The sequence below is a fragment of the Nicotiana tabacum genome, chromosome 19, assembly GCF_000715075.1.
Source record: "Nicotiana tabacum cultivar K326 chromosome 19, ASM71507v2, whole genome shotgun sequence".
NCBI classification, from domain to species: Eukaryota; Viridiplantae; Streptophyta; class Magnoliopsida; order Solanales; family Solanaceae; genus Nicotiana; species Nicotiana tabacum.
The window spans coordinates 64,068,123-64,212,301 of record NC_134098.1 but is presented as its reverse complement, the minus strand read 5'-3'; the positions used below and the strand labels follow the sequence as shown (position 1 = coordinate 64,212,301).

General features: G+C 37.8%; 3 protein-coding genes across 3 annotated transcripts; all 3 read left to right on the top strand.

Moving 5' to 3' along the window:
* Window positions 1-67,846: 67,846 nt before the first annotated feature.
* LOC107766674 (wee1-like protein kinase) lies at window positions 67,847-74,251 on the top strand. The gene is given in 10 exon segments (NM_001324924.1): window positions 67,847-68,163; window positions 68,249-68,309; window positions 68,422-68,491; window positions 69,714-69,974; window positions 70,134-70,201; window positions 70,288-70,397; window positions 71,346-71,386; window positions 71,478-71,626; window positions 73,563-73,916; window positions 74,156-74,251. Coding segments are annotated over 10 exon segments (1,527 nt in total).
* Window positions 74,252-77,371: 3,120 nt separating this feature from the next.
* On the top strand, window positions 77,372-94,671 carry LOC107766675 (potassium transporter 19). The gene is made up of 6 exons (XM_016585494.2): window positions 77,372-77,566; window positions 77,862-78,087; window positions 79,264-79,512; window positions 90,353-90,406; window positions 91,991-92,251; window positions 92,329-94,671. Exons 1-6 carry the CDS (start codon window positions 77,393-77,395, stop codon window positions 92,556-92,558), a joined length of 1,194 nt encoding a protein of 397 aa, XP_016440980.2. The 5' UTR covers window positions 77,372-77,392; the 3' UTR covers window positions 92,559-94,671.
* A 2,676-nt stretch (window positions 94,672-97,347) lies between these two features.
* On the top strand, window positions 97,348-99,454 carry LOC142173235 (potassium transporter 5-like). The gene is made up of 2 exons (XM_075237844.1): window positions 97,348-98,060; window positions 98,383-99,454. Exons 1-2 carry the CDS (start codon window positions 97,766-97,768, stop codon window positions 99,297-99,299), a joined length of 1,212 nt encoding a protein of 403 aa, XP_075093945.1. The 5' UTR covers window positions 97,348-97,765; the 3' UTR covers window positions 99,300-99,454.
* The last annotated feature ends 44,725 nt before the right edge of the window (window positions 99,455-144,179 follow it).

Genomic DNA, 144,179 nt, shown 5'->3' with positions numbered 1-144,179 from the left:
ATGGCTTTGTGATGAGTATGATGTAAATGCGGGATATGTTAAGACGATTTGAATGTGACGAGAAGTGTTTCCTTGAAATGTAAAGGAGGGGCCATTGGGTGTTTGATTTTCGTTTTGATGTGACGTACAATCTCGAGTATAAATGTTTTGAAGGATCTTTCACGTTGTTAAATTTTGGGACAAATTAGGTTCTCATGTCTGGTTAATGAGATTGGACTCAGATAGACTAAGTGATTGCATAGTAATTGTGACTGCGAAAGGGTATAACAAGATGCCAATTTGAGGCTAAGCAGGGGGGTTATCCCCTGCAGAGTAATCTACGTAGGTATGTTCCTTATAATGTTGAGTGGAGAGTTTCTTTTCTGCCAGCAGGGCGTATGTGTTGAGATTTGAATTTGAATTTAGTTGAGAAAGTTGACTTGAGTGTCAAGAGAATGAATGCGAGCTTAGCGGGTGATTGAGGTATTTTTATGGTTGGCGTTGCATGAGCTTGAGAAGATTTTTCGTTAAACTGACTGCGGGATTATGACAATAGTAGAGTATGGGTATGATGAGTTATCCGAGGTTTTATTATATGGCTTTGAGCCAAGTGGGGGAGTCTGCTATCTACGATTTGATTGCACGATTATGTGTTGTATTGATTTTGGTCCGAGACATACTTGTGGATTAGTTATGACTTGTAGAGGTTGAGATCGAGGATAGCTCGAGTAAGGAAATTCCTGAATACAGGTTACATTGCACTTTATGAAAGATATGAAAATCATAGAATGATTAAGTTGTTATTTGAAGGATGTAGTGCACACGGAGTATGAATTTGATTGGTGGTGCTAAGGCAGGGTTACTTCTTTGGGTGTTGTTATGCTAATGGAGCATGTGTCTTTCGGCCCGTTTGTGGCGGTGCAATTTAGATTTGAACAAAGTGGGTGACTTTCGAACGGGTTCTAATATATTTAAATGGCAATTGAAAAAAAAAACATTTCGGATTCGTATTTCGCTAGAATTGATTATTTATATTGGATGGCGAGACTTGCGGTAATTCTGTATGACTATGGATTCTATATTTTAGTATAAGAAAAGGGAAGAGGAATAATTTTAAATTCACATAAGATCTTTCAGAGTGGATGTCTCGGTTATGGTAGTTATGGGGTGCTTAAGAAGAATACCACGACTTATGGGCCTTAGGTCGGTGTGATTTTATATTAGGGTGTCTTATAGTGAGTTTTGGGTGATTATGATGTGGTGAGGCTCTACATCAACTTGAGGGGAATTCAAAAGAAACTCATAGAAAATAAGACAACTGGGTAGTAGGCTAGACCAGCATGGTAATGGTATGCTCCGTTCTTTTGGGTGATTATGATGTGGTGAGGCTCTACAAATGTTTGGGCGACAATATTCTTGGGTTAAGTGACTCAGAGTTGATAATGGGATTCTTGTGCTTGTCATATGATGGCATAATAGATGTAGTGTGTTGTGCGGGATTAGGATTTACATTTACAAGGTGACAGTTCAGTCTTGAAGAGAAGGTCACGAATGTTGGACAGCATGGTCAGTTTTAGATATTTTGATGAATGTTATAACTGCTCGATAATTCCTGAGAAGGGTGTGCATTTTAGAAGGCGCGTTATGTTTTGACTTACGGATGTTCATCGGTATTGTTGTACTCACCTGGTTGATAGACTGCTGATATTCAAATTATTGCTATATGGCACAGAAGAATTATGAAAGTATTCCTCATGGGATTATCGTGAATGGAAGATGTGTTAGTCATTCTAGTGCTGGAGTTGGGATCGGTTATGGTGATTCATGTGTTCTATGAATTTGGAGACTGTGAGTTTTCAAGAGCAGATTATTTCATGGTTATGGACTGTGAAGTTGTGGTCGAAGCTAGCCAGATGATAGTATGTATTATGATTCAGTCAATATGGATTTTTGGAGGGTTATTTATCTATTTATGGGTGACCAGAGTTGATTTGGGGGTCCATTGTTAGGCCCAATTAGGACGTGTATTCTACACCGAGTCAGATTGGTTGGCTCCATATTGCTATTGTTGAGGGGTGTTCCATTCGGTTGATGTTGAGCTTATTCGTGTTCTGAAATGATCTTTGAGCTACTCTTCTATGCTACGAGAATTTGTGATTCGTTTGTTATATGCACACATGGTGCGGTTCTATTGGGGGCCTTATAGCGGAATTTGAGCGAGATGAGTATTTGGGTATTGCATGATTGATTGCATATTGGCTATGTTCTTTCAGGTTTTGTGTGGCATTGTGTCATTTGCCTCTCCATGGTTATTGATTTTGAGCAGGGTGGCTCGCGGTATATAATATGGACCAACGTTTGGACGGGGTCATGCATTGCAACAGAGTTATGTTAAGGTATGAACCTTGTGCTAGAATCGTGTGATGGTTCTACGGTGTGTGATGGATTTTTAGCATTTCGTTGTGACGGTACTTGTTAATCTTGCAGGCAGTTCTCTCATTTGAATCATTTTCCATGACTGAGTACATTTGAATTGTTATGTATAGGCGCACGAATGGCACGACATGTGGCTCGGAGTTATATTGGTGTGGCATGTCTGTGGGATAGTTGTGTTTAATAATATAAGTTCATTGAACCTAGAATGGGTACTATCAGGTTCGATTACGGTATATTCGGGAGGATAGTATTGAAATTCGGCTTCAAAAGTGATTATGGTTCTAGTTGGGGAAAGAGAGCTCCATGACTTGTTGATCTGATAAGGGGTCATGATATTTCTGCGTGTTTCTTTCATTATCAGCAGTGTATGAAGGTTTTGGAATGAGGTTTGGCTTGATATGGGGTTTAATACTATTACCGGGTTAGTTTGGAGTAGTTACTGTGATCGGGAATGGTGCTACGAGCATGCGAGTTGTGTAGTATGTTATGTGATTATATCTGGGGTTATGGTTATGGCTTGATACAGCTTGTTCAGGCTCATACAGTGTGTAGATGTGAGATTCGGGTCTTGTAAGAAATTCTGAATGTTGGAAATTGGGCTCTAAGTTTTACGGACTAAGGTTAAAGTAATGATCTTCAATTGTGTTGTGTTGTCAGGCCTATATGGAATAAGGTGGCATCGGATCACCCCCGGGTATATGCGTGGTAAGATGGAATCGTGATGTGACGACTTGGAAACAACTCTTGGCACGTTCGAGGATGAACGTATGTTTAAGTGTGGGAGAATGTAATGACCCGGCCGGTCGTTTGAAGTATTTCAGTCTCGTTCCCCCATTTACTGCTCAATTTGTGCTTTACAGTTATTGTGTGACTTGACGAGGTAATTGGTTCGGGTCCGGTGAGATTTTGGAATGAATTGGAACACTTAGTTCCAAGGTTTAAAACTTAAGTTAAAATAGTGACTGGATGTTGACTTGTGTGTAAACGACCCTAGAATAGAATTTTGATGATTCCAACAGCCCCGTATGGTGATTTTGGACTTAGGGGTGTGTCCGAAAAAATATTTGGAAGTACATAGTTAAATTTGCTTGAAATAGCTAAAATAGAAAGTTAAGTTTGGAAGTTTGACCGGGGAGTTGAATTTTTTATATCGGGGTCGGAATCCGATTCTGAAAATTCGAATAGCTTTGTTATTTAATTTATGACTAGTGTGCAAAATTTGAGGTCAATCGGACTTGATTTGATAGGTTTTGGCATCGATCGTAGAGTTGGAATTTCCTTAGTTTTAATAGGCTAGAATTGGAGTGCGATTTGTGTTTTTGATGTTCTTTGATGTGATTTGAGGGCTCGACTAAGTTCGTATCATGTTATAGGACTTGTTGGAACATCCAGATAGGGTCCTGAGTGGCTCGGGTGTGTTTCAGGGTGAGTTTTGAGCGAGTCCGGGCATTTCGGTACTCTGACGATGTTATGGGACAGTTGAAGTGCGGAGGGCACATTTTTGAGTGCAGAAGTGCGGCCGCAAACTCCCAAACTGCGGTAGCAGTCGGAATTGTGTGGACCGCACTTGAAGATGTGCGGACTGCATTTGAAATTGTGCGGTCCGCAGAATTCTTCTCGCGGCCATAGAAAAGTGATTTCGCAGATTCAATGGTTCGACTTCGGAAGCATATATCTTTTAATCTACAAGGAATTTAGAGATGATTTAAAAAGGAAAGTTGTAGCCCTTTGAATCTAGTTTCCATAAAGGTAAACCAATAATCATTTGGACATTTGTAGAGAACGTTATGATCATTTTACTGAAGTCTAGTAGTGCAGAGGCTGCTGAAGTGCGGCCGCACAATTTGGAGTGCGACCTCACAACCTGAAATGTGCGGACCGCACATAAGTTATGCGGTCAGCAATATGAGGGATCAGATTTTTGTACTTTATAAACGAGGGTTAGAATATTATTTCATATTTGGAATTTGGGAGCTCGGTTTGTGGTGATGTTTCGTGGGATTTTCAAGAAATTCATCGGGGTAAGTCATTTTAACTCAGATTTGGTTAACATACATGAATATATCATTGTTTTCATGATTTAATCAGTATTTTGAGGTGGAAATTTGGGAAAAATTGTAGAAATTTCATAAAATGAATTTTTGGAATTTGAATACCGATTCGGAGTCGGATTTGATTGAAATTAGTATGGTTGAACTTGTAATTGGGTGGGTTGTCAGATTTTGTGAGTTTCGTCGGATTCCAAGACGTTGGCCCCACAAGCAATTTTTTAGTGTAATTTTGGAGTCGGATTTGACTGAAATTAGTATTTTGATATAGAATTAATTTTTATAATTTGTGTGGACTGAATCAAATTAATTGTGACTAGATTCGAGTCGTTCAGAAGTTGATACGCATAGAATGGAATTTCCGGAGCATTGTTTAGCTTGCTCGACATTGGATTCATCTTGTTCGAGGTAAGTAACTCTTCTAATCTTGGAGCTGAGGGTATGAACCCTGACTATACGTGTTATGTGTTTGGTGTTGGGGTGACGCACATTCTAAGTGACGGGCGTGTGGGTGTGCACCGTGTGAACGGTGACTCCGTTATTCCTGTGGCACTATGTAGTTACCCGAACTTATCTGTAATCATAAAATCTCTAAGTACTAGAGTTATTGAGTTGTGACTCATGTCAGAAGTAATGTTTAGGCAAATGTTGGTATTATTGGGACCTACGGAGGTCATTTCTACTATCGGTTTATTTGTTTAAATTATAAATTCATACTCAGTCATGTTCATTCATTTCATATCATCTCTTAGTCTCTGTTGCTATTTATTGATTCATCATATCATCATTTTGGGCTAGTTTCATGACATAGTGAGCCCGAGAGACTGGAGAGATTTATGACTGAGTGAGGCCGAGGGCCTGATTATGAGGATAATTATGGGATAGGGCTGCACGCTGCAGTAGGCCATATTGGCTTTATATACTTCATTATTATGGGATCGGGCAGCACGCCGCAGCACGCCAGATTGTCTTATTATAGCACGTGAGTTGTTCGTGCGAATTCAGATATTATACCATAGCACGTGAGTTGTCTGTGCAGCAAGTGAGTTCTCTGTACGGATCTAGATATTATACCATAGCACGTGAGTTGTCCATGCGGATCCAAATATTGATACTATAGCACGTGAGTTGTCCATGCAGCACGTGAGTTGTCCGTGCGGATTATAGCGCTTGGGTTGTAGGAGCCCCTTCGGAGTCTGTACACACCCCCAGTGAGCGCAAGTACCTACTGAGTGCTAGTGTCGAGCGATTGGGAGGACTGAGTGACTGTGAAGACTGAGTGACTGGGAGGACTGAGTGAAATGATACTCTGAGAGTATGAATATGGTTTTATCACTAAGTTGCATCGCATTCGACATGCACACTTGACATATATGCATAGAGATGCATTTTTCCTCATGTTGTACGGTATCACGTCATTCATGACTTATCATACATATTGATATGTAAGCATAGAGATGTAGTTTCCTCATGCCATTTGAAAATAGAACATTTACCTGTTGAAAGCTTTGAGAAAAATCACAGATTTTAGACTTATTCATACTTTGGTGATTTCAGCAAAAGAGTTGCGTTTTACTGTTATAATTGAAAAGAAAATGTTTACTTTCATTATATTTTTATGGATTGTTGTTGGCTATTGGTGTTGGGCCCTGGCCTTTGTTCCAGCTCGTCACTACTTTCAACCTAAGGATAGGTTTGTTACTTATTGAGTACATGAGATTGGTTGTACTCATACTACACTTATGCACCTTGCGTGCAGATTTTGGATGTTGATGCTGTTGTACATGGCGGGAGCTGGATCTGAAGACGTACATGTGTTCCAGTCATTGCTCCCTCTTGTTCAGGGTAGCCTTAGATTTATAAAAAAAATCTATTTATGTACATTTCGAGCAAATGATATATTTATTTCATACCAGCTTTGTAATTTCCAATCTTAGAAGCTCATGATTTGTACTACCAATCCTTGGGGAGTGTATTAGAGTCAGTTAGATATTAGTTTTAATCGGATATTTGTAAATTGTCTTACCTAACGGGTCGTGTTAGGTGCCATCACGACATATGAGATTTTGGGTCATGACAAAAACCATAAGCATACTCTCAGAGTATCAATTCACTCAGTCATCCCAGTCCTCACAGTCACTCAATCCTCCCAATAACTCATCACTCGCACTCAGTAGGTACCTGCACTCACTGGGGGTGTGTACAGACTTCGGAAGGGCTCCTTCAGCCCAAGCGCTATAATCTGCATGGACAACTCACATGTTATAGTATCAATATCTAGATCAGCACGGACAACTCATGTGCTATAGTATCAATATCTGGATCCGCACGGACAACTCACGTGCTATAATAAGCCAATCTGGCATGTTGCGGCGTGCATCCCGATCCCATAATTATCCTCACAATCAGGCCCTCGGCCTCTCTTAGTCATCAATCTCTCCAGTCTCTCGGGCTCACAATGTCATGAAACTAGCCCAAAATGATGATATGATGTATCAATAAATAACAAGAGAGACTGAGATATGATATGCAATGAATGAATATGACTGAGTATGAAATTACAGTTTAAACATATAATTCGACAGTAGAAATGACCTCAGTGGGTCATTATAATACCAATATTTGCCTAAGCGTGATTTCTAAAATGAGTCACAGCTTAGTTTCTCTAACACATAAAAATACATAGAAAAATAAAAGTTAATTGACTATACAGCTCGACGGAATAAACCGAGTCTCAATTTCTACGGTGCACGCCCACACGCCCGTCACCTAGCATATGTGTCACCTCCAAACAATTCACATAACACGTATAATCAGGGTGCATACCCTCAGCTCCAAGATTAGAGATGTATCTTACTTCGAACAAGCCAAATCCGCTGCCGAGCAAGCTAAACAATACTCCGAAAATTCCATTTCGCGCGTATCAACCTCCATACGCCTTCCTATCTTCTCAACTCAAGCCAAACGATTTGTATCTATTCAAACAACGTGCAAATTAATCAAAATATACTCCAATGCTTACAATTTAACAATTTATAAAGATTCCCAACTCCACTCGAAATAATAGGCAGTTGGGACCACGTTTCGAAATCCGACGAAACTCACACTAGTTTCACTCAAATGCGACTTCGAATCGACATTCAAATCCCAAAAATCCGTTTTATGAAATTTCTACAATTTCTCCCAAATTTTCATTTCAAAATAATGATTAAATGATGAAAACAATAATATATTCATGTATATTAACCAAATACGAGTTAGAATCTTTTATTCCGATGAATTTCTTGAAAATTCCACTAAAAATCGCCACAAACCGAGCTCCCAAAGTCCAAATATGAAATAATACTCTAACCCTCGTTTATAAAGTACAAAAATCCGACCTCCTATTGTGGTGACCGCACATTTTTATTGCGATCCGCACATTTCCAAGTTTCACGGCCGCTATCCAAATAGTGCGGCCGCACTTCAGCAGTGACTACACTACCAGGCTTCAGCAGTGACTACACTCTAGACTCAAAGGGCTACAACTTTCTGTTTTGAATCATCTCCAAATTCCTTGTATATTAAAAGATATAAGCTTCCTAAGTTGGACCATTTTAAATGCAGAATCTTCTTTCTGCGGCCGCGGGAGGATTTCTGTGGTCCTTACATTTCCTCTGCAGTCCGCACTTTTCCTTTGCGGTCCGCACTTTTCCTCTACCTCAGCACTCTAAAATGTGCCCCCTACTTCCAAAGTTCCAGAACAACATGAGAGTGTCGAAATGTCCAGACTCACTCAAAACTCACCTCGAAACACATCCGAGCCACTTGGGACCCCGTCTGAATGTACCAACAAAACCTAAAATATGATATGAACTTAGCCGAGCCCTCAAATCACATCAAACAACACAAAAAACACAAATCGCACTCCAATTCAAGCCTATTAAAACTAAGGAAATTCCAACTCTACGATCGATGCCGAAACCTATCAAATCAAGTCCGATTGACCTCAAATTTTGCACACTGGTCACAAATTACATAACGAAGCTATTCAAATTTTCAGAATCGTATTCCGACCCTGATATCAAAAATTCAACTCCCCGGTCAAACTTTCAAACTTAACTCAAGCCACAAATTGCGCAATCTGTTCACCCAAAAATAGGAAATGTCTCGAAGAAGAGAACTGTTTCGCAAGTTCAACAAGCACCACTACAACCGCAATGCTATGAGCTCATCATACATAGTAGCACCAAGACATACGAATCTAATAACGGTAACCGGCTCTCATAGAGCTCACATTAACATCAACCGCACGGACAACTTACGTGCTATAATATCAATATCTGGACCCGCACGGACAACTCACGTGCCAATAACATAAAAATAATGAATGCAACTAGTGCCTCCACTGAGTTTAAATAAAATGCTCACCTCAATCAGGTTGCAACCCTGAAATAATATGCTTATGAGGACTCCCAATCTCTAAATTCATAGAACACTTGAATCACCGTAACCGATCCCAAGTCCAGCACTCGAATGACTAACAAATCTTCCATGCACGATCATCCCACGAGGAATACTTCTATAATTCTTCCGTGCCACATAGGAATAATTGGAATATCAGCAGTCTATCAACCAGGTGAGTACCGCAATACCGATGAACATCCGTAAGTCAAAACACAATGCGCCTTTTGAAATGCGCACCCTTCTCAGAGATTACCGAGAAGCTATAACATTCATCTAATTATCTAAAATTGATCATTCTGTCCAAAATTCATGAGCTTCCTTTCAAGAATAAACTGCCACCTTGTACATGTAAATCTTAATCTTGCACAACACACTACATTTATCATGCCATCATGTGACAAGCACAAGAATCTCATTATCAATTCCGAGTCACCAGCAAATTACATACTCAGTTAGTTAGAAACCATCCATTTACTCCCATCCATGTGGAAATCACAATACACAGCATGTTCCTCACGCCGGTAGAAAAATATCCATCTCAAACCATGGTGAAAACCATCAAGAACACTTTGAAATTCATTTGCACATAATCAAACTATCAGAACTAAATTCCTCTAACTCGACCAAGCCACGCAGGTCACCAAACCCAAGAATATATCCGCCAAAACATCTGTAGAGCCTCACCACATCATAATTACCCAAAAGAACCGAGCATACCATTACCATACTGGTCTAGACTACTACCCAGTTGTCTTGTTTTCTCCGAGTTTCTTCTGAATTACCCTCAAGTTGACACTTCTCCTTGTCAGAACACTACGATCCTACCCAAAGCTCACTACATGACATCCTAACATAAAACTACACCGCCCTAAGGCCCATAAGCCACTGTATTCTTCGTAATCACCCCCATAAGTACCACAACTGAAACGCCCACTCTGAAAGTACCTTATATGAATTTAAAATTGTTCTTTTACCTTTATTATATTGGAATGTGGAATCCATAATCATACAGAATTACCGCAAGTCTCGGCACCATCAAATGCAAATCTCTGACTTTATCCGGAGAAATCCTCAATTGCTATATATAAATCTCGAACCCATTAGAACTTTTTCGAGAGTCACCCACTTTACTCAAATCCAAATTGCACCGCCCGAACGGGCCGAAAAACACATGCCCCATTAGTACAACAACACCCAAAGAAGTAACCTTGCTTTAACACCACCAATTAATTTCATATTCCGTGCGCACTACATCCTTCAAATAACAACTTAATCATTCCATGATTTTCATATACTCATAAGTGCAATATAACCCATATTCAGGAATTTCATTATTCTAGTCTTCATCGATCTCAACCTTTGCAAGTCATAACTAACCCACAAGTATGCCTCACACCAAAACCAATACAACACATAACCACGCAATCAAATCGTAGCTAGCAGACTCCCCCACTTGGCTCAAAGACATAGAATAAAACATCTGATAACTCACGATAGCCATACTGTATTACTGCCATGATACTATAGTTAGTTCAATGAAAATTCTGCTCAAGCTCATGCAACACCAACCATAAAATACCTCAATCATCCGCTAAGCTTGCATTTATTCTCTTGACAGTCAAGTCAACTTTCTCACCCAAATTCAAATTCAAATCTCAACACATACACCCTGCTGGTAGAAAAGAAACTCTTCACCCAACATTATAATGATCGCACATCCGTAGTTTATCCCGCAGGTGATAACCCACATGCTTAGCTTCAAACTGACATCTCTCCATAACCTTTCACAACCACAACTACTACGCCATCAATTAATCTTTCTTAGCCCAAACTCATTAACAAGACATGAGAATTTAATTTGTCCCACAATTTCACAACGTGAAAGATCCTTCAACACACTCATAACTCGAGACTATACATCAAATCAAGATAGACACCAAGCACCTAATGGCCCTTTTTTTTACATCTCAATCAAACTATTTTCATCATAATCAAACCATCTGAACATATTTTGCAGTCTCATCATGCTAATCATATAGTTATTCAACCGCTCATCGAGCCACAAATTTCACTCATAGGGACACTACCAGACACATAAGTCCAAATATACAGGTTCACTCAACTGAAGCTACCGAGCCTAAGCTGTGGTCGAAACCTGGCCTCAATTCCTCCAGACTAGCCCATTACCAAAACACAGAATACACATCTCGAACCTCGTTCATGGAATCATAAGCCGACGATGCACATCTGATACCGAGCGCTCACATGCACACACGAATGCGTGGAAGGAATTCAAAGAGTTATGTTTCAAGTTGAATCAATTCCGCACGATAAGGAAAGAGAGATGTGAAATTATCCTAAATGCATTGTAGCCTCTCGAAGATAAGTATGGACGTCATCATACCGATCTGCAAGACTCTACTAGACACTTGCTCATGACTTGTAGAACCTATGAACCTAGAGCTCTGATACCAACTTGTCACGACCCAAAATCTACCTAGTGATGGCACCTAACCTAACCCGCCAAGTAAGCCAATTAACAACTATCCAACTTAATGAGATTTATTAATATAAGAAATGATAATACACCATCTAAATCTTATACATTCCCCAAGGACTGGTAGTACAAATCATGAGCTTCTAAGATTAGAATTTACAAAACTGGTATTAAATAAATACGTCATCTGTTTGAAATGTACATAAATAGATTTTTATAAATCTAAGGCTACCATGAACAAGAGGCAGTTACAACCGGAACGCAGGTACGTCTTCAAATCCAGCTCCCGTCGATCACAGCAACATCCGCATCCAATATTTGTACGCAAGGTGCATAAGTGCAGTATGAGTAAAACTGATCCCATGTACTCAATAAGTAACAAACCTAATCTTAGGTTGAAAGTAGTGATGAGCTAGAACAAAGGTCGGGGTCCAACACTAATAGCCAACAACAATTGATAACAACATAATGGAAGTAATAAAAGAAGTAGCTCAGAGATAAAATGCTCATCTCGTTCACAGTTCCAGAAAAATAAATATTTTCTTTTCAAGTATAACACTAAAACTCAAATCGTTTGCCGAAAGTCACCGAAATATGAGTAAGTATGAGATCTGTGATTTTTCTCAAAGCTTTCAGCAAGTAAATGTTTCATTTTTAAATGGCATGAGGAAAATATATCTTTATGCCTACATGTCAATATGTATGAGAAGTCATGAATGACGTGATACCTTGCAACATGAGAAAAAATATATCTTTATGCTTGTATGTCAAGTGTGCATGTCAAATGCGATGCAACTCAATGATAAAACCATATGTGTACTTTCAGAGTATCTGTAATGACCCGACCGGTCATTTTGAATATTTGCACTTCGCTTGGTTGTTTGAGGGCATGAGTAGCTCCGTATGATGTACTTTGACTTGTGTGAATTGTCGTTTTTGGTTTGCAGGTATTTCGAAATCGAATTGGAAGAAATAATTTCATTGTTAAAGCTTTAAATTGGGAGAGTTGACCAAGTTTGACTTTTTAGCATTTGACCTCGGATTGGAATTCTGATGGTCCCATTAGCTTCATTAGGTGATTTTGGACTTAGGAGCGCATTCGGAATATGATTTGGAGGTCTGTAGTTGAATTAGGCTTGAATTGGCGAAAGTTGGAAATTCAACGATTTTGGTCGGCAGTGGAAAATTTGATATCGGGGTCGGAATGGAATTCCGAAAGTTGGAGTAGGTTCGTAGTACAATTTGTGATGTGTGTGCAAAATTTGAGGTCATTCAGACGTGGTTTGATTAGTTTCGGCATCGGTTGTCGAATTTGTAGGTTTAGAAGTTCTTAGGCTTGAATCCGAGGGTAAATTTGTGTTTTGATGTTGTTTTGAGTGATTCAAAGGTTTGAATAAGTTTGTATGGAATTTTAGGATTGGTTGGTATGTTTGGTTGAGATCCCAGGGGCCTCGGGTGTGTTTCGGGGTGAGTTTTGAGCGAGTCCGGGCATTTTCGGAACTCGGGTATGGTTCTGGCGCTTGGAATTTCGCGGACCTCACCAGAATTTTGCGGCCACGCTTGGAATTTCGCGGACCGCATAATTCTGCCGCGGCCGCACTTCATGGAAAGTTCTGAAGATTCATTGGTATGACTTCGGAAGCCTATATCTTTTGATCTACAAGGAATTTTGAGATGATTCAAAAACGAAAGTTGTAGCCTTTCGTGTGTAGTTTCCAGAAAACTAAAGAACTCATCATTTGGATATATGACGAGAAAGTTATGGCCAAAATACTAAAGTATGGCAGTGTAGCCCCAGAAGTCGCGGACCGCACAATATTTTTGCGACCGCGGAACCTGGGGCTCGGCCGCGCTCAACATTTCGCGGACCGCAAAGTGGGAGGCCAGAGGTGCACTTTATAAATGGGGTTTAGTCACTATTTCACATTTTTGACCTAGGGAGCTCAATTTGTGGCAAATTTTTGTGGGTTTTTTCAAGAATTTCATCGGGATTCGGAGCATTTGGAGGCCGAGTCGAGAGGCAAGAGCATTTCAGGTAGAGATTTGACCGATTTGAGGTAAGTAACGATTTTAAATCTAGTTCTGAGAGTATGAAACCCCGAATTTCGTATCATTCTACTATTTTTAGGTGGCGCACATGCTAGGTGACGAGCGTGTGGGCGTGCACTGTTGGGGATTGTGACTTGGTCCGTCCCGTAGCAACTGTAAAGTTGCGTATTTTGTTGAAACTATATGATACTTATATGTTTTAGTAAGAGTTTCTGTAAATTGGGCTGAATGCCATGATTTTGGCCATGTGCCAGTGCTGTTTTGACCCTTAGGGGCCTTTTCTTGCTATCCTATCGCGGTTTTCATTTTAAAATCTATACTCAGTCATGATTATACTTGTTTACTGCATAACTCAATTTTTCATACTCTATTTTGATGTATATAAATGTTGTTTTGGGTTGAGTACCCTATTTTTACTGAAATGCCCGAGTGGCTTGAGAGGTTTATGACTGAGTTAGGCCAAGGGCCTGATCTGTGAAGATATTTATGGGATCGGGCTGCACACCGCAGCATGTTTTATATAGGCCGAGGGCCTGAGTGATTTATGCCATGATTTGGCTTGATATAGAGCTTGGGCTGAAGGAGCCCCTCCAGAGTCTGTACACACACCCAGTAAGCGTAGGTACCTACTGAGTGTGAGTACCGAGTGCTGAGTGAGTGGGAGCCATGAGTGATTGTGAGGTATTCCCGAGTGGCATGAGTGATTGTGAGGTATGCCCGAGTGGCATGAGTGATTGTGAGATATTCCCGAGTGGCATGAGTGATTGTGAGGTATGCCCGAAAGGCATGAGTGACTGTGAGGTTTGCCCGAGGGGCTGTATATGAGTGATGTTTTGCCCGAGGGGCTGTTTATGATTTCATCATTTTTGCTCACCTTGCATTGAGTCTTGTTTGAAAATTATTGAAAAATATCTTTTAATGATTTTACTGGAACTGGTTTAAACGAGATGTTTTGATTCAAACCCTGATTTTAAAAGCATGTGGTATTTTACTGAGATTTCATGATATGAACTTTATATGCTTATTGCTCGTCATTACTACTTAGTCTTTATTTATTGTTGTTACTTACTAAGTTGGCGTACTCACGTTACTCCCTGCACTTTGTGTGCAGATTTAGGCGTATTTGGACACGGTAGCGGCTGTTGACTATTCCGATTGCAGATTTTTCTCGAGGATAGCAAGGTAGTTGCCTGGCGATCACAACCCTGCTATTATCCCTCTTATCTTCCTTTAGTTGTATTTAGCTATTATCCAGGCTGAGTTAATCTTGATATTGTTAGACAGATTATAGTAGATGCTCATAACTAGTTACACCCCGATGTCGGGCTTTTTCTTTTCCGCACTTTTATTTTGATTCGAACTCCTTTACGAAGGTTTTTTTTAATGCTAAGTAGCCTTGAAATTATTTTTGAAATGACGATATCGGTTTGTTTTGGAATGAGTCGGCTTGCCTAGTTCCACGATAGGTGCCATCACGATAGGTTAGGTTTTTGGGTCGTGATAGATTGGTATCAGAGCCCTTGGTTACATAGGTCTCACGAGTCATGAGCAGGTTTAGTAGAATCTTGTGGATCGGTACAGAGATGTCTGTACTTATCTTCGAGAGGCTGCAGAACCCTTAGGAAGATTTCACTTTCTTGTATTCTATCGTGCTGAATTGATTCAGCTTGGAACATAACTCCTTGAATTCTTTCCACGCATTCGTATGTGCACATGAGCTCTCGGTATCGGTTGTGCATCACCGTCTTATGATTCTATGAACAAGGTTGAGATGGGTATTCTGTGTTTGTGGTGGTGGGCCGGTCTGGAGGACTTGAGGCCATGGTTAGACCGCAGCTTAGGCTCGGTAGCTTCAGTTGTAACCTATACATTTGGACTCATAAGTCTGATAATGTCCCTACGAGTGGAATTTATGGCTCGATGAGTGGTGGAATGCATTTGTGGTGAGTATTATGTAACTACGGGAGGTGTTAAGACGACGTGAATGTGACGAGAAGTGTTTTCTTGAAATGTAAAGGAAGGCCATTGGGTACTTGATTTTCATTTTGATGTGACGTACAGTCTCGAGTGTGAATGTTTTGAAGGATCTTTCACGCTGTTAAATGTACAGTTGATGTCAATAGGGAAAGTGCAGATTTATACAAATGGTGGGCGAGCATGAACTCAGGAGCATTTACGGATTTCGTGGTCGTTGCACTCAGTGCAGTGTCATTGGGAGATGTCGGTAAGGAATTCCACAGGTGGGTTATCTCATGTGTGCAACTAGCAGTGGCGTGATGTTGATGAAGCTTTTGCGAGGAATATTACTTGCTACCCGGTAGGAGGTCGCATGTGTGATTATGGCTGGCGATTCATAATGTTCATGAAAAGCTTAATAAAAGACATCAAGAAGTCTGACAGGTTAACGGTGCGAGATCTTGGTAATTGAGAAGGAGAAATCCTTGCGGGTTCTAATTTTATATAATTGAAGCTTAAGGCTAAGTGGGGGAGTCTGCTATCGACGAGTTGATTGCATGATTATGTGTCGTATTAGTTTCGGTTCGGGGTATACTAGTGAATCAGTTATGATTTGCAGAGGTCGAGATCAAGGATGACTCGGGTAAAGGAATTTCTGGACACAAGTTATATTATACTCTATGGTTATAGGAGGACCATAAAATAATTGAGTGGTTATTCACGAAGAATGTAGTGTACATGGAGCGGGAATTTGCTCGGTTGCGTAGGAGTGTGGGTTAATCTTTATTTCCCTTGGGTGTTGGTGTGCTAATGGGGCACAGGTCGTTTCGGTCTATTTGGTTGGTTAATTCAAGATTTGAGTAGAGTGGATGACTCTCAAGAATGGTTCTAATGGATTCAAGATTTATATATATGGCTAGAAAACTGGGAGTTGCATTGAACGGTGTCGAGACTCGTGGCATTTTATATCATTGTGAATTATGCATTTCAGTATCAAAAAGGTAAAGAAAACAGTTTTAGGTTCACATAAAGTCTCATCGGAGTAAGCATTTTGGTTGTGAAACTTTTGGGATATATAAAAAGGGAATTCAGCGGCTTATAAGCCTTAGGGCAGTGTGATTTTATGCTAGAGTTCGTGGGGCAAGTTTTAGTTAAGGATAGTAGTGTTCTAACAAGGAAAAAGTAGCAATTTGAAGGCAATTTGGAAAGGACTTGGAGAAATAGGACAGCTTGGTAGTACGTTGGGTTAACACAGTAATAGGTATGATCGGTTCTTTGGGTACTTATGACGTGGCTAGTATCTACAAGGGTTTCGTGGCAATGCTCTCGGATTTGGCAACCTGTGTGGTTTGGTGGAGTTATAGGAATTCAGTTCAGATAGCTTGGTTATGTGCAAATTGATTTCAAAGTGTTCATGATGGTTTTGTATCATGGTTTGAACCGGATATTTTCTACCGGTGTACGGAACGTGTTGTGTGTTATAACTTCCTCCTAGAAAGAAGAAAGACGGAGGTTTCTGACTAATAAGGTATGTAATTTGCTAGTGACTCAGAGTTGATAATGAAATTCTTATGCTTGTCACATGATGGCATAATAGATGTGGTGTGGTGTGCGGGAATAGGATTTATATGTACAAGATCACAGTTCAGTTTTGAAGGGAATGACATAAATTCTTAGGCAACATGGACGGTTTCAGATGACTAGGTAAATGATATTACTATTTGGTATAGCTTGATGAGAGTGTACATTTCAGAAAGGGCAGTGTGTTTTGATTTATGGGTACTTTGCTGGTATTGCGGCACTCTCCCAGTTGATCGAATGCTGATATTCAAATTTTTGCCAGGTGGCACAGAAGAATTTTTAAAGTATTTCTCGTGGGATGATTGTGTATGAGAGATGTGTTAGGCATTCGGGCGGTAGAGGTGGAATCAAATATGGTGATTCGTGTGTTCTATGGAATTAGAGATTGGGAGTTCTCAGGAGCAGATTGTTTCATGGTTGTGAACTGTGAAGTTGTGGCCGGAGCTAGCCAGATGATAGAATGTGTTATGATTCAGTCATTGTGGACTTTCGGAGGTTAATTATCTATTGGTGGCTGACCAGAGTTGATTTGGGGCCATTGGTAGGCCCAATTAGGATGTGTATCCTACACCAAGCTAGATTAGTTGGCTCCATACTGCTATTGTTGAAGGATATGCCATTCGGTTGATGTGAAGCTTATTCGTGTTCTGAAATGATCTGTGAGTTACTCTTCTATGCTACGAGGAGTTGTGATTCGTTGGTTACATGCACATATGGTGCGGTTCTATTGTGGCCTTATAACGGAATTTGAGCGAGAATAGTATTGGATATTGCTTGGTTGATGGCGTATTGGTCATGTTCTTTCGGGTTTTGTATGACATGGTGTTGTTTGCTTTTTCGTGGTTATGGTAATGCACTTTGGGTACTTGATGTCGAATTGCGCATGGTTATTGATTTTAGCAGGGTGGCTTGAGGTGTTTCATATGGACCGGTATTTGGATAGGGTCGTATATTGCAGCAGAGTTATGTGGAAATATGATCCTTTGTGTAAGATTCGTGTGTTATGGTTCTGCGGTGTGTGATGGGTTCTTAGCATTGCGTCGGGGTCGTACCCCTCGAGCTTGTTGAATGGTTCTCCTGTTTGGGTCATGTTACGATTGGGTACATTTGGAATGTTGCTATCTGGTGCACGGATTGCACGGGTTGTGGCTTTAGATTGTATTGATGTGTCATGTCACTAGGGTGGTCGTGTTGGATGAGACGAGGTCATTGGTCCTAGAATGGATGCTATCAGATTTGATTGTGGTATAATTGGGAGGATAATATCGGAAGTCGGCTTTGAAATTGGTTATAGTTCTTGTAGAAGGAACATGAGCTCCATCACCTATTGGTCTAATGAATCGTTATGAATTCGGTATGTCTCTTTCATCATCGGTAATGTACGAAGGTTTTAGAATGAGGTTATGTCTGATATGAGGTTTACTACCGGCACTAGGTTGATTTGAGCCGATACTGTGATTAGAAATCATTGCTTCGAGCATTCGAGCTATGCAGTATTTGAATTTGAGTATTTGAGTTATGGTTACGGATTTTGGAACAACTTGTTCAGATTTGTACGATATGTAGATGCGAACTTCTGATCTTATAGGAAATTTCGAATGCTGGAAATTTGATTCGAAGGCTTGTGGGCTAGGTTGAATTGAGAAATTTCAGTTATGTTGTGCTATCGGACCTGTATGGGATAGGGTGACGTAGGATCACCCCTGCGTATGTGCATAGGAAAGTTACACAGCGATTTGATGGATTTTGGAACAACTCTGGGCACGTTCGAGGACGAACGTATGTTTAAGTGGGGGAGGATGTAACGACCCGACCGGTCGTTTTGAACATTTGCACTTCGCTCGGTTGTTTGAGGGCATGAGTAGCTCCGTATGATGTACTTTGACTTGTGTGAATCGTCATTTTTGATTTGCAGGTATTTCGAAATCGAATTGGAAGAAAGAATTTCATTGTTGAAGCTTTAAATTGGGAGAGTTGACCAAGTTTGACTTTTTAGCATTTGACCTCGAATTGGAATTCTGATGGTTCCATTAGCTTCGTTAGGTGATTTTGGACTTAGGAGAGTGTCCGGAATGTGATTTGGAGGTCCGTAGTGGAATTAGGCTTGAATTGGCGAAAGCTGGAAACTCTGTGATTTCGGTCGGCAATGGAAAATTTGATATCGGGGTCGGAATGGAATTCCGGAAGTTGGAGTAGGTTCGTAGTGTCATTTATGACGTGTGTGCAAAATTTGAGGTCATTCGGACGAGGTTTGGTTGGTTTCGGCATCGGTTGTCAAATTTGTAAGTTTAGAAGTTCTTAGGCTTGAATCCGAGGGTAAATTGGTGTTTTGATGTTGTTTTTAGTGATTCGAAGGTTCGACTAAGTTCGTATGGTGTTTTAGGATTGGTTGGTATGTTTGGTTGACGTCCCGGGGGCCTCGGGTGTGTTTCGGGGTGAGTTTTGAGCGAGTCCGAGCATTTTCGGAACACAGGTATGGTTCTGGCGCTTGGAATTTCGCGAACCTCAGCAGAATTTCGCGGACCGCATAATTCAGCCGCGGCCGCACTCCGGGGAAAGTTCTACAGATCCGCTAGTCCGACTTCGGAAGCCAATATCTTTTGATCTACAAGGAATTTTGAGATGATTCAAAAATGAAAGTTGTATCCCTTCATGTGTAGTTTCCAGAAAACTAAAGAAGTCATCATTTGGATATCTGTAGAGAAAGTTATGGCCAAAATACTAAAGTCTAGCAGTACAGCCCCAGAATTTCACGGACCGCACCATTTTTTCGCGACTGCGCTCAAAATTTCACGTACCATGAAGTGGGAGGCCAGAGGTGCACTTTATAAATGGGATTTAGGGCATTATTTCACATTTTGGACCTAGGGAGCTCAGTTTGTGGCGATTTGTCGTGGGGTTTTTCAAGAAATTCATCGGGATTCGGGGCATTTGGAGGCCGAGTCGAGAGGCAAGAGCATTTTGGGGTAGAGATTTGACTGGTTTGAGGTAAGTAATGATTGTAAATCTAGTCTTAAGGGAATGAAACCCCGAATTTCGTATCATTCTACTATTTTGAGGTGGCGCACATGCTAGGTGACAGGCGTGTGAGCGTGCACTGTTTGGGATTGTGACTTGGTATGTCCCGTAGCAACTGTAAAGTTGCGTATTTTGTTGAAACTATATGATACTTATATATTTTAGAAAGAGTTTCTATAAATTGGGATGAATGCCATGAGTTGGGCCTTGTGCCAGTGCTATTTGGAAGGCCCAGTGCTATTTGGACCCTTAGGGGACTTTTTCTTGCTATCCTATCGCTGTTTTCGATTTAAAATCTATACTCAGTCATGGTTATACTTGTTTACTGCATAACTCAATTTTTCTTACTCTATTTTGATGCATATACATGTTGTTTTGGGCTGAGTACCTTGTTTTTACTTAAATGCCCGAGTGGCTTGAGAGGTTTATGACTGAGTGAGGCTGAGGGCCTGATCTGTGAGGATATTTATGGAATCGGGTTGCACATCGCAGCATGTTTGTTATAGGCCGAGGGCCTGAGTGATTTATGCCATAATTTGGCTTGATATAGCGCTTGGGCTGAAAGAGGCCCTCCGGAGTCTGTACACACCCTAGCGAGCACCTACTGAGTGTAAGTGCCGAGTGCTGAATGACTGGGAGGCATGAGTGATTGTGAGGTATGCCCGAGTGGCATGAGTGATTGTGAGGTATGCCCGAGAGGCATGAGTAACTGTGAGGTTTGCCCGAGGGGCTGTTTATGATTTCATCATTTTTGCTCAGCTTGCATTGAGCCTTATTTGAAAACTGTTGTAAAATATCTTTAAATGATTTTACTGAAACTGGGTTTAAACGAGATGTTTTGATTCAAACCGTGATTTTAAAAGCTTGTGGTATTTTACTGAGATTTTATGATATGAACTTTATATGCTTATTGCTCGTCACTACTGCTCGGTCTTTATTTATTGTTGTTACTTACTGAGTTGGCCTACTCACGTTACTCCATGCACCTTGTGTGCAAATTCAAGCGTATTTGGACATGGTAGCGGTTGTTGACTATTCCGGTTGCAGATTTTTCCCGGGGATAGCAAGGTAGCTGCCTGGCGATCGCAGCTCTGCTCTTCTCCCTCTTATCTTCCTTCAGTTGTATTTAGCTATTTTCCAGGCTGAGTTAGTCTTGATATTGTTAGACAGATTGTAGTAGATGTTAATGACTAGTGATACCCCGATGTCGGGCTTTTTCTTTTCCGCACTTTTGTTTTGATTTGAAATCCTTTACGAAGGTTTATTTTATGCTAAATAGCCTTGAAATTATCTTTGAAATGAAAATATAGGTTTGTTTTGGAATGAGTCTGCTTGCCTAGTTCCACGATAGGCGTCATCACGACAGGTTAGGTTTTTGGGTCGTGACAATATCAATTCACTCAGTCCTCCCAGTCACTCAATACACATAGTCACTCAATCCTCCCAGTCACTCAATCCTCCCAATAACTCGACACTCGACACTCGCACTTAGTAGGTACATGCGCTCACTGGGGTGTGTACAGACTCTGGAGGGACTCCTTCAGCCCAAGCGCTATAATATGCACGGACAACTCACGTGCTATAATATAAATATCTGGATCCGCACGGATAACTCACGTGTTGCACGGACAACTCGCGTGCTATAATATCAATATCTGGATCCACACGGACAACTCATGTGCTATAATAAGTCAATCTGTCCTGCTGCGGCGTGAAACCCGATCCCATAATTATCCTCACAATCAGGCCCTCGGCCTCACTCAGTCATCAATCTCTCCAGTCTCTCGGGCTCACAATGTCATGAAACTAGCCCAAAATGATGATATGATGTATCAATAAATAACAACAGAGACTGAGATATGATATACAATGAATGAATATGACTGAGTATGAAATTACAATTTAAACATATAATTCGACAGCATAAATGACCTTAGTGGGTCCCAATAATACCAATATTTGCCTAAGCATGATTTCTAACATGAGTCACAACTTAATTTCTCTAACACATAAAAATACATAGAAAAATTAATTGACTATACAGCTCTACGGAATCAACCGAGTCTCAATTCCTACGGTGCACGCCCACACGCCCGTCACCTAGCATGTGTGTCACCTCCAAACAATTCACATAACACGTATAATCAGTGTCCATACCCTCAACTCCAAGATTAGAGATGTATCTTACTTCGAACAAGCCAAATCCGCTGCCGAGCAAGCTAAACAATACTCCGAAAATTCCATTTCGCGCGTATCAACCTCCATACGCCTTCCTATCTTCTCAACTCAAGCCAAACGATTTGTATCTATTCAAACAACGTGCAAATTAATCAAAATATACTCCAATGCTTACAATTTAACAATTTATAAAAAATTTCAACTCCGCTCGAAAAATTGGCAGTGGGGACCACATCTCGAAATCCGGTGAAACTCACAAAATCTGACAACTCATTCAATTACGAGTCCAACCATACTAGTTTCACTCAAATGCAACTTTGAATCGACATTCAAATCCAAAAATTCTTTTTATGAAATTTCTACAATTTCTCCCAAATTTCTATTTTAAAATACTGATTAAATGATGAAAACAATGATATATTCATGTATATTAACCAAATCCGAGTTAGAATCACTTATCCCGATGAATTTCTTGAAAATCCCACGAACAATCGCCACAAACCGAGCTCCCAAAGTCCAAATATGAAATAATACTCTAACCCTTGTTTATAAAGTACAAAAATCTGACCTCCTATTGTGCTGACCGCACATTTTTATTGCGGTCCGCACATTTTGAAGTTTCGCGGCCGCGATCCAAATTGTGCGGCCGCACTTCAGCAGTGACTGCACTACCAGGCTATAGTAAATTAATCATAACTTCATATACAAATGTCCAAATGATTAATGGTATACCTTTCTGGAAACTAGACTCAAAGGGATACAATTTTTGGTTTTTAATCATCTCCACATTCCTTGTAGATTAAAAGATATAAGCTTCCGAAGTTGGACCATCGAACCTGCAGAATCTTCTTTCTCCGACCGCGAGAGGATTTATGTGGTCCACACATTTTCTTTGCAGTCCGCACTTTTCCTCTGCCTCAGCACTCCAAAATGTGCCCCACGCACTTCCAAAGTTCCAGAACAACATCGTATTGCCGAAATGCCCAGACTCGCTCAAAACTCACCCTGAAACACACCCGATCCACTCGGGACCCCGTCCGAATATACCAACAAGTACTAAAACACGATACGAACTTATTCGAGCCCTCAAATCACATCAAACAACATAAAACACAAATCGCACTCAAATTCAAGCCTAATGAAAACTAACAACCTGTCACGACCCAATTTTACCTATAGGTCGTGATGGCGCCCAACACTACAGCTAGGCAAGCCAACTAATAAATTAAACATATATCGATAAATTTAAATCCAAGAAAAATAATAAGATACCAAATTCAACCAATGTGTGTGCCAAGACCCGGTGTCACAAGTGTATGAGCATCTAGTAGATTATACAAAACTCCAAATACTGTATGAAATGAAAATAGACAGAATTAAAAATACAAGAAGAAGCACTAGTAGTTGCAGGACGGCTCAGAAAGGCAGCTCACCACTACGCCCCTGGATAACGAGTATGTGCGATGATAGGTCCTCCACTAGTATCTGTCTCAGATCCTGCACAAAAGTGCAGCAAGTGTAGCATGAGTACGTAAACAGCGTGTACCCAGTAAGTATCAAGCCTAATCTCGAAGTGGTAGAGACGAGATGACCGACTTTGACACCCACTAAGGGTCAACAATAATAAATGGAATAAATTATAATTATTCAAATCAGCATGATTCACCGAGTTAACAATAATTTTATTCAATTAGCAGAAATAATAAAAATCTTTCAAATGCAACAATTTCCAATCTATTTAAATTTCAATAAAAATTTTAATTTATCAAATAGCTTTACAAGCTGCAACTCAATTTCAATAAATTTTTAATTTATCAAATAGCTTTACAAGCTGCAATAAACTATCCAAGTATCGTGTAATTATTATTATTATTAAGTACGATTTTCGCCGAGGTCGTACGACCCGATCCAGAGTTTCGTGTACACTGCCGAGAGACGTGCGGCACGATCCATAGATGCATCTATCCTGCCGAGGTGTTCGGCTCGCTCCACAAGAAAGGAAGATATTTTCTTATATACCTCTAGAAGGAGAGTATATTTATTATAAGATAAATTCGGAAGGAAGAACAATTTTTCTTAACAATTAATTAATTAAAACAGAAAATCAAGCATATGTGATTTCCATCATTTAATATTTTTATCTAACAATTCACAATATATATATCAAATAATATTGAATAAACAAAGAATATAATTTACACAAGTAATTCATGATTTGAGTCCTAAACTACCCGGACTTTAGCATTAATAGTATCTACGCATGGACTCTCGTCACCTTGTGCGTACGTATCCCCCACAATTAGCAACAATTATTACCTTAATTAATTATGGGTTAATAGACTTACCTCGTCTTGCTCCAATTTAATCTACTAGTAGGCCTTTTCCTCGATTATCCAACTTCGATTGGCTCGAATCTAACCAAAAATAATTCGATACAATCACTAAACTTTATAGGAATCAATTCTATAAGAAAATACTACATTTTCAATTAAAAAAACCGAAATTAATTAAAAAATCATTTATGGGGCCCACATCTCGGAAACAGGCGAAAGTTACGAAATCCGACAACCCATTTAATTACGAGTTTAACCATACCAGTTTCACTCAAATCCGACTCCGAATCGATACCAAAAATTCATTTCTATGAGATTTCTAAAATTTCCCAAATTTCAATCTCAAAACACTAATTAAATGGTGAAAACAATGATATATTCGTGTATATTGACCAAATCCGAGTCAGAATCACTTACCCCCAATGTCTTTTCCTTGAAAATCAATCAGAAATTCCCTCTGCTCAAGCTCCAATTTGTTAAAAATAGCGAATGGGACGAATGCCCTCTTTTATAATTCTGCCCACGCAACACTCGATCATGACCTCGATCCCCGACCTCAATCGTGGTTCGATCATGGCCTCGGTCATGGCCTTGATCGTCGGCCTCGATCGTGGCCTCGATCCTCGGCCTCGATCGCGGCTTCGATCATGGCCTAGATCCTCGGCCTCGATCGTGGCTTCGATCATGGCCTCGATCCTCGGCCTCGATCGTGGCCCTGATCTTGGGCTCGATCTTGGCCCAGAATTTCCAGCAGAAAGGAAAAATTGCAACAGTTGTTTTAAGTCAAACTTTTAATCCGTTAACCATCCGAAACTCACCCGAGACCCTCGGGACCTCAACCAAAAATATCAACAAGTCCTAAAACATCATACGAACTTATTTGAAAGCTCAAATCACATAAAACGATGCTAAAACCACGAATTATGCTCCAATTCAAGTTTAATGAAACTTAAAATTTCCAACTTCTACATTCGATGTCGAAACCTATCAAATCAAGTCCGATTGACCTCAAATTTTGTACACAAGTCATAAATGACATAACGGAGTTATGAAAATTTTCAAAACTGGATTCTGACTCCGGTATAAAAAAGTCAACTCCCCGGTCAAACTTCCAAATTTAAATTCTTATTTTAGCAATTTCAAGCCTAATTTAACTACGGACTTCCAAATAAAATTACGAACATGCTCCTAAGTCCAAAATCACCATACGGAGCTGTTGGAATTGTCAAAATTCTATTCCGAGGTCGTTTGCACATAATTCGACATCCGATCACTATTTGAACTTAAACTTTTAATTGTTTTCATCAAAATTCCATATCTCGGGTTAGGGACCTCAGAATTTGATTACGGGCATACGCCCAAGTCCCAAATCACGATACGGGCCTACCGGAACTGTCAAAACATTAATCCGAGTCTGTTTGCTCAAAATATTGACCAAAGTCAACTCAGTTGAGTTTTAAAGCTCTAATTCACATTTTAATCCATTTTTCACATAAAAACTTCCCAGAAAATTTTACGAATTGTGCACGCAAGTCGAGAAATGATAAATAGTTCTCTTCGAGGTCTTATAGAACATAATTAATTATTAAATTTAAAGATGACATTTTGGGTCATCACAAAAACCTATCAAATCAAGTCCGATTGACCTCCAATTTTGCACACAAGTCACAAATGACATAATGAAGCTATTCCAATTTTCAGAATTAGATTCCGATCCCGAAACCAAAAAGTTAACTCCCCGGTCAAACTTTCAAACTTAAATTTCTATTTTAGTCATTTCGAGCCTAATTTAACTACGGGCTTCCAAATAATTTTTCGGACATGCTCCTAAGTCCAAAATCACCATACGGAGCTATTGGAATCATCAAAACTTTGTTCCGGGGTCGTTTACATGTAAGTCAACATTCGGCCAACCTTTTCAACTTAAGCTTTAAACCTTAAATTTCATTCTTCCAAACTAACTCCGAAATACCTGAAAATCAAAAACGACAATTCACACAAGTCATAATACATCGTATGAAGCTATTCAAGACTTCAAATAATAGAAAGGAGCGTAAATACCCAAAATAATCGTTCGGGTCGTTACACTTGTGATATATTTGCACTATTGTTGGTTGATTTCATAGATTCTTCGAAGTAATCGAAAAAGGCTAGTTGAATCCTTGATTAAACCTAGTTATGAGGATAAACGAAAGAGGTTCTCCTAAAGACCAATCCATTACGAATTCTTGCATATCTTCACCGAGCTTAAATTGGTTTATATTGTGAGGTTGAGACTTAATCGAGAGAGGAGTTTCTACTAAACAATTGTACTAATAATTAAGTGAATTTGAGAGACTCACTTGAACATTAGAAGTGAATTATCTAGAGTTAGATCTCGAACAATTATCTTGCACCTATCCTATCAACCCATATTTTTTTCCATTGATAACTTCCTTGCTTACCTTTGTTGCGATTGTCAATAGTCAATAGCTATATATTTTAGATTATTAATTATATAAATCCCCATTGTTGATCCTCCTGGATAGCAATCTAGCTACAAACTATGAAAATACTGTTTGAATCCAATCCATGTGGAGACGATATCATACTATACTATCTTTGACTAGCGAGCACAATTTAAGTGTGTGTTTCACGCTCATCAGTAGGAAGTGTGTCACGACCCAATTTTCCCTCTGTGTGACATCATGACGGCACCTATTCTGTACAACTAGGTAAGCCTAACATTTTTACGGAATAGTGAAAAAAATATAAATTTAACCAACTATTCAAAAATACACAAAAAATCCCAAAACCCGGAACATCGTGAATCACAAACTACAGAAGGAAATATCTAGTGTCTCTATACATCAGAATCTAACAAGGAAAAATATAGAGGATAATGGACATGAGAAAGAGTAGAAGGGGACTCTGAGGTCTGCGGACGCGACAGATATACCTTGAAGTCTCCAAAGCTGTCCTGGCTCACTGATAGTGCGGCTGATAAGGTGCACCTGGATCTGCACACGAAAAACATGTGCAGAGAGTAGCATGTGTACACCACACTCGGTACCCAATAAGTATCAAGCCTAACCTCGGTCGAGTAATGACGAGGTCAGGTCCCTACTGGCAAATATATAATAAAAATAATATAGAGTGTAATACCGCAATAAAATAAAGGCTGAAATTTAACAACAATGAAATCATAGAAAGTAACAGCTCAATACACAGAAAACACAACAATGGATCTCCCGAGATACCATCTCGTAGTCCCAAACGTAAATGTGCAGGGGGATCTCCTGGAATACCGTTCTGTAGTCCCAAAGTAAATATGCAAGACAGGGGGATCTCCCGGAATACCGTTCTGTAGTCCCAAAGTAAATATGCTGTACAGGGGGATCTCCTGAAATACCATTCCGTACTCCCAAAGTAAATATGCAGTACATGGGGATCTCCCGAAACACCGTTCCGTAGTCCCAAAGTAAATATGCAGCGCGAACGATAGAAATACAACTACATCACCAAATTCTTACAATTTAGACTAGGTACCAGTCTGGGAAAAAGCAGGAAATTCACTAAGCATGTTGCACAGAATTCACATAAACAATTAAGACACGTAGACATGTTGTATTAGACTAAACATGATAGCTACACATATTGGAATAACTCAATTAAGAATAAAAATAGATTAGTACTCATTAAAATGGTATAACTCAAAATAACAGGAAAATATGTTGCTTCTTAGTAAGAAAATCAGGTTTTACCACAACTAGCCCGTGTACGTACTCGTCACCTCATGTACACGGCGCTCACAAATCACAATAGTTCCAAATCTTAAGGGAATTTCCCCCACACAAAGTTAGGCAAGCCACTTAACTCGAACCAAGCTCAATCAATCGGTCACAATGCCTTTCCCACGAATATTCGGCTCCGAATGGCCCAAATATAGCCAAAAATAATTACATATCATAAAGACTCATCTAATTAATGAAATCAAGACTTTAACAAAAATTCTAAAATTAACTCAAAAATCACACATGGGGTCCACGTCTCGGAATCGGGTAAAAGTCATAAAATACGAACACCCAATCGCTCACGAGTCTAACCATATAAAATTTACTCAAATCCGGCCACAAATCCCCTTCAAAAACTCGAAATCTTTGTTAAAGAAGTTCTTCCAAATTTTTCCCAATTTCAACCCCAAAATATGAAATTAAATGATGAAATCAATCATAAATTAGTGGAATATAACCATAAAGGAGTTAAGAATCGTTACCCAATCGATATCTCTAAAAATCCCTCAATACCTCATCCAAAATCTGAGTTCCCAACTCAAGTTTTTGATAAAATGGCAAAACCCCGTTGTTTGGAGACTTTAACACTATCAGTGATTCCTTAATCGCGATCGTGGAAACACCCTCGCGATCACGAAGAACAACTTTTCTGCAACATTATTTCACTCTATGCTAACGCATAACTGTCCACGTGAATGTGATGAAATAGCTCCTCAGACTTACGCGATCGCGAAGAACAACACCCAATTCCTGCCTTATTTCTTCTTCGCGAACGCGGCCTAGCCCACGCGTTCGCGATGCATAACCTGATGAACCTACGCGATCGCGTCCCATTCTTGGAACGCGAAGAGATAACCCAGCTGGTATCCCAATTACTCTATATGATCGCGAGCCTTATCACGCGATCGCGATGAAGGAAACCAGCTGCAGAACACCAGCAAAAACTGCCAACTCCTTAAGTCCAAAAATGACCCATTGAGTATCTGAAACACGCCCGAGGCCCCCGGGACCTCGACCAAACATACCAACCAGTCATAAAATACCATATGAACTAAGTCGAGCCCTCAAATCACATCAACTAACGCTAAAATCACAAATCATCCTCCGATTCAAACTTAAAGAACTTGAAACTTCCAAATTCGACAACCGACGCCGAAACCAACCAAACCACGTCCGATTGACCCCAAATTTTTCACACAAGTCATATTCAACATTACAGACCTACTCCAACTTCCAGAATTGGAAAACGACCCCGATATAAAAAATTTCACTACCGGCCCAAAACTCCAAATATTCGACTTTCGCCATTTCAAGCCTAAATGAGCTACGGACCTCTAAAACATAATCCGGACACTCCCTTAAACCCAAAATCACCTAACGGAGCTAACGGAATCGACAGAATAGAAGTCTTCACACAGTTTCGACTACTGTCCAAATCCTAAAGCTTAAACCTCCATTTAGGGACTAAGTGTCCCAAAATACTCCAAAACCAAAAACAAAATATCCCGGCAAGTCACCTAAGCAGAAAAATGTACGGGGGAAACAGTAAATAGGGGATCGGGTCTATTAATCTCAAAACGACCGGTCGGGTCGTTACAAAGTGGGGACAACCATTAAGTGAAAAGCTACATGCATGGTAGTCAAATTTGCACAGAAGAAGAGAGAGAAAAACAGAAAATAACTAACTGAATCTCTTAATTGAAGGCATTAATAACAAGGTGAGAGCATTTTAGGAGGGATTGTATATAGATTGTAAAAAAAAAGTTAAAGTATTTATTGAAAACTAAAAAACTTTGAGAAAAAATGGTAAATATGTCTTTATTATAGTATATATAGGAAAAAACCTATTTTTAGTAAGAGCCCATTTTGGATTGTGTTATTTTAAGTGCTTTTAAGCCAAAATAGCTTTTAAGCCATTTTGTAGTATTTGGATAAAGTAAAAAAAAAATACTTTTAGGCACTTATTTTTAAGCTAAAATGACCCCCAAAAAAAACAAAGCCAAAAGCTAGAATTCCTAACTTCTAGCTTATGCTTAAAAGTCACTTAAAATAAGCCCATCCAAACGGGCTCTAAATCTAGGTGAAAATAGCATGGGCTAACCAGATTTCGGACTGATAATTGAAAAATAGCCAGCGTTTGCAAAGTCATTCAAAAATGTAACGACCTGACTTGTCGTTTCAAGAATTTAAGTCCCGTTCGGTAGCATATGGCCCGGAGCAAATTCATATTATGCGTATTGACTTGCGTGCGTGGTTGAATTCAGTTACCGAATGATTCAAAGTGATTTGTTACACTTGGTCCCTAAAAAGGAAGCTTAAGTCTTAGGATTTTGACCGCAGTCAGAACCGTGTGAAGACGACTCCGGAATAGAGTTATGTCGGTTTCGTTAGCTCCGTATGATGATTTTGGACTTACGAACGTGTCCGGAATATTATTTGGAGGTCCGTAGTGGAATAAAGCTTGAAATGGCGAAACTCAAAATTGGGAAAGTTTGACCGGGGGTTGACTTTTTGATATCGAGGTCGGAATCCAATTCCGAAAGTGGGAGTAGGTCCATAATGTCGAATGTGACTTGTGTGCAAAATTTGAGGTTAATCGGACGTGATTTGATAGGTTTCGGCATCGATGGTAGAAGTTGAAGTTTCAAAGTTCATTAAGTTTGAATTAGGTTGCGATTCATGATTTCGATATTGTTTGATGTGATTTGAGGCTTCGAGCAGATCCGTGTTATGTTATGGGACAGGTTGGTATGATTGGACGGGGTCCCGAGGGGCTCGGGTGTGTTTCCGGGTGGTTTCGGACCAAATTGGAGATGTTTGGACTGCTGTTACTGAAGTCTGGTTTCCTTCTTCGTGAACGCGAAGGGAGTCCCGCGTTCGCGAAGAGAAATTTGAGGGGCTGATGGTTTGTCCTTCACGAACGCGAACGCAAATGCGAAGAAGGAGCAGGGCAAGACTTTGCGAACGCGGCCAAGGCAACGCGAACGCAAAGAACAAAAGGAAGAGTTAGGGCTGACGTCCATGTGACCTTCGCGAACGTGAAGCACGGAATGCGAACGCGAAAGAGCTGGTCAGCTAGTCATCGCGAACGCGATGAGGAGGTCGCGAACACGAAGAGGAAATGATGGGGCAGGAATAGTTGGTCTTCGCGAACACAACCCTGGTCACGCGAATGCGAAGAAGGATTTGAGGCAGCTGGGTTTTGGCCTTCACGAACGCGAAGCAATGGACACGAACGCGAACGCGAAGAAGGTGTATCTGGGCAGAATTAAAAGTCCCAAAAACTGAGTTCATAACTCAAAATCAAATTTGGAGCTCGGTAAAAGGCGATTTGTGGAGAGACTCTTGCGTGGGTGTTTGGGGTAAGTGATTCTTATCCAGTTTTGATTAATTTCCATGATTATGTCTTTGAATCCATCATTTAATTCGGATTTAATGGAGGAAAATCAAGACTTTTGTAAAATCTTCCAAAAATAAAAATGTCACGACTCCAAATTCCCTCTGTAGGATGTCGTGATGACATCTAGTCTCTAAGACTAGGTAAGCCTATCAATGCGGAATAATAATAAATATCTGAAATAAATAAACTACAATTCAAACAATTTCAACTCCCAAAACTCGATAGAAATAAGTCACAAGCTTCTAAGAATTTATTCTCTATGTCTCTATACATCAGAGTCTAAAGCAAATAAGGAAAGCAACATAGTAAGATAGAAGGGGACTCCGGAGTCTGCGGACGCTGGCAGATATACCTCGAAATCTCCTCGTACAACTAGTTTACTGATGCTTGATCTGATAAGATATACCTCGATCTGCACAAAAAGATGTGCAGAAGCGTAGTATGAGTACACCACAACGGTACCCAGTAAGTGCCAAACCTGACCTCGGTAGAGTAGTGACGAGATCAGGTCAGGCCCTACTGGAGAATAAATAATAGCATGGTAAAATGTTTAAATAATATTATAATATAAAATGAGAATGGAAATGAATCAAGTAGTATGTCACATTTAATTACATCAAATTATGGAAAATAAATACCTCGTGAAAACAAAACAGAATTCTTTTCAACTTTAAGAAAATCACACAATAATCAAAGGCAAATGTGGCCACAAATCAATATCAATAAGGGCACTCCCGAGATACCGCCTCGTAGTCCCAAATCATAAACAAATTCACAATATCTCATTTCCTTATCTCACCGCGGGAGCCTTCACAATGTATTTGAAAGAAAATATTTTTTTCCGAAATAGCATCCCGCGTTTTAGCCATCCTTATCACACCGCATGACTTCTAGTAGTTCCCCCTACTAGCCACGCGTATCAAGCCACCCTTATCTCACCGCATGCGTTTCAATACCCAGACCTTATACCACCGCATGCGTATCAATATCACAATATATCACAATTTGTACCTCAAGTGCTCAAATAATTTAACTTGCCAAAATAATTCAACAATAATATTTTTCCACAATAAAGAGCTCACGGCTCATGCCGAAATAAATCATCAATAATTTTTCCACAATAAAGAGCTCACGGCTCATGTCAAAATAATTCAACAATAATAATTTTCTACAATAAAGAGCTCACGGCTCATGTCTTAATAATTCAACAATAATATTCTTCCACAATAAATAGCTCACTGCTCCATCACAATGAGTACAAAAATATTCAGGAGTAAATAATTTAGGAAAATAATATTTCAAAATCTTTAATACATTGCTTCAATATCAAGTTTAAAAATGTCAAATACTTCATATTAATAATATTAAATTTAAAGAAAATCAACCTTCAAATAATGCACAGAATAAAAGAAACCAAGTTTTAACTAAACAGGTAAAACAATTAGTAGGAAAAGAACAAACAAATTTGAAGTATATATCTCAGATCAATGATGAAGAATATAACAAGATAAAATAATTTAATAAATGCGCAACAGTGATCTACACAATTTAAAAATATAATTTATCATATTTAGCCCGTGTACACACTCGTCACCTCGTGCACACGACATTCAACACATTTCAATAATTACATCAATACCAATCCTAGGGGAAATTTCCCTCACACAAGGTTAGACAAGTCACTTACCTTGACTTGCTCCAATTTAACCAAGTATTGTACTTTTTCCTCGATTTTTCTGACTCTGATCGACTCATATCTAGTCATAATTAATTCGATATAGTCAACAAAAATTATAGAAATCAATTTCATAAGAAAATACTATATTTTTCAATAAAATCCGAAATTAGCTCAAAATCGCCTGTGGGGCCCATATCTCGGAATCCGGCGAAACTCACAAAATCTAACAACCCATTCAATTACGAGTCCAACCATACCAGTTTCACTCAAATCCGACTCCGGATCGACACCGAAATCTCAAAAATTCGTTTCTATGATATTTCTAAAATTTTCCCAATTTTCTATCTCAAAACACTAATTAAATGGTGAAAACAATGATATATTCATGTATATTGACCAAATACGAGTTAGAATCACTTACTCCAAATGTATTTCCTTGAAAAACGGTCAAAAGTCGCCTCTGTTCAAGCTCAAGTTTGTCAAAAATGGCAAATGGGTTGAATGCCTCTATTTTTATAACTTACAGGTCTGTCCAGTTCGATCTTGGGAGCTCGATCTGTCCAGTTCGATCTTGGGAGCTCGATCTGTCCAGTTTGATCTGGGGAGCTCGATCTCGGGAGCTCGATTTTGTCAGGGACCTCGATTTTGTCACGGACCTCGATTTTGGCAGGCAGTCCGATTTTGGTAGGCAGCCCGATTTTGCCAGGCAGTCCGATTTTGGTAGGCAGCCCGATTTTGCCAGGCAGTCCGATTTTTGACAGCATTTCCAGCAGAAAAATTGCAGCAGCTTTTACAGCAGCTAAGTCCCATTTTTGATCAGTTAACTATCCGAAACTCACGTGAAGCCCTCGGGACCTCAACCCAATACACCAACAAGTCCTAAAACATGATACGAACTTATTTGAAACCTCAAATCATATCAAACAATGCTAAAATCATGAATCATGCTCCAATTCAATCTTAATGAAACTTAGAATTTCCAACTTCTACATTCGATGTCGAAACCTATCAAATCAAGTCTGATTGACCTCAAATTTTTCACCTAAGTCATAAATGACATAACGGAGTTGTGAAAATTTTCAGAACTGGATTCCGACCCCGATATCAAAAAGTCAACTCCCCAGTTAAACTTCCAAACTTTAAATTCCTATTTTAGCCATTTCAAGCCTAATTTCACTACGAACTTTCAAATAAAATTTCGATCACGCTCCTAAGTCCAAAATCACCATAGAGAGCTGTTGGAATCATCAAAACTCTATTCCAGGGTCGTTTGCATATAATTCGACATTCGGTCACTATTTGAACTTAAACTTTTAATTTTTCATCAAAATTTCATATCTCGGGCTAGGGACCTCGGAATTTGATTCCGGGCATATGCCCAAGTCCCAATTCACGTTACAGACCTACCGAAACTATCAAAACACTGATCCGAGTCTGTTTGTTCAAAATGTTGACCAAAGTCAACTTAGTTGAGTTTTAAAGCTCTAATTCATATTTTAATCCATTTTTCACATAAAAACTTTCCAGAAAATTTTACGGACTGCGCACTCAAGTAGAGGAATGATAAATAGTACTTTTCGAGGTCTTAGTACACAGAATTAATTATTAAATTTAAAGATGACATTTTGGGTCATCACAGAAAATTTAAGATTTGGAAGTCGAGTTGTTATTGGAATTCAATAAAATTGGTATGGTTGAACTCGTATTGGAATGGGTGTTCGGATTTTATGAAATTTATGTCGAGTTCCGAGGGGCGAGCCCCGCATTGACTTTTGTTGACTTTTTTGGAATAAATTTTTAAGTCGACGTATTATTATCCGGAATTATTTCCGATGAATTTTAATGAAGTTATACAATTAATTTGGATAGATTTGAGCGTCCGGAAGTCAATTCAAGCAAGAAGGCGATTTTGGAATATCGGCATAACTTCAAAGAGGTAAGTGTTTTGCTTAACCTCGAGTGGGGGATTTACCCCTTAGTCATCGAGTCTTATGTACCATTTGTGAAATGCGAAAAGCCGTGTACGCGAGGTGACAAGTACGGACTTGGGCTTATATGTGTAAATTTTATTGAGTTAAAGTCTTGAGCATTTTGTGTGGTAAATTGCATAATTATTGGAATTTAATTTCATTATGGATTTTTCCTCTATAAATAATTAATTAAATGAGCTTAAGAAGAGGTATTTATATAATTATTAAAAATTTAAATTTAATGAAGACTTTACTTTATGTTGAGTAATTTCTATCTCTATTGAGTGTTTTTGGGTGTTGTGCATATTATGGTCGAGCCATGAACTCCTTATTGTGAAAAATATTGTATTGTTGATTTCTGTGGCAAGTTGTAATATTTGGGCACTTGATGTGTAATTTGTGATATGTTATAAGATTTGAGCACTTGATGTGCAATTTGTGATATGCTGTAAGATTTGAGCACTTGATGTGCAATCTGTGATATGTTGTAAGATTTGAGCACTTGATGTGCAATTTGTGAAATGTTGTAATATTTGGGCACTTGAGGTGCAAGTTGTATTATGTTGTGATATTTGGGCACTTGAGGTGCGATTTGTGAAATATTATGATATTGATATGCATGCGGTGAGATAAAGGTGGTTTGAAATGCGTGGCTAGTAGGGGAACTACTAGAAGTCATGCGGTGATATAAGGTAAGAGTGTTGAAATGCATGCGGTGAGATAAGGGTGGCTTAAAACACGTGGCTAGTAGGGGAACTAGTAGAAGTCATGCAGTGTGATAAGGATGGCTAAAAATGCGAGATGCTATTTCAGGAAAAATAATTTCTTTAAAATTAAATGTGAAGGCTCCCGCGGTGATATAAGAAAATGAGATATTGTGAATTTATTTATGATTTGGGACTACGAGGTGGTACCTCGGGAGTACTCTTTTGTTGATATTTCTCTATGGCTGCACTTGCCTTTGGTTATTTTATTTTTCCGAAATTTGTAAATTCTTGTATTTTTCGTGATGTATTATTTCACTTAATATTAAGTGTTTTGTATTTCTTGATGTATTGTGTTGATCTTGACTTTTTCGTACGAGACTTTGAGAATTTGTATTTTTGGGTTGTACTTATTTTTGATGATTGAGTTGTTTTAAATAAAAGAAAAATTCTAGTATGTTTTAATTTAATAAATTTTATATCCAAATCAGTAGTTTATCTAATGTTTTATTTTAATTGAAATATTATTTTCTCCACCCAAATGATTCTAAAATAAATTCATTCATTTATTGATTTCTTACTTGATTTAAAGATTTTAACCTTACTTTATTGAAAAATAAATTGATCATGTGGATCTTATATACATTGAGGATATTGGCACGTGATTTTTCCGTGCAGTTGAGATATGAAATGATGGCACGAGGAGCCGAAAAAATATGACGATTTAATTATGGGCACGAAGTGCCGTGGAGATATGAAAAATGGGCTGAGAGTTGTGTTTATGAAAAATATAAAAATGGGCTGAGACCCGTATTTTAATGATTATGAAATGAGGTGTCACATGGTGACTTTTTAATTGAAGTATTATATTCAAAATATTTATTTGGAAGGATTTTTATTTAGAAAGTATTATATGAAATAATTGTATTTGAAAGATATTTATTGGTTGTTTTATGTTGCCTTGATGTTATTTGTTTCCTATTATTTTATATATTATATTGCACATGTTATTAAACTAGTGAGTGTCTTGACTGTACCTCGTCTCTACTCCATTGAGGTTAGTCTTGATATTTACTGGGTACCGACCTTGGTGTACTCATACTACACTTCTGCACATTTTTGTGCAGAGCCAGTTATTGGAGATATCTGACTTGAGCAGAGTTAAAGTGGGACCGTAAGGATTCAAGGTAGAACTGCTTGGTCATCACAGTCCCTTGGAGTCTTTTCATTTTATTGTACTGTTAATTTTTAATGAAATGATATTATATATTCGGTCCTCGTGATCATTTCATGTATTCAGTTAGAGTTCGTGACTCAGTACTACCAGTCTTGAGAGGTCGTATATTCATATTTATTCCGCTGTTAGTTTTGGTTACTTATTTAATTCAAAAAAAATGGCTTCAAAATGTAATAAAAAATCGGCTTACCTAGTCTTAGAGACTAGGTGCCATCACGACGCCTGTGGTGATATTTTGGGTCGTGACAAAAAATAGCCACTATTTTGCTGAAACACTGAAAGGTCCAACATAGTATGCGGGATTATGGAGCTCGTACATATAAACTTCCAGCATATTATGTTGGAACTCCAGCACATAGAAAGTTCCAGCATAATATGCTAGATTATGTAGCTCCTGCATATAAACTTCTCACATATTGTGTTGGAACTCCAACACATTATGAAATTCTAGCACATTATGATGGAAGCTCATATGGCAAAAAAATGAACTCCAGCATATTATGCTAGAATATTTTCGAATTTTTAAGGGTATTTTTGTTCAAATTTTATCTTTAAATAAAAAATGGCTAAATTTCGATTACTTTTGAAACTGTGACTATTTTTCAATTACCAGTTGTTAATCTCGCTATTTTTTATTTTTTTTTCTCCTAAATCTAGTCATAGTGACTAGGGCAACTTTTATAACTAGACAAGATTTAAGAAATTATTATAAATTTATAGCAGCAAATCCATAAGTATATAGATAGCATATTCTATAGCAGAAAATTGATCCACACCCATTAATACTAATTAATTACACATTAATCATCACCATTTTCTATTCATTTTGCACATTTTTAGGGATACTATATTACTAAACATAAGCAAATGATATTCAAATTTGTTCCGTCCCCCTTTCATGTGAGAATAGCTCCATGTTTTCTTTCATTGTTTTCCTTTTTTCCTTCCAAAAATATGCCTCTTGCTTAGTGTTACATTTTTTTTTAATAATAATCTTATACTATCACAAGCAAATGCCATATTCTGGTGGTTATACACTGTATGATTATGGTATGTGTATTTAAGTGTGAACCAAGATAAATCTATATTATTATAAAAGTATGAATACAATGTCGGTTTACAAAAATAACCTTATATTATTAAGTATAATAACTCATAATAAAAGGACATAACCGGAATTCTAGATATTAGCCTTATAATCCTATTAGTTTTAGAATATAATACTACACATTATGAATCCTATATGATTACCTTTAGGAATCCTATTAGTATTATTACTTTTCGATTGTTTAATTCATATAAAATTGAACAAGTAAATATATTTAGTCATGTAATCCTATTACTTTTAGGATATACTTCTTAAAAATTCCTATTACTAATTTAATTTGAAAACGTATTTTAATGTCCTATTACTAATTTAATTTGAGAATGTATTATATTGTCCAAACCCATTTAGAAAAAGGAGAGCCTATATTATTATAAAAATATAAATACAATATTAATATACCAGAATAGCCCACAAATATTAAACGGGAGAACTCATAGGGAAAGAGCATAACTGCAATAACTTATATTTTGGACTACAATACCTTCTATGCTAATTTTTAATATTTAATATTTTAAAATTAATAAAATTTATCTATTAAATTATTATTAAAAATATGTAGGAAGGTTTAATAAAATCAATTTTATCAGAATCCTCCGTATTGGCAATACGTTACCACTCCATAATGTGCAATACCAAAACAAAATAATATTAAATGGACTTCATAAAGAGTTGACATTGAGAAAAAAAGATACGCCCACGATAATATATTTTTATATTATATTTGAACTATTTTTCTACTCAAATAATATTTTTTTATTAATTTTTCGTGTAATATTTAAAAATACCCAATTACTAAACTACAACTAACAAAATATTTAAGAATATAAATGTGTAAGAAAGAGAGAAAAAAAGGGTTGGTAAGACTCAATACTACTAATGATTCTACAGACATAAAGATCTAAAAGTCAAATGTCATATTAATCTTTTACTCTTTGAAAATAAAATTTATGGTAGATAAAATTATAATTAAGACTAAATATTCAAAACAAGAGATGAACTAATATTAATATTTAAATCAACATAGAATAAATTATTTTTTATGTTAAAATTAAATAATTAAATCTTTTAATTAATTATTTAGCAAGAGAATCTAATTCAATTATTTTTTAAAATTCATCACATGAATAAAATTCTTATTCAAGTTAAAAAAAATCTTAGGGTACATAAATTTATTCCATAAAAAGAGCGTTAGAACACAAAGTAAAAAGGTTAATATATTATTAAGAATCAAAATGATATACAAGTGTCTAAGGAAGTTTTCACGGCCCAAAATCCAAAAAAAAAAAGCCGTGATGGCGCCGGACATAACTGTCAGGCAAGCCAACCATAATCAATTAACTTAATTACCTATTTTAGTATTTTTGAAATAATAATTTCTTTAATAAAATTGTAGAGATAAAACTTATAGAGTAAATGATAAATATTTTTGCAGCTAAATTTCTAAACAATTCACAACCATTCCCAAAATTCGGTGTCACAAGTGCATGAACATTTACTAGGAAATTAAAATAAAATACAACATCTGTTCAGAATACAAATTAGACAGGAAAATATAATAACTCTGAAGGAGATTCTGTTAGTTGCGGATCGTAATATAGAATGCAGCTCACCTATATCCCCACAATTATTAACCACACCTCTGCGCCCACAAGGCCGCTATACATATATGTACCTGCACAATAAAATATACAGCAAGTGCAGTATGAGTACGAAAACAACGTATACCCAGTAAGTATCAAGCATAATCTCGAAGAGGTAGAGACGAGATGACCGACTATGACACTCACTATGGGTCAATAATATTAAATAATCATAAAAATAGAAATATTTATATCAACGTGATTCACAGAGTTAACAATAATTTTATTGAACCAGCATAAGTAAATAAATTCCTTCAATTTCAATAATTCTCTGAGAATAGAGTTGTTGATGCTGTGTCAAGCACTCCTGATGCAGATCAAAGAAGTGATTTTCACACTTCTATCGATGCCAATGATGGTTCTCACATGGAGGAACGTCCCTCACATCCTAAAACTCAAGCGTGTAACTGGGAGCACAAACGCTCACATCCTCTCCAAAACGTAATCACTCCTCTGGATTCAAGAATTCAGACTAGATCCAAGGCAAGAAACATGTTTGCTTTCTCAGCTTTCTTGTCCCAAATTGAGCCAAAAAACATCAAGAAAGCATTGAAAGATGATGACTGGATTGTTGCCATGCAAGAGGATATCCATCAATTTGAGAGGAACAACATGTGGCACATGGTTCCCCGACCCTCAGATAGAGTTGTTATTGAAACAAGCTTGATAAATTTGAAAATACAATAAGAAATAAAGCCATGCTGGTGGTCCAAAGCTATAATCAAGAGGAAGGAATTGATTATGATGAAACTTTTTCTCCAATTGCAAGAATGGAAGCCATCAGAATTCTCATTGCTTTTGCATCTCATATGGAATTCAAATTGTTCTAACTGGATGTTAAAAGTGCATTTCTGAATGGATATTTGAAGGAGAAAATTTTTGTCAAATAACCACCTGGTTTTGAATGCCATAAACATCCTGAACATGTCTTCAAGCTTGACAAGGCTACATATGGATTGAAGTAGGCTCCTCATGCATGGTATGAAAGATTGTCCAGGTTCCTTCTGGAGGCTAGTGTCACGTCCTTACTCTTGAACTAAGCACACATGCGATACTTGATAACTTGCTCACGATCTTGCTATGCCAAGTCAACCTAAAATTCTATACTTAAGATCGCTAAGGGAATGTTAGATAAGAAAGACAAGAGAAATTTGTCAAATGAAGCTTTTTATTGTAGAAAACTTGATTGTTTTTCTTGACGAGTTACAAATCAATAGCCCCCTTTATATACTAGTCTCCTTTGGGCTAGTGAGTAAATAATAATTATTACACAAGGCCTTTATTATTTTCAAGTAAGTCCCTTCTCTAGAATTTTCTACATAACTAGAATCTTCTAAGGACTTTTCTGACAATTCCATAGGGTTCTAAGTTCTTCCATGAGAAATCTCCATATTTCTCTAGAACTTTCCCACATGTGCTAGTCTATTTCATATATAAGCTTTTCATATAGTAAAAATATATACCAAGTGATACCTACATGGCATGATGATGTGGCGGGTCATGACATTCTCCCCCACCCAATTTTGGGCCACCTTTGGCACAAAGCAGAAACACGTACGCGCGCACCTCGCCTTAGTATCGCCGGAGATCTTTGTCCATTAGCCATAATGCCCTCTGGAGCGGTTCGCCTTCCCATGTTACAAGGTACTGGTCAACTTTCTTCTTGCCTTATTTGAACTTTGGACGGCTAGCAATGATGGCCTCGATCCTCTGCCCATCAGATGCCTCTCCTTGCTCTTGGCATGAAGCTCACCATCACTACTACAAAAAAGGCATATGGTTATTTAGGGGCAGTAAATTAATTGCCAGTAATTAATTCCATAAAGGCCAATATTAGCGGCAATTGAATAATTGCCAAGAATAAGCACTTTTTCCCGGCAATTAAAAAAATGGTCACTAAGATCTTATGCCTTGTACCGAGCGGGACTTTTTTAGCCCTCCCTCAAAATTAGTTTTTATTTCCCTCTTTCATTCCCTGTTTATCGAGAATGAGATTGAAAATCCGATGAAACCCTAATGCCCAAAATTCTAATTCTTGCTCAATCGATTACCCACTTACTCATCATCGACTTCATCTTCTTCCTAAAAATATTACTCGACAAAGATCTTTTATTTTTCCTATTAATTAATGAAGGAACATCAGAATATTTGAGGCTTTGTTCTTGCTACATCAATGTCAACAATTGCAGATCTTCTTTTTTATCTTCAGTATGGGATTAGAAGCGTTGTACACTGAACAAGCCATTTTTCTAAAAATTAAGAAGCCAAAAGCTATGTCCCTGAGGTCATGGTCCCTTATAATCTTTTTTGTTTTATGTATCTTGATAAATTTAAATTGTCAAACACTTTTCGACATCAGGTGCTTTGTGGAATGTTATTGATTTTCTGAGAAAATTGTTTTTATTTGATTTTATAGTCATGTTCTTTTGATTGTTGCATTCTTTGCGTTAGGAGAATGAAATTTAATCTCGAAATACTACATACCTAAAAAGAAATAACAAATCTTGAGTAACTGTAGCTAAAAGAAGTCTTAACATAGAAAGCTTCAGTATGTTAGCAGAAACAAAGAACTATAGCTATGTAGTTGTTATGAATCGTTCTAAATTTTCTTATTGTTGCTAAGTCAGATAAAATAAAGGAGGACAAACTAATAAATTATTTGATGATTACAAAACAAATTAAATATGAGACAGGACAGCCAGTGTTGAGGTCTTATGCAATATTTACTCTCAGATTTAAATTTGCTCTTTTGATGAATTATATGTTTAAATTACTCTTTTCGAACAAGGGAATATAGTGTAGTTTCAAATGAATGCTTCGTATTGGGGGATAAAGAGGATGACAGTTAAAAAGGCATCATACTTTTACTTATAATTGAGGTGATGTGATGTGGCAAAGATTTAAGTAAAGTTTTCTAATCTCAATGTATTACATAAAGCAGTTTTTATGCGGAAACCCGGTGTCCATTAAATGTCTTAGGAAGTTGATTGCCTTTTTGAACACTTTGATGCATTAACTTAAAAAGTAATGGCAAAGTACGTTAGACTTCCACTCCAAATAACTTTAAACAAGCGAACCACACGAAGGCCACTAAAGATTTTGTGCAGAAGAAGAACAGAAAATTTCGTAAGGAAAGATTATGGGATTCAAAGCATATTTATAGACTTTCTGACACTATTTTCTGAAAAGATTTGTAACCTTTCATAAATAGTTATGGTTGTTGGAACAGGTTGTTTGAAATATGGCGGAAAAACGAATTTAAAATAATCCGGGAAAGAAAACGAAATCAGATCGGGTCGCATCGCGGGTCCTGGGTTATTTCGGGTTAAATTTTTATTAATTAATTAAATAATTGAAAGAGATGAGGGACACTTTGCTCTTTTCAAAGCAAAAGGAAGCTCACTTTCCCTCCACTTTCTTCCCTTCATTTCCCATTCACCAATCTTTAATTTCAACAATCCCCCCCATGAATAGGGAATAGCTATAAGACAAAGAAGTGCACGGATGAGTATGTGTTTTACATGCAAGGATTAATTGCATCTGGATAAGTAGGTTTCTCTTTAAACTTTCCGTAGTGAACTTATATCGGATATACTCGATCAATCGGTAGATTTGATATCTTTGAACTGCCGAGCTTGGTTCTATACCTAGACAACATAAGTCACACAATCAACCCTTAACCATATATGGTTCTCACGGTTGTGTTCGTTTCAGCCATGAACACCGCCTGATTTCATGAGTGCTTAGAGAATGGGCCTTTACTTTCATTCCCTTGAATCGGCTTATACTTCACACTCACATATGTGATTTCTAAACGTGAAATCCTATAGACACACTATCTGGTCATATCCTATCAAACTTAGCAAATCATTAAAAAGTTTTAAGCTTTATTGACTCATCAAAAAGCCTTAATGCTTTACCTCGATTTCTGAATATTGTTTTCATTACGAGAATGGGTTGAATTATTTGACAATGTTGAACCGTCATTCATAACTTTGTTTGATCTCTTTTAACCTAGCTCTTTGGATTTCCAGTCTGCTAGGTAGAGTTACCGCCATGATGACTTGTCCTAGGCCTTAACCCCATTCCCTTTGATGATCTTTTAACTGCCTCTATAGATAGGCTTTTTGTAAGTGGATCCGACACGTTATCTCTTGACTTTACATACTCAATCGTGATAATACCACTAGAGAGTAGTTGTCTAACGGTATTGTGTCTCCATCGTATATGACGAGATTTTCCATTATACATAACGCTCCCTTCCCTGCCTATTGCTGCTTGACTATCACAATGTATACATAATGGTGCCAAATGTTTGGGCCAAAATGGAATATCTTCCAAGAAATTCCGGAGCCATTCAGCTTCTTCACCGGCCTTATCTAAAGCTATGAATTCAGATTCCATTATAGAACGGGGGATACACGATTGTTTGGATGATTTCTAAAACACTGCTCCACCCCTAATTGTGAAAACATATCCACTCGTGGATTTAACTTCAGATGATCCAGTGATCCAATTTACGTCACTATATCCCTTGATCACATAGGGATATTTGTTATAATACAAAGCGTAATTTTTGGTATGTTTCAGATACCCCAAAACTCGTTTCATTGCCATACAATATATTTGATTGGGATTACTTGTAAACTGACTCAGTTTACTAATAGCACATGCTATATATGGTCGCGTACAATTCATGATATACATCAAACTTTCCAATACTCTTGCATAGTCCAGTTGTGAGTTACTTTCACCTTCATTCTTTTGAAGTGCATAACTCACGTCAATTGGAGTCTTGGCAATTTTGAAATCCAAATACTTGAACTTGTCAAGTACCTTTTCAATGTAGTGAGACTGTGATAATGCTAGACCTTATGGAGTCTTGTGAATTCTGATTCCTAAGATCACATCAGTAACTCTTAAGTCTTTCATGTTGAATTTGCTAGCCAACATGCGCTTAGTAGCATTTATATCTGTCATATTGTTGCTCATTATCAACATGTCATCAACATATAAACAAACAATGACTTCATATCGTGGAGTGTTTTTAATGTAAACACATTTGTCACACTCGTTGATTTTAAACTCACTTGCCAACATTGTTTGGTCAAATTTGGCATGTCATTGTTTGGGTGCTTGTTTAAGTCCATAAAGCAACTTAACAAGTTTATACACTTTCTTTTCTTTACCCGGAACCACAAAACTCTCAGGTTGTTCCATGTAAATCTCTTCCTCCAATTCTCCATTTAAGAAAGCTGTTTTAACATCCATTTGATGGATTTCAAGACCATACACGGCTGCTAGTGCCACTAACACCCCAATAGATGTTATCCTCATTACTCGTGAGTAAGTGTCAAAGTAATCAAAGCATTCCTTTTGTCTATAACCTTTGACAACAAGTCTTGCCTTATATTTGTCAATAGTGCCATCAGCTTTCATTTTCCGTTTAAAGATCCATTTCGAACATAAAGGCTTATTTCCTGGAGGAAGGTCAACTAATTCCCATGTATGGTTATCTAAAATTGATTGAATCTCACTATTGACTTCCTCTTTTCAAAATACTGAATCAGAAGATGACATAGCTGCTTTAAAAGTTTATGGCTAATTTTCAAGCAAGAATGTCAAAAAATCTGGTCCAAAGGAAGCAGATGTTCTTTGACGTTTGCTACGCCTTGGATCTTATTCACTTGGAATAATTTTCTTTGGTTCTTCTCTGTCACGACCCGAAATTTCCCACCGACGGGACCGTGATGGCGCCTAACATTTCACTTGCTAGGCAAGCCAACGTTAGAGAATCATTAAACCAATTCCTTACTTCCATTCAGAAATTAACAATAATTAACTAAGATAAAATATAATAAGTGCGGAATGTCATAAAATTGCATTAATTACTACCACCCGGATCTGGAGTCACAATTGACGAGCATTATTCTCAGAGTCCGGCGAAAGTTATGAAATCTGACAACTCATTCAATTATGAGTCCAACCATACCAGTTTCACTCAAATCCGACTCCGAATCGATACCGAAATCTCAAAAATTTATTTTTATGAGATTTCTAGAATTTTTCAAATCTCAATCTCAAAACACTAATTAAATGGTGAAAAAATGATATATTTATGTTTATAGACCAAATCCAAATTAGAATCGCTTACCCCAATGTCTTTTCCTTGAAAATCTATCAAAAATTGCCTCTGCTCAAACTCCAATTTGTTAAAAATGGCGAATGGAACGAATGCCCTCCTTTATAATTCTGCCCAGGCAGCCCTCGATCCATAGCCTCGATCCACAGCCTCGATCCTCAGCCTCGATCCTCAGCCTCAATCCACAGCCTCGATCCTCAGTCTCGATCCTCAGCCTCGATCCTCAGCCTCGATCCACAGCCTCGATCCTCGGCCTCGATCCTCGGCCTCGATCCACTGCCTCGATCCACAGCCTCAATCCACCGCCTCGATCCTCGGACTCGATCCTCGGACTTGATCATCGGCCTCGATCCTCAGCCTCGATCTTGGGAGTTCAATTTTGGGCCTCGATCTTGGGCCTCGATTTTGGGACTCGATTTTTGGGCCTTGATTTTGGGCCAAAATTTCCAACAGAAAGGAAAAATTGCAACAGCTGTTTTAAGTCCAACTTTTGATCCGTTAACTATCTGAAACTCACCCGAGGCCCTCAGGACCTCAACCAAATATACCAACAAGTTCTAAAACATCATACGAACTTATTTGAAACCTCAAATCACATAAAACGACGCTAAAACCACAAATTATGCCCCAATTCACGCTTAATGAAACTGTCAGGACCCAATTTCACCTATAGGCCGTGATGGCACCCAACACTACAGCTAGGCAAGCCAAATTAATAAATTAAGCATATATTGACAAAATTTAAAATCAAGAAAAATAATAAAACCCAAATTCTACTAATGTGTGTGCCAAGACCTGGTGTCACAAGTGTACGGGCATCTAGTAGATTATACAAAACCTCAAATACTGTCTGAAATACAAATAGACCGAATAAAAAAAATACAAAGTGAGACACTAGTAGCTGCAGAATGGATCAGAGAAACAGCTCACCACTATGCCCCTGGATAACGTGGGTGTAAGACGATAGGTCCCACACTAGTACTCGCCTCAGTTCCTGCACAAAAAGTGCAGCAAGTGTAGTATGGGTACGTAAACAACGTGTACCCAGTAAGTATTAAGCCTAATCTCGAAGTGGTAGAGACGAGATGGCCGACTTTGACACTCACTATGGGTCAATAATAATAATTGAAATACAACTAGGATATGTAAATCAGCATGATTTACAGAATTTAAAATAATTTATTTAATCAACAGAAATAATCAAATTCCTTCAAATGCAACAATTCTCAATATATTAATTAAATTCCTTCAATTCAAATAATTTCTAATTTATCAATTAATCTCATTTACAGGAATAACAATTAATTCATCGACAAGCAGGCATAATAATTCATTAAATTCCAAGAATTTTTCAATTTATCCATTAACTTCGCAAGCTGAAATAAATTATTCAAGTATCGTGTGATTATTATTATTAAGCACGATTTCTGCCGAGGACGTACGGCCCGATCCAGAGTGTCGTGTACACTGCCGAGAGACGTGCGGCGCGATCCATAGATGTATCTATCCTGCCGAGGCATTCGGCCCGCTTCACAAGAAAGGAGGACATTTTCTTATGTACCTCCGGAAGGAGAGTATATTTATTATAAGATTAATTCGGGAGGAAGAACAATTTCTCTTAATAATTAATTAATTTAAACAGAAAATCAAGTATATGAGATTTTTATCCTTTAATATTTTTATCTAACAATTCACAATATATGTATATATCAAATAATATTAATTAAACAAAGAATAAAATTTACACAAGTAATTCATGCTTTGAGTTCTAAACTACCCCAACTTTAGCATTAATAGTAGCTACGCATGGACTCTCGTCACCTCGTGCGTACGTAGCCCCCACAATTAGCAACAATTATTAAATTTTAATCACCTATGAGGTAATTTCCCCCTCACAAGATTAGACAAGAGACTTACCTCGTCTTGCTCAAATTTAATCCACTATAAGGCCTTTTCCATGATTATCCAACTTTTTCTGGCTCGAATCTAGCCAAAAATAATTTGATACAATCACTAAAAATTATAGGAATCAATTCTATAAGAAAATACTACATTTTTAATAAAAATCCCGAAATTAATTAAAAGTTCATTCATGGGGCCCACGTATCGGAATCCGCCGAAAGTTATGAAATCCGACAACCCATTCAATTATGAGTCCAACCATACCAGTTTCACTCAAATCTGACTCCGAATCGATACCGAAATCTCAAAAATTCGTGTCTATGAGATTTCTAAAATTTTCCAAATTTCAATCTCAAAACACTAATTAAATGATGAGAACAATGATATATTTATGTTTATAGACTAAATCCAAGTTAGAATCATTTACCCCAATGTCTTTTTCTTGAAAATCTATCAAAAATCGCTTCTGCTCAAGCTCCAATTTGTTAAAAATGGCGAATGGGACGAATGCCCTCTGTTTTTATAACTTACAAATCTGTCCAGTTCGATCAAGGAGCTCGATCAGGGGAGCTCGATCTCGGGAGCTCGATCTTGGGAGCTCAATTTTTGGGAGCTCGATCTTGGGAGATCGATCATGGGAGCTCGATCTTGGGAGCTCGATCATGGGAGCTAGATCATGGGAGCTCGATCTTGGGAGCTCGATCGTGGGAGCTCGATTTTTGGGAGCTCGATCTTGGGCCTCGATTTTGGGCCTCGATCTCAGCCCAGAATTTCCAGCAGAAGAGAAAAATTGCAGCAACTGTTTAAGTCCAATTGTTGATCCGTTAATCATCCGAAACTCACCCGAGGTCCTCGGGACCTCAACCAAATATACCAACAAGTCCTAAAACATCATACGAACTTAGTCGAACCTCTAAATCACATCAAAAAATGCTAAAACTATGAATCATACCCCAATTCAAGCTTAATGAAACTAAGAATTTTCAACTTCTACATTCGATGTCGGAACCTATCAAATCAACTCCGATTGACCTCAAATTTTACACACAAGTCATAAATGATATAACAGAGCTATGAAAATTTTCGTAACTGGATTCCGACTCCGGTATCAAAAAGTCAACTCATCGGTCAAACTTTCAAACTTAAATTCTTATTTTTAGCCATTTCTAGCCTAATTTAACTACGGACTTCCAAATAAAATTTCGGACACGTTCCTAAGTCCAAAATTACCATACGGAGCTGTTGGAATCATCAAAATTCTATTCCGAGGTCGTTTTCTCAAAATATTGACCGAAGTCAAACTTAGAACTTTAAGGCCAACTTAAGAAACAAAATATTCCGGTTTCACCCCCAAACACTTTCAAATCCCGAACCAACCATCTCCGCAAATCATAAATCATTACAAGCACATATGGGAAGTTTTATTTTAGGGAACGAGGTTCTAAAAGTTAAAATGACCGTTTGGGTCATTACAGAATTTAAGAATTTTCAATTTCTACATTCGATGTCAAAACCTATCAAATCAACTCCGATTGACCTCAAATTTTGCACACAAGTCATAAATGATATAACAGAGCTGTGAAAATTTTTAGAACTGGATTCCGACCCCGATATCAAAAAGTCAACTCCCCGGTCAAACTTCCAAACTTTAAATTCCTATTTTAGTCATTTCAAATTTAATTTCACTACGAACTTTCAAATAAAATTCTGATCAAGCTTCTAAGTCCAAAATCAAAATATGGAGCTGTTGGAATCATCAAAATTCTATTCTGGGGTCGTTTGAACATAATTCGACATCCTGTCACTATTTGAACTTAAACTTTTAATTTTTCATCAAAATTCCATATCTCGGGCTAAAGACCTCGGAATTTGATTCCGGGCATACGCCCAAGTCCCAAAACACGATACGGTTCGACCGAAACTATCAAAACACTGATCCGAGTCCGTTGGCTCAAAATGTTGACCAAAGTCAAACTTGGCCTTTTAAAGCCAACTTAAGGAACCAAGTGTTTCGATTTCAACCCAAACACTTCCAAATCCCGAACCAACCATCCCCATAAGTCATAAATCATTAAAGCACATACGGGAAGTTTTATTTAAGGGAACGTAGTTCTAAAAGTTAAAACGACCGGTTGGGTCGTTACATTCTCTCCCAGTTAAATATGCGTTCGCCCTCGAACGTGCTAAGGAGTGTTCCGGAGTTATCCAAAATTATTTTTTTAACACCTCGTGCACCTACCCGTGTTACCACACCCAGTTGAGCATATTAACTAGAGCAAACCTTAAAATTCTCCCATTTATTTAGGCAAATAAGCCTTAGAGCCCAATTCTAACATCCGAAATTCTCCACCATGCTTGTTTCCAACCTAAGAATGCTGTATCAATCACTACACGATGCACCAATATAGGATTACATACCTTTGTTGAATTTAGACCATGCACTGCATCATTCACATGACTATAATAACATCCTCCAATAACAATAGCCAAAATTCCACGAATCCGATGTTCACAACACACCTCATGATACATATAAGTCCTGTTCCAACTCTTGAAATGCTTCCACGATGGAAGAAATGTGTAGAAATTCATAATCAACTGCCGAGTCAACAATTATTGAGTTTCTCCTTCTGACAAGAACCATTGCCTCATTATAACCAAATGATGGTATTTGCTCTTTATTACACTCCATATAATCCGATCGCACTGATCCCAAATCCAATAATCTCGTCTCACCAAGTATAAGCTACTTAGGCAATAAACCACCTCACACATGATCAAAAAGCCTCATATGATGCCACAATTATCTAATAAGCTACGGACTTGATTGTGATACATAAGGAAAACGAACTCTGGAAAGGATTACTCAACCTACGTGACTAATTAGACAACTGAAAAGGTGTCATGAACCTTCCTCAGAAAACAGGACACAAAACACACAAAATAGAATATAGGTGACTGTACTCGACATCACACTGTTGTGGCGTGCAACCCGATCCACACATGATACCGTTGTGGCGTGCAACCCGATCCACACATGATACCCGTGGCGGCGTTCCACCCGATCCGCACAAAAAAGAATCTATAAGAAAATACTTACCGAGCTAGAATGCTCATTACTACAAAATATCCGAATATCGAACACAAGCACGCTCAGCGCATAATATCATCCCTGGAAGGACCGACAGCGCCATACGCTACAAAACGCAAGCACAACTAAGGTGCGATATATGATCTGAATCTCGAGAGCCATCCTGCTCACATAACACCATCGCTATGCGGAACCTCAACACATAAGAAAATTATCAAGTCGTTTCGCAACTCACACGGCACAATATAGTATTACATGAAATAACTGACGACGAAACGTCATCCAACATCTGAATACTCCTCCATAGGGAGCGATTATGCTGAAATGAACATATCCGGATTGATATAGAGCCCATATTCATATTCAAATCCATCCACAGACCTCAAGTCGATTCTGATCGCATCGTACTAGGATAATAACCTTTCAAGTATCCATAATAACCGTTTTTCCCATAACATACAAGAATAGCCATCATAAGCGGAACAATGCTTCCACAGTCGACAACCAAATAAACCAAGCGCCCTCCATGCATAAATTCTCGAATCAGCGATATTACCAAAATCTTCATACTTGGTTTCAATATTCACTCAATCAAGTGACTACATGTCATTCTTACACAATTTTTCCGTGAAACATGCTCCCACGACCTTCCGCACCAGGTAACAAGTCTGCACATCCATGCTACCAGTTACACTAATGTTGTAAAGCATATCAAAAATCCACAAATCAATACACAAGGTCTCTTACACCTGACATCGACCTTAGATGATGCCAAAAACAACACCATCTTACTTTAAACATCTAAATCCCTTTCCTGCTCATCCGAGCTCATAACATCCTGGTCAACACCGAACCGAAATCTTAAATTCTCAACTTTCGAATCCCATGCTACTTAGTGCACTTAACCACGCCAATGCGCAGGAGTACAAGAATTCCATCATAACTCCCGAACCACTAATAGGGTAAGCACTTCATCATATAGAAACCTTCTTCTTAACTCATTTCAAGAGAACTGTTGCAACACGTGACTGAATTTCCATATTCGTAGAAAATACCGGCCTCGTGTAGTGGTCTAAACCACCATAACTCTTCCGGGATCCCTCTACACATAACATGCTATAATACTTGAATTCCTCCAAATAAAATCAATTACGGCGGCCGCCAAGCCTCGCACGTACAGCCACAAATCACAGCCTCGATCCTCGACCTCGATCCACAGCCTCAATCCACAGCCTCGATCCTCAGCCTCGGTCCTTAGCCTCGGTCCACAGCCTCGATCCACAGCCTCGATCCTCAGCCTCGATCCTCAGCCTCGATCCACAGCCTCGATCCACATCCTCGATCCTCAGCCTCGATCCACAACCTCGATCCTCAGCCTCGATCCTCGGCCTCAATCCTCAGCCTCATTTTTTGGGCCTCGATTTTGGGCCAGAATTTCCAGCAGAAAGGAAATATTGCAGCAGCTGTTTTAAGTCCAACTTTTGATCTGTTAACCATCTGAAACTCACCCGAGGCCCTCGGGACCTCAACCAAATATACCAACAAGTCCTAAAATATCATACAAACTTATTTGAAACCTCAAATCACATAAAACGACGCTAAAACCATGAATTATGCCCCAATTCACGCTTAATAAAACTAAGAATTTTCAACTTCTACATTCGGTGTCAAAACTTATCAAATCAACTCCGATTGACCTCAAATTTTGCACACAAGTCTTTAATGACATAACAGATCTGTGAAAATTTTCAGAACTGGATTCCGACCCCGATATCAAAAAGTCAACTCCCAGGTCAAACTTCCAAACTTTAAATTCCTATTTTAGCCATTTCAAGCCTAATTTCACTACGGACTTTCAAATAAAATTCGGATCATGCTCCTAAGTCCAAAATCAACATACGGAGCTGTTGGAATCATCAAAATTCTATTCCGGGGTCGTTTGCACATAATTCGACATCCGGTCACTATTTGAACTTAAACTTTTAATTTTTCATCAAAATTCCATATCTCGGGCTAGGGACCTTGGAATTTGATTACGGGCATACGCCCAAGTCCCAAATCACGATACGGTTCTACCGAAACTATCAAAACTCTGATCCGAGTCCGTTTGCTCAAAATGTTGACCAAAGTCAAACTTGGCCTTTTAAAGCCAACTTAAGGAACCAAGTGTTCCGATTTCAACCCAAACACTTCCAAATACCGAACCAACCATCCCTACAAGTCATAAATCATTAAAGCTCATACGGAAAGTTTTATTTAAGGGAACATGGTTCTAAAAGTTAAAACAACCGATTGGGTCGTTACATTCTCTCCCACTTAAATATACGTTCGCCCTCGAACGTGCTAAGGAGTGTTCCGGAGTTATCCAAAATTATTTTTTTTAACACCTCATGCACCTACCCATGTTACCACAACCAGTTGAGCATATTAACTCGAGCCAATCTTAAAATTCTCCCATTTATTTAGGCAAATAAGCCTTAGAGCCCAATTCTAACATCTGAAATTCTCCACCATGCTTGTTTCCAACCTAAGAATGTCGTATCAGTCACTACACGATGCGCCAATACAGGATTGCATACCTTTGTTGAATTTAGACCATGCACCGCATCATTCACATGACTATAATAACATCCTCCGATAACAATAGCCAAAATTGCACGAATCTGATGTTCACAACACACCTCATGATACATATAAGTCGTGTTCCAACTCTTGAAATGCTTCCACGATGGAAGAAATGTGTAGAAATTCATAATCAATTGTCGAGTCAACAATTATTGAGTTTCTCCTTCTGACAAGAACCATTGCCTCATTATAACCAAATGATGGTATTTGCTCTTTATTACACTCCATATAATCCGATCGCACTGATCCCAAATCCAATAATCTCTTCTCACCAAGTATAAGCTGCTCAGGCAATAAACCACCTCACACATGATCAAAAAGCCTCATATGACGCCACAATTAGCTAATAAGATACATACTCGATTGTGATACATAAGAAAAATGAACTCTGGAAAGGATTACTAAACTCACGTGACTAATTAGACAACTGAAAAGGTGTCATGAACCTTCCTGAGAAAACAGGACACAAAACACACAAAATAGAATATAGGTGACTGTACTCGACATCACACTGTTGCGGCGTGCAACCCGATCCACACATGATACCGTTGTGGCGTGCAACCCGATCCACACATGATACCCGTGGTGGCGTTCCACCCGATCCGCACAAAAAGAATCTATAAGAAAATACTTACCGAGCTAGAATGCTCATTACTACAAAATATCTGAATATCGGACACAAGCACGCTCAGCGCATAATATCATCCATGGAAGGATCGACTGCGCCATACGCTACAAAACTCAAGCACAACTAAGGTGCGATATATGATCTGAATCTCGAGAGCCATCTGCTCACATAACACCATCGTTATGCGGAACCTTAACACATAAGAAAATTATCAAGTCGTTTCGCAAACCACATGGCACAATATAGTATTACATGAAATAACTGACGACGAAACGTCATCCAACGTCTGAATACTCCTCCATAGGGAGCGGTTATGCTGAGACGAACACATCCGGATTGATATAGAGCCAATATTCATATTCAAATCCATCCACATACCTCAAGCCGATTCTGATCGCATTGTACTAGGCTAATAACCTTTCAAGTATCCATAATAACCCTTTTTCCCATAACATACAAGAATAGCCATCATAACCGGAACAATACTTCCACAGTCGACAACCAAATAAACCAAGCACCCTCCATGCATAAATTCTCAAATCAGCGATATTACCAAAATCTTCATACTTGGTTTCAATATTTACTCAATCAAGTGACTACATGTCACTCTTACATAATCTTTCCGTGAAACATGCTCCCACGACCTTACGCACCAGGTAACAAGTCTGCACATCCATGCTACCGGTTACACTAATGCTGTAAAGCATATCAAGAATCCACAAATCAATACACAAGGTCTCTTACACCTGACATCGACCTTAGATGATGCCAAAAACAACACCATCTTACTTTAAACATCTAAATCCCTTTCCTGCTCATCCGAGCTCATAACATCCTGGTCAACACCGAACCGAAAATCTTAAATTCTCAACTTTCGAATCCCATGCTACTTAGTGCACTTAACCACGCCAATGCGCAGGAGTACAAGAATTCCATCATAACTCCCGAACCACTAATAGAGTAAGCACTTCATCATATAGAAACCTTCTTCTTAACTCATTTCAAGAGAACCGTTGCAACACGTGACTGAATTCCCATATCCGTAGAAAATACCGGCCTCGGGTAGTGGTCTAAACCACCATAACTCTTCCGGGATCCCTCTACACATAACATGCTATAATACTTGAATTCTTCCAAATAAAATCAATTACGGCGGCCGCCAAGCCTCGCACGTACAGCCACAAATCACAGCCTCGATCCTCGGCCTCGATCCACAGCCTCAATCCACAGCCTCGATCCTCAGCCTCGATCCTTAGCCTCGATCCACAGCCTCGATCCACAGCCTCGATCCTCAGCCTTGATCCTCAGCCTCGATCCTCAGCCTCGATCCTCAGCCTCGATCCACAGCCTCGATCCACATCCTCGATCCTCAGCCTCGATCCACAACCTCGATCCTCGGCCTCGATCCTCGGCCTCAATCCTCAGCCTCATTTTTTGGGCCTCGATTTTGGGCCAGAATTTCCAGCATAAAGGAAAAATTGCAACAGTTGTTTTAAGTCCAACTTTTGATCTATTAACCATCTGAAACTCACTCGAGGCCCTCGGGACCTCAACCAAATATACCAATACCTATGGTGCGGAGAATACAGTGACAATTATTTTTTAGAAATCCTTGGGCATCCTCTGTAGTTTTGTCACTGAAAGTAGGTGGACTATACCTCTTAAACCTTTAAAGTCTATTTTGTTTTTCTTCAGATGCCTCTAGCCTGACCTCAGGCCGAACCGGAATAACAGGTTATACCGGTATTGCACCCGGAACCTGAATAACGTGAACCTACTGCTCTGGAGTTATGGTAGGAGTCTAAGCTACTCCCCCAATTTGAGAAATATTTTTGGTGCAACAGAGATCAATCCCGCCTGAGTTAATGTACCAAACATACTCAGGAACTGTGCTAAAGTCTCCTGAAGCCCGGGGGTAACAACAGGTGCTTCCGGTACCTGTCCCCCCGGCAGGAGCTACTGGCGGCTCCTCAACTGCTTCTCTAACAGGTGCTCCAGTCGCGACACGTGCCCTTCCTTGACCTCGACCTCGGCGCCGGCCTCTTGCAGCCCTAGCAGTATGCGCGAATGTCTGCTCAGCTAACCCGGTAGCACGTTTCCTCACCATCTGTGAGATAATAGAGATACAAAGGCTCAAATTCTACAATCAACAAATCCGCACGACATGAATGAAAGAAGTGGAAATTTCCTAACAGTTCTGTAGCCTCTCGAAGATAAGTACAGACGTCTCCGTACCGATCCACAAGACTCTACTAGACTCGTTCGTGACTCGTAGAACCTATGAACCTAGAGCTTTGATACCAACTTGTCACGACCCAAATCCCACCACAGGAGTCTTGATGGAACCTAGTCTCTAAGACTAGGTAAGCCGATTTTCATTACATTTTTGAAGCCATTTTTTTAAATTAAATAAGTAACCAAAACTAACAGCGGAACAAATATGAATGTACAACCTCCCAAGACTGGTAGTACTGAGCCACGGACTCTAACTAAATACATAGAATGATCACGAGGACCAAATATACAATACTGTTTGATTACACGTTAACAGTACAATGAAATAAAAAGACTCCAAGGGATTGCGACGATCAAGCAGCTCTACCTTGAATCCTTACGATCCCGCTTTAACTCTGCTCAAGTTTGTTATCTTCAATACCTGGCTCTGCACAAAAATGTGCAGAAGTGTAGTATGAGTATGCCACGGTCGGTACCCAGTAAGTATCAAGACTAACCTTAATAGAATAGAGACGAGGTACAGTCAAGACACTCACTAGTTTAATAACATGTGCAATATAATATACAAAATACTAAGGAAACAGATAGCAATAAGAGCAGGAAAAAACAACCAGTGGTATGCGCAACAAGACAACAAGAATACCAAAAACATCACTCAACAATTAATAATACATGTACGCCCAATTAATTCAAGTTTTTCAAATAAATATCCTTCACATAAAATTCTTCCAAATAACTCTCTTTCAAATGTAGTTTTCTCAAATAATTATTTTTCAAATATAATTCTTTCAATAAATCTTTTCAAATATAATTTCCTCAAATAATTATCTTTCAAATACAATTCTTTCATATAATTCTTTTTGAATAAAAATCCTTCCAAATAAATATTTTGAATATAATTCTTTCAATTAAAAAGTCACCATGTGACACCTCATTTCATAATCATAAAAAATACGGGTCTCAGTCCATTTTCATATTTTTCGTAAATATGGGTCTCAACCCATTTTCATATTTCCATGGCACCTCGTGCACATAATTAAATCATAACACAACTGCACGGACAATTCACGTGCCAATTTTTATCATCATTTCATCACAGCACCTCGTGCCCACATTTTATATCACAACTGCACGGACAATTCACGTGCCAAATATTCTCATTATTTACTCACGGCACCTCGTGCCCACATTTCAATTTATAATCCACCTGGCAATAGCCACATGCTCTCAATTTCAACATAAATTAGATTGTTATCAATTTACCAACAACAAAACAAACTGCATACGGTATAAAAGTAAACACAAGAAAATCACAACATCGCATGAAAATTATCAACACCACAACCCCACATCATCACATATCGTTCCTGAGAATAGCCACCCTTATCGCTCCTATTGCCACCCTTATCACTCCTATAGCCACCCTTATCGCTCCGCCTAGACAATATCAATAGCCACTATTATCGCTCATATTGCTACCCTTATCGCTCCTATAACCACCCTTATCGCTCCGCCCAGACAATATTCCAACAAACACAACAATAGTGAAATGCCACCCTTATCTCCCCAAAATAATAACTCACACAATACAATAATTTACACGAAAAATTAACACGACAACATAATAAAATCAATTCATATCACAATTTGCCCAATGGCCACAACCAAATTCCAAAGATAAAACAAAATCAATTAATTTCACAACAAATAGCCCAAGGCTCCACAAAATATATATATATAACACCCAAAAATAATCAATAGAGATAGAAATTACTCAGCATAAAGCAAAGACTTCATTAATTCAAATTTAGATAATTATATTAACACTTATTCTTAAACTCGCTTAAATTAATTATTTGCATAAGAAAATTCATATTGGAATTAATTTCCAAGAAATATTAAACCAACAATATTCACAAAATTTCATAAATATTTCAAGTAACAATCACATCAAATTATCATATAAAAAAAAATTCAACAATAAGGATTTAGGCATGACAAACAAATGATTTAATAATTTTCCACAATTTTCCAATTTACTACACAAAAATTCCTAAGACTTTAATTCAATAATTTTTCCACATATAAGCCCGAGTACGTACTCGTCATCTCACGTACACGGCTTTTCACATTTTACAAATGGCACATAAGACTCAATGCCTAAGGGGTAATTCCCCCACTCGAGGTTAAGCAAGACACTTACTTTTTTGAAGTTAGGCTGATATTTCAAAATAGCCTTCTTGCTTGAATTGACCTCCGGACAGCTCAAATCTATCCAAATTAATTGTATAACTCCATTAAAATTTGTCGAAAATAATTCCGGATAATAATATGTCGACTTAAAAATTTATTCCAAAAAGTCAACAAAAGTCAACGTGGGACCCGCCCCTCGGAACCCGACAAAATTTTCATGAAATCCGAATACCCATTCCGATACGAGTTCAACCATACCAATTTTATTGAATTCCAATATCAACTCGACCTCCAAATCTTAAATTTTTTTTTGGGGAAAATTTTACAAAAATCTTGATTTCTTCTATTAAAATCCGAATTAAACGATGAATATAATCACTGAAATCTTGAAATATAGCTACTGCCCAGGTATTTACTATTCGCGATCGCGAAGCACAAAAATTTTTAGCCCCAAAATTGCTCTTCGCGATCGCGAAGAACAAACTCCCTCAACTCTTCCACACAGCCTCTAGTATAATGGTCATAACCTTTTGTACAAAACTCCAAATTGTAAATGGTTTAACTTTATGAAAACTAGACACCAAGGGATATAACTTTTATTTGTTGCTCATCTCCCAATTCCTTATATATTTCTAGATATAAGCTTACAAAGTCAGCCTTGTGCAACAGAGATTTCCAAACTCTTCCCAGACAGCCTATAGTGTATCCACCATAACATTTTGTACACAACTCCAAATGACAAATGGTTTACCTTAATAAAAACTAGACATCAAGGGTTACAACTTTTGTTTTTGAATCATCTCCAAATTCCTTATAGATTGTGAGATATAGGCTTCCAAAGTTGGGTCAGTGCAACAGAGATTTGTTCTACGCGATCGCGAAAGAGCTTCCGCGATCGCGATTCACAAGGCCCCAAACTGTTGTTTGCTCTTCTCAAATGCGACCAAAAGTTCATGATCGCGATGCGCATCTCTGTAGGCAGAAACTAATAATTAAAAATGGCCTAGAAATGGTCCGAAATCACCCCGAAACTCACCCGAGCCCCCTGGGACCTCAACCAAATATACCAACAAATCCTAAAACATCATACGAACTTAGTCGAAACCTCGAATCACATCAAACAACGCTAAAACCACGAATCACTTCTCAATTCAAGCCTAATAAACTTTGAACTTTCAAATTCTATATCTTGTGCCGAAATACATCAAATCAATCCGGAATGACTTAAAATTTTGCACACAAGTCATAAATGACATAACGAAGCTATTCCAATTTCCAGAATTGGATTCCGGCCCCGATATAAAAAAGTCAACCCCCCGATCAAACTTCCCAAAAATTCATCTTTCGCCATTTCAAGCCAAATTCCTCTACAGACCTCTAAATAATTTTCTGGATACGCTCCTAAGTCCATAATCACCATACGGAGCTATTGACATCATCAAAATTCCATTCCGGAGTCGTCTTCACACAGTTCCGACTACGGTAAAAATCCTAAGACTTAAGCTTCCGTCTTGGGGAATAAGTGTCCCAAATCACTCAGAATCACACGGTAACTGAATTTAACCACGCACGCAAGTCAATACACATAATAAGAAGCTGCTCAGGGCCTTGTGCCGCTAGACAGGGCTTAAATTCTTAAAACGACAAGTCGGGTCGTTACAAAAATCAACCTTTTGACTTGTGAAAGAAGTGGAGTTTGAAGTGAAAGAAGCTCTCCAATGAGAACATTGTGAACCTACCTAAGAACATTGTGAAAGAAGCTCTCCACATGCCGCCGCCTGATTTTCATACCCAATTTCTCTCTTTCTTATTAGTTACTAATCACCCAAAATATCTATTTCTTATTGAGACAATGTAGATGAAATCTCTAATTGCGATTGTATTATAATTGTATATGTATCATAATTGTTGCACGAATTGTATTACAAATGTATGATAATTGTATATTCATTCTATATTGTTACGAGCAATTGTGAGTTAGTGACGAATTTCACATTTTGTATCACAAATATATGATAATTGTATATTAATTTATTAGTATTGTATCATGTATTATTTTGGGTATTAATGTACCATATACAAGTTAGATACAATTGTGATACAAGTATGATACAATTATATTTTAGGATTGATGTATCTGATATAATTCAAATACAATTATGATACAATTATCATACAATTCCTGAATATTTCTTCATTTTCGGTGTTGTCCAGTCTCCCAGCAAAAGAACGATATAATTAACGATTTTTTAATAATATAAAGTTATTAGCAAGGGTGGGAAGAGAGGAGATTCTTGTAGTAGATTAAGGGATTTTGATGTAAAAAATAAGGAGAGAGAAGAAGAAAGAAATAAAAGGAAAGAATGTAATTGAATCCTTTAATTGAAGGCATAATGTAACGACCGGACTTGTCGTTTTAAGAATTAATACCCCGTTCAATGACTTAAGATCCCGAGCAATTTCGTAATATGTATTATGACCCGCGGGTGTGGTCGAGTTTGATTTTCGAAAGATTTAAAATTTAATTGAAAGAGAAATTCTCATTTTGAAGCTTAAATGGAAATAGTTGACCAAAGAGTTGACTTTTGAGCAAACGACCTCGGAATAAAATTTTGATGATTTCAATAGCTTTGTATGGTGATTTCGGACTTAGGCGCGTGTACGGATTTGGATTTGGAAGTCCATAGGACAATTCGACGCATTTTGGCGAAACTTGGAAAATAGACGATTTTCGGAAAGATCGATCGAAGGTTGAATTTTTGATAACGAGGTCAGAATCTGATTCTGGAAATTTAAATAGGTCAGTTATGTCACTTATGACTTGTGTGCAAAATTTGAGGTCAATCGGACTTGATTCGATAGGTTTTGGCATCGAATGTTGAAGTTGGAAATTTCATAATAGACTAAAGTTTCAAGTGAGTTCGCATAAGACCTAACTTCAAACGAACATAACTCTCTTGATATGAAGATTTATATAGTGTGTTACATATAAAAAGAAAGGTCTATGTGTCTAGTTTCCAACGCTTCAAACCGTTTGTCGTTTGGACATTCTTACAAGAAGTTATGACCAAATTACCAAAGGCTCGCAAAATAGTTATGCGATCGCAAAACTGCTTCTGCGACCGCAAACTGGTCGTAGAATGGACCAGAAGAGCCCAGTTCTGGGCACCGATTTTGCGATCAATTTTGCGGCCCGCATACCCATTCTGCGGTCCATTATGCGATCGCATACCTGCTTTCGAAGGGTTACTTTTTCTATTTTCATAACCCGACTCCATTTTGATAAATAGGCTTTGGGGCTTATTTTGGGGTATTTTTCTGAGGGTTTTAGAGAGAGGTAAGAGCGTTTTAGAGAGAGAAGGAGGGAACGTAACATTCTAATCATCCAATCTTCAAGAATCAAGGAAGCTAATCACAAGATCTTCATCAAAGAGGTAAGATTCAACCCCTAGTCTTCAATTTCGAGTTTGGGGTTTAAGATTGGTGATTGGGAGTATGATTCTTGGGTGTAAGAGTATTATGTATATATGCTTGTACCAATAAGGTTTGTGAAAAGATTGTTGAGATCAAATAAGTAAATATTGGGTTGTGGAATGAAGAAAATCTTGTAGAAGAACCTTGTAACCAAATTTGCATACCTAGTGTTTGATAAAATGCTCAAATGAGCTGAAACCATGAAAATCTTCCTAATTATGGTTCACTTTTGTTATGTTTATAAATAGATTGAAGTTTCTAGGATTTATGGAACCTCGTAGTAATGTAAGGAAGGCTCAAGAAAGATTGGAGTCGTCTGGAAGTCAATTCACGTGAGAAAGCTATTTTGGAATATCGACCTAACTTCAAAAAGGTAAGTGTCTTGCTTAACCTCGAGTGGGGGAATTTTTCCTTAGGCATTGAGTCTTATGTGCAATTTGTGTAACTGAAAACCATGTACGCGAGGTGACGAGTACGTACTTGGTTTATATGTACAAATTTTATTGAGTTAAAGTCTTGAGCATATTGTGTAGTAAATTGGATAATTGTTGGCATATATTTAATCATCTATTTGTCGTGCCTAAATCCTTGTTATTGACTCTGTTGTTATATGACAAGTTGATGTGATTGTTATTTGATTATTTATGAAATTCCGTGAATTTGCTCGTTTGATAATTATTGGAATTTAATTTCACTTTGGATTTTCCCCTATGCAAATAATTAATTAAATGAGCTTAAGAAGAGGTGTTCATATAATTATCAAAAATTTAGAGTTAATAAAGACTTTGCTTTATGTTGAATAATTTCTATCTCTGTTGATTGTTTTTGGGTGTTGTATACATTGTATAGAGCCTTCGACTATTTGTTGTGAAATTAATTGACTTGGTTGTATCTTTGAAATTTTGGTTGTAGCCATTGGACAAATTATTATATGAATTAATTTTGTTATGTTGCCGTGATAATTTCCCGTGTAAATTGTTGTGTTGTGTTAATTATTATTTTGAAGATATAAGGGTGGCATTTCACCGTTGATATTATGTGGGTATAAGGGTGTCATTTCATTGTGGTTGTGTTTTTTGGAATATTATCTGGGCGGAGCGATAAGGGTGGCAATAGGAGCGATAAGGGTGGCTATTGATATTGTCTGGGCGGAGCGATAAGGGTGGCTATAGGAGTGATAAGGGTGGCAATAGGAGCGATAAGGGTGTTGTAACGACCCGACCGGTCGTTTTGAGAATTTGAGCCCCGATCCCCTAATATCTGCTTTCCCCATATTTGTTTCTTCTTTTGGGATTTGCCGGAGTGTTTGGTTATGGAATTCGGGGAGTTTTGGGACACTTAGTCCATAGTTGTGAGTTTAAGCCTTAGAGTTTGGAAGGTAGTCGGAACTATGTGAAGATGGATCCAGAATGGAAATTCGTCGACTCTGTTAGCTCCGTTGAGTGATTTTGGGGTTAGGAGCGCATCCGGAATGTGTTTTGGAGGTATGTAGTAGATTTAGGCTTGAATTGGCGAAAGTTAGTTTTTCGGCGATTTTGGCCGATTGTGGAAATTTTGATATCGAGCTCGGAATGGAATTCTGAAAGTGGCTGTAGGTTCGTAGTGTCATTTGTGACCTGTGTGTAAAATTTGAGGTCATCCGGACTAGAATTAATGTGGTTCGGCGTCGTTTGTAGAATTTGGAAAATTTTAAATTCTTAGGCTTGAATCTGTGCTTAATTCATTATTTTGGTGTTGTTCGATGTGGTTTGAAGGCTCGACTAAGTTCGTATGGTGTTTTAGGATTGATTGGCATGTTTGGTTGGGGGTCCCGGGGGCCTTGGGTGTATTTCAGATGCTTAACGGGAAGAAATTTGGACTTAGGAAAATATGGTGCCTTTGCTGGTTCTAGTGTTGCGCACCTGCGGAAATAGACCGCAGGTGCGCGAGACGCACATGCGAATATGGAAGCGCAGATGCGAGAAGTCGAGAGTTGGCCTGGGGTCGCAGGTGAGAGGAAGTTCCGCATCTGCGATGCCCGCAAATGCGCAAGGTTGTTTGCAAATGCGCAAGATGTGCAGAAGCGGAAGGGACGTCCGCAGGTGCGAGTGCGCAAGTGCGGCCCTTTCGTCACAGGTGCGAAGGCAGAGGGGGCAAGTGAGTTGCGCATGTGCGCATGTTTTCCGCACAAGCACACCCGCAGGTGCGGAAAAACCTGGGCAGTGATTAAAACCGAAGGGCTTCGCGACTTTTATCATTTTTGGCTTTGCAAACTCGGGTTAGGGCGATTTTTGAGAGCATTTTCGAGGCATTTCTTGAGGTAAGTTCCTTGTGCTTATTTTTGGTCAATAATCTTGCCTTTCCATGTGTTTTCCCACCTAGTTAATGTGTATTTAAGGTGAAAATTGGAAATTAGAAGTTGGAGGCTAGGAATTTGGAAGTTTGAATTGTGGATTGGAGGACCATTTGGTGTCGGATTTTAGTAAATTTGATATGGCTAGACTCATGAGTGAATGAGATTTCTAGTTTCGTAAATTTTGTCGAGTTTTGAGACGTGGGCCCGGGGGCCGGGTTTGAGCCAATTTCGGATTTTGACCTAATTTTGTAGTTTTTCTTGTGGGATTCATTCCATTAGCGTGTATTGATGGTATTGTACTGTTTTGAATAGATTCGGGCCATCTGGAGTCGGATACTCGTGGCAAAAATGTGATATCGAGTTGATTTGAGCAGTTCGAGGTAAGTGGCTTGCTTAACCTTGTGTTGAGGACTTCCCCCTTAGGATATCTTGATATTATTTGGTGTGTGGGCGCTGTGTACGTGAGGTGACGAGTACGTACACGGGGCTATTATTGCAAAAAAATTCCGTTTAACCTTTTTAAATCATAAATTGTTTCTCTTATTAAGTTGTACTAATATGTTTAATTGTGTAGTTTAGACTAGAAAAGCATGCTTACGTGTTTTAACTGCCTAATTAACATTCTGTGCGTCATGTTTAGCTAAGTCCTTATTTTACTTAGCTGTGTCCAGTATAAACTGTATAACTCGATGTCATACCTGTCATTTCATCTTGCATTGCATATTTACTTTGGGACTACGGACGTATTCCGGGAGATCCCCATTGTACTGCATATTTACTATGGGACTACAAATGTATTCCGGGAGATCCCCCATGTACTGCATATTTACTTTGGGACTACGGACGTATTCTGGGAGATCTCCCTATACTGCGTATTCATTTGAAACTACGGGACAGTATCTCGAGAGATTTCCTACTGTGTTTACCTTATTTTGAGCCGAGGGCTTCCTTAACTGTTAAATTTTTGAGAATTTCTTTAACTATGTTACCGTAAATTTTACTTATATCTTTTACTGTTTAATTTATTATATTTATTCCGGTAGGGCCTTAACCTGACCTCGTCACTACTCGACCGAGGTTAGGCTTGGCACTTACTGGGTACCATTGTGGTGTACTCATGCCCTTCCTGCACATATTTTTGTGTGCAGATCCAGGTACAAGCTATCAGCCTTGGGGTTAGCGCGTGCTGCTGATTCTAGGAGACTTCAAAGTATTTCTGCTTGCGTCCTCAGATCTTCGGAGTCCCCTTCTACTCCCTTGCCTAGAGACTTTCTTTATTATCTTCAGACTTTTGTATAGAGCTACATAGATTATAGCAGCTTGTGGCTTAGTGATATTCCGGGTCTTGGAAAATTATTTTGTATATGTCGAATGGTGCTACTTTTGGCTATTTATAATATGCTGTTTATCTTTAAAATATTGTGTTTTCTTTATATTTTTTGAAATATTAGGCTTACCTAGTCGTAAAGACTAGGTGTCATCACGACTCCTTACGGAGGGATAATTTGGGTCGTGACAGGTGTCTATTGTCAGGGACGATATGTGATGATGCGGGATTGTAGGGTTGATGATTTTCATGTGACGTTGTGATATTCTTGTGTTTATTTTTATACCTTGTGTAATTTTTCTTATTGTTGGTAAATTGATGACAATCTGATTTATGTTGAAATTGAGAGCCTGTGGCTATTTGTCAGGTGGATTATAAAATGAAATGTGGGCACGAGGTGCCGTGAGTAAATAATGAGGATATTGGCACGTGAATTGTCCATGCAGTTGTGATATGAATTGTGGGCACGAGGTGCTGTGATTAAATGATAATGATATTTGGCACGTGAATTGTCCGTGCAGTTGTGATATGAAATGAGGGCACGAGGTGCCGGAGGAAACATGATGATTTAATTATGGGCACGAGGTGCCGTGGAAATATGAAAAATAGGTTGAGACTCGTGTTTACGAAAAATATAAAAATGGGCTAAGACTCGTATTTTTATGATTATGAAACGAGGTGTCACACGGTAACTTTTTAATTGAAAGGATTATATTCAAAATATTTATTTGAAAGGATTTTTATGTAGAGGGTATTATATTCGAAAGGTAATTATTTGAGAAAATTATATTTGAAAGAGAGTTATTTGAAAGAATTATATGTGAAAGACATTTATTTGAAGGATTTGATTTATTGTGTGTAATTGTATTTATTAATTATTAAGCGATATTAATGATATTCTTGTTGTCTGTTGTGCATATTACTGGTTATTTTATGTTGCCCATATTGTTATCTGCTTCCTATTATTTTGTATATTATATTGCACATGCTATTAGACTAGTGAGTGTCTTGACTGTACCTCGTCTCTACTCCACTGAGGTTAGTCTTGATACTTACTGGGTACCAACCGTGGTGTACTCATACTATACTTCTGCATATTTTTGTGCAGAGCCAGGTATTAAAGATAACAAACTTGAGCAGAGTTAAAGCGGGATCGTAAGGATTCAAGGTAGAGCTGCTTGATCGTCGCAGTCCCTTGGAGTCTTTTCATTTCATTGTACTGTTAATTTTTAATCAAACAGTATTGTATATTCGGTCCTCGTGATCACTCCATGTATTCGGTTAGAGTTCGTGACTTAGTACTACCAGTCTTGGAAGGTTGTACATTCATATTTGTTTCGCTGTTAGTTTAGGTTACTTATTTAATAAAAAATAAATGGCTCCAAAAAAATGTAATTGAAATCGGCTTACCTAGTGCCATCAGGACGCCTGTGGTGTGATTTTTGGGCATTGAAAGTACTAATAATGGAGTGGGAGTCATTTAAGAAGCAATATAATGCAATTGTAAGAAAAACCTAGATACTTATTAAAAACTTCAAAACATAAAGAACATATATAAATAAGTTTCTAATATAGTATAACTAGGTAAAAATCTCTATTTTTTTCTTTGTTGCGATTTTAACCCTCGTCTCCAACCCTTGGGCCTAAAAGTAGCTTTATTGGCCCAAGAAAAGCTTACACAGCACGCTCTAAGCTTCCCTATACATAGAAGCAGCAGATAATAGCCAAATATATAAACCCGCTCAAATTTGAATCTCATTTGCTAAATCCCCTAATTCCCCATTTGCCAAACACTGACACCATTACAGAGGTGAATCCAAGAGCACTATTCAAATTCTCTACAGTAAACTCCATTTCCATCCGATGAAGAGGAAAACCCTAAATCGAACAAGCACACCACGCAGAAACAACAAAAGCAACACGAAAAGAATGAACAAGGGTTCACTCTTCACTGTTGGGTTTTCCAAAGTTTCCCTTCCTCCCCTCCCTAATCAACAACAGCTCCAATCCTCATTTTCAACTCTTCCTTTATCAAATCCTTCTCGATTCCAGAAACTTCTGGATTCTGAAGTGCTTCCGCCAGCTCAATCTAATTTCCCTTCAATTTTGCCGTCGAATACTGACGCTGATGCTGCCGATGGGGATAACAAGGATTTCATTCTCAGCCAAGACTTCTTCTGGTTAGTAAATCTTCTCCCTTTAATTTTCACATTGTATCCTCTAGCTCTTTTATTGTCTTATTTTTAATTAGTGTTTGGGATGCAGTACTCCCGACTACCTAACACCAGATGCACCTGCAATTTGTAATGGGCTTGATGGTAATAAGGTAATTTCTTTACCAGAGTGTTCGAAATTGTGAGTTTTTTTAAAATTTATTCTATATGCCAGCTATAATTTCAGTATGTCATATTTTGCGTTTTTCCTTTCTTTTTTGTCAGGATGATTGTATGCCTTGTCCTAAATCACCTGAGAAGCTTCAAACTGTAGCAAGAAAGAGGCAGCGACTGGGTATAACATATTCTCTTACTCTGTTTTCCATTTCTCTTCAAATTTCATCTGTGAAATCATTATCACCTCTGTCAAGTTTTAATTTTTTTATCAAGCACGTTCTCGTCTTTCAATTTTTTAGTTGTACTCTTGAGGCATGACAAATCTGGTTGAGTGAGATCAGTGGCGGAGCCAGTATTTTCATTAAGAGGTGTCAAAATATAAAGAAGTAAACTTACGAAGAAGTCAAGGGGTGTCAATATATAATGTATATCCATATAAAACTATTTTTTACCTAGCTACACAATGTAATTTTTCGACGAAAGACACCCCTCGAATACATTTAGCTCCACCACTGAGTGAGATAAGGTGCTTGGAAATCAAACGGTGAAGCATAGATGAATTATGCCAGCGTATTGACATATCAATGATTACCTTATAGCCCATTCTGATATTGAAGAGAATTAGAGCAGAATATAGTCTTTTGAAGTTTAACAACAACAACAACAACCCAGTATAATCCCACTAGTGGGGTCTGGGGAGGGTAGTGTATACGCAGACCTTACCTCTACCCTGGGGTAGAGAGGCTGTTTCCGATAGACCTCGGCACCCTCCCTCCAAGAACTCCCCACCTTGCTCTTGGGGTGACTCGAACTCACAACCTCTTGGTTGGAAGTGGAGGGTGCTTACCACTAGAGTAACCCAATCTTTGAAAGTTTAAGATACCGTATAATGTACAGTATGAATATCCTTTAGGTGATTATAATGTTTTATGATTTACGAGCAGCTAAAACGCAGGGGCGGAGCTAGGTAGGAATAAGGCGGTTCAACTGAATCCCTTGTTGAAAAATTGTACTATGCAAAGAAATTCGAGTTTTTTCGTTATATATAAACTGTTGAATCCCTTTGATATAAGGAAACTTCTAGTTCAATGGCAAAGGGGGTTCAAATATTAGATTTTGAATATTTCAATCATAGGTTCAATTACTTGGTCTAACATTGTAGTGTCTTTCTGAATACCCTTGTATGAATTCCTGGCTCCGCCACCCCTGATACATGGAGGTTCTATTTTTAGCTTGTTTCCTTGTTACTGTTGGACACCGTTTGATTCTGGAAATCTGTCTCTCTATTCCACTTTAGGATGTAAGGAATTTTATCGTATGCACAATTATCTTTCATATTTAATCGTAAGATTGTAAATTGACTTTCTTACTGTCTCCTTTCATGATGTCCATCTTTACAGCTGTTAAATCGGCAACATCTCTTAGTTCCGATTTCCCTGGCCAGCAACAGCTAGCAGATATTCCGGAAGATGCTTTTGGGTCAGATGAAACGAAATCAGAAAAGATAACTGAGTCAGAAAAGGGTCACAGTTACGTGTCACAGTCTGCTATTGCTTTAAGATATCGAGTCATGCCTCCTCCTTGCATTAGAAACCCTTATCTCAGGGATGCTTCAGAGATAGATGTTGATCCTTTTGGAAACCGGAGATCAAAGTGCGCAGGTACTGGTCATGAAGTTTGAATAATTGGTGAATTCCATTTTCCTTATAACAATTTAGTGCTTGAAAAGTAAATTGAAGTGTGATCTCCTGTTCTTTGTGGTGCTGTCATTGTTTTGTTTTCTGTCAAATTCCTAATGGTACTTGTGCTTTAATCTGTAGGTTTTAACCCTGTTATTTTTGGTAATGATGGTCTATCGCGGTACCGGAGTGATTTCCATGAAATTGAGGTATGTTTGGTGCTTGTATTCTAGACTCCGATCAATACTTTCTGAAGTTTGTTTTATACCTATCTAAAATCCTTTTATTCTTTCAGCAAATTGGTACCGGGAACTTCAGTCGTGTTTTCAAAGTTTTGAAGAGAATCGATGGATGTATGTATGCTGTGAAACACAGCACGAAACAGTTACATCAAGACACAGATAGGTGATAATTTCCCTTCTTTGAACACTATGCTATGTATGATATTTGATATGACATAAAAAAGTTCAGCCTAGAGTGTATTTTTTTGACAAATCTTATACCTAAAAAAATCATTTCCTAACGGGTCGTTTGGTTGCTGGTTACGGGTATTAGTAATATAGGAATTAGTTATGCATGGTTTAGTTATGTAGGGATTGGTTATGCAGGGTTTTGTTATGCATGGTTTAATTATGAAGGGATTAGTTATTTAAGGATTAGTATATATGGATAATAATGTAGAAATTATTTTTTGTTAAATGTTTACTTTATTTTAATTATACAATGTGTAATTTAATCCATGTTTTACTAATACATGTATTAGCTATTCTGCATTCTACCTTGCATAAATTATACATAGATTTGTTGTATAACTTATCCATGTATTACTTATACCCCTAATAGAAAAAAGTAACCAAACATAACATTAGTTATGCTGACTTTTGTATAAAGTAACTAAAGGCTGCCAAACATGGTATTAGTTATGTTACTGCCAATACATGAATAACTTACCCTATAACCGGCTACCAAACGACCCCTAAGTTATTTTATGATGTCCAGTTGACCGTTTAGTTGGTAGCATCTAGTACCGGTGGAAATTGAGGGTGGAGCCAGGGTGTTGTTGCTTGGGGCTTGTTAGAAGTTCCAAGAATTGGAGATAATAAATACTTATTTGTCTATTGGAGCAAGATATATGATAGTAAGAATGGACTAGAAATTGTGCTATGTTCATAATGTGTGTACTCTTTCTTACGTTTGGCATATAGTATTTTCTCCAAGATAAACATTTCCAATAGATTTGACCACAATTTTGTAATATGGCTTCACCAAGGAGAATATCTTATTTCATGTCAAACAGGCTGTTTGTTCAATACAGCTCAGTCATATTTATGCATTTTGATTGTGTTCTTCCAGGAGAAAGGCTTTAATGGAAGTGCAAGCTTTGGCTGCTTTAGGTAGCATGCAAACCTACTTCTGTTGCTGATATTATCATTTAAATTACCCCCGAGATTATTCTTTAACATCTTTTCTTATGTATACTTACAGGACCTCATGAGAACGTGGTTGGCTATTACTCTTCTTGGTTTGAAAATGAACATCTTTACATCCAAATGGAGCTCTGTGACCACAGCTTATCCAACAAAAAATATTCTAAACTATCTTCGGAGGTAGCAGTTTTGGAAGCAATGTATCAGGTGTGGCTCTTATTTGAATCTTAAAGAGCTATTATTTTGTGGGATGTACCGAGTCTGACCGTCTAAGTCTATGGAAAAAGGTTGAAGTAATATATATATATCTTGCAAAACAATGATAATTTGTCTATACCAAAGAGATGATTTTGGACTATCTACATAACCAATGATCATATCGCCAAATATGAAATTTCCCCTGCTAAAATAATATGATTTCCACCTGCTATTTCCTGTTACACATTAAGGGAAGCAACTGTAGGCTAGTATACTCAGCACTTAATCTACCATCCTAATACTTGCGACATGCTATATTTCAGAATGTTTTTAATCTGTTTCATGAAAATACAATATCCAAGTCTAGATCCATTCTTGTTGTTTCTACTGGAAGGGTGTTACTTCTATAACTTAGTTTTCATTCAAATGCATAATGTAGCCCACGAGTTGGTGCTTGTTTAATTTCACATGAGAAAAGAGGATCAGTCTATAGGTTGTCACTAGAAAAAGAAAAAGGAAAAAAGAAAAGAAAAAGGAAAAAAGAAAAGAAAAAGGAAAAAAAGAGGATCTGCCTTATATCTGGTATAAGAGCTGATACCATCAATATATGGGGTCTAAGAGCCCGTTTGGATTGGCTTAAAAAAAGTGGCTTTTAAGCACAAGTGCTTAAAAGCACTTTTTAAGTGCTCGAGCTTGTTTTAAAAATAAGCAGTTAAGTGTTTGGATAAAAGTGCTGAAACTGGAAAAAAAAGTTATTGAAGTGTTTGGTAAACAAGTGCTGGTAAACACTTGTTTCTGTTAAAATGACTGAAATATCCTTAAAGTTGTTAACACTATAAAGACGATGATTACTATAATATTATATTTTACATTAATCCATATACAAATAATTTATATCTTAGTTCACTTTCAATTAAATTGATTGTCTAATATAAATTATTTATTCAAGTAACATGCAATAATTAATTATTTGACCAAAATATATATTTTTTCCGCTCATAGCTTCAAATTTTAGGTTAAAATGTAAACTGGGTGAAAGATTTGATTTAGAATATAGTTTCGCAAATTTAAAAACGAAAAGAAAAAAGAAAAGAAAGAATTCAACAGCAAAGTTTTGTTTTAAAATATTATGGAACCAAAAAAGAAGCTAAAAGAACAATATTTATGTAACATTAATTTACAAAACTACTGTTGGCTTACGTTTAACTCTTCGAAGAAATTGACAAAAGTTTGAAAAATAGCAACAGAAAGCTTGAAAACGGTGATTAAATGACACGAGAATTAGTAAGGGAAGGGTAGTTTTGGGGTTTAGAAAAAATAAAAGGGATAATAGGGTAAATTACTTGGTCAAACATAAGGAGCTTGTAAGCCAAAAAGTAATAAACCAAACGGGTCGGGCCAAACACTTGCTTTACATTTAGTTGGGCAACCCCAACTTATTGCTTTTGGCTTGTTTTGAGTGTTTTAGCTTAAAAATATTTTGACTTAAAAGCACTTTTATGGTCTATCCAAACACTCAAATAAGCCCAGAAGTGCTTTTAAGGTGGTTTGACCAGCTTTTAAGCCAATCCAAACACCCTCTAAATATCTCCTTTTTGGTTGGTAGAGAAGCTGTTTGTCTCATGTATCCTAGGATTTATTACTATCCTCTAGATTGAGACATGACTGGAACTGTATTACATTGTTGAGAGACAGAAGAAATGTATAGTAAAATCTTTTGTGCTTTTGGTCCTTGTCTGAGACACTGAGTTGATCTTCTTTGAAATGCTTTGAGTTCTCCTATTGTCTACTGACCTCATTTTACTTTTGACTTTCCCTTGCTTGTGTTTTGTTCTTCTGTATCTGCGTGTGTTTTATTTTAGGGATGGAAATTGGGAAGGCTGAGGGTAAATGTTTTCTATTTGAGGTCAAAATCTTTATTTTTTGGATGTTTTCTGATATGCAGGTAGCCAAGGCATTGCAATATATCCATCAGAGAGGGGTAGCTCATTTAGATGTAAAGCCAGATAATATTTATGTGAAAAGTGGTGTGTATAAGCTTGGTGATTTTGGATGTGCAACTCTTCTTGATAAGAGCCAGCCGATCGAAGAGGGGGATGCACGTTATATGCCTCAAGAAATACTTAATGAGAACTATGATCATCTTGACAAAGTTGACGTATTCTCCTTGGGTGCTGCAATATATGAACTTATTAGAGGGTCTCCACTGCCAGAATCAGGGCCTCATTTTCTAAACCTCAGGGAGGGGAAATTGCCTCTTCTTCCGGGTCACTCCTTGCAATTTCAGAATCTGCTCAAGGTAATAAGTTGTTCCCTTTTACTATCTTAATAAATCTGTGGATAATATTTGCTTATATGCTTTCCTTTTCATATGACATGATCATCTTTCATATCCTGAGTATATTTCAAAATAATTAGGCACAATTAGTTAGATGATTTTTTTGTTGTTGTCCGTGACTAAGTACCATAAAGCTAATCCATAATAATCTGTAGAAGCAAATGCTGATTCTCTACCGTTCAAATTGTGAATGCTCCCAGGTAATGATGGACCCAGATCCAACACGCCGTCCTTCTGCAAAAGACCTTGTGGATAATCCAATCTTTGAAAGATGTCAAAGAAATGCTAACAAGTAAATAGCCATGTAAATCACCTTTTTCTCGGATTTGTTGAGAGCTATTTTTGCCAAGAGCCAGAATTCAAAGCTGCAGTTACTCGTGCAGCATCTCTGGTGTTGACCACTTCTGAAAACCATATATAGCTCATATTAAATGGAGATAAGGAGGAGGAAAAAAACCATTCTTCCAAACGAGCTATATTCTCATGCACCAAATTTTCTCATTTTGATGGTGCTACTTTTGCCAAATATCGTACTATGCATCCAGAGAAAATGTTGTATCCTAATTGGACCAAAAACTGTGCGTTGTATGTCATAATGAAATTTGGCGTCATTTAAGCTGATTTGTTCAGTATCAATTTGCTTGTCTCGTTGATCAGATAAAGATGACATATGGCAGCCATAAAAGTTTGTGTGCCATTGGAGCTCCAGTTTGTATCTAAGAAAAAGCTACAGGCATTTTTTCCTTCTATCGAAAGAGAAACAAAGAAATAAAGCGAGGGAATAAAACCCCCAACACGAAGAACGCTTTTGAAAGCATTTGAAAGTTAATAGTGTCAACTTGAAAATTCCAAGGTGGTGTTGATTTTAAGAACTACCACGAAGTAAGTTAGAAAAACATAAATATAGAGAAAGATACAACAAAATCTAGATGATTAATTTAGATTTCGCTCCTTATACTTGCTTGTTGATTGCCGGAGAAACTATTGTTTTTTTTCTTTTCCTTTTTTTTGGCTTTAACAATTTTGTGTATTGGTGCCGTTCCAACAAAGTTCTGTTTGATTTAACGAAAAACTATAAAGCAGCCACCATTAAAATAGCCAAATAGGATTTCAAAGTTCAATGTACAGCAAAAACAATACGCTGGTTTTTGTGTTGTCTTATTTTGGCTTAGGCCTCGAAATCACACTCCAGTGGTCTAACCCTCATTTTGGCTTTGGCCTCGAAATCACACTCCAGTGGTCTAACCTAATTACTGCGCTTCTTTCAGTTGGAACTAGAAGAATACTCCAACGTTCTCTTTTAGTTGTCCAATATACTAAAAATATATTATTTCACTTTTATCAATTTTAGCAAATCAAGAGAAGACTATGTCTTTTTTTTTTCTTGCTTTACCTTTATCATTAATTACTCATTCACAAATCATTTCCCAAGATTTCTCAAAATATTATCAGTATTATGGGTATGGTAAAATATACACTTCATCTATAATTTCTTAAGGGGCGTGCAAAGTTCATTGTGGACAAGTAAAAGTGAATGGATGAAATATTTTTCTTATTTGTCACAGAATTAATGGGTAGTTGTTGTCATTTAGGACGTTTAAATTTCAATATTTGGACACTTTCAATTAGCTTGCTTCACTACGACAATAGAAAAACTTCACATTCAAAATGTGTTTTATTAGTGGAAGGTGCTGGAGGATAATGCTCCAGCAACACAAGAAAGCCTCATGAATAATCGAACGTTAATGTAGAAGATGGCAAAGTGACAATAGAGTAACAAGATGTAAGAAAATAACATCCAAATTTTAGGGTAAAACATTTATATATGATAAAGCTGAGTGTGCGGTAAAAACTTACCCGTACAAGAGACTTACCGTCACTGTAATGCGGAAGACGCATCCTAAATTGGATTTGCGAATAATGTAAAAATGGCCTTAATCTGGTTTTAGTTCGTTCTAGGACAATGTAAATATATACATTTTTCGGCTATTATTTTGAGAGCTGCTATACAATGTCATTTCCCAATCATAATCATTTGATAAAGCTATTAGCTTATTCCAATTATTTTCCGTACATATTTTTACTCTTTCCACTATCATGAGCAAAAGTACCTAATAATTTGTATGAAATGAAATCTTGAAAATACTTTTCACATATTATCAAACACAGACCAAATGAAAATATCAAACCAATTAGTATAAAATACATGGTAGATATGCAATCTAAACTAAAAACGACTGAATTAGAATGGAAGTAACCGGAACCGAATGTCTTGTCATGTTTCCTGTCGAAGCACAAGAATTTTCAGATTATCCCAATGCACGAGTTAAAATGCTTAAAATATACTGTAGTCTAACCATCCATAACAAGTGATTTTTTAGTTTTTTCAAATTTGATTTAAAATATTTGACTTCTAAAAAATCATGGTATTATTTTCTTTTCAATTTTATGTTTGTATAATAAATGATCTGAACAACTTTCTAAAACATTTTTCAATACCTAATTAATGTGGTGAAGAGATAAAAGAAACTAAATTCAACCGAGTAAATGCTCACTCACACTTAGTTTTTAATTACATTAAGTCAATCAATTTAACCTTAATTAGATGTTTAAATGAAAGTGAGAGTACATGTTGTTGGGAATAAACCTCGTACATAAATAATTTTCACAGTAATAAAAGCGGAATAATAACGTCGTACTGAGATACGGTAATTAACAAGAATAAAAGAGTGAATACGACACCAAGATTTTTACGTGGAAAACCCTTTTGAATAAGGGAAAAATCACGGCCCCTAGACGAGCAACTGATATCACTATAGTAAGGAATTTTACATTTTGTAGGTCCGAGTAAAATACTCCAAAGACTACTACAACACTCAAAAGAAATAATCCTCTTTTGATATTCCACCTTACTACAATATCGCTTACTCTCTATTTTTCTCACAGACTATTTTCTTATACCCTGTCTGTGAAACTTCACTCTTTCTTTCTCTCTTTGTTGGTGTATTTTACAATGAGAGCGAGATACTTATTTATAGTGTTTAGGATTGCTTGTCATCAATGATCTCATGAGTTTGGAAAGAGTCAAATATTCAATGTGAAACCAAAAAAATATTTGTCATAAAATCTTACTTACAATTCCTTTAGTTGGCTTGACATTTCAAAGCTAAAAGGAAGATGACATCCGGATGGACCCATCATATGTCACTTAACCATGCATAGTTGAGTAATAATGTATGTATATATAAAAATAAACAGTCTTACATTTGTTGATTTGGCGAAAACACTAACGGCACGTTTTCACCGTCAATCAGTTGCATTTAAGCTTAGGCGTTAAAGCCAATTCGGTATCACTCTTTTAGGTCTATAAATAGCTAGTTCATACCTCTTTGAAGGGACCAAAAGAAAACCAGTCTTTCATAGATTTAAAAAAAAAAATGACGAGCAGCAGTGATCATGATATAATATTGGCAGAGAGCAGCAATGTAGAAACAAGCCAAGATGATGTTCCTTTGCAGCGTCAGCTCACAGGAAATGAACTTTCTTGTCATAACTTAAAACGATATGACTCATTAGATTTGGAATCCAGCCGTGTACCCCACGCAAAAAAGGTCTGCTACCTCTAACCTCCTTAATTAATTTTGGTTCAATTGTTACGGTCATAGTCTTGTTTAAAACAAGGATATGGAATTAAAAGTTCATATATATAGATGTGAAGAAAAATGAATTTCATCAAAATTAGTAGCTTGGTTCAAACTCTCTATATGTTTTAAGAAATCTATCGTACGAATTGTTAATTTAAAGCCCGATAATTTAAAATGACTAAAATCTTAAATTCATAAGTTTCAAATCTTAGCTCCGTCTTTATGTCTAAGTTAGGAGTAATGTTTTTTTGTGGTTAAACAGGCAGCAAAATGGTCAGTGATATTGCAACTGGCGTTTCAGAGCATAGGGGTGGTGTATGGTGATATTGGAACGTCGCCGTTGTATGTTTACTCAAGCACATTTCTTAATGGGATTAAACACGAAGATGATATACTTGGCGTACTTTCTCTCATATTTTACACTATCACCTTCATTCCTCTCATGAAGTATGTTTTCATTGTTCTCAGAGCTAATGACAATGGAGATGGTAATTTTTCATCTCTTTTTCCAGCTTTTCATATTCCTCTCCTTCAATTCGTCCATCATTTAAACATCAACTTAATTACTCATACATACTCCATTTATGCTCTCCTGCAAGATACTTTATGACTTATATATGAGTTTGAGTTATATTCACAGGTTACTGTTACCTCTTTTAGCAAGTAACTTGCCTTATTTTAAGATTATAAATTTCAACTTTTTATGAGGCTTACCCTAATTGGCATGATAGTATAGAATTCTTTTTTAAAATAATGGTGTATACAACTTAAACTCATAAGTTTATTAATGTGTGTTTGTCTTATGCAAGAGGTCATAACCTACCAATAAGTCATAGTTTTTTGGTAGGTTATGATAAACCTATACTTACCATTAAAATTACCTGTAATTGATTTTTGACTAACTGATAATTTAAAGTTCTTTATATTGTTGCATACAGAAATTAAATTATTACATTTGTTCGAGTGATGGGATAGAGATATGAGTTTGTTGGAAACACAGCCGAAATTGTATCATCAAGGTTGTATAGTGCCAATAGCAAAAGGAGGAGACGGTATCTTGAATTCTTAGGAGTAGAAAACGAAGCAAACTGGAGTTAGTAATAGCTTTCATCTGAATTTTGTCACTTTATGCTTTGATACGTTTTATGCCAATATATAATACTAGTAAAAATTCTTGTCTATACTAACATATAATAATACGTTTTTTTTTTGTTATCTCCGTTCCTCAAAGATTTACATTTCTACTTTATGAGGAGTTGAAAGGACCTTCTTAATAAATATTTTTTAAAAATATTGAAACTACGAAAAATTATGATTTATAGTATTCTTTATTTAGCTTTTAAATATGTAATTTCTTTTTGAAAAATATAAAGAGACCATTAGAGTTACAATAAAATTAGACGTGTTCATGACCTCACACATCCTATTTTGTCATTCTTTTCGATACAAGATCAAACGTCTTTTTATTTGTGAGTAGGGCGCTTAATAACTGTGTTTATAGTATGCCAAATATGATATAACATGAAAGATAAATTAAAATAATATGATATAACTGGTTAAATTATGCTGGAATGTAAAATTTCTTTCAAACACTAATTTGTGAGTAGAAATTAGAAGCTAGTCAGAGTGAATTAACGCATGATCATTTGGAAAATATTCGACAGGAGGAACATTTGCGATATATTCTTTGATATGCCGATATGCTAAGGTGGGATTAGTTCCAAGTCAAGAGGCAGAAGACAGAAATGTGTCGACTTTCAAACTTGAGTTGCCAGATAATCGCACAAGTCGAGCTTCAAAACTGAAATTGATGCTTGAAAACAGTACATTTGCAAAGTTCTTTATGCTCTTTGCCACAATGCTTGGTACTTCTATGGTTATTGGGGATGGTGTCCTCACTCCCTGCATCTCAGGCACGTCACGATTTTCCCTCTTTTACTTTAGATGGTAATTTATATTTCTTGAAGTTTGTACGGTAAATTTCACAGATGATCATATAATTATGACTTTTTTTTACCAAAGTCATATAACTTTATTTTCTCACATAAAAATCATATAACTATGATTTTTTTTTTAGCAAAGTCATATAACTTTGTTTTCTCACCCAAAAATCATAAAACTTTCACTAACTCACACAAAAATTATAGTGGTCAGAAAATAAATTTTCCGGTAGTATTTTCTTATTTTACGTTTTTTATTTTTTTATTTTCAGTCTAATAAATAATTACCCAATTAAAATAGAAGAAATATGAGTATATTTTTAGCCGCTTCTAAAAATAATAGCTGATAAAATATTTTATATATATATATATATGTGTGTGTGTGTGTGTGTGTGTGTGTGTGTGTGTGTGTGTGTGTGTGTGTGTGTGTGTGTGTGTGTTATATACATATAACATACACATTCTATAAATATTTTGGCAAGCAAATGCAATTAGTTTCAGCCGACCGGTTATTTTTATATTTTTATCTTAAAGTAGGAATGACCCAACCCAACCTGACCCAATACCCATATACGTCAGTTAAATAATACGAAAAGTATATTCTTCCCCCATAAAAAATTTAGTTCAGAATGCATGAAATTCTGACAAAAAAATAAAGAAACAAAAGGTATAATTATAGAGCACTTGAAATAAAAATGCTATCAATTTGAATAAAAATCTTGAAAAGAAAAATTAAAGATAGAAGTATTGTTATGAATAGAATTGTATTTAGAGTGAATGTCTATCTTTTATGGAGTTTGTTACTTTGTGGCTAAGTCATTTTTCCCATATAAATAAAGGGTCTTACCCCATTATAATTCATCCCAAAATTAATAAGAATTTAAAGATTCTTTTAAATAATGAACTTTCTTGCACTTCTTGTTATCAAGGCAAGTTATTTATTAGATCATCACCAACAAAGGTTGGGATTGAGTCCCCTGCGTTTTTGGAACGTATACAAGAGGGTACTTGTGGACATATTCACCCACCTAGTGGGTCGCTTAGATATTTTATGGTCTTAATAGATGTATCTTCTAGATGGTCTCATGTGTGCCTATTATCATCTCGCAACCTCGCATTTGCAAAACTAATTCGATTGCGAGCATAATTTTTCAATAATCCAATTAAGTCTATTCGACTTGATAATGCTGCGAAGTTTTCATCCTAATCATTTAATAATTATTGCTTATCAATTGGGATAAAAGTGAAACATCTTGTAGCTCACGTTCACACTCAAAATGGCTTTGTAGAGTCTTTAATTAAACGTCTGCAATTGATAGCAAGGCCATTACTCATGAAAATGAGGTTGCCCACTTCTATTTGGGGTCACGCCATTTTTCATGCAGCAATGCTAGTTCGTCTTAGACCGACAAATTATCATAAATATTCCCCGTACAATTAATTTTGGGTCATGAACCTAATATATCCCATTTAAAATTTTTTGGATGCGCAATATATGTACCTGTACCACAACCATATCGCACCAAGATGGGTCCCCAAAGAAGGTTAGGAATATACGTTGGGTTTGAATCACCCTCCATTATTCGCTACCTCGAAATATTAACGGGAGATTTATTCACTGCTCGATTTACAGATTGTCTATTCGATGAGACATTCTCCCCAAAATTAGGGGGAGAAAATGGTGAAACCAAACGAGAAATTTTGTGAAAAAATTCATCATTATCTCATCTTGATCCATGTACCTCTATTTGTGAAAAAGAGGTGCAAAAGATTATTCATTTGCTGAAAATAGCAAATCAAATACCAGACATATTTACAGATCTGAAAAGGATAACAAAATCATATATCCCTGCAGAGAATGTACCAATCTGTATTGATGTCCTTGTTGAAAAATCTTCTAGTGTCATAGCTAATGAATCAAAAGTACGCCTAAAGCGTGGCAGACCATTGGGTTCTAAGGATCGAAATCCAAAAAAATAAAATAAATAATGAAGATGACACTACGAAAGAATCTCATAAAGAAACCCATAACCAACCTTGAGATTCATGAGGAAATCATTGAGCCTCAGACTCAAGAAAATAAGGAACTATCAATAAATCCAATCGATATCGAGACAAATTTGAATCAATTGGATATAGTGGTGGATTATGTCTTTGCATATAATATTGCATCTAGCATTATGCAAGATAGTGAGGATCTTGAACCTCAATCTGTTGGAGAATGTCGACAAAGACGTGATTGGTCAAAATGGCAAGAAGCAATCAAATGAGAGTTGAATTCACTTTCCAAACGTGAAGTTTTTGGGCAGGTAGTCCAAACACTTAATGGTGTTAAGCCTGTTGGCTATAAAAGAGTCTTTGTACGTAAAATAAATGAGAAAAATGAGGTACAAAGATATAAGGCTCTACTTGTTGTACAAGGATTTTCACAAAGGCTTGGTGTCGATTATGAAAAGACGTATTCTCCTATTATGGATGCTATAACATTCTGTTATCTCATTAGTTTTCATGAAAAGCTTGACATGCTTTTAATGGATGTAGTTACCGCCTACCTTTATGGCTCACTTGATAATGAGATATACATGAAAATTCCCGAGGGATTTAAAATGCCTGACGCACATAATTCAAAGTCCCGGAAAATGCTTTCAATGAAATTGCAAAGATCTTTGTATAGTCTAAAGCAATCAGGATGAATGTATTATAACCATCTTAGTGAGTATTTATTAAACGAAGGTTATATAAATGATACCATTTGTCCATATATTTTTATAAGGAAAACAACATCGGAATTTGTTGTACTTGCCGTATATGTCGATGACATAAACCTTATTGGAACTCCTATAGAACTCCAAAAGGCAATTGATTGTTTAAAGAAGGAATTCGAGATGAAAGATCTCGAAAAGACATAATTATGTCTCGGTTTGTAAATTGAACATTTGGCAAATGAGATTTTTGTTTATCAATTTGCCTACGCAGAAAAGGTATTGAAACGGTTTTACATGGATAGAGCACATCCATTAAGTACTTCGATGGTTGTTCGATCATTTGATGTGAATACGGATCCGTTATGACCTCAAGAAAAGAATGAAGAGCTAATTGGTCCTGAAGTACCATATCTTAGTGCAATTGGTGCACTAATGTATCTTGCTAATACAATAAGGCCTGACATAACTTTTTCAGTTAATGTTTTATCAAGATATAGCTCTGCTCCTACAAGGAGACATTAGAGTGGAATCAAACACATATTTCAGTATCTAAAAGGGACTACTGATATGGGCTTATTTTATGGCAATAATTGCAGTCCCGATCTTGTTGGTTATGCCGACACTGGGAATTTATCTGAACCACACAAGGCTCGATCTCAAATAGACTATGTGTTTATATGTGGAGGCACTGCCATATCTTGGCGATAGACTAAACAATCAATCATGGCTACTTTATCTAATCATGCTGAGATAATTACTATTCATGAAGCAAGTCGAGAATGTGTGTGGTTGAGGTCTATAATACATCTTATTCGAGACAAATATGGTTTGAAGTGTGACAAACCACCCACGATTTTGTATGAAGACAATGCAGCATGCATAACCCAATTGAAGAGAGGATTCATAAAAGGAGATAGGACAAAGTACATTTCACCAAAGTTACTTTTCATACATGACCTTCAAAAAAATGGTGATATCAATATGCAACAGATTCGTTTAAGTGATAATATAGCTGATTTATTCACCAAATCTCTACCGACGTCAACCTTCAAGAAGCTGGTGTACAAGATTGGGATGCAAAGGCTCAAGGATGTGAATTAATGCTCTCATCAGGGGGAGTTAATACGCGTTAAACTCTTTTTCCCTTATAAGGTTTTTTTCCACTGAATTTTCCCTGTAAGGTTTTTAACGAAGCAATCAAAAGGCATATTATTAAACATGTGTTCTCTTTTTTTTTTTACTAGAATTTTTTTTCACTGAGTTTTATTTTAGTTAAGGTTTTAACGAGGCATATTATTTATTGAATAGACATTCAAGGGAGAGTGTTATGAATAGAATTGTAGTTAGAGTGAATGTCTATCTTTTAGAGAGTTTGTTACTTTATGGCTAAGTCATTTTTCCCTATAAATAGAGGGTCTTACCCCATTGTAATTCATCCCAAAATTAATAAGAATTTAAAGATTCTTTAAATAATAAATTTTCTTGCACTTCTTGTTATCAAGGCAAGTTAATTATTAGACCATCACCAACAAAGATTGGGATTGTGTCACGACCCAAAATCCTAACTTGTCTTGATGGCGCCTATCTCGATACTAGGCAAGCCGACAACCTCAATAAACCACAATTTCTTTTAAGTTTGAAAATATAATATTTAAACACAATCCACAAATCTCGCAAATACCGATACAAACACTCCCAAAACCTCGTGTCACTAAGTACATGAGCATATAATATGAATACAAAGTCTAACTGATAAAATTACTGTCTGAAAATATAGAATAGTACAATAATTAAACAGGAAAGGAATCAAGTCTACGAACGTCAAGCAGCTACTTTGATAGTCCCCAACAGAATTAACTTCGAAATCTAGCAGCCACTGTATTTGGGAGCACCCGGATCTGCACACGAGGTGCAGAGTTTAGTATGAGTACAACTAACTCAATAAGTAACATAACTAACCTCTAGGCTGAAAGCAATGACGAGCTCTGCAGGTACAGTCCAATATAAATAATGGTACAAAAATGTAGGCATGCTTTCAAGTTTAACATTTAAACTCAGTACAAGTGAAATAGATTAATACTGCATGATATGAGGTATATGACGTCTCAGTAGAAAGACCTCATGTAAATACTGGTCACAAATTATTTTGTCACTCGGTACGTTTTATGGCCAATCCAGCCCAGGGGTGTTCCAACTCGTATATAAATACACATCGACTGATAGTCAGTCACTCAGTACCGTATAAGGCCAATCCAACCCTGGGGTAATTTATCCCCAAATATAAATGATACAGACAAGATCCATGTCCAGGTAAATTTAGTACAATATAAATCAGTAAGACAAGTTCATGCCCTGGGAAATCTATCCCGAATATATGTAATCATCTACGCTCACTGGGTGTGTGTACAGACTCCGGAGGGGCTCCTTCAGCCTAAGCGTGATATAAAGCCTATATGGTCTACTGCAGGCGGGCAGTCCCGATCCATATAATAACAAAGCCTATAAGGCCTGCTGCAGGCGGACAACCCCGATCCATAAAATAGTAAAGGCAATAAGGCCTGCTGCAGGCGGGTAGCCCCGATCCAGAACAATAATAATGTATAAAGCCATTCTGGCCTGCTGCAGGCGGGCAACCCCGATCCATTTAATGACAACATATATAAAGCCAATATGTCCTGCTGCGGCGCGTAGCTCGATCCCATAAATATCCTCACAATGGACGAATATGACTGAGTGTGAAATGTACATTTTATTTTAAAACAATTATTTCAATAGCAACACAACCCCATATATCCAAAAATATCGGCACATAGCCTAAACATGATCTTTAATAAGAGTCTCAGCTCGATTTCCTAACACGATGAGAATATTCGGATAATAATAAGATTCTTTATATTTTACAACTCCATAGAATATATTAAGTCACAATTTGTATGGTGCACGCCCACACGCTCGTCACCTACCGTGTGCATCACCTTCAACAATTGATATAACACCAAATTCAGGGATTCATACCCTCAGAACCAAGTTTAGAAGTGTTACTTACCTCAACAAGACGAACCCAACATCGAGCTAGCTAATCATACTCAGAAAATTCCATTCCACGTGTATCCACCTCTGAATGCCTTCTTGTCTCCTCAATTCAATACCAATGATCTGAAACTAAAATTCACCCCTTAATGATACTACAATGATCTACTATACTAAGCAACTGCAATCTACAATATCAACATCCAATGAGACCAACATTAGTAACCAATTCCATAGTTTAGGCCATTTAGACAATTTACCAAACACCTAGTAGGCATACATTTATACATTTCTTAACCATAGAATTAGTTCTTCCAACTACCATCATTTACCAACAATTCATCCCACCATCATTCTTTAACAACTTATAATCCTAACATCACGTGTGTGACCAACCATTCTCACCCAACCAACAAAATTCCATCAAATAATCACCTTTCAATCTCTATAATGGTTATGTATTTAAATTGAGAATTTATGGCTTCCAATCACTATACCATAAGTTCCAATACTTGATTCATACTCATATTTCCATAATAAATCCATACATGTACACATAATACTCTCACGCCCAAGAATCATACTTCTTATGGCCTACTTTTAATCCAAATCCCGAAATTAAAAACTAGGGTATGGAACCTTACCTCTTTTATGAATATCTTGTGATTAACTTCCTTGATTCTTGAAGATTGGTGCAAGATTGGATGATTAGAATGTTAGGTTTACTTCTTCTCTCTCTAAAATGCTCTTACATCTCTCTAAAATATCAGGTTTTACCTCAAAAATGACTTAACCCCTCTCTCTACCCAGACTTGGGGTTATTTAATGGGTTCCTACGTGCGCGGCCGCGCACTTGGGCAAGTGGCCGTGCACCTGAGGCAGAAACTCTCAAATATGCGCGGCCGCGCATCTGGGCGCGCATATGACATAGGTCCAGTAATATAGCCTTAGATTTCTGTATGCATATCCAAATGATGAATGGTTTAATGATTTGGAAACTAGACTCCAAGGCTTTGATTTGATAGGTTATACACCATATAAATCTTCATACCTTGAGAGTTATGCTCATTTGAAGTTAGGTCTTGTGCGAACTCACTTGAAACTTTGTCCCATCATATAATTTTCAACTTGACTTAGCCTTAGGGCTTTTCTTAGACTATAAACCATTCTTAATGCACCTCATACATATATTATCATTATCAATTGATATAATTCAAATTATCAGTCTTGTTCATACCCAAATTAATATAATTAGTACCCGCCAATCTTCTTAATGGTCTTAAAATACTACAAAATTTTCTGAGGTATTACAGAATGAGTCCCATGCATTTTTGGAACTTATACAAGGGGATATTTGTGGAAATATTCACCCACCTAGTGGGTCGTTTAGATATTTTATGGTCTTAATAGATGTATCTTCTAGATGGTCTTATGTGTGCCTATTATCATCTCGCAACCTCGCATTTACAAAATTAATTCGATTGCTAGCACAATTTTTTGATAATCCAATTAAGTCTATTTGACTTGATAATGCTGCTGAGTTTTCATCCCAAGCATTTAATGATTATTGCTTATCAATTGGGATAAAAGTGAAACATCATGTAGCTCATGTTCACAATCAAAATGGCCTTGCAGAGTCTTTAATTAAATGTCTGCAATTGATAGCAAGACCGTTACTCATGAAAACGAGGTTGCCCACTTCTGTTTGGGGTCACGCCACTTTTCATGCAGTAATGCTAGTTCGTCTCAGACCGATAAATTATCATAAATATTCCCCGTTATAATTAGTTTTGGGTTATGAACCTAATATATCCCATTTAAGAATTTTTGGATGCGCAGTATATGTGCCTGTACCACAACCATATCGCACCAAGATGGGTCCCCAAAGAAGGTTAGGAATATACGTTGGGTTTGAATCACCCTCCATTATTCGCTACCTCGAAACATTAACAAGAGATTTTTTCACTGCTCGATTTGCAGATTGTCGATTCGATGAGACATTTTCCCCAAAATTTAGGGGGAGAAAATGGTGAAACCAAACGAGAAATTTTGTGAAAAAATCCATCATTATCTCATCTTGATCCACGTGCCTCTATTTGTGAAAAAGAGGTGTAAAAGATTATTTATTTGCAGAAAATAGCAAATTAAATGCTAGACGCATTTACGGATCTGAAAAGAATTACAAAATCACATATCCCTGTAGAGAATGTACCAATCCGTATTGATGTCCCTGTTGGACAATCTTCTAGTGTCATAGCTAATGAATCAAAAGCACGCCTAAAACGTGGCAGACCATTGGGTTCTAAGGATCGAAATCCAAGAAAAAGAAAAATAAATGATGAAGATGATACTACGAAAGAATCTCATAAAGAAACCCATGATTTAACCAACCTTGAGATTCATGAGGAAATCATTGAGCCTCAGACTCAGGAAAATAAGGAACTATCAATAAATCCAATCGATATGACAAATTTGAATCGATTGGATATAGTGGTGGATTATGTCTTTGCATATAATGTTGCATCTAGAATTATGCAAGATAGTGAGGATCTTGAACCTCAATTTGTTGGAGAATGTCGACAAAGACGTGATTGGCCAAAATGGCAAGAAGCAATCCAATCAAAGTTGAATTCTCTTGCAAAACGTGAAGTTTTTAGGCGTGTAATCCAAACACTTAATGGTGTTAAGCCTGTTGGATATAAATGGGTCTTTGTACTTAAAAGAAATAAGAAAAATGAGGTACAAAGATATAAGGCACGCCTTGTTGCATAAGAATTTTCATAAAGACCTGGTGTCCATTATGATTAGACGTATTCTTTTGTTATGGATGCTATAACGTTCTGTTATCTCATTAGTTTTGCTGTCCATGAAAAGCTTGACATGCATTTAATGGATGTGGTTGCCGCCTACCTTTATGGCTCACTTGATAATGAGATATACATAAAAATTTCCGAGGGATTTAAAATGCCCGACGCACATAATTCAAAGTCCCGAGAAATGCTTTCAATCAAATTGCAAATATCTTTGTATGGTCTAAAGCAATCAGGATGAATGTGGTATAACCGTTTTAGTGAATATTTATTAAAGGAAGGTTATATAAATGATACTATTTGTTGTGTTTTTATAAGGAAAACAATGTCGGAATTTGTTGTACTTGCCGTATATGTCGATGACATAAACCTTATTGGAACTCCTATAGAACTCCAAAAGGCAATTGATTATTTAAAGAAAGAATTTGAAATGAAAGATCTCAGAAAGACAAAATTATGTCTCGGTTTGCAAATTGAACATTTGGCAAATGAGATTTTTATTCATCAATTTGCCTACACAGAAAAGGTATTGAAACGGTTTTACATGGATAGAGCACATCCATTAAGTACTCCGATGGTTGTTCGATCACTTGATGTGAATAAAGATCCGTTCCGACCTCAAGAAAAGAATGAAGAGATACTTAGTCCTGAAGTATCATATCTTAGTGCAATTGGTGTACTAATGTATCTTGCTAATACAATAAGGCCTAGCATAACCTTTTAGTTAATATTTTAGCAAGATATAGCTCTGCTCCTACAAGAAAACATTGGAATGGAATCAAACACATATTGCGGTATCTAAAAGGGACTACTGATATAGGCTTATTTTATGAAAATAATTACAATCCCGATCTTGTTGGTTATGCCGATGCTGGATATTTATCTGACCCATACAAGGCTCGATCTCAAACAGGCTAAGTGTTTATATGTGGAGGCACTACCATATCTTGGCGATCAACTAAGCAATCAATCGTGGTTACTTCATCTAATCATGCTGAGATAATTGCTATTCATGAAACAAGTCGAGAATGTGTATGGTTGAGGTCTATAATACATCTTATTTGAGACAAATGTGGTTTGAAGTGTGATAAATCACCCACGATTTTGTATGAAGACAATGCAGCATGCATAGCCCAATTGAAGGGAGGATTCATAAAAGGAGATAGGACAATGCACATTTCACCAACGTTATTTTTCATACATGACCTTCAAAAGAATGGTGATATCAATGTGCAACAAATTCGTTTAAGTGATAATATGGCTGACTTGTTCACCAAATCTCTACCGACATCAATCTTTAAGAAGCTGGTGTACAAGATTGGGATGCAAAGGCTCAAGGATGTGAATTGATGCTCTCATCAAGGGGAGTTAATATGCGTTGCACTCTTTTTTCCTTATAAGGTTTTATCCCACTGGATTTTCCTTGCAAGGTTTTTAACGAGGCAATCAAAAGGCGTATTATTAAACATGTGTACTCTTTTTCTTTTACTAAATTTTTTTTTCACTGGGTTTTATTTTAGTTAAGATTTTAACGTGGCACATTGTTTATTGAATAGATATTCAAGGGGGAGTGTTATGAATAGAATTGTACTTAGAGTGAATGTCTATCTTTTAGAGAGTTTGTTACTTTGTGGCTAAGTCATTTTTTTCCTATAAATAGAGGGTCTTACCCCATTGTAATTCATCCCAAAGTTAATAAGAATCATCTCTCTCTTTTCTCTGCAATATTGTTCTTCTTCTTTTATTGTTTCATTTCATGTATCATGTTTTGAAGGATTTATTATTCATTTTTAGTATTATTTTAATTTATATATATGAGTATTGGGTCGGGTGGGCCAGGTCGGGTTGAGTCATTCCTATTTTAGTTGGATTATTATTTATTAGATTGAAAATAAAAAATAAAAACCCACAAAATAAGAAAATACTACTGAAAAATTATATTTTTCGATCACTATGATTTCTGTGTGAGTTAGTAAAAGTTTTATAATTTTTGTATGAGAAAATATAGTTATGTGACTTTGATAAAAAAAAGTCATAGTTATATGATTTTTATGTAAGAAAATAAAGTTATATGACTTTAGTGAAAAAAAGTCGTTTTACTCGAATTTTGTATTAAGTTAACCCCTACTATTTTGACTAAGTTACTAATTAATATTTATTATATAGATTAATCTGTTACCTCATAAATAAATATTTTTAACACCATTTAGTACAAAACGTAAACATCATATATGTACTGATAACTTAAACTTTCAATTGATGTGGCAGTTTTATCTGCTGTTGGAGGAATTAAAGAAGCAGCTCCCAAAGCCATGACCGAAGGTAACTTACATATATAGGCCGACGTGCCTTCTTATTTGACGCAGAAGCGGAGTCAGGATTTTAACCTTACGGGTTCTGGATACGATTTTAAGTGTTAGTAATTGGTTTTCTAAATTTAATTTTTGTACATATTTAATGAATTTTATACACCAAATACACTGTTTAAGCAAAAATTACTGGGTTCGACCAAACCCGTATTTTGACTTGTGCCTCCGCCCTTGATTGATGACTTGATTCCATAAATTTTACCCGTTTGCTATATGTCGAAATATCTATAAATTTTAACTTGTCCTCTTAATTGGGCTAGCACCTAAAATCTTAAGTAAACTGTCGAATAGATGCATGACATGTGTTTGTACATAAGCTTGTTGCCTTTAATCATGATTATTTAATATTTATTCTCACATCACTAAGATCTTATTTTTTTTTTTTAAGATTAAGACGTCTAAATCTGAATACACATCTGAATATCAAGATGTGTATTAAGATTAAGACATCTGAATCTGAATACACATATGAGTGTTAAGATGTGTATTAAGATCTGAATGCTAAATGGTTAAGATTGTTTGATTTTTTAATATCTGAATGTATAAAATTTACGTTTATTTGAAAATTAATAAACATAAAATTCAAATAAAATACTAATTAATCTAATATTCCATCACTAAAGTATATAGCTTTTTAAAATATGATAGTTGCTGGCGGTGATGGCTAACGGTAGTGTTTGTGAATGCCGACTAAAAGCGGTGGTTGGTGGTAGATTTAGTTGATGGTGGTAGTTTTGGGGTAGTAGCTAGTGGTGATTGATATTGGTAGCTATTATAATTGAGGATGGTGGTGGTGGGTGGTGATAGTTAATAATGGCGGGTGGTGGTGGTGGTAGTTGTGATTGAGGAAGATGGTGGTGGGTGGTGGTAGTTTATAATGGTGGGCAGTGCCAACTATGATTGTTGATGGTGATGTGGTGGTTAGTTGTGGTAGTTGAGGTGAATGAGTATTGATTGTCGTTGAGATTGATAGTGGTGGGGATGGTGGTAGTCGACAATGATGGCTGTTATGATTGAGGATGATGGTGGTGATGGGTGACATAGTGCTAGTTAATAATGGTAGGCGGTGACGGCAATTAATAATGAATATGAATGATAGCATCTTAATGAAATTAAGTCTCTGTTATAGATTCTTAATGATACAGACTTATTCAGACTCATTATGTGGTTGTGAAGTAAAAAAAAATACACTTAACGATTAAGATCTGAACAATTAAGATTCAGATTTTAAAAACAAACACACTTAATGTCTGAGATCTGAATGATTAAGATTCAGACCTCCATTAAGTGCAAACAAATGAGGCCTAAGAGTGACCTTGAATATATAAGATGTTTTTGAATATATAAACAACGCGTGCGAGTAAGCATTTACCCACTTTCATCTTCTTTCTGAAGAAACCAGAAAACTTCATTGACTGTGGTAGAAAAGTATCTAAAATGATAGTCGGAAATATTCATAGAAAAATTGTTGGCGAAGTTAATTGTTTTAGACTCCATATGTAATATATAATCTAATATTTGTTTTCTTGGAATGCAGAAAGGATTGTCTGGATTTCAATTGCTATCCTGGTCTTGCTGTTTACGTTTCAAAGATTTGGAACTGACAAAGTTGGCTACACATTTGCACCAATAATTTGTGTGTGGTTGTCACTCATTGCTGGTATTGGAGTTTACAACCTGGTAAAGCATGATACAAGTGTTGTCAAAGCTATTGATCCTAAATACATCATAGACTACTTCAAGAGAAATAAAAAGGATGCTTGGATTTCTCTTGGCGGGGTTGTTCTTTCAGTTACAGGTATCATTTCCTTCACTTTAATTAATACTATTTGCAGAAAGAGTGTGATTAAATAAATAGTGAATGACGAATTGCAGGAACGGAGGCACTATTTGCAGACGTTGGTCATTTTACTGTTCAGTCTATACAAATAAGCATGTGCTGTGTCACATACCCAGCGCTCATATTAGCTTACACTGGTCAAGCCTCCTTTTTAAGGAAGAACGCAGATGACGTTTCTGATACTTTTTTCAAGTCTATACCTCGTAAGCATAACATCTATATGCATATAAATACTGTTGAATTTGACAAGATTAATGTGAACTAGTGTGAACATTTCAGCCTCCTTTTAGGAAGAAATTGGTAGATGCATTTTTCATGCATCTACATTGCATGATCACACTTAATATGATGTCATGCATGACATTATTAAGGCCATTTTCCTTCTATAAATAACAAGAGTTTTGTTCATTTGTAAACATCTCTCACTTGTCTTCTTATCTCCTAAGGCATCTGAATCTTCTTTCTCTATTGTAGTATTTCACTTGTATTTTTGGAGTGAAATAAAGTTTGAGTTTATTGTGTCCGAGAACTAGGCAAAAATTAAATTTTGACGAACCTCGTTAATTTCTGGTGTTCTTTTTATTATTGTCTCATTTACTATTTATTAGCTACCTTTAGATATAGTAGTTGTGATTTAATCACTCTCTATATATTTGGCTTCCGCAACAATTGGTATCAGAGCCAATGTTCTATATTAGTATGCTCTGTGGTTGTAGCATAGTCTGAACTTCCACATCAGAAAAGAATTACTTTGGTCTTTTGTACTGTCAGCAAATAAATAGTATCTGTAGCAAAAATAGGAGATAATAAAAATGAAGAGTCCACATCAGGTGTCAGTAATACGTCGTTGACATCTTCGCTTATGACAAGAATTATGTCAAATGCAAAATTTGCAGTTGAAATTTTCGACGGGTCAGGATATTTCGGGATGTGGCAAGCTGAGGTTCTTGATGTCCTTTTTCAACAAGGACTAGATATTGCCATAGAAGAAAAGAAACCAGACAATATCGGAGAAAGAGATTGGAAGATTATCAATCGCATTGCTTGTGGTACCATTCGATCTAACCTCGCAAGAGAACAAAAGTATCCATATACCAAAAAAACTTCTGCAAGTAAATTGTGGAATTCATTGGAGGATAAATTCTTGAAGAAAAACAGTCAAAATAAACTTTACATGAAAAAAAGACTGTTACGCTTCATATATATGTTCCTGGTACTACAATGAATGATCATATCACCAGCTTTAATAAGTTGGCGACAAATTTGCAGAATATGGATGTGACTTTTAGTGATGGCGATATGGCCTTAATGTTATTAAGTTCACTTTCCGATAAGTACGAGCACCTCAAAACTACTCTACTTCATCGAAATGATGAAGTGTCCCTTAAAGAAGTTTGTTCTGCCTTGTACAACTATGAACAAAGAAAGAGAGAAAAATAAAAGAGTGGAGAAGGAGAAGCACTGGTCGTGAGAGGTCGTTCTCAAAATCATATGAGAACGAAGAAAGGAAGATCCAAGTCAAGATCCAGACCCAGCAAAGATGAATGCGCCTTTTGCCGAGAAAAGGGGCACTGGAAGAAAGACTGTCCAAAGTTGAAAAACAAGGCCAAACCTAACAATGGGAAGCTGTCATGGATTCAAATGTAGCTGATTATGACGATTCTGATTTCTCACTAATTACAACTGAGCCATTAAACCATCCGACATATGGCTGATGGATTCAGCTTGTAGCTATCATATGTGTCCCAACAGGGACTAGTTAGTTGATTTTCAAGAAGGAGAATGTGGAGTTATTCACACCGCAAATAACAATCCTCTTACCGCATATGGTATTGGTTCAATCCGATTAAGGAACCATGATGGATTGATCAGAACATTAACAGATGTTTGATACGTACCAGAATTAAAGAAAAATCTCATTTCTATAGGAGCCCTAGAGTCAAAGGGGCTCAAAGTCGTTGCAGAAAATGGGGTAGTGAGAATATGCTCCGGTGCACTAGTGGTAATGAAGGGAATTCGGCGAAATAATAACATGTACCACTATCACGGAAGTACGGTTATTGGGACAACAACAGTGACATCTAGTGATGACAAGGAGGCAGAAGCAACCAAGCTATGGCACATGCGCTTGGGATATGCTGGAGGAAAATCCTTAAAAATTTTATCAGATCAAGGATTTTTAAAAGGAGTAAAGACATGCAATTTGGAGTTTTGTGAGTATTGTGTCAAGGAAAAACAGACAAGGGTTAAATTTGGAACAACAATCCATAATACTAAAGGTATTTTGGATTATGTTCACTCTGATATTTGGGGTGCTTCCAAAACACCTTCATTAGGTGGGAAACACTATTTTGTAACCTTTATTGATGACTTTTCCCGGAGAGTGTGGGTGTATACTACGAAAATCAAAGATGAGGTACTCAGAATCTTTCTCAAATAGAAGGCGATGATAGAGACTCAAACAAGCAAAAAGATAAAGTGTCTCCGCACAGAATACAAAAATAATCTTTACAATAAGATTTGTGAAGATGATGGTATTTTGAGACATTTCACCGTCAGAAATACACCACAACAGAATGGAGTGGCAAAACGCATGAACCAGTATTTGCTGAAAAAGGTTCGGTGTATGTTGTCCAATGTTGGCTTGGGCAAAGAATTTTGGGTTGAGGAAATAATATATGCATGCCACCTCATTAATCGTCTACCATCTTCTGCTATTGGAGGCAAGACACCATTTGAAAAATGGTATGAAAAACCTGCTGAAGATTATAATTTTTTGCATGTATTTGGCTCAATTTCATACTATCATGTGAAAGAGTCAATATTGGATCTGAGAGCAAAGAAGACTATATTTATATGGATTACTTCTGGAGTCAAAGGATACCGCTTATGATGTTCAGAGACAAGAAAAATTATATTCAGCAGAGATGTTACCTTTGATGAATCTTCCATAACAGATAAGGTGACAGTTGAAGATGCCAAACAAATTGATGGTGCTTCAAAGCAGGTGGAGTTTGAGGGAAAATTAATTTTCCCAATACATGGAGAAAACGAGGAAACAATGGAAGATTTTCCCGTGGAAGAAGAGTCAGTGGCAGGGGATATTCTAACCCAGGAACCCCAACAACAACTTGAATTAATAGCAACCAGCAAGCCAAAAAGAACAATAAAGAAACTTGTTCGTCTCATAGAGACGGTGGCTTGTGCAGCCTCAATTATAGTTGATAGTGTTCCTACCACTTATAAAGACACAGTCCAAAGTTTAGAAGAGGATAAGTGGAGGATTGCCATGAATGAAAAAATGCAGTCCCTTCATCAGAATCGTACATGGAAATTGGCCAATCTCCCGAAGGGCAAGAAAGCAATTGGGTGCAAATGGATATTTGCAAAGAAAGAAGGATTTCCTAACCAAGAAGATGTTCGCTACAAAGCAAGATTGGTAGCCAAAGGGTACGCTCAAAAGGAGGGAATTGATTACAATGAGGTATTTTCTCCGGTTGTGAAACACTCATCCATTGGAGTTTTGTTGGTTTTGGTAGCACAGTTGAATTTGGAACTAGTTCAGTTAGATGTAAAAACTACATTTTTACATGGAGACTTGGAAGAGAAAATCTATATGACTCAGCAGGAAGGATTCAAAGTTGCTGAAAAGGAAAATATGGTGTGCAAACTTGAAAAATCATTGTACGGATTGAAACAATCTTCTAGATAATGGTACAAACGATTTGACAAGTTTATGTTGCTGCAGAAGTACAAAAGAAGCAAATATGATCATTGTGTGTATTTGTGCAAGCTTGAAAACGGATCCTTCATATATCTTCTCCTATACGTTGATGATATGTTGATAGCTTCCAAAAGTCAAGAGGAAATTGAGAAGTTGAAGATTTAGCTAAGAAAGGAGTTTGAGATGAAGGATTTGGGTGAGGCGAAGAAAATTCTTGGCATGGAGATAAAAAGAGATAGACATTCAAAGAAACTCTATCTATCTCAGAAAGAATACTTGAAGAGAGTAATAGATCGATTTGGCATGAATGAGAACACGAAGTCGGTTAGCACTCCTCTTGCTCCTCACTTTAAGCTTAGTGCTGCTATGTCGCTGAAGAATGAAGCTGAACGAGAGTATATGTCAAGAGTGCCATATGCGAATCCCGTTGGTAGCTTGATGTATGCAATGGTTTTCACAAGACCTGATATTTCACATGCTATCGGAGTTGTAAACAGGTATATGCATGATCCAGAAAAGGAGCATTGACAAGCTGTGAAATGGATTCTACGGTATATTCGTAATACTGTAGATGTTGGATTGATTTTTGAGCAGGAAGATAGTCAGTATTTGGTTGGATATTGTGACTCGGATTATACGGGTGATTTGGACAAGCGTAGATCAACTACTGGTTATGTTTTCACTTTTGCAAATGCACCAGTTAGTTGGAAGTCTACTTTGCAGTCAACAGTTGCTTTGTCTACTATTGAGGCAGAGTACATGGCAATTATGGAGTCTGTAAAGGAGGCAATTTGGCTTCAAGGGTTGCTTAGAGAGCTTGGTATTGGTCAAGAAAGCATCACACTATTTTATGATAGTCAGAGTGCTATCCAATTAGCAAAGAACCAAGTTTATCATGCAAGGATGAAGCACATTGATGTTCGATATCACTTTATACGAGATATTATAGAAGAAGGTGGAGTCATGGTGTAGAAAATTAGGACTACAGACAACCCTACCGATATGCTAACAAAAGTAGTGACCGGGATGAAGTTTCAATATTGTTTGAACTTGATCAACATTATTGAACTTTGAAGATTGAAGTTAAAGACACAATCAAAATTTTTCATTGAGAGAAAATTGAAAAAAAATGAAATCTTGCCAAGGTGGAGATTTGTTGAATTTGACAAGATTAATGTGAACTAGTGTGAACATTTGAAGCCTCCTTTTAGGAAGAAATTGGTAGACGCATTTTTCATGCATTTACATTGCATGATCACACTTAATATGATGTCATGCATGACATTATTAAGGCCATTTCCCTTCTATAAATAGCAATAGTTTTGTTCATTTGTAAACATCTCTCACTTGCCTTATTATCTCCTAAGGCATTTGAATCTTCTTTCTCTCTTGTAGTATTTCACTTGTATTTTTGGAGTGAAATAAAGTTTGAGTTGATTGTGTCCGAGGACTAGGCAACAATCAAATTTTGACGAACCTCGTTAATTTCTGGTGTTCTTTTTATTATTGTCTCATTTACTATTTATTAGCTACCTTTAGATATAGTAGTTGTGATTTAATCACTCTCTATATATTCGGCTTCCGCAACAAATACTTAGGTTTTATGCTATATATGTTGCTAGCTCGGACTTTCCAAAACTATTGTTGCATCCATGTTAGATCCTCTAAAAACACATCCGACGCGCACCCGACAACATTGTTGAACAGTCTGAACAACATAGATTTTATGTCATCGTGAAGGGAAATGAATGAACATTTATGCTTTTTTTTCCTCATGTACAAATGTAGATGGCATATATTGGCCAATGTATGTAGTGGCAGTGTTTGCAGCTATCGTTGCAAGTCAAGCCATGATTTCTGGGACTTTCTCTATAATCCAGCAATCGCTCGCATTAGGATGCTTTCCTCGCGTTAAAATTGCGCATACATCAACCAAACATCAAGGGCAAGTCTATATCCCTGAAGTCAATTACCTTCTCATGTTGGCTTGTGTTGCTGTTACTCTCGGATTCAGGACTACTGCAAAAATTGGCAACGCTTATGGTAAGTTCATTTCTAGCTATTAATTCCCTCTCTTTCTTGAAGATATATCACACTGATGTTTGTTGGTGGTAATGTACATGTTTAATTTCACTAAATGAACATTACCTGATGTAATAGCAAAATCACAAAACTATTTTTGTCGCTTTAAAGTAAATGGACTAAATCAATTATCACGTAAAGTCACAGAATTTTACCAACGGAACAAATTTAGATTTGTGAGGATAAAATTCAGCAACCATAGGTGAAATTAATTTATTCTTAGGAAGAAACATATAATAACATGTCACAAAATTAAACGATTTGTGTTTCTCACTGTTTACAGGAATAGCAGTGGTGTTTGTGATGACATTAACATCATCCTTCCTCATACTAGTCATAATTATGATCTGGAAAACTCACATTCTTTTTATAATCGCATATGCTCTAATCATTGGAACGGTTGAGCTTGTGTACCTAAGTTCTGTCCTTTACAAGTTTGATCAAGGCGGCTATCTTCCACTGGCTTTTGCTATGTTCCTAATGTTTATCATGTCAGTATGGAATTATATGTATCGAAAGAAATACTACTTCGAGTTAGATCACAAGATTTCTCCTGAGAAAGTTAAGGCAATAGTGGACGAAACAAGTTTCAATCGACTACCCGGACTTGCTATTTTCTATTCAGAACTTGTTCATGGAATTCCACCAATTTTCAAGCATTATGTAGCGAATGTGCCGTGTTTACACTCTGTTCTTGTGTTTGTTTCATTCAAATCACTTCCCATCAGCAAAATTCCAGTAGAAGAAAGATTCCTCTTCTGTTGGGTACAGCCATCTGATCTCTACGTGTTTCGCTGTGTGGTACGTTATGGATACAATGATGTGCGTAACGAGCAAGAGGACTTCGAGAAAATATTGGTGGAGAGGCTCAAAGAGTTCATACGAGAATATTGCTTGTTTTCAATTGCAATAAAAAGTCACAGACTATCCACTGAAAAAATCAAACAATTAGAGGATGATTTATGCATTAACGTTGGTTCAATGAAGTCCGAGGAGGAAGATTCAATTGGAAAACAAGTCGAAAAAGAAGAGAATTTTGCTACATTAGTGGAAAAAGAAATAGAAGTACTAGAGAGAGCAAAGAAAGTGATAATAAATTATGCTTACAACTTCTTGAAGAAGAACCTCAGGCAAAGTAACAAGATTTTTGACATCCCTCACAAGCGTATGCTAAAAGTTGGAATGATATATGAGCTTTAAGTTATAATAACTGTATTTATCTGTCTAGAATAATTGTCCTGGAGTTTGGTGATTCTATGAAAGAATAAGGGGTAGCCCATTTTTTGATGAAAAAATGGTGTTCTACGAAAAAAGAAGAAGGAATTTTTATAGCTATGCTTTTTTATAGACTTAATTACCACTTTTATAGAGATTCTTTTTTAATAACATATCATATTTATATTTATAATTTGTATACAAATCTATAATAACATTGGATCTAATACTAGAAAATCGCATTTTTTCAACCACCAAAATCGCTAGAAAGTAGTCGAAAAATTAGATTTCTGATGCGTTCCGACCAAAACTAGTAGTCGAAACAATAAACGTCGGAAAAGTAGTCGGACTTCCGACTACATTTATTCTGTAGACGGAAATAAGAAAATTTCTGACTTCAGACTAGTAGTGATCCCTTTAAGTATAGGCAATTAAATGGGTAACCCACGCCTAAGAGCTAAACCCCTCTGACTCACGTTCTGATCTGACCTTCTGTTCCTCTTCAAAACCCCGTTTTCTCTCTCTAAAATCATGAAAATTCTACTGCCGATTTCTGAATCATCATATCCCACACAATAATACAATCATTTTAATTTTTAATGAATTACCAAATATATAAGTGTATACGGTTAAAACCGAATTTGTCCTTCGTGTGACTAATCAAGATTAGAGCATGATGGACATAAGTTCATCATTATAATATCGAGCGGTGACGTGAAGTTGGGTTGTCGAGTTCGAGACCGATCAATACCGAGATCGAGCTCGAAAATCCGAGACCGATCAATATCAAGACCGGCCAAGATCGAGACCGAGTCAAGATCGAACTCAAGACCCCGAGATCGATACCGAGACCGGCCAAGATCAATACCGGGTCAAGGAGCAAAAAGTCGTTATAGCCGCACTTTGGGAGAGAATCTCGGCGGAAATCACAGCTTGAATCAAGGAAAAGCTAATTAATTAATCTATCATGGGATCCTCACTATGTATTTTTAATTATATCCAAAGTAGGATTCCCCCACTATATGAAGAGTGGTTATCATCTGTACAAGGACATTGATTCATTCACATTCAGATTTACTAAGATTTCCATTACATCTGGCAAATATTATCCTTTTTGGGCTTTGATATTGATTCATCTTGTTCTTTTATCAATCACTCTCTATCTAATTTGGGTTTGTATTCATTCTTTTTACAGTCAAAATTCGATATATCTTTACTTATTTTTTCAATTTGTACCAAGTTATACCACGTATCCTTAGATTTACGTATAAATTCAACTCTATCCGTTTTTTGGGTAAACAGTTTGGCGCCCACCGTGGGGCTAAGGATAATAGTGATTATTTGGTACAAATCTCTGAAAAACACACTATTTTATACTTACTCTTGGAAGTGTCTTTGATTTCAGGTTAAAAACGGCGAACTCTCAATTAATGGCCCTACCTATCGACAACGAAGTTGGCCTTCAAGATGAGAATAATAACCTGACGCCCGGGGATGAAAGGTCACTCTTCGACCCCGTTGGAACTCGGGCCGTAGATCCAATCGACATTAATTCACATGTGGCCATTGAGGCGAGCTAACGTTCCGACCCCGGTGGAGATTCACTGAAATTTACATAACATCTAGCTAATATTATCCTCTTTAGACTTTGATATTGATTCATCTTGTTCTCTTATCAATCACTCTCTATCTAATTTGGGTTTGTATTCATTCTTTTTACAGTCAAAATTCGATATATCTTTACTTATTTTTTTAATTTGTACCAAGTTATACCACGTATCCTTAGATTTACGTATAAATTCAACTCTATCCGTTTTTTGGGTAAACAGTTTGGCGCCCACCGTGGGGCTAAGAATAATAGTGATTATTTGGTACAAATCTCTGAAAAATACACTATTTTGCACTTACTCTTGGAAGTGTCTCTGATTTCAGGTTAAAAACGGCAAACTCTCAATTAATGGCCCTACCTATCGACAACGAAACTGGCCTTCAAGATGAGAATAATAACCTGACGCCCGGGGATGAAAGGTCACTCTTCGACCCCGTTGGAACTCGGGCCGTAGATCAAATCGACGTTAATTCACATGTGGCCATTGAGGCGAACCAACGTTCCGACCCCGAAAATAACATTCATGGCGAAACTCGATCTATTGTTCGAAATACCCAAAATGTTGGAGAAGACGGGATCAGCCTGCGTATGATTTTTGAAATGTTGCAAACTCAACATGTAGCGATAACTCAGTTGCAGAGCCAAACCCAGGCACCGAGCAGGGCCGAGCCCAGTCCACCCCGAGAAGTCATCCACAAAATGGGGCCAGCTGTAGTAAAATAAAATGAACATGAATCGGGGACTAATCCTGAAATTTGGATGCTCGAGGAACTGACAAAATGAATTGAGTCAAGAGAAAAGAGGATTGAAGCAAACGACAAAAAGTAGAAACTTATAACTCCAAGGTTGATCAAATCCCGGAGGCACCACCAATATTGAAGGGATTGGATTCCAAATAATTCGTACAAAAGCCCTTCCCCCCGAGTGCAGCTCCCAAACCAATCCCCAAGAAGTTTCGCATGCCTGAAATTCCTAAATATAATGGAACGACCGGCCCAAACGAACATGTCACCTCTTACACATGTGCCATTAAAGGGAACGATCTAGAAAATGACAAGATCAAATCCGTATTATTAAACAAGTTCGGGGAAACCCTGTCAAAGGGAGCAATGATATGGTATCATAATTTACCGCCTAGATCGATTGATTCTTTTGCTATCCTTGCAGATTCTTTCGTAAAAGCACATGCTGGAGCCATAAAGGCCGAAACCAGGAAGTCGGACCTTTTCAAGGTAAGGCAAAAAGATAACGAGATGCTAAGAGAGTTCGTATCTCTTTTCCAAATGGAACGATAGATCTACCACCGGTCACGGACGATTGGGCCATTCAAGCTTTCACCCAAGGACTGAACGAACGAAGATCGATGGCTTCATGACAGTTGAAGCAAAACTTGATCGAGTACCCGGCTGTTACCTGGGACGATGTACACAATCGATATCAATCGAAGATTAGGGTCGAAGATGACCAGCTGGGTTCTGGGTCCATTATTAAAAGGGACATCGATCGAGAACCAAGGTCGAATAGGGACTGATACCGGCCGTATAACGGAGATCGTAGGGGTAGCGAACCAGGACACAACTCCGTACGAGGCAAAAGGAGAAGTGATCGAGGCCAAGGGTCTCGAGGGCTGATGAACAAAAATAGGTTCGACAGGCATACCGGGCCTAAGGAGGCACCGCGGTTATCAGAATATAACTTCAACATTGATGCATCCGCCATTGTGTCGGCTATCGGACGCATCAAAGATACTAAATGGTCTCGACCTCTACAGTCCGATCCAGCCCAGAGAAATCCCAATCAAATGTGCAAGTATCATGGCACCCATGACCACAGAACGGAAGATTGCAGGCAGTTGAGAGAGGAGGTAGCCTGGATATTCAATGAAGGGCATCTTCGAGAGTTTTTAAGTGACCGAGCTAAGAACCATTTCAAAAACAGAGAATTCAATAGACAAAACGAACAAGAAGAGCCACAACACATCATCCACATGATCATCGGAGGGATCGATGTCCCCCAGGGGCCGGTGCTTAAATGCACTAAGATGTCGATTATAAGAGAGAAGTGATCTCAAACTCAGGATTACATACCTAAAGGAACCTTGTCCTTTAGTGACGAAGACGCGGAAGGAATCATGCAGTCCCATAACGATGCACTGATTATATCTATACTTATGAATAAAACTCAAGTAAACGTGTGTTAATCGATCCAGGTAGTTCGGCCAACATCATCCGATCAAAGGTCGTAGAGCAACTCGGTCTACAGGATCAGGTCGTGCCAGCAACCCTAGTACTAAACTGATTCAATATGGCGTGCGAAACTACTAAGGGCAAGATAATTTTGCCAGTAAACGTAGCCGGGACCATCCAAGAAATGAAGTTCTACATGATTGACGTGGATCCACAACATGATAGCAGTACCCTCGACCCTTCACCAGGTTCTAAAATTCCCAACACCAAAGGGAATCAAAACGGTCTACGGGGAGCAACCGGCCGCAAAGGAAATGTTCGCCATCGATGAAATGATTCCGATATCATCACTATCATCGATAGAGGGATCAGGTTCGAAGGAGAAACGGGATACCAAATAGCAATCACAAATGTCAGCCTCGACCCAACTAGGGAAGCAGAAGACTGACGAAGATGATGATTATGGGATCCCTCGATCTTTCATGGTCCCCTATGATTCCGACGCTACTAAATCAACGGTCGAAGAACTGGAGCAAATCACGCTAATCAAACATTTGCCCGAGCGAAAGGTATACCTGGGCACGAGGTTAAATCCCGAGCTCAGGAAAAAGCTTATTCAATTTCTTATAGCTAATATGAACTATTTCTCTTGGTCCCATCTTGACATGATAGGGATCCTACCGGAAATAATCACTCATAGACTAAGCTTGGATCCGAAATTCCATCCGGTAAAGCAAAAAAGAAGGCCCCAGTCCGAGGTCAAACATGCATTCATCAAGGACGAGGTAACCAAACTTCTTAAAATAGGATCCATTTGAGAAGTAAAATACCCCAAATGGCTAGCAAACGTGGTGGTAGTCCCTAATAAGGGAAATAAACTTAGAATGTGTATAGATTATAAAGACCTGAATAAAGCATGCCCTAAGGACTCTTTTCCTTTACTTAATTTTGATCGTATGATCGATGCCACAACCGACCACGAGACTCTCAGTTTTCTCGATGCCTACTCCGGGTACAACTAGATACAGATGAACCTGAAGGACCAGGAAAAGACCTCGTTTATCACTAAGTACAGTACCTACTATTATAACGTAATGCCATTCGGTCTAAAAAATGATGGTGCAACTTATCAACGCCTAGTAAAACGAATGTTTGAAAAACAAATAGGAAAATCAATGGAAGTTTATATTGATGACATGTTAGTTAAGTCCCAACGAGCAGAGGACCATTTAAAGCATTTGCAGGAAACTTTCGATATACTGGGGGAGTATAATATGAAACTCAACCCTGAAAAATGTGCATTCGAAGTTGGCTCGTGAAAGTTTCTTGGTTTCATGGTGTCCAATCAGGAAATCGAGATCAACCCCGATAAAATCAAAGCTATCGAGGATATCACGATAGTGGATAATGTAAAGGCCGTGAAGAGGCTAACGGGACGGATAGCCGCCCTAAGACGATTCATTTCGAGATCCTCAGATAGGAGCCACCGATTTTTCTCACTACTTAAGAAGAAGAGCAACTTTGCATGGACTCCAGAATGCCAGCAAGCTTTGGATGAACTAAAGCGGTATTTATCGAGCCCGCCGCTGCTTCATACCCCGAAAGTGGACGAGCAACTTTACCTATACTTAGTTTTCTCGGAGATAGCGGTAACTGGAGTCCTGGTTCGAGAAGAACGTGGTACGTAATTCCCTATTTATTATGTTAGTCGAACCTTAGGCGAGACCGAAACTAGATACCCACACTTAGAAAAATTAGCGCTTGCTTTAATAAGCGCCTCTAGGAAACTAAAACCATATTTCCAATGTCATCCGATATGTGTTGTAACAACTTACCCTCTTCGAAATATTTTACACAAACCCGAGCTTTCGGGTCGATTGGCCAAATGGGCCATAGAAATCAGTGGGTACGATATTGAGTATCGATCCTGAACCACCATCAAATCTTAAATCTTGACGGACTTCGTGGCTGACTTTACGCCGGCCTTCGTACCCGGGATTGAAAAAGAACTACTTATAAAATCGTGTACCTCTTCGGGAGTCTGGACCCTCTTTACGGACGGTGCCTCAAACGCGAAGGGGTCCGGACTAGGCATCGTACTAAAATCACCCACAGGTAATGTAGTTAGACAATCTATCAGAACTACAAAATTGACTAACAATGAGGCCGAGTATGAGGCCATGATTGGAGGTTTCGAACTAGCTAGAAGCTTGGGAGCGGAAGTCGTAGAGGCTAAGTGTGATTCCCTTCGCATGGTAAACCAAGTTAACAGGATTTTTGAAGTCCGAGAAGTTCAAATGTAGAAGTACTTGGATAAACTGCAGGTAACTCTACATCAATTTAAGGAATGGACCTTGCAGCATATACCCCGAGAATAGAACAACGAGGCCGACGCTCTTGCAAACTTAGGTTCATCGGTTGAAGATGACGAACTCAACTCGGGGACTATCATACAACTCATGAGATTGGTAATCGAAGAAGGTCACGCCGAGATAAACTCCACAAGTTTAACCTGGGATTAGAGAAACAAATACATAGAGTACTTCAAGAACGGGAAGTTTCCATCAGATCCAAAGGAATCGAGAGCCCTGCGTACAAAGGCAGTACGGTTCACCTTGTCCGAATACGGAACGCTGTTTAGAAGGACGTTTGATGGACCATTGGCAATATGTTTGGGACCAGGAGATACCGATTACATCCTACGGGAAATTCACGAGGGCACTTGTGGAAATCATTCCGGTGCCGATTCATTGGTCCACAAAATAATCAGAGCAGGGTATTATTGCACCGATATAGGCAAGGATGTAAGGGAGTTTGTTCGAAAATATGACAAATGCCAAAGGCATGCGCCCATGATTCATCAACCCAGTAAAACAACTAAAAATGTGTGGGGGCCTACATGGAAGTTTCAAGATGTTGCAAATGGAGCGCGTGGCAATGAGCCATTAAAATGGGGAACTACTCCATTCAGTCCTATCTCCATGGCCTTTCATGAAATGAGGAATGGACATCGTTGGCCCCCTCCCATCGGCCCAAGTAAGGCTCTGTTTATTTTGTTTATGACTGATTATTTCTCTAAATGGGTTGAAGCACAGGCTTTCGAAAAAGTCAGAGAAAAGGAAGTGATAGACTTAATTTGGGACCACATCATATGTCGATTAGGGATGTCATCCGAGATTGTATGTGATAATGGAAAATAATTCATCGGCAGCAAAGTAACTAAATTTCTCGAGGATCACAAGATCAAAAGGATCCTATCAACACCTTATCATCCCAGCGGGAACGAATAAGCCGAATCGACCAACAAAACCATCATAAAAAATCTTAAGAAGAGATTGACCGAAGCCAAAAGAAAATGGAGAGAAATACTACCCGAGGTCCTATGGGCATACCGCACAACATCGAAATCTAGTACCGGAGCAACACCATTCTCATTGGTTTATGGTGCCGAAGCTCTGATCCCGGTCGAGGTTGGAGAACCTAGCATCAAGTTTTGATATGTAACAGCGGAGTCGAATAACGAGACCATGAATACGAGCCTATAATTATTGGATGAAAGACGAGAAACCGCTCTCGTCCGATTGGCCGCCCAAAAACAGCGGATCGAAAGGTACTACAATTGAAGAACCAATCTTCGACATTTTAAAATCGGGGACTTGGTACTAAGAAAATTCACCCTCAACACCCGAAATCCAAATGAAGGGAAACTGAGTCCGAACTAGGAAAGACCGTATCAGGTTCTCGAAATTGTCGGAAAAGGATCCTACAAGCTCGGTGTGATAAATGGCAAATAACTACCGAGCGATTGGAACGTATCACACCTAAAACGATACTACTGCTAAGGTAAGACCCTTCCATGTTCATTTGTATTTCGAAACTAACCTTTGCAGGTGTTCGACCAGAAACAAGGATGGATTTTTGTCACGACCCAATTTCCCGTCCGTGTGACGTCGTGACGGTACCTAGTCTCTACAACTAGGTAAGCCTAACATTTTGCGGAATAATGAAATAAAAATATAAATTTAACCAATTATTCAAAAATACACAGCAAATCCCAAAACCCGGAACATCGTGAATCACAAACTACAGAAGGAAAATCTAGTGTCTCTATACATTAGAGTCTAACAAGGAAAAATACAGAAGATAATGGGCATGAGAAAGAGTAGAAGGGGACTCCGAGGTCTGCGGACACGACAGATATACCTTGAAGTCTCCAAAACTGTCTCGGCTCACTGACAGTGCGGCTGATAAGGTACACCTGGATCTGCACACGAAAAAATATGTGCAGAGAGTAGCCTGAGTACACCACAATCGGTACCCAGTAACTGCCAAGCCTAACCTCGGTCGAGTAGTAATGAAGTCAGGTCAAGGCCTTACTAGTAAATATATAATAAAACAATATAGAGTGTAATATCGCAAAAAAATAAAGGCTGAAATTTAACAACAATGAAATCAAAGAAGGTAACAGCTTAGTACACAAAAACACAACAAGGGATCTCCTGAGATACCGTCTCGTAGTCCCAAACGTAAATGTGCAGGGGGATATCCCAGAATACCATTCCATAGTCCCAAAGTAAATGTGCAGGGGGATCTCCCGGAATACCGTTTCGTAGTCCTAAAGTAAATGTGCAGGGGAATCTCCCGGAATACCGTTCCATAGTCCCAAAGTAAATATGCAGGGGGATTTCTCGGAATACCGCTCCGTAGACCCAAAGTAAATGTGCAGGGGATCTCCCGAAATACCATTTCGTAGTCCCAAAGTAAATATGCAAGACATGGGGATCTCCCAAAATACCGTTCCGTAGTCCCAAAGTAAATATGCAGTACAAGGGGATCTCCGGAAATACCGTTTCATAGTCCCAAAGTAAATATGCAAGACATGGGGATCTCCCGAAATAACGTTCCGTAGTCCCAAAGTAAATATGCAGTACAAGGGGATCTCCCGGAATACCGTTCCATAGTCCCAAAGTAAATATGTAGCGCGAATGATAGAAATACAACTACATCACGAAGTTCTTACAATTTAGACTAAGTACCAGTCAGGGAAGAAGCAGGAAATTCATTAAGCATGCTGCACATAATTCACATAAATAATTAAGACACGTAGACATGTTATATTAGACTAAACATGATAGCTAAACATATTGGAAAAACTCAATTAAGAATGAAAATAGATTAGTACTCATTAAAATGGTATAACTCAAAATAATAGGAAAAACATGTTGCTTCTCAGTAAGAAAATTGGATTTTTCACAACTAGCCCGTGTACGTACTCGTCACCTCACATACACGACGCTCACCTATCACAATAGTTCTAAATCTTAAGGGAATTTTCCCACATAAAGTTAGGCAAGCCACTTACCTCGAGTCAAGCTCAATTAATCGGTCACAATGCCTTTCCCACGAATATCCGGCTCTAAATGACCCAAATCTATCCAAAAGAAATTACGTATCATAAATATAATAATAATAGACTCATCTAATTAACGAAATCAACATTTAACGAAAATTCTGAAATTTAACACAAAAGTCGCCCGTAGGGCCCACTTCTTGGAATCAGGTAAAATTCATAAAATAAGAAAGCTCATTCACTCACGAGTCTAACCATATCAAATTTACTAAAATCCGACACCAAAATCTCGATCAAAACCCTAAAATTCGGCCTAAGAACTTTTCTCAATTTTCACCCCAAATCCGAATTTAAACGATGAATTCAAGCATAGATTAGTGGAATATAACCATAAGGGAGTTAAGAATCATTAACCAAAAACTTCCTCCAAAAATCTCTCCAAATTCCGCCTTCTACTGAACTCTCAATCAAATTTGTGAAGTGAACTTCAAACCCTCGAATCTGCCCCTTTTCTGCCAGTTATTCCGCATCTGCGGACCTTGGGTCGCAACTGCGACACCGCACCTGCGGAATTTCTTTCGCAGGTGCGGAAATGACTTAATAGGACTGGGTCCGCTTCTACGAAAAATGGGCCGCACCTGCGAGTGCGCGCCTGCGGACTATTGTCCGCTTCTGCGATCTCCTCAGCGCCTGCAAGTCCTTTAGCGCATCTACGGGCATCGCAGATGCAACATTTCCCTTCGCACCTGCGACCCCTGACCACACATCCCAAATCCGCTACTGCGCTTGCCTCTCCGCACGTGCGATCACGCACCTGCGGTCTCTCCACCGCAGGTGCAAAAATGACAGATGCCTGAAGACTTCAGTAGTAACACAAATCCAACTTTTGATCCGTTAAGCACTCGAAACTCACCCGAGCCCCCAGGGACCTCAAACAAACATACAAACCAATCCTAAAACACCATATGAACTTAGTCAAGCCCTCAAATCACACCAACTAACACTAAAATCATGAATCACCCTCCAATTCAAACTTAAAGAACTTGAAACTTCAAATTCCTACAACCTATGCCGAAACCTATCAAACTACGTCCGAATGACCTCAAATTTTGCACACAAGTCATATTCAACATTACGGACCTACTCCAACATAAGAAATCGGAGTCCGACCCTGATATCAAAATTTTCACTACCGGTCCAAATCTCCAAAAATTTAATTATCGCCATTTCAAGTCTAAATGAGCTACGGCCCCCCAAAACACATTCCGGACACGTCCCTAAGTCCAAAATCACCTAACGGAGCTAATAGAACTGACGGAATTCCATTCCGGAACCGTCTTCACACAGTTCCGACTACGGTCCAAATTCTAAGGCTTAAGCTCTCATTTAGGGACTAAGTTTCCCAAAATACTCCGAAACTCAAAACCAATCATCCCGGCAAGTCACAATAGCAGAAATAGATATGGGGAAAGCAGTTAATAGGGGTTCGGGGCTCTAACTCTCAAAATGAACGGCCGGGTTGTTACATCCTCCCCCTCTTAAAACAATCGTTCATCCTCGAACGAGTATAGAGATATACCTGAAGTGGTGAGAAGATGAGGATAACGGCTATGCATATCTTGATCGGTCTCCCAAGTCACCTCCTCGACCGGCTGTCCCCTCCAATGAACCTTTACGGAAGCAATGTTCTTTGATCTTAGCTTTCTGACCTGCCTGTCTAAAATAGCCACTGGCTCCTCAACATAAGATAGATCCTTGTCCAATTGAACTAAGCTGAAATCTAACATATAGGACGGATCGCCGTGATACTTTCGGAGCATAAAAACATGGAATACCAGATGAACTCCTACTAGACTGGGAGGCAGGGCGAGCTCATAATCTACCTCCCCAACTCGACGCAACACCTCAAATGGACCAATGAACCTTGGGCTCAGCTTGCCCTTCTTTCCAAACCTCATAACGCCCTTCATAGGCAAAACTCGGAGCAAGACTCGCTCTCCAACCATGAATGACACATCGCAAACCTTCCGGTCCGCATAACTCTTCTGTCTGGACTGGGCTGTGCGAAGTCTATCCTGAATCACCTTCACTTTTTCCAAGGCATCCTAAACCAAGTTCGTACCCAATAATCTAACCTCTCGAACCAACCCACTGGGGACCGACACCGCCTACCGTACAAAGCCTCATACGGTGCCATCTGAATGCTGGACTGATAACTGTTATTGTAAGCAAACTCTGCAAGTGGCAAGAACTGGTCCCAAGCACCCCCAAAATCTATCACACATGCACGGAGCATATCCTCAAATATCTAAATAGTGCGCTCGGACTGCCCGTCCGTCTAAGGGTGAAATACTGTGCTCAACTCAACCCTAGTACCTAACTTATGCTGTACAGCTCTCCAGAACCGTAATGTAAACTGCGTACCCCGGTCAGAGATAATAGATACCGGTACACCATGAAGCCTGACGATCTCACGGATGTTTCGAGCTAGCTGCTTGGAAGAATACATAGTCAACACATGAATGAAATGAGCCGACTTGGTCAATGTATCCAAAATCACCCAAACTGCATCAAACCTCCGCTGAGTCCGTGGGAGTCCAACAACGAAATCCATAGTGATTCGCTCCCATTTCCACTCCGGAATCTCTAACTTCTGAAGCAATCCACCTGGTCATTGATGCTCATATTTTACCTGCTGGCAATTCAGACATCGAGCCACATACTCTACTATATTCTTCTTCATTCTCCTCCACCAGTAATGCTGTTTCAAGTCCCGATACATCTTTGCGACACCCGGATGAATAGAGTACCGCGAACTGTGAGCCTCTTGGAGAATCAACTCATGCAAACCATCCACACTGGGCACACATAGACTGCCCTGCATCCTCAATGCACCATTATCTCTAATAGTGACCTCCTTAGCATCACCGTACTGGACCGTGTCTTTAAGGACAAACAGATGGGGGTCATCATACTGACGCTCCCTGATACGATCATAAAGAGAAGACCGAGAGACCACACAAGCCAATACTCGATTTGGCTCCGAAATATCCAATCTCACAAACTGGCTGGCTAAGGCCTGAACATCCAACGCCAATGGCCTCTCTGCTGTTGGTAGATATGCTAAACTCCCCAAACTCTCTGCCCGGCGACTCAAAGCATCGGCCACAACATTGGCCTTCCCAGAATGGTACAAAATAGTGATATCATAATCCTTAAGTAGCTCCAACCACCTCCGCTGATGTAAGTTAAGATCTTTCTGCTTAACAGATGCTGTAAACTCCGATGATCGGTGTAAATCTCACAAGGAACGTCGTACAAATAATGCCGCCATATCTTCAAGGCATGAACAATAGCTGCTAACTCAAGGTCGTGGACATGATAGTTCTTTTCGTGCATCTTCAACTATCTGGACGCGTAGGCAATCAACCTACCATCCTGCATCAACACCGCGACGAGACTAATCCGTGATGCATCATAATATACAGTATAAGACCCCGAACTTGTAGGTAATACCGATACTGGGACTGTAGTCAAAGCTGTCTTCAGCTTCTGAAAACTCTCCTCACATTCTTCTGTCCACCTGAATGGAGCACCCTTCTGGGTCAGCCTAGTCATATGTGCTGCAATAGATGAGAATCCCTCTACAAAGTGACGGTAATACCCCGCCAAACCAAGAAAACTTCGGATCTCTATAGCTGAGGACGGTCTGGGCTGACTCTGCACTGCTTCAATCTTCTTCGGATCCACCTGGATCCCCTCACTCGATACAATACGACCCAAGAATGCCATTGAGTCTAGCCAAAACTCACACTTTAAAATTTTTGCATATAACTTCTTTTCTCTCAAGGCTTGAAGTGCAGTCCTCAGGTGCTGCTCATGATCTTCCCGAAATCAGGAATATACCAGGATGTCATCAATAAATACAATGATGAAGGAATCAAGATAAGGCCGGAACACACTGTGCATCAAATGCATAAAGGTTGCTGGGGCATTGGTCAGCCTAAATATCATGACAAGAAACTCATAGTGACCATATCTGGTCCTGAAAGCAGTCTTTGGGATATCCGGCTCCCGAATCTTCAACTGATGATAACCTGAACGTAAGTCAATCTTGGAAAACACTCTGGCACCCTGTAACTGATCAAAAAAGTCATCAATACGAGGCAATGGGTACCTGTTCTTCACTGTGACTTTGTTCAACTGGAGGTAATCAATACACATCCGCATAGAACCATCCTTCTTCTTCACAAATAAGATAGGAACACCCCAAGGTGACACACTGGGCCGAATGAAGCCTTTATCAAGTAATTCTTGTAACTGCTCTTTCAACTCCTTCAATTCAGGATGAGCCATACGATATGGAGGAATAGAGATGGGCTGAGTGCCCGATAACAAATCAATGCCAAAATCAATATCTCTATCGGGCGGCATGCCCGGAAGATCAGCTGGAAACACATCTGGAAAGTCCCTCACTACTGGAACTGACTCAACTGTAGGGGTATTAATACTGACATCTCTCACATAAGCTAGATACACGTCACACCCCTTCTCAACCATTCATTGAGCTTTAAGAAAATAAATAACTCTGTTGGGAGTATACTCTAAGGTACCTCTCCACTCTAATCGCGGTACACCTGGCATAGCCAGCATCACAGTTTTAGCGTGACAATCAAGAATAGCATAATGGGGCGACAACCAGTCCATGCCCAAAATAATATCAAAGTCCACCATGCTGAGCAATAATAAATCGGCTCTGGTCTCAAAACCACTAAGAGCAATCAGACACGACCGATACACGCGGTCCACAACAAGAGAATCTCCCACAGGAGTAGATACATAAATAGGGGAACTCAAAGAATCCCGAGATACGCCCAAATACGGGGAAAAATAAGAGGACACATAAGAATATGTAGAGCCTGGGTCAGATAATACCGACGCATCTCTATGATAGACTAGAGCAATACCTATAATGACAGAATCAGAAGCAACTACCTATGTATGAGCAGGAAGTGCATAATATCTTACCTGGCCTCCCCCTCTAGGGTGACCTCTACCTCCCCGGCCTCCAACTCGAGCTGGTTGAGCAGGTGGGGTGGCAGCTGGTGCTGTAATCATAGCCTGAGGACCCGATGGAGCATCCTGTGGCTGAAACGTCTGTGGAGGTGCACCCCTCCTAATCATGGGCCAATCCCTCACCATGTGGCGAGTGTCGCCACACTTGCCACACTCAAAATAAGCTCTGGGAGGGCGTGGCTGCTGTGACTGGCTCGGGCCAGGTCTGCTGGACTGGCCGCTAGGAACACCCTGTGCAGGAGGCACACTAGATACTGGCGGTGCATAATAAGGCTCCTGGGGTCTAGAAGGAGCTGGAACACCACTGGAGGCTGGAAGAGCTGAATGAACGGGGCGGCTCACATAATCCCTACCATGGCGAGCTGCTGGGGCACGAGCTCCCAAATAATAACCAGCCTCTCGAGACCTCTTGGCCTCCCTCTCCTCTCTATCCCGGGCAAGCATGCCCTCGAATTTCCTGGCAATACCCATAACCTGCTAATAAGAAATATCCATCTCCAATTCCCTGACCATACTACTCCAGATGCTGGGATGGAGACCCTCAATAAACCGTCAAACCCTCTCTCGAACTGTGGCAACTAAGGCCGGTGCATGTTGGGACAAATCACTGAAGCAAACTGCATACTCTGACACAGTCATAACACCCTGGCGCAGCTGCTCAAACTCCTTGCGTCATGAGTCCCTAAGGCTCTAAGGGACATACTCTCTCAAAAACATGTCCGAGAACTGAGTCCATGTAAGTGAAGCTGCCTCAGCCGGACTACTCAACTCATAAGCACGCCACCACTGATCGACTGCTCCTCTAAGCTGGAATGTAGTAAAATAAACCCTGCTCATCTTTGCTACGCCAATAGTACGGAGAATACGATGACACTCCTCCAGAAAACCCTGAGCATCATCTGTAGCCAATCCGCTGAAAGTAGGTGGGTGGTACTTCTTGTACCTCTCAAGTCTGAGCTGATCAGCCTCAGAAGCTGCTGCCCTAACCTCGGGCTGAGCTGGAGCTACCGGCTGTATTGGTACAATCTCTAGAACCTGGTCGACCTGAACCCGCTGCTCTGGAGTACCGGCGATGGGAGTTTGTGCTCCTCCCCTGGCCTGAGATGTGGCAGGAGCAAGTGGAATCAATCCAGCCTGAGCTAAGGTGCTGAACATGTTCAAAAACTGGGCTAGAGTCTCCTGGAGGGCTGGTGCAGCAACAGATATCTCAGGTATTTGCCATCCAGCTTGAGCTACTTGGGGCTCCTCTGTAGCAGCTCGTGCGGGTGCTCTGGCTGCAACATGTGGACGTCCTCGGCCTCTACCCCGGCCCCGTCCTCTCGCGGCTCTAGCAGGGGGCGCGAGTGCCTGTTAATCAAATCCGCTTGTACGTGTCCTCACCATCTGTGAGAGAATAGAATGCATAAATTTAGAATCTCTGAAGTCAACAATTTTTCTCACGACAAGGAATCAAAGTAGTGAAATTTTCCTAACAGTTCGATAGCCTCCTGAATATAAGTACAGACGTCTTCGTACCGATCCGTGAGACTCTAATAAACCAGTTTGTGACTTACGACACCTACGAACCTAGAGCCCTGATACCAACTTGTCACGACCCAATTTCCCCTCCGTGTGACGTCGTGACGGCACCTAGTCTCTACAACTAGGTAAGCCTAACATTTTGCGGAATAATGAAATAAAAATATAAATTTAACCAATTATTCAAAAATACACAACAAATCCCAAAACTCGGAACATCGTGAATCACAAACTACAGAAGGAAAATCTAGTGTCTCTATACATCAGAGTCTAACAAGGAAAAATATAGAAGATAATGGGCATGAGAAAGAGTAGAAGGGGACTACGAGGTCTGCGGACGTGGTATATATACCTTGAAGTCTCCAAAGCTGTCCCGGCTCACTGACAGTGCGGCTGATAAGGTACACCTGGATCTGCACACGAAAAACATGTGTAGAGAATAGCCTGAGTACACCACAATCGGTACCCAATAAGTGCCAAGCCTAACCTCAGTCGAGTAGTGACGAAGTCAGGTCAAGGCCTTATTGGTAAATATATAATAAAATAATATAGAGTATAATACCGCAATAAAATAAAGGCTGAAATTTAACAACAATAAATCATAGAAGGTAACAACTTAGTACACAGAAACACAATAGGGGATCTCCTGAGATACCGTCTCGTATTCCCAAACGTAAATGTGTAGGGGGATCTCCCGGAATACCGTTCCATAGTCCCAAAGTAAATGTGCAGGGGGATCTCCCGAAATACCGTTCTGTAGTCCCAAAGCAAATGTGCAGGGGGATCTCCCAGAATACCGTTTCGTAGTCCCAAAGTAAATATGCAAGATAGAGGGATCTCCCGGAATACTGTTCCGTAGTCCCAAAGTAATTATGCAGTACAGGAGGATCTCCCGAAATACCGTTCCATAGTCCCAAAGTAAATATGCAGCGCGAATGATAGAAATACAACTACATCACAAAGTTCTTACAATTTAGACTAAGTACCAGTCAGGGAAGAAGCAGGAAATTCATTAAGCATGCTGCACATAATTCACATAAACTATTAAGACACGTAGACATGTTGTATTAGACTAAACATGATAGCTAAACATATTGGAAAAACTCAATTAAGAATGAAAATAAATTAGTACTCATTAAAACGGTATAACTCAAAATAACAGGAAAAACATGTTGCTGCTCAGTAAGAAAATCAGGTTTTCCACAACTAGACCGTGTACGTACTCGTCACCTCACGTACACGGCGCTCACATATCATAATAGTTCCAAATCTTAAGGGAATTTCTCCCACACAAAGTTAGGCAAGCCACTTACCTCGAGTCAAGCTCAATTAATCAGTCACAATGCCTTTCCCATGAATATCCGGCTCTGAATTGCCCAAATCTAGCCAAAAGAAATTACGTATTATAAATACAACAATAATAGACTCATCTAATTAACGAAATCAACATTTAACAAAAATTTCGAAATTTAACTCAAAAATCGCCCGTGGGGCCCACTTCTTAGAATCAGGTAAAAGTCATAATATACGAAAGCTCATTCACTCACGAGTCTAACCATATCAAATTTACTAAAATCTGACACCAAAATCTCGATCAAAAACCCCAAAATTTGGCCTAAGAACTTTTCTCAAATTTTCACCCCAAATCCGAATTTAAACGATGAATTCAAGCATAGATTAGTGGAATATAACCATAAGGGAGTGAAGAATCATTACCCAAAAACTTCCTCCAAAAATCTCTCAAAATTCCGCCTTCTACCGAGCTCTCAATCAAATTTGTGAAGTGAACTTTAAACCCTCGAATTTGCCCTTTTTCTGCCCAGTTATTCCGCATCTGCGGACCTTGGGTCGCACCAGTGACACTGCACCTGCGACACCGCACCTGCGAAATTTCCTTCGCAGGTACGGAAACGATTTTAGAGGGATGGGTACTCTTCTGCGGAAAATGGGATGCACCTGCGAGTGCACGCCTGCAGACTATTTTCCGCTTCTGCGATCTCCTCCGCGCCTGCGGGTCCTTTAGCGCATCTGTGGGCATCGCAGATGCGGCATTTCCCTTCGCACCTGCAACCCCTGACCACACATCTCAAATCCTCTTCTGCACCTGCCTCTCCGCACGTGCGATCACGCATCTGCGGTTTCTCCACCGCAGGTGCGAAAATGACAGATGCCTGAAGACTTCAGCAGCAACACAAATCCGACTTTTGATCCGTTAAGCACTCGAAACTCACCCGAGCCCCCGGGACCTCAACCAAACATACCAACCAATCTAAAAATACCATACGAACTTTGTCGAGCCCTCAAATCACATCAACTAACGCTAAAATCATGAATCACCCTCCAATTCAAATTTAAAGAACTTGAAACTTCAAATTCATACAACCGATACCGAAACCTATCAAACGACATCCGAACGACCTCAAATGTTGTACAAAAGTCATATTCAACATTACGGACCTACTCCAACTTCCGAAATCAGTGTCTGACCCCGATATCAAAATTTTTCACTACCGATTCAAATCTCCAAAAATTCGATTTTCGCCATTTCAAGTCTAAATGAGCTACAGGACCCCAAAACATATTCGGACACGCCCCTAAGTCCAAAATCACCTAACACTCCGAAACTCAAAACCAATCATCCCGGAAAGTCACAAGAGCAGAAATAGATATGGGAAAAGCAGTTAATAGGGGTTCGGGACTCTAACTCTCAAAACGACCGGCCGGTTCTTTATGATTCTTCAAAACGAAGCCTTTAGGTTTGAACGTACGCATTGCACTCTTTTTCCCTTAGACCGGTTTTGTCCCAAATGGGTTTTTCGGCGAGGTTTTTAATGAGGCGACAATTGATCGTGCTAACTTAGAATAATTCAACAGTATCCGAGGCCACTTTACAATCAACCCTGAATACCGGGGGCTATTTCCCTCGAATATCAAGTTTGATGCAAGAAAGTTACTTCATGGCAACAGGGTCTCGATAGGAAAAATTTGTAAGGGCCAAATGGTCAAACGAACCATGCTCGCATAGTTTGCTCGAGCCCTGACACAAAACATGTATGCATGTGTAATGACTTATGAAGAGAAATTTCTTCTTTACCGATATCTCATACCTTAGAAAGGTTCTTCTACTTCATATTCTCGATCTATTATGCAAACATGCTTAAAGGCCGACCATGACCAGAATTCGAATGATTAACCCCAAAAATCGGGGACTGCCATCCAAAAAATCAACGAGATCTAATTATATTATCTCCGAAGATCATAAGCCCAAGAGGCAAATCCCGAACTAAAGAGGGATTTTTACAGGCCGCGGCCACCCCACTCGGGGACTGATACTTCTGGCAAGCTCTAAAGTAAAACGGAAAAATAAGCCCAAGACGCAAATCTCGGACTAAAGAGGCTACGATCGAATTTACACGAATCGGAAATGTCCGAATTCCATAACAAAACAGGCCTTCGAAATCAATCATAAACCGGTTAAAAAGGCTATCCCCCGGCAAAACCATAAAAGGTTTCGATAATATCAAGCCTCGAAAACTCTAATGAGAAAAAAATTGTTTGAACTCTCGAACAATTCCCTATTTCATGCTAAAACATTATAAGTTTCGCAAATACGAATGATAAGAAACTCTTTCAAGCCAAAAAGGGGACAAAGCCATAAACAATCTTTTTTACAAAAGCCTAAGGGTTACTTTACTTCGAGTTTGAGCAAGCACTCACTCGATCATAAAGCCTAAGGGCTATTTTTTGTCTTGAGTCCGAGAGATCGTCCTCGCTCAAATAAAAAACCTAAGGGTTACCTTACTTTGAGTTTGAGCAAGCACTCACTCGACCATAAAGTTTACGGGCTATACTAATTCGGTTCCAATCGAATTGTTTAAACCTCGGATCTTAGAATACAATTTCATAAGGCAAAAAGGAAGAAAGTTTTATATATATGTCGAAAATCATTTACAAGGGCAGCATGGCCCGGTCAAGTTTCCCTACAAAAGACCAAAACGGTCTTATAAAAAACACAAAAAATACTAAAAGACTTAGTCCTCTCCGGAAGCAGCATCTTCCCTCTCGAGGCCTCCTTCACTTTCAGATCCGCTCGTACTCCCGGTATCATCATCATCAGGAAAGGCCAATACTCTGGCTTCGGATTCAAGCTCCTTAGCATTCTCGATCTCGGCTGTAAGATCAAAGCCACGAGCATGGATCTTCTCAAGAGTCTCCCTTCGAGACTGGCATTTAGCATGCTCGGCAAACCAGTTTGCTCGAGCCTGAGCAGCTTCAACAACCTCTTTTTCTCGAACCTGAGCAGCTTGAGCATCGGACCGGTAGATGACCACCATTTCACCAGCATTAGCCGTGGCTGTTTCGACCTCTGATTTGGCCGCTGCAAGTTCTATAGCCAGTCTCTCTCGATCGGAAGTTGCTGAGCCCAACCGAGACTTGAAATCCTCGATTTCCTTGGCTTGCACCAAGGCCTTCTCTTTCAAGCTTCGGAGTTGGGTCTCTGCCGAGGCCAATTGAGCTCAGGCAGCCTCCTTTTCTGAGGCAAGGCGGTCCATGTTCTTTTTCCACTCCTCGGCCTCTGCCTTCACTACATCCACTTCAACACGAAGCTGCCTGATCATATCGAACTTTTGCTGAAACTGTGGGACCGAACTGTTAGCCATCACGCCCGAGTAAGTGTCATTAACTTCAAAGATTCTTTTTACCTGCTCGGACAAATCGGCTTGTTCTTTCCGAGCTTCTTCTAGCTCAGCCCGAAGTCCTTTTGCTTCTCCTTTTCTCTGCTCACTAAGAAACTTGAAGGCATCTCTCTCCTCGGTAAGCCCTCATATTTCAGCTTCGAACCGGCTTAACTCCTCTCGGAATCAGAGAAACACCTCGTGATGAAGCACAAAGGCCTACAAAATAGAAAGAAGGAATTATGGAAGGAAAGAAAAATGCAAGTCTGAAAACTAACGAAGAGAAAATGAACTTACCCGATTCAGGGCCTGTTGAGCTTCGTTAAAAAGACACGAAACTCCCGCCTTGCTCGAGCTCTTCTTCGGAGCCTCCGAGTCACCAAGACCGGTGACATCTCCTACCCCAACAAAATAACCACGGAAAAAGTTTTCCTCTTCATGGGCTCCTTCCCCGTGATAGGCCTCCACGACCTGAGCATCGCGTATCATCAACTGGGAAAATAAAGAAAATGAGGAATCCCCAATCTCTATTGCCCCGAGTAGGTTTTTTGGAGCGCCGCCTCCGTCCTAGGGGCCCTCAAGCCCGGTTTCTACATCGGCTTTCACCGCCTTTTTGACGATCTCTTCGCCCCGAGGTAGAGCATATTCGGTTCCCTTCGGCTCGAGAACTTGGGTCAGAGTCTCCTCCTCGACCTCATCGAGCCTAGACGGAGCAGTATCAACTCCCACCGATTCCAAGCTTTCTGAATATCGGTGCCTGCTCGTGCACGGGCCACCAGCCCAGAACCACCTTCTTCTCCTTCTTCTTCTTCTTCTTCTTCTTCTTCTTCTTCATCCCTTAGTCTTTGGACTGACTCCATAATAAGTGGGATTGTGTCCCCCTTGGGTTTACGGGTCGCTCTCTTCTTGGGTTTTTGACCCTCGGGGTTCGAGGCCCTTTTTCTCTTAATCTCCATCACCGGTTTTGAGATAGGCGGTAAAGCCTCTTCATCTCCGAGCGGGGGTATCATAACCGCATCCTTTCCGAGACCTACAAAAGGAGAAAGTAAATAAACTCATACTTGAGAAAAAAATGCTTGAACGATAGGCGAATCGGTAAGCCAAGAAGAAGGCTTACCATGAGTACGAGCCTCCCACCGACTCTTTGACAAATCGCGCCATGCGCGCTCGGCGTATGTTGATGTCGAAACCAGGCTCCTGACCCAGTTCTCGAGGTGGGGAACCGCACCCAAAATCCAAGCAACGACTGCATCAAGAAAAACACTGTTAAGAAAAGATGAAGAAGTAAAAATAACGAAAACTAAAAACGGAATCATACTTACATTTCATATTTCATTTCTCGGGAAATGGCATACTCTCAGCCAGGATTAGGTCCGAGTTCTTCACCCGAACAAACCGGCCCATCCAACCCCGATCTCTGTCTTCATCTATACTCGAGGTGAACGTCTTGGTGGCCCTGCGTTAAAGGTTTATCAGCCCGCCTCGGTAAAGTCAAGGGTTATATAATATTACGAGGTGGTCGAGGGTGAAGGGAAGCCCATCGATTTTGCTCACAAAAAAATGAAGCAGTATCACAATCCTCCAGAAAGAAGGGTGAGTTTGATCGAGGGTCACCTGGTATTTCTTGTAAAAATCGATGATGACTGAATCGAGGGGACCCAACATGAAATGATAAGTGTAAACACTCAGGTACCCTTCCACGTGGGTAGTGATCGCCTCCTCCGGTGCCGGTATCACAACCTCTTTATTTTCCCAATTGTAATCTTTTTTCACTAGATCATGATGACTTTTTGGTATCGAGCATATATATCTCGATACCGGCTCGCATCAACCAACAACCGATGAGGGTTTCTCAACCTTAAAATCGGAATCAATAACGCACCCCCCGGGAATAAGTTCTTCAAGGCGTCGCTCCACCACTGTCTTCTCACCGGCCGGCCGAGATGAGAAAGCAACCTCTTTTCGCGAAACGGTTTAGATGTTTTGGCCATCTAAATTTCTGTGAACAAAGAAGAAGGGAGATTGAAGTATTTGGTGTTTTGAGAAGAATAAACAAAGAAATTCCGAAACCTGGAAATAGGAAGCTTTGAAGAAGGCGTAGAACTGTGTAGATTGGAATGAAAAGGATTTGAAGGTAAAAGTTTGAAATATGAAGAAGGTGGCTATTTATAGATTTCACAGCGACAGTTCAAAATAGGCAGCGACCGACTATCGATTGACGCGCATTTAATGCCTTGGTATCTGGACCGACGGGACGCCTGTCACATACGTCACAATCAGGCTCGTTGCAGGCATCAATATTCATCTAGTCAGAGGTTGAAAAATCATATCGTTTCTCGCCTCTTTCTTTATGAGAAACAAGGGGACTATCTGTATACAGTCAAAATTGAATTTTCCCTTCGTGTGACTACTCAAGATTGGAGCATGATGGACCGTGGTTCGTCATTATAATATCGAGCGGTGACGTGAAGTTGGGTTGTCGAGTTCGAGACCGATCAATACCTGGATCGAGCTCGAGAACCCGAGACCGATCAATACCAAGACCGGCCAAGATCGAGACCGAGTCAAGATAGAACTTAAGACCCCGAAACTGACCAATACCGAGACCGGCCAAGATTGAGACCGAGTCAAGGAGCAAAAAGCCGTTATATCCGCATTTGGGGAGAGAATCCCGACGGAAATCACGGTTTGAATCAAGGAAAAGCTAATTAATTAATCTATCATGGGATCCCCACTATGTATTTTTAATTATATCCAAAGTAGAATTCCTCCACTATATTAAGAGTGGCTATAATTTGTAAGAGGGGGAGACATTCGATGGAGATTCACTGAAATTTATATAACATCTAGCTAATATTATCCTCTTTGGGCTTTGATATTGATTCATCTTGTTCTCTTATCAATCACTCTCTATTCAATTTTGATTTGTATTCATTCTTTTTACAGTTAAACTTCGATATATCTTTACTCATTTTTCCAATTTGTATCAAGTTATACCACGTATCCTTAGAACTACGTATAAATTCAACTCTATCCGTTTTTCGGGTAAACAATGAGGTTATGAAAATGCAATCACTCCAATAAACATTAATTAATTGAAGATGCTGGCGTGATTCGAAAGTTTTTTAGAAATCATCTATTATTTATTCAATAATAATAATTACGAAATAATTACAAAGGTATAAACTTACTGACAACCATTAAAAAGTTTTGAACTTTGAATTCAAAATTTGGGTTTTACAAAATTGCAAGAGTGAGAATATTTTTTGAAATTTATATCTCAATTTTGAGGGAGATTGGTTAAGATTAGAGTTTGTTTTGGGTGAATTTTCAGATTGAAACTCGAAGAGGAAGAAAAACACACAATTAGAGCCGTCAAAATGGGCTTGGCCCGTGAGGCCAACCTAACCCAGCCGTTACTTGGGTAGGGTTGGGTTGGAATTTTATTAGCCCAGCTTATAAGCGCGGCCCAAGTCAGCCCGCTGGCCCTTGAGGCTTGACCGAGGCTGGGCCAGGGTCGGCCCGTAGGCCAAAAATTAATTAAATTTATATTTAAATATTTAATATTTTAAAAAAGTAAAAACTAAAAAAAGTATTATCTATAATTCCCATTCCCCAACATTAGATTGCTCATTTACCCTTCCATATCAACTACAATTTAGATATTTGATATGCATATAGTATGACAAGATTAGTTTTTCTTTTACTTAATTAATAACGAACTAGGAAAGTTTTAAGTGGCCTATAATAATTTTTTTCAAAAGAAAATGTTACTTTAAGTGGCCAATGATCACTTTAGTTACTCTAAAACGTTATTAATAATTAAATTGCTCTTAATACCCAACGAAAATTGACAACACTAGAAAATTTTATGCATTTTAAAAATTTTATGGATTATAATGATGAAATAAGCAAATAATGTTAAACCTAAATTTAAAAAATATCAACATATAAATTTATTAAAGAAATCCCTTAACCCGAGGAAAGTGAAAAAAATATTAAAAAATTATTCATGTAACGTTAAAAAAGAAGAGCTAGATATAGAGAATTAGCATTTCAATTACAAGATTTCTTGTCAAATACCAAGATTCTTGTACGCCCTAAACAAATAGAAGTCGTTCATATGATTATGAAACTATGTCACAAAGAAATATTTAAAGATTTGAAGAGTTTTTTCCCCTAGCCCATGACCCTCTTAGGGGTGGGTTGTGCTGGCCATTTTAAGGCCCATTTAGATGGCGGGCCGGTCCGTCCCAACCTACCAAATTTAAAAGCACGCGAGGCTTGGGCTGGACTGGTCTGTTTTGACAGCTCTACACACGATATACAAAATACATACAATGACATAATTATGTGAAAGCTGTATGCGGATTGTATGAAAGTTGTATGATGTTGTATGAAACATGATTATCAAATTATAACTGACCACACATTTGAAGATGTATCAATTTTGTATGAAAGTTGGTATAATGAGTTGTATGAAAGTATGTATGATGAGTTCTATGAAAGTTATATGATCTTATATGAAAATTGCATGAAAGTTGTATGAAATTATTGTTGAGGTTTTTGTTATTTAAGATGAAATAGTCTTAAAATGAGGATGAATGGGAAATGGAGGAAAAATGAATTTTTTTGAGTAAAATTTTAAGTTTACCCTTCTTAACAATGAGACATTGTCCCATATTGGAAGAGAAAAAGATTTTTGGTGGGTATATATATAATTACTCTTCTTGTAGCTCTTAAAGAGTTAAGAAGAAAGCAAGCCTCGCGCCGTCGTCGTCGTCGCTCGCTCGGCTCGGCTTCGGCTACGGCTTCGGCTTCGGATTCGGATTCGGATTCGGATTCGGTCAAATGATCGATTGATTGATTAATTTTTTGGACCAAATTTATTTGTTAATAGTAAATATTAACGTAAGATTATTCGCATTTGTAACGGATATGTTCCAATCCGTGTATTGACCACCAGCTGCAATAGCAGCCGCTTAATGCTCTTCCCACCATGGCCAAATGCTTGCTCCACAAACAAGCTAGTGCATGCTGCACCATGGAGGGTGGAGGGTCGTTCATCTTCAAAGCTGGCTGCTATATATATGTGCAGCAGCTGTTGAAGAAAGATACGAACGAAAAACGAAAAACACCAACAAAACTGAAAAACGCTCAACTTTGGCTATACATTGCACTCCTTCCTCTCAGCATTTTCATACGATTTTCTGAGTTTCTACTCCTTCGTTCTGCATTGTTTTAACTTCAAACAAAGCAACTGTAAGTGTGATTTGCTACCGAACTTTGTGTTCGCTGAAACACTGGGGTTTGAAGTACCGCTACACCAGTGTGTGATTCGTTCTATCCTGGGAGGAAATAATCCATTACCTTGGGTACTAGGAGGGGATTAAATTCCTTAAGGAAACACTGTGAATTCAGTGGGCTCGAATTAATTACTGTTTCATTACGATAACTTATATTTTGCAGAATTATTATTTACAAATACAGCAATATTGGCGGGACTAACAATCTTAAGGAATTTAATATTTATTTCTGTATTTGTGTTATTCTTATTATTCTGCAAACTAAAACCTTTGTGGTTTTGTGTACTCCCGTTTTGGAGAGTAAAACCTTCGTGACGTTTTGTTGGAGATTAAAATCTACGTGATTTTTACTCCAGTTTGAAAACGTTTATTAAACGTTTGTTTGTGTCATTCTTTTACAGGAAAAAAAAAATGACGACTGAAAGAGAAAATCAAGCTGTTCCGATGGTGACTGCCAACGCATCGACAAGACGAACACCGGCGTTGGCACCGACAGAAAAACCCGGAAAATTTTCCGGGATTGATTTCAAGCGCTGGAAGCAGAAGATGTTCTTCTACTTAACTACGTTATGTCTACAGAAGTTCATCAAGGAAGATATTCCTGATCTGCCAGATAAAACTCCAGAGAATGAACGCTTTATCGTGATTGAAGCGTGGAAGCATTCTGATTTTTTATGCAAGAATTATATTCTTAGCGGACTGGATGATAATCTGTATAATGTATACAGTGGCGTGGAGACGTCAAAAGAATTGTGGAATGCGCTTGAAAAGAAATATAAAACTGAAGATGCCGGGATGAAGAAATTCGTTGCCGCAAAATTTTTGGACTACAAAATGGTAGATAGCAAGTCTGTTATTACCCAAGTTCAGGAATTGCAAGTGATTATTTATGATCTACTTGCTGAAGGTCTTGTCATCAATGAAGCATTCCAAGTAGCAGCAATGATTTAGAAGTTGCCTCCGTTGTGGAAGGACTTCAAAAATTATTTGAAACACAAACGAAAGGAAATGTTCCTTGAAGATCTCATTGTTCGGTTGAGAATCGAAGAGGATAATAAAGCTGCTGAAAGGAGAGGCCGTGGAAATTCAATAATACTGGGAGCAAATATTGTTGAAGATAACAAAAAGAGGAAGAAGGCTTCTAGTCCGAAATACAACCCAAGCAAGAAGCGGTTCAGTGGAAACTGCTACAACTGTGGAAAAACCAGACACAAATCTACGGAGTGTCATGCTCCGAAGAAAGACAAGAAAAGGGGTCAAGCAAACATGATAGTAAAGCATGATGATGTTGATAACTTGTGTGCCATGCTTTCTGAATATAACTTGGTGGAAAATCCTAAACTGTGGTGGTTTGATTCAGGAGCCACTCGCCATGTTTGTGCAGTTAGAGAAGCTTTTGCTACTTATGCTCCTGCTGGACCCGGAGAGACAGTTTATATGGGAAATGCTTCAACAACAAAAGTTGAAGGATATGGGAAGATATTTCTGAGAATGACTTCTGGCAAGGTCATGACTTTGAACAATGTCCTTCATGTTCCCAAAATGAGAAAGAATTTAGTCTCTACTGGACTTCTTGTTAAGCACGGTTTTAAGTGTGTTTTTGTGTCCAACAAGGTTGTCATAAGTAAGAATAAAATATTTGTAGGAAAAGGTTACCTCACCGAGGGCCTTTTCAATCTAAATGTAATGGTTGTGGAAAACAATAATAATATTTTAGCTTCTTCTTACTTACTTGAGTCAAATAATTTATGGCATGTACGTTTGGGTCATGTCAATTATAAAATCTTGCGGAAAATGATTAACTTGGAAGTACTGCCTAAGTTTGAATGCGAAAAATTAAAATGTCAAACATGTGTGGAATCTAAGTATGTTAAACATCCTTATAAGTCAGTTGAAAGGAATTCAAATCCTTTAGACTTAATTCACACAGATATTTATGACATGAAGTCAATACCATCTCGCGGTGGAAAGAAGTATTTCATAACTTTTATTGACGATGGTACTCGATATTGCTATGTTTACTTACTGAATAGTAAAGATGAAGCAATAGACGCATTCAGGCAATACAAAAATGAAGTTGAAATGCAACTTAACAAGAAAGTAAAAATGATAAGAAGTGATAGGGGTGGTGAATATGAATCTCCTTTTGAAGAAATATGTTTAGAATATGGAATTATTCATCAAACAACAGCCCCTTACACTCCCCAATCTAATGGGATTGCGAAAAGAAAGAATCGCACATTAAAGGAGATGATGAACGCGTTGTTGATAAGTTCTGGTTTGCCACAGAACTTGTGGGGGAAGCCATTCTTACGGCTAATCGAATATTAAATCGAGTGCCCCATAGCAAAACACAATCCATTCCATATGAAAAATGGAAAGGAAGGAAGCCCAACTTGAATTATTTTAAAGTGTGGGGGTGTTTGGCAAAAGTGCAAGTTCCTAAACCCAAAAGGGTAAAGATAGGACCGAAAACCATTGATTGTGTTTTCATAGGATATGCGACAAATAGTAAAGCATATCGATTTCTGATTCATAAATCAGAAAATCCCGACATTCATAATAATACGGTTATAGAATCAGATAATGCTGAGTTCTTTGAAAATATATATCCGTATAAAAAGGAATGTGAGTCGTTTGGTGAAGGATCTAAACGACCTCGGGAAGAAACAAAAGAAAGTACATGTAATCAGGAGGATCCAAGACGTAGTAAACGTCAAAGAACTTCTACTTCATTTGGACCAGATTTTGTGACTTTCTTATTGGAGAATGAGCCTCAAACATTTAAAGAAGCTATGACTTCTTCTGAATCATTGTTTTGGAAAGAGGCAGTCAATAGTGAAATAGAATCCATATTGAACAACCATACATGGGAATTGGTTGATCTTCCTCCTGGAAATAAACCTTTGGGTTCTAAATGGATTTTTAAGAGAAAAATCAAAGATGATGGCACTATTGATAAATTCAAGGCAAGACTCGTAGTCAAAGGGTATAGACAACGAGAAGGTCTAGACTACTTTGATACATACTCTCCAGTTATAAGAATTACGTCCATACGGATGTTAGTAGCATTAGCTGCAGTGTATGGTCTTGAAATTCATCAAATGGATGTTAAGACGGCCTTCTTAAATGGAGAGTTGAAGGAAGAAATTTACATAGAACAACCTGAAGGGTTTGTGGTTCTAGGTAAAGAAAAGAAGGTATGTAGACTTGTTAAGTCTCTTTACGGACTAAAACAAGCACCCAAACAATGGCATGCGAAATTTGACCAAACAATGTTGTCAAATGGTTTTAAGATAAATGAATGTGATAAATGTGTGTACACTAAAAATGTTCCAAATCACATAGTCATTGTTTGCCTATATGTGGATGATATGCTGATAATGAGTAATGACATTGCCAACATAAATGCTACTAAGCGTATGCTCAATAGCAAGTTTGATATGAAAGACTTGGGAGTTGCTGATTTAATTCTGGGAATTAAGATCCATAAGACTCCTCAAGGTCTGGCATTATCACAATCTCATTATATTAAGACAGTACTTGAAAAATTCAAGCACTTGGGCTTTAAAGTTGCAAAGACTCCAATTGACGTGAATCTTGCATTAGCAAAGAATAAAGGCCAAAGCATATCACAATTGGATTATGCTCGAGTGTTGGGATGCTTAATGTATATCATGAATTGTATACGACCAGATATAGCTTGTGCTATAAGTAAACTGAGTCGATATACGAGCAATCCAGGCCAATCTCATTGGATGGCAATGAAATGAGTTTTGGGATATTTAGAACATACCCAGAACTTTGACTTGCACTACAGTAAATTTCCTGCGGTGATTGAGGGATACTGTGATGCAAATTGTATCACCGGTTCAACTGATTCTAAGTCCACGAGTGGATATGTATTCACTATTGGTGGAGGAGCGGTATCTTGGAAGTCGTCCAAACAAACATGTATTGCCCGCTCTACAATGGAGGCTGAATTCATAGCCTTAGATAAAGCTGGTGAAGAAGCTGAATGGCTCCGGAATTTCTTGGAAGACATTCCATTTTGGCCCAAACCGTTGGCACCAATATGCATGCATTGTGATAGTCAAGCGGCAATTGGAAGAGCTGGGAGCGTTATGTATAACGGTAAATATCGTCATATACGACGAAGACATAAAACCGTTAGGCAATTACTCTCTAGAGGAATTATCACGATTGACTATGTAAAGTCAAGTGATAATGTGTCGGATCCACTTACAAAAGGACTAACTAGAGAGGTAGTTGAGAAATCATCAAGGGGAATGGGGCTATGGCCGAGAACAAGTCATTGTGGCGGTAACTCTACCTAGAAGACTGGAGATCCCAAGATCTAGGTTCAAGGAGATCAAACAAAGCCATTAATGGCGGTTCAACATTGTCAAATAAATTTTTAGTCCGTTCTCGTGATGAGACAATATTCAGTACCAAGGATAAAGCATTAAGGCTTTTTAATGATTTCTAAATTTGATACGGGGTATATCAAATAGTGTATCTACAGGATGACACGTTTAGGAATCACCTATGTAAGTGTGAAGTGTTAGCCGCTTCAAGGAGAACTTTGTAAGGCCAGTTCTCTATGCACTTATGAAACCAGGCGGTGTTCATGGCTGAAACGAACACAACAATGAGAACCAAAGACGGTTAAGGGTTGATTGTGTGACTTATGGTTGTCTAGGTATACACCAAAGTTCGACGGTTCAAAGATATCAAATTTACCGATTGACCGAGTATATCCGACATAAGTTCACTACGGAAAGTTCAAAGGGAAACCTACTTATCCAGATGCGATTAATCCTTGCTTGCAAATCACACAATTTTTCCGTGCATACTTCCGTGATATAGCCATTCCCCATTCATGTGGGGGATTGTTGAGGTTTTTGTTATTTAAGATGAAATAGTCTTAAAATGAGGGTGAATGGGAAATGGAGGAAAAATAAATTTTTTTGAGTAAAATTTTAAGTTTCCCCCTCTTGACAATGAGACATTGTCCCATATTGGAAGAGGAAAAGATTTTTGGTGGGTATATATATAATTGCTCTTCTTGTAGCTCTTAAAGAGTTAAGAAGAAAGCAAGTCTCGCGTCGTCGTCGTCGTCGCTCGCTCGACTCAGCTTCGGCTATGGCTTTGGCTTTGGCTTCGGCTTCGGATTCGGATTTGGATTTGACCAGCTACAATAGCTGCTATATATATGTGCAGCAGCTGTTGAAGAAAGATACGAACGAAAAACGAAAAACACCAACAAAACTGAAAAACGCTCAACTTTGGCTATACATTGCACTCCTTCCTCTCAGCATTTCCATACGATTTTCTGAGTTTCTACTCTTTCGTTCTGCATTGTTTTAACTTCAAACAAAACAACTGTAAGTGTGATTTGCTACCGAACTTTGTGTTCGCTGAAACACTGGGGTTTGAAGTACCGCTACACCAGTGTGTGATTCGTTCTATCCTGGGAGGAAATAATCCATTACCTTGGGTACTAGGAGGGGATTAAATTCCTTAAGGAAACACTGTGAATTCAGTGGGCTCGAATTAATTACTGTTTCATTACGATAACTTATATTTTGCAGAATTATTATTTACAAATACAGCAATATTGGCGGGACTAACAATTATATGAGGCATGGCAGCAAACTTTAACTGATAATGAACACACGTTGCATATGCTTTTATGCTGTATCAGAAATTTTTGTTCCTACTTGATTAGATTGGTCTGTTGCTTTTGAATTTATTTGTGTTTGCAATATTTCAAAACTATATCAATATTTCTTTCGATGCTCGCATCAAATTGATTGTTGTCTCTCAATATATTTGTATTCCAATTTAAAACTTTTGAGATGAATTTCAATTATCGTTCATGGCAGATTCTGTGTGAGAGAATTATTGCATTTTGTAGCTTGCTAATTGTGTATATTGATGCCGAACAAAATTTGCTTTTTTGATTGTAGCAAATTATGTCTAATTTGTCCGGCAGCAAAGTCACTGGGAAAATCCTCATTCAGTAGACAAGGGCACAAAGGCTATATATTTACTTTGCTCAATGTCTCCAGTCTAGTGGTGAGCTTGACCTTTTATTGTTCCAAGTGTTTATACCTCACTATGATTCTTCTTTCTGTTTGTTGTTGTCAATGTTTTTTTTCTTCTTTTTTTTTTTTTGTAACAAATGAGCGAAAATTTGTAAAGAACCTTTTTTTCGAGGGACACAAAAAAGATGAACCAATAAGCGGGATTGGACTTGCATCTATTACTGCAATTCAAACAAGTTCCCTTGGCTGCGGAGTTCAAACTGCACCAGTAAAGTCTAAATTCTTCATTTGCCTTCACGTATATATTCACGATGCAGGCCAATGTTTTTTTAAAAATAAAGGCAAACGAATAAATGAAAAGGAAAGCCGATGAAAAATTCGGCTAAGCTTTAACAGTCTGTTTCACCAAGTTTCTAAAATTAACTTATTTTAAGAAGTATTTTTTTTCAAAAGCGTTTTTTAAAAATTACTTTTGGTGAGAAACAATTTGTGTTTGGGCAGAGGCGGATCCATGATTCAAACCTATGGATTCAACTTTTAAAATTTTTAGCATTGAACCATTTATATTTTTAAAGTTATGGGTTCATATCTACTATTTTTGTAATTTTAAATGAACTTTTACATATAAATTTTTACTCTGCATAGGAAGTTATGGGTTCAATTGAACCCATCTAGTATACCCTACATCCGCCCCTGTGTTTGGCTAATTAATTTAAAAAGCACTTCTAAACAACAATAACTAATTAGTGTTTGATCAAGTTTTTCAAAATACTTCTAAGTGTATTTTTCTTCCAAACACTTCAACTTTAAAAAAAAATACTTTTGGCCTTGAAAAAACGTGACCAAACTGAAAGAGGCTATGAGTAAGCCTGGTTAAATTAGCACGAGAAAGATAGAAAAAAAATACAGCGCCCATAAAAAGTTTGTCTTTGGCAAAATTGTCACTTTTTAAATTGGTAGTAAATAAAATATTTACAGACTTATCTTGTTTACTTGTTACATTTATGATAAGTACATTTTACTTGATTTTTAATATATAATTTTCTCTATAAAAATAAAGAAATTATTATATTCTTCCCTAACTTTTAGTAAATTATATAGGAAAGACTGTAAAACAAGTGATGCAGAATCAAGGAAGATTTTAAGAAATAGCACACCAAAGGAGAAAAGTAAGCTGTGATGGAATAAATAAACAAGGCACCAATAAGACAATGTAGGAATCGGGACTTTCATAACAGACCCATAACTGATCCATAACCAAGATCCATAATCAACCCATAACGAAACTCATAACCAAAGCATAACTAGTTATGGAGTGGTTATAAAATGGACGTCTCAGAAATTCGGAAGGGGCGCCGGGAGAAGGACAGCTCAGTAGACAACTGAATTCATTTAAGAGCTTTTCCTTTTCATTTCAGTAAGTTGTTCAGTACTTTGAATTTCTGCCCAGCCATTACTGTGGCTTTTGTTTCTAGTTCCTAATAAATTTTAGCTTTGAAAATTACTCTATATTCCGCTTTTAATTTAATAGGGGGAATTATTCTTTCTGAATATTTCTTTCCATTTTCTTATCTAATGAACAAGAATATTTTCATTAGCAATACTAGCTCCAGTATGGAGTAGCCTATCATGTGTTGGGAGAATGACGGATCTTAATATTTTTATATAATAGTAAATTATTCTTCAATTTCACACGCCTCACCTGAAGCTTTTTATTTAAATCTTATGTGCTTTATAGTTAGGTGTCATTTAATTTGTAATATTTATCTATTTCGTACTACATATTAACTTCTTACTAATTCTATAATCGAAAGAGGTGGAAGAAGTAATATAGTAAATTTTGGTATTGATAGATGTTAACTTCTATTTAGTGACATCTAGCTCTTATATGTTAAAAATAATTTTACACTTATTTGTAGTCGAAAGAGGCGAATATTGTAGTAATCAGTTATAACAAATAGGGAAACCGAAAGGGGCTTACTAAAAAAGAGTATGCTTTAGTTCAAGTATATATTTCTGGCTCTGTAATATTACTATTTTGTCGATTAATTTGTATAACCGAGAGAAGTACAATTAATTGTTCAACTTAAGTAATAATATATAAATGTAATCTAGAGAGACATTTATACATTTGTGAGAAATAGAAATTGAAGAATAAGTATATCTATTATATAATTAAAATATTAAGTGAAATCAGGATCCCAACACCTTTTATTATATTTGTGAAAAATAAAATATTTTTTATTTTTCTATTCATGCATTTTTAGTTTGTTAATTCACAACTCAACTCTCTCTGGTTTTCTCAAATAGTAATTAAACAAGAATCATCTGTAGAATAGATAAACCAATCTCTGTAGGTTTGACATCTTTCTATATTATAATTTGACAGAGTACGAGTCAGAATTTTATATATGCTAGACACTCGTCAAATTTTTGATGTCGTTGCCGGGGAAGATACCGGAGAAAATAATTAAATATTGAAGTGTTCATTCAGGAGAATGAACAAACCAGATATGTGGGTGGATGGTAAACTTTTTGTCTCTCTAAATCATGGTGTTTTGTTCAGTAATGTTCGTTCAGTAATATTAGTATAATGGCTAGTTATATTTTTTTTAATATATAAATATTACTTTAAGAAAAAAAAATACAAAAGAGAGATAATAGTTCTGAGTTTAATGTCGTCAGCTCGACTTATTATTATTTTCTAAGCAAGAAAGATTGTTGAAACCTGTTTGTCAAATATCCTAGTAACATAAGGTTTCAATCGGTGACCATTTTCCTTGAATTTTTCTCCCCCGTTTATATATTGTATTTCAATGGCACCATAAGAGGTAATTTTTGTTACATTGTATGGCCCTGTCCAGCGTGACTTAAATTTTCCTGAAAATAATCTCAACCGACTATTGTACAACAGAACATGATCTTTGATTTTAAATTCTTTATGTCGAATGAGCTTGTCATGCCATTTTTTGTCTTTTCATTGTACAATTCAGCATTTTCATATGCCGTAAGTCTGAACTCTTCTAACTCATCTAGCTGCAATAGACAATCTTTACCTGCTTCGGGTAAGTTTAGATTCAAAAATTTTATAGCCCAATATACTTTATGTTCTAATTCTATAGGTAAATAACAAGATTTTTCAAAAACTAATCTATAAGGAGATGTGCCTATGGGAGTTTTAAAAGCAGTTCTGTACGTCCATAAAGCATCATCCAACTTCAAAGACCAATCTTTTAGAGAAGAGCTAACAGTTTTTTCTAAAATTCTTTTTAATTCTCTGTTGGATACTTCTACTTGTCCGCTTGTTTGAGCATGATATGGAGTTCCTGTTTTATGAGTAACTCCATATCTTGACAATAAACTAGCAATTTGTTTATTTATAAAATGAGTTCCTTGATTACTTATAATAACTCGTGGAGTACCAAATCTACAAAAGATATTTTTCTTGAGAAAATCGCAAACAACACGAGCATCACTTTTTCTAGTAGCAATTGCTTCTACCCATTTTGAGACATAATCAACAGCTACTAAAATATATTTGCAACTATTAGAAGGAGGAAAAGGACCCATGAAGTCAACGCACCAAAACATCAAATATTTCACACACAACAATAGAGTTAAGAGGCATCTCATCTCTTTTTGAAATATTACATGTTCTCTGACATTTGTCACAAGCGGCAATAAAATTTCTTGCATCTTTGAACAAAGTAAGCCATAAAAAACTGACTTCAAGTACTTTAGCTGCCATCCTTCTCCCTCCATAATGTCCACCTACAGCTCCATCATGGCAATGATTTAAAATGTTATTCATTTCTGGTTTAGGTACACATCTCCTGATTATGTCATCTGCATAAAATTTAAACAAATAACTCTGTCCCTTTCACTGTAATCACCACTCTCCAGCTCAATCTACTTTCGTTAAAAATAAAAAATACAAATACTAACCAACATGGCACTTTTGAGGAGGACCCGTACAGGGGGAAACTCGCAACAAAGTCAAGATCCTGGTTTATGGATGATTTCGGAGGGAAATAGAACAATGATGGAGGAACATGAAATGCAATTTTCTTCCTTGGATGGACAAAAGGCAGTTGATATGCTCAAACAAATCAGCTCCTTAGGATGGAAAATTTTCGTGCAAAAACCAGGAGACTACTTTAGAGAAGTTGTACTCGAATTTTATGCAAATTTCAATGAGTCAGAGAAGACATCAAAGATTCGAGGTAAAACAATCTTTTGCAGCCCTATTGTTCTTAATGGTTTGTTTAATTTGAAGGATATAGATGATACTGGTACACAAATAAAGATAAAAGGGGAAGATATTGATTTTGTACAAGAAGCTCTGGAGATAATCTGTCCTAATGGTATTCGATGCATTTCGGGAACATGTGAGAATCCATCAACCATTACCTGTTCTTGCATGCTCGAAACATCTAGGACATGAGGGAAATTCACTAGCTCTCGACTGGTGCCATATATGAATAATTCTAACTACAATCTGCAGAGGGTTCTTCTTCTGTATGCCATCAATAAAGGTCTACCGATAAATGTTGGACGTATGATATATGATGGAATGATCACTAATCGTTCCAAAAGCTGTCAAATGTTATATTTCCCATCAACAATCACACGACTAGCAGGTGCATTTGACGTTCCGGTGGCTGATTTAAAAATTGTTAGGAGCAAGGCCTTTATCGATAAAGCATTTCTCAATGGTTTAAGACCTCCAAAAGGCCCGGATCAAGAGACGAGCCCGGAAGAGGCATTGACAGAATCAAATGTTGGGGATTGGTTTCAACAACTACTACAAGGACAAGCTCAGATGATAAAAAATTGGGAATCTTTTAAAAGTGATCAAATGGTCAAAGATGCAATGTTGGGTGCCAACATGACACAACTCATGAAAGAATTAACGGAAACAAGAAACAACCAGAATGCAATATTTCAAACTTTGGAAAAACAGTTTGTCGCTACATTAACGATGGGAAACTGTCATGACCCAAAATCCCACCACATGCATCGTGATGGCACCTAGTATCTAAGATTAGGTAAGCCGATTTTTATTACATTTTGAAGCCATTTTTTTTTGAATTAAAATCTAACAACGGAAATATTTACAATACACAACCTCCCAAGACTGGTAGTAATGAGTCACGAAGTCTAACTGAATATATGGAATGATCACGAGAACCGAATATACAATACTGTTTGATTACAAATTAATAGTACAATGAAATGAAAAGACTCCAAGGGACTGCGGCGGCCAAACAGCTCTACCTTGAATCCTTATGATCGCGCTTTAACTCTGCTCAAGTTCGATATCTACAATACCCGGCTCTGCACAAAAATGTGCAGAAGTGTAGTATGAGTACACCACGGTCGGTACCCAGTAAGTATCAAGACTAACCTCAATGGAGTAGAGACGAGGTACAGTCAAGACACTCATTAGTCTAATAACCTGTGCAATATAGCAGTATACAATAGTACTGGAAAACAAATAACAATAGAGCAACATGGAACAACCAGTGATATGCACATTAGACAACAAGAATACTATTAATATCATTCAATAATTAATAAACACAAGTACACCCAATTAACTCAAGTCCTTCAAATAAATGTCTTTGACATATAATTCTTCCAGATAACTCTCTTTCAAATATAATTTTCTCAAATAATTATTTTTTAAATATAGGTTTTTCAATAAATATTTTCAAATATAATTTTCTCAAATAAATATCTTTCAAATAAAATTCTTTCATATAATACTTTCTAAGTAAAAATCCTTCCAAATAAATATTTTGAATATAATTATTTCAATTAAAAAGTCACCATGTGATACCTCATTTCATAATCATAAAAATACGGGTCTCATCCCATTTTCATATTTTTCGTAAACACGGGTCTCAGCCCATTTTCATATTTCCACGGCACCTCGTGCCCATAATTAAATCATCATATTTCTCCGGCATCTCGTGCCCTCATTTCATATCACAACTGCACGGACAATTCACGTGCCAATTATCATTATTATTTTATCACATCACCTCGTGCCCACATTTCATATCACAACTGCACGGATAATTCACGTGCCAAATATTCTCATTATTTACTCACGGCACCTCGTGCCCACATTTCATTTTATAATCCACCTGGAAATAGCCACAGGCTCTCAATTTCAACATAAATCAGATTGTTATCAAATTACCAACAACAAGACAAGTTGCACAAGGTATAAAAATAAACACAAAAAAATCACAACATCACATGAAAATTATCAACACCACAACCCCACATCATCACATATCGCCCCTGACAATAGCCACCCTAATCGCTCCTATTGCCACCCTTATCACTCCTATAGCCACCCTTATCGCTCCGCCCAGACAATATCAATAGCCACCCTTATCGCTCCTATAGTCACCCTTATCGCTCCACCCAGACAATATTCCAATAAACACAATAACAGTGAAATACCACTCTTATACCCACATAATATTAATGGTGAAATGCCACCCTTATCTCCCCAAAATAGTAACTCACACAACACAATAATTTACACGGGAAATTAACACAACAATATAATAAAATCAATTCATATTACAATTTGCCCAATGGCCACAACCAAATTCCAAAGATATAATAAAATTAATTAATTTCACAACAAATAGCCCAAGGCTCCATACAATGTATATAACACCCAAAAATAATCAATTGAGATAGAAATTACTCAGCATAAATCAAAACCTTTATTAATACAAATTTAGATAATTATATTAACACTTATTCTTAAGCTCGCTTAAATTAATTATTTGCATAAGAAGATTCATATTGGAATTAATTTCCAAGAAATATTAAACCAACAATACTCACAAAATTTCATAAATATTTCAAGTAACAATCACATCAAATTATCATATAAAAACAAATTCAACAATAAGGATTTAGGCATGGCAAACAGATGATTTAATAATTTTCCATAATTTTTCAATTTACTACGCAATAATGCCTAAGACTTTATTTCAATAAATTTTGCACGTATAAGCCCGAGTACGTACTCGTTACCTCGCGTACACGGCTTTTTACATTTCACAAATGGCACATAAGACTCAATGCCTAAGGGGTAATTCCCCCACTCGAGGTTAAGCAAGACACTTACCTTTTTGAAGTTAGGCCGATATTCCAAAATAGCCTTCTTGCTTGAATTGGCCTCCGGACAGCTCAAATCTATCCAAATTAATTGTATAACTTCATTAAAATTCATCGGAAATAATTCCGGATAATAATACGTTGACTTAAAATTTTATTCCAAAAAGTCAACAAAAGTCAACGCAGGACCCGCCTCTCGGAACCCGACATAATTTTTATAAAATTCGAACACCTATTCCGATACGAGTTCAACCATACAAATTTTATCGAATTCCAATAACAACTCGACCTCCAAATCTTAAATTTTCGTTTTTGGAAGATTTTGTAAAAATCTTGATTTCTTCCATTTAAATCCTAATTAAACGATGAATATAATCATAGATTCATAAAATATAATCACTTTAGGATATAGAACACTTACCCCAACCAAGCTTGTGAAGAATCCCTCCAAAATCGCCCAAATTCGAGCTCCAAAAATTTCAAAACGAAATGCCAAAAATGACCAAGTTCAATCCTTATGTTTCTGCCCAGTTTCGCACCTGCGGACCATTTTATCGCACCTGCGAACTCACTTTTGCGTGAAAATTCTCGCTTCTGCGAATGTCCACTGACCACTACCCTCTCGCACCTGCGAAAAAGTTCCGCTTCTGCGTCCTCGCAGGTGCGGGAAAATGTTCGCACCTGCGACCACTGCCCATACCTGCTCCTTTCGCTTCTGCGACCTCAACCTCGCATCTGCGATTGCGCAGGTGAGGAAGGCTGTCCACATCTGCAACCTTTGCCCAGTTCTTCCCAGGTCGCATCTGCGACGAAATCCTCGCTTCTGCGAGGTCGCACCTGCGCCCAAATTTTCGCAGGTGCGAATCCAACAGCTGCTGCCATTTTCCAGCAGCTTCTTCCAAGTCCGAATTGCTCCGTTAACCTTCCGAAATCCATCCGAGGCTTTCGGGACCTCAACAAATTATACCAACATGTCCCAAAATACAATACAAACTTAGTCGAGGCTTCAAACCACATCAAACAACGCCGGAATTATGAATCGCACATCGAATCGAATTATAAGTTTTCAAATCTTTCAACTTCTATATTTTATGCCGAAACGTATCGAATCAATCCGGAATGGCTTCAAATTTTTCACACAAGTCATAATTGACGTAAGGGAGCTATTCCCATTTACGGAATCGAAATCTAACCTCGTTATCAAAAATTCATCCGTCGGTAGGATTTTTCAAAATCTTCTATTTTCTAACTTTCGCCAAAATGTGTCGAATTATCCTACGGACTTCCAAATTCAAATTCGAACATACGCCTAAGTCCGAAATTATCATAAGAATCTATCACCATCATTAACATTCCATTCCGGAGTTGTTTGCTCAAAAGTCAACTCCCCGGTCAACTCTTTCCATTTAAGCTTCAAAATGAGAATTTTTCTTTAAATTAAATTCCGAATATTCCGAAAACCAAACTCGACCGCACACGCGGGTCATAATACATATTGAAAAATTTATCGAGACTTTAAGTCACTGAACGGGGCATAATTTCTTAAAACGACAAGTCGCGTCGTTACAGAAACTTTATGACCAGTCTTGTTAATGCTTTTAAACATGTCGATATCCCCACTTTTTCGCACTATTCGCTTATCAATCCTGGTAGTAGCAATTGTTATCATGCAGGAAACAATATGTATCCTATTTCAGGATACACGCAATCAATTCCACTACCATCAGCAACATTGTTTAATTCAACAGGACAAGGAGTATCTATTTTTGATACAACACATTTTTGTAGTGCGCCTTTTATGACCTTTTCTGATCTCACTACAGCCACTGTTGGAAGTCCTCATAGCTTCTTTAGTCAAGAAACGTATGTTCCTCCATACATATGAAGGCGATTTCGATGCTCAACTTCATTTCTTCTAAGGGGAAGGTACCAGAGAAAATAATTAAATCTTGAAGTGTTCATTCAGGAGAATGAACAAACCAGATATGTGGGTGGATGATAAACTTTTTGTCTCTCTAAATCATGGTGTTTCGTTCAGTAATGTTCATTCAGTAATATTAGTATAATGGCTAGTTATATATTTTTTTGTTTAAGTTGAAGGTGGAAGAACAAACAACAAGTAATATCCTTTTTGGTTGTGTTTTTGTTGTAAATAGCAATAAAAGACAGTTTGTAAATAGTATAACCTGTTGTTGGTATAATATCTAGTTATGTTTTTTCTAGTTGAAGGATGAATGAACTTTGGGTTGATAACAGGTAATATCTTTTTGATTAACATATTGTTTGAATTATGATGAAGGCCAATGCAAAAGAATCCTAACTTTGTCATGAAAGTCTCAAAGCACAATACTATCATATTTTTATTTTTATCTTTTAATTGAAGATGAAGAAACTAGTTTTTATTTTTATTATATTTTCTTTTCTTTTGAAAAAAGTACGAAAAACCAAATACATATATATAATAATAATATTAATTTGTACATGAATTATTTTCAATAAACTTTTGACAACACATCTAGAATATTCTAAGTCTGTTGAGCATTGAAAACTTCTAACTTTATGATTCTACTTTTTGCAAATGTACGTATCCTACTGCGATAAAATCTTTGAAAAAACAAAATCAAGACAAATGTGAATTGAAACAAAGCAATAACTAGAACTTGCCTCCATTGTTAGTCAAGGCGAAATTCTAGAAAAATGTTGATTTTGAAAATTGAATTAGGCTATCTTTGGATCATTGAGCCTTTCTTTATAACCACCAAATGAATTATATCCTTAGTATCCAAATTTGTTTGAGCTTTATTACTATTACTTTCTTCTTTCAAACCTCATCACCAGGAGCCCCACACAAAAAAAAAAATTGAGATTTTTTTTAAAAACCCATTTGTACTTTTTCCTAGCTATGGTAATGAGTATTGAACAATGAAAACTTGTACATAAGAAAAACAAAAGTATAAAAAGAAAGGAAAAAAATTGAAAAAACGGAATATCTATAGATAATATTGCAAAGAGGGTTTATATTAAGTATAACCCTCGTGAGTTTAAATTCATATGCAAAAATCATCCCGTTTATAAAACCAAGCTAGGAAAAAGATAAGTCACTACAAATATTCTTGTATCCTACCAAGCCCTCAAACTAACATTACAAGCCAATAAAAGTCCTAAGAGATTCTAAAGTCAGCATTGATCTACATTAGTGGAGATTGACAAGAAAGGCAAGCCTATGGTTTATTGTAAATAATTGATTTCACGAAGTCTTGATTCTTTTTAAATACAAAGATGACTACCAGTGATACTTGCTGAGTAAAAATGGAAATATAAACAAATCAAGTTATACAAAGTTCAAAGGAACTAAAATCTCTAAGTGAAGTCATTAGTTTTTGCTAAGTTATGAGTGTATAGATTTATATTCCTCAATTTAAAAATAAAATAAAAATAAAATTGTATAGTCTTTCCTCGAGGACGAGCAAATGTTTAAGTGAGAGAGAATTTGATAAGTACATTTTACTTGATTTTTAATATATAATTTTCTCTATAAAAATAAAAAAATTATTATATTCTTCCCTAACTTTTAGTAAATTATGTAGGAAAGACCGCAAACAAGTGATGCGGAATCAAGGAAGATTTTAAGAAATAGCGAACCAAAGGAGAAAAGTAAGCTGTGATGGAGCAAATAAATAAGGCACCAAGAAGACAATGTACGAATCGGGACTTTCATAACAGACCCATAACTAATCCATAACCAAGATCCATAATCAACCCTTAACGAAACTCATAACCAAAGCATAACTAGTTATAGAGTGGTTATAAAATGAACGTCTCAGAAATTCGGAAGGGGCGCCGGGAGAAGGAGAGCTCAGTAGACATCTGAATCCATTTAAGAGTTTTTCCTTTTCATTTCAGTCAGTTGTTCAGTACTTTGAATTTCTGCCCATTCATTATTGTGGCTTTTGTTTCTAGTTCCTAATAAATTTTAGCTTTGAAAATTACTCTATATTCTGCTTTTAATTTAATAGGGGGAATTATTTTTTCTGAATATTTCTTTCTATTTTCTTATCTAATGGACAAAAATATTTTCATTAGCAATACTAGCTCCAGTATGGAGTAGCCTATCATGTGTTGGGAGAATGACGGATCTTAATATTTTTATAGAATAATAAATTATTCCTCAATTTCACATGCCTCAGCTGAAGCTTTTTATTTAAATCTTATCTGCTTTATAGTTAGGTGTCATTTAATTTGTAACATCTATCTATTTCGTACTACATATTAACTTCTTACTAATTCTATAATCGAAAGAGGTGGAAGAAGTAATATAGTAAATTTTGGTATTGATAGATGTTAACTTCTATTTAGTGACATCTAGCTCTTATATGTTAAAATTGATTTTATATTTATTTGTAGTCGAAAGAGGCAAATATTGTAGTAATCAGTTATAACAAATAGGGAAACCGAAAGGGACTTACTAAAAAAGAGTATGCTTTAGTTCAAGTATATATTTCTGGCTCTGTAATATTACTATTTTGTCGATTAATTTGTATAACCGAAAGAAGTACAATTAATTATTTAACTTAAGTAATAATATATAAATATAATCGAGAGAGGCATTTATATATTTGTGAGAAATAAAAATTGAAGAATAAGTATATCTATTATATAATTAAAATATTAAGTGAAGTCAAGATCCCAACACCTTTTATTATATTTGTGAAAAACAAAATATTTTCTATTTTTCTATTCATGCATTTTTAGTTTGTTATTTCACCACTCAACTCTCTCTGATTTTTTCAAATAGTAATTAAACAAGAAATATTTGTAGAATAGATAAACCAATCTCTGTGAGTTCGACATCTTTCTATATTATAATTTGACAGAGTATGAGTCAGAATTTTAAAAACGCCAGACACTCGTCAATTTACATTAAAACTCATACCAAAAAATGCCTTCCAAAAAAAAAAAAAAAAAAACACACAAACATGCAAAAATTAGGGGTTAGACAAAAGGATAAACGGGAGTTGAACAAAATGAAACTACCTTATTGATATAGCCAATTAGGCCATAGATTAGAAGCAAAGCGGTAAGCAGAAACTCATCTTACTATATAGTAGGTTTGTCCATATTACACATGGAGATTGTTTACCCTTAAAAATAGATAACAATTGAATTTATACGTAGTTTTAAGGATACATGGAATAATTCAATATAAGTGATCAACGTCGTTAGATAAGAGGATTAAAGATAAAATAAATAATCAAACTAGTTATGATGTTAAGTCGGGGCTCGGATGTGAGCTTAACGATTGTTCTACCCTCGACTCGGGGCCAAAAATGTATGAAGAGCTAAGAGCAAAAATAAGAACTTTGAATAACTTGGAAGCAAAGAAAATAAATCTATATTGCCTTGATGTGCATGTTACAATGTCCCTATTGAATAATAAACTTTCCTTTTATATAGTAGGGGAGTTTTATCCTAAGTATAATTTTAAGAAAGGTAAAAATCTTATTTTTCATTAATCACTGATCCGCTGTCGATATAGGCCGAGATCCACGCCGTGATATCCGGTTGGGCGCGGATATCACGACCCTTCTTAGTCGTGTACAACCGTTTAGTTATGCTTTCCGAGGTATTGGAGCCCGAACTGGATTCTGGGGGCGTTGTCTCGATGGCCCTGGTAGTAAGCGCTTTGTTCGGGCCTTAGTACAAGAGGTTCTTAACTTCGATTCAAATTCTATGTAGTTATATCCTTGCTTCGTTTGCACCACCGGGAAATCGGGGTGCTCACTAGCCCCAGTTTTACCCGTATACAGATAGCCCCCTCATTTTTCAGAGAGTAAGTTTGCCGAAACGATGAGAAATGATAGATGAACCCCGATTCCTTCCTTCGTACGTCACAGCCAAAACGACGAAGAAGGCAGAACGTTCCATCAGTCGTGTCGTTCTAACTT

What these genes read in the sequence shown, in the direction of transcription:
- LOC107766675 (XM_016585494.2), top strand. Translation starts at nt 77,393, where the DNA reads ATGACGAGCAGCAGTGATCATGATATAATATTGGCAGAGAGCAGCAAT. An exon ending in AGCTAATGACAATGGAGATG is followed by an intron (nt 78,088 to 79,263) that starts GTAATTTTTCAT and finishes AATATTCGACAG; the next exon opens with GAGGAACATTTGCGATATAT. An exon ending in GGTTGTTCTTTCAGTTACAG is followed by an intron (nt 92,252 to 92,328) that starts GTATCATTTCCT and finishes GACGAATTGCAG; the next exon opens with GAACGGAGGCACTATTTGCA.
- LOC142173235 (XM_075237844.1), top strand. Translation starts at nt 97,766, where the DNA reads ATGAACATTTATGCTTTTTTTTCCTCATGTACAAATGTAGATGGCATA. An exon ending in AAAAATTGGCAACGCTTATG is followed by an intron (nt 98,061 to 98,382) that starts GTAAGTTCATTT and finishes CACTGTTTACAG; the next exon opens with GAATAGCAGTGGTGTTTGTG.